At 36.7% G+C, this 144,179-nt stretch overlaps 6 protein-coding genes across 6 annotated transcripts; 4 read left to right on the forward strand and 2 right to left on the reverse strand.

The window, feature by feature from the left end:
• Positions 1-1,129: 1,129 nt before the first annotated feature.
• Positions 1,130-5,603, reverse strand: cryba1b (crystallin, beta A1b). The gene is made up of 6 exons (XM_015608708.3): positions 5,180-5,603; positions 4,619-4,688; positions 4,302-4,420; positions 3,270-3,411; positions 2,964-3,106; positions 1,130-1,683 (listed from the first exon to the last, which is right to left on the reverse strand). Exons 2-6 carry the CDS (start codon positions 4,661-4,663, stop codon positions 1,536-1,538), a joined length of 597 nt encoding a protein of 198 aa, XP_015464194.2. The 5' UTR covers positions 4,664-4,688; positions 5,180-5,603; the 3' UTR covers positions 1,130-1,535.
• Positions 5,604-9,324: 3,721 nt separating this feature from the next.
• Positions 9,325-46,253, forward strand: unc119b (unc-119 homolog b (C. elegans)). The gene is made up of 5 exons (XM_022676130.2): positions 9,325-9,939; positions 39,036-39,149; positions 40,080-40,179; positions 42,338-42,510; positions 44,564-46,253. The coding sequence occupies exons 1-5, from the start codon at positions 9,642-9,644 to the stop codon at positions 44,674-44,676; spliced, it is 798 nt and encodes a 265-aa protein (XP_022531851.1). The 5' UTR covers positions 9,325-9,641; the 3' UTR covers positions 44,677-46,253.
• A 349-nt stretch (positions 46,254-46,602) lies between these two features.
• Positions 46,603-58,118, reverse strand: slc13a2 (solute carrier family 13 member 2). The gene is made up of 12 exons (XM_015608454.3): positions 57,916-58,118; positions 55,289-55,417; positions 53,739-53,875; positions 53,385-53,620; positions 51,727-51,913; positions 51,525-51,647; positions 50,315-50,521; positions 49,696-49,796; positions 49,423-49,556; positions 49,125-49,286; positions 47,978-48,115; positions 46,603-47,231 (listed from the first exon to the last, which is right to left on the reverse strand). The coding sequence occupies exons 1-12, from the start codon at positions 58,051-58,053 to the stop codon at positions 47,100-47,102; spliced, it is 1,824 nt and encodes a 607-aa protein (XP_015463940.3). The 5' UTR covers positions 58,054-58,118; the 3' UTR covers positions 46,603-47,099.
• A 14,437-nt stretch (positions 58,119-72,555) lies between these two features.
• Positions 72,556-81,604, forward strand: vtnb (vitronectin b). The gene is made up of 9 exons (XM_007259609.4): positions 72,556-72,724; positions 74,361-74,480; positions 74,557-74,781; positions 75,998-76,137; positions 77,316-77,472; positions 77,827-77,982; positions 78,621-78,870; positions 80,107-80,267; positions 81,227-81,604. Exons 1-9 carry the CDS (start codon positions 72,667-72,669, stop codon positions 81,343-81,345), a joined length of 1,386 nt encoding a protein of 461 aa, XP_007259671.2. The 5' UTR covers positions 72,556-72,666; the 3' UTR covers positions 81,346-81,604.
• A 10,336-nt stretch (positions 81,605-91,940) lies between these two features.
• aldh3a2b (aldehyde dehydrogenase 3 family, member A2b) lies at positions 91,941-108,748 on the forward strand. The gene is made up of 11 exons (XM_022676132.2): positions 91,941-92,052; positions 94,435-94,597; positions 94,926-95,157; positions 99,556-99,641; positions 100,468-100,676; positions 101,069-101,186; positions 101,337-101,478; positions 102,307-102,473; positions 103,084-103,183; positions 103,822-104,060; positions 105,577-108,748. Exons 2-11 carry the CDS (start codon positions 94,436-94,438, stop codon positions 105,589-105,591), a joined length of 1,470 nt encoding a protein of 489 aa, XP_022531853.2. The 5' UTR covers positions 91,941-92,052; position 94,435; the 3' UTR covers positions 105,592-108,748.
• Positions 108,749-111,998: 3,250 nt separating this feature from the next.
• On the forward strand, positions 111,999-125,769 carry traf4b (tnf receptor-associated factor 4b). Its single transcript, XM_022676133.2, has 7 exons — positions 111,999-112,291; positions 119,733-119,784; positions 120,642-120,746; positions 120,930-121,091; positions 122,405-122,566; positions 122,732-122,887; positions 124,002-125,769. The coding sequence occupies exons 1-7, from the start codon at positions 112,149-112,151 to the stop codon at positions 124,656-124,658; spliced, it is 1,437 nt and encodes a 478-aa protein (XP_022531854.2). The 5' UTR covers positions 111,999-112,148; the 3' UTR covers positions 124,659-125,769.
• Positions 125,770-144,179: the final 18,410 nt, after the last annotated feature.

Below are 144,179 nucleotides of genomic sequence, written 5' to 3' on the forward strand. Positions count from 1 at the left end.
TTTGTGCTGAGCTCTTCTACACTCACAGTAATGCTTATAGGTGAAATATGCTTCCCACAAATAATAATAAAAATAATATTAATCATTATTATTTAAAGGTCCCATTCCACAGCGCAAGACCACAGTACAGGCTATAAGAGTAGAACACAACAAGATATACTATACATATTTGATGTAAGTAATGTTTTATACAAACCATACATATAAAACCATAATGATGAATCAATGTTGAATCAATCAATGTGCAGAAATAAATCAATTCTTGATCAACAGTGTTTCGCAATTGAAAAATGAATGTTGATTCATTGTCTTTTTCCTATCTGGGTGTCTTCCATATTTGGGTATATTACTTCACTATGTAAACTATATTAGATTCATATATTTATTTAAATAAACAAAAGAAACAACATCAGTCATTGCACGGCTGTCAAAAAGCTGTTTATGTTTAAAGATGGTATCAAAATTGGTATCAAAATTGGTTACTTGGTATTAAAAGAAATTTAATTATATGAAGATACATTCTTATACACAAAATTTTATAATTTTATAATTCGAAATTTCTACTGACTTGACTAAACTTTAAAAGTGTAACATTGTAACTCTGCTCAGGCCTGCTAATAAATATACTTAAAAATATTTTTGTGTGAATGTAAATATTTTCAGATATATGTAACAAAAAGCAAAATTCTGACACTTGTCATGAATATACTTGCCGTTTTTTATGTGTGAAAACTTTATGCACATCTGTTTATCCGTAGTATAAGCACTGTTTATTGAACTTCCATTCAAATTTTAACCCAGTGGCCATGCAGTCTCCTTATTAAAAATGTCTCTGGTTATACTAACGCTGGTTTGCATATGCTATTTTTATTAGATTATAAATCAGTCACTAGGGTAATAATCAGGATTGGTTGAGGCCCAGTGGATTCATGACATATTTGCATAATGCATGCAGCATATTGTAGTGAGACTGAAACTGAAACATGAGAGCGATACAAAACTGATAAGGCCAAAGGAGGATATTATGCTATGCTAATAAATAAAACAAAACACATTGTTATAACATACTGAATTCTAGTTTTAGGGTAAAATGCTAATGCTTTAAGAGACAAAAAAACCACAACACATGTCGACTGAAATCAATATTTCTTTTTTTAGCTGTTTTGCTTGTTTTTTTATTTGTCAAGTCTTGTACAGAAGTTGACCATGACAATGATGGTCGCAATGAAAGAAGAGCAACGGCCCAGGTGTCTCGTGGGTCGACAGCCAGTAGACTACAACACCAAACCTTCCGGGATTTTCACTTGCCAAATTTCACTCTCGGCCTGTCGTTCTCTCTGTTTGTAGTTCTGTCTTTCTTCTTTCCTCAGGTGGTGGGTTAAAAAGTGCTGTGGACATGTTACATTGATGTAGCACCAGTTGGTCAGCCAACAGTTCTGGGGCCTGAGCCCGTCCTGCAGGGCTGGCTACGGAGGGGTGGAGGGATTGGAGGCGGAGAAGGGCAGTGGAGGGTGGAAGGACACAGACGGTTCTGCTCAGTGCTGGATCCTACGGATGGACTGGATCTGGGGGGTGTGGGAGTGGGTTCCGTACTCCCTGTAGTGTCTGTACTCGCCTCCGTGGCAGTCACACTCCATGATGTACTGGTAGCCACGATAACCGGGGTACTGGTAGCACACCCAGCTAGAACAGGGGATTGAAATAAGCAGAGCCAGTCAGAGCCAAAAGACATTTAATTTTATAACTTAGGTAAGCTACTGTAGATGCAGTATCAAAATCAACTTCACTCTGTTTGTAAGAACTGTAATAAGATTATTTGCAGTCTAAATATAAAAGTGTTTAGCTTTTCTGAGCATTATCAGTTTGAGGAGCTATTTGTCTCCTAAAAAGGCAGATTTAAACCAATTATAGATTGTATTTTAGTATAGGTAAACTACATTGTAACAGCTGATTAAACACCAGACCTTAATTTTATTTTATTTCCATCATCTCAATTAAAAAAACTTAATTGGAAAAAATACTCAATCATTATTTTTTTCCAAAATCAAGGGTGTGTTTTTGCTTATGTCCAGGGAATGCTTGCTACAAATAAAAATTACAGCATTTCTGTCAGGATTTGATTGCATTCACCAACAAGAGTGTTGCTGAGAGTAAGTTCAGGATGTTGGATAAACTGGATGGAGCACTATCATTTAAGAAAACACATATCTACTGCTACACAGCTTAATGCTGGGGTCTTATACCCCTCTTGCCCACAGCTGTCATTGGGTTTGTGTCAGCAGTGGGTGCAACTTAATGCTTTAAGACACAATGGTGTTTTTTCATTTTGTAATTATGTTTAAAGGGGAAATCTCTTTATTTTCTGAAATTGTTGAATGTTTTCCCAGGTCAGTTAACATGTAGCACACAGGAAGTGATGTAAAAACTGTAGCTTTGCTGCAAAGCTGGATCAGGCCCTGTTAACATTGATGTTGTGACCAGCCCAGTGGACAATTTATGAGCATATTATGAGCCTGCTTTTTTTTAAATAAAAAAGGAAATGATAGTGAAATTCACTTGAACAGTGGTTACTCCACAGAGGAACCCTGCACCTAAAAATCACAACCCAATTCAGTGGCAGTTAAATAGTTTGTCATTTGTCTAGATCTGTCATTTTCTGACATTTTGCAATATATTGTCTATGTGTGCCTGAAAGGGTTAAAGTAGCTGAATGCATTTATTAGATGGGGCGTCCATGTGGACATATAATGTGTCATAACACATACTGTTTTAGGGTAATCATCATTACATTCAAATATCATGACCTTTATAGCCCCTTAAGCATATCAAACTATGCTGATAATGTTAATAACATGTTGTAAGGGGTGATACTTTCTACTAAAAAAAATAGACATGTGAGATTATTATCTGTTATGAAATGTGTTACTGTGTCTTACAGTGAAGCTAACACGGAAGGTACTTACGCGCCACACTGGACCTGCATGGAGCCAATCTCGTTGTTGTGCCAGCCCATACCCTGCAGGGAGGGGTAGTCATCACACAGGTCCCACTGTCTGCCCATCATGTTCTCGCACTCCCACACACACATGCGGCTCTCCTTGTGGTTCTGGTTGAACAGGAAGAGAAATAGTAGGCCATTTGCTCACTATATGTGCTTACTACTGATTAAAGGTCCATTTGCTGCTTTAGTCCAAAATTATCAATATAATTTTCAGGCAGACTCTGTCTATATTCCCTATATGCTGGATTAGTTCTGTTACATCACTTACAGCGGAATAGATGGGGCGGAAAGACATCATCCTCTCAACACGATAGCCATGGCTTCCCATGTAGGCCTCAAAGCAAGGGTAGTCTCCCTTCTCCAGGACAAACTGTTGGCCATTGTAGCTGGAATGCTCATAACCCACCCAGCTGGGTGCAGAAAGAACAAAGAATAACATGAAGAATGATGTAGAAGGAAAAGGATGAGTGTGAAAATGAAGACTCAATTTTGGTACAGTGCTTACAATATTTGTCTACGTAGATACCATGAACCATTGCCCAATTGATAAGTGCCCTATGAGCTTAACTCTGGTACTGTAATTAGATCGAAATTTAAACCATTTTGTAATAAAATAAATGCATTCAGGCTGCACTGTAAACTCGCTTTGGGTGGTCTGAGACGCTTGACCTGGGAGAAGTGGGTTAGCCTGGCTGTTCCTCTGGTCTCTATTGCACAGACTCTGGTTACATAATCAACAATAGAGGTGAAATTTTTGGCTTCACTTTTATACTACGGATGAAAATGGAACCACAGCGTCATTTTTTCTGCAGTCATGCATCTGTACCTTTGCAGTAAAGGAAATGGTAACTTGCTCTTATGGCCTACAACAACAATCTGGCAAGGCATTCAATAGAAAATATAACTGAATACCCAGGGGAAAGTAACTCTGGCAGGTTATACACCGATGGTGAGTAAGGGTTGTGGGGAATTTAGCAAATAATTACTTAAAATATGGGGTAATCTTGCAACAAAGAAGTAAAGGAAAATCAACAGCAGGAGAGTTGAATCACGTTCCCCAACACATAATACGCCACCAAAGAGTACCCCTGATCTCAAGTTGCAGTCTAACCTAGAGAATTAGCCCTATACACACTAGAGAATATACACTTTCACACATTTTTCTGTAACTCTAGACTTTCAAAGTCCAGAATTTTTCTGTGTACTATCTATCAACTGAAAGATTGTTTTAGTAAATTGGCCAGTTTGTTAGCTTGCTTTCTTGTTTTTTAACAAACCTAATATGAATGAAGCTACTTACGCTCCACATTCCACCTTCAGGGAGCGGATGTTCTCCAGGCCGTACTCCATGACATTCTTGCAGCAAGAAGTGAACTCCCACCATCTTCCCTGGTACCACTCCTGGTCATAAACGGTGATCTGATGGAAAACACAGATGCATGTAACCATACGTTCTTGTCATGAGAAAAGGAACAACTCCACCTCCAAGAATGAATTCTGTTGGCTGGCAGTAGCCTTTTGGACTGACGGCACTGAATGAAATAAAATATGGATTTGGTGTTGTTGTCAAATTGTCCTTAAGCCAGGAAGGCCCAGGAGCAGGAGGAGTCTTTTTACCTTCCATGGTCCCATGGGCATGTTCATCTGGGTTGTCGAAGCCATGTCTTATATCTCAGCACTAATTGACCTGTAAGCAAGAAGTGGAAGACTTTGAGAAGCATCTTGGTATCACGTTTGGGCACATCTTTTCACAAATCTTACACACAGGTATCTTCATAAATTTTCCAATGAAATTTGTACCTGAATCACTTTCACACATGTAATTTGCAAATGCCACGATTCAAATAATTAATTGCAATTACAATTACAATATCCACTGCCATTTGGAAACAATCAGTTAAAATTGCTAACATTTGTTTATCTATTAATTTAGATTATTTAAAGTGATGCCATAAATGAAACACTTTTAGTTCCCCAAAGAACTTTTGAGTGGATGATTCTGAAACCACTCAACTGAAAGGTCTTTTAGGAATCCAGTGTAGTTCTTCTGTGGCATCACTCCAAATAACCCCTCTCTGCACCTTTATTTTTTTATGAGTACAGATGAAGCTTTTATGTCATGTGGCCAATTCACTGGAAGGCGAGTCTGGCACGAGACTCAGTGCTTGAAAGACTTACCCCAAGGAAAGAGCTGTGTGCGCTGGGGGGAATTCCCACCAAGTGGTCTCCTGGCCAGGCGTGTGTGGGTCTATTTATACAGGACTGAGGTGAATGGGGTTCCGTGGCTTGTGGACCTGGGCTGTCGTCAGCACTTTGCTTTGGCACCCTTTTGTCTCTAGGCTGAGCTGTGGGCCTTTCATTCTCCCACCTCACTCCTCACAATGAAACTAGCTCCGCCCATTGAAAACATCACTGCCCATGGAGCCATACCATAACTGGCCTTCACACTTCACTATTCATGTGGGTCTCTTTTCACCTGATGTAACCTGGAAATTCAAACCTTCAGGTTCTGATCCCTGTTCTTTAACATATTAAGAACATATCATAGTGTTTACTCGAGTTATTTACTGTCTAATTACACTTATTGTTTAACGTTTAACAAAATTATTCAAATGTCATTTTTTTAAATCCAAACAATGTACTTTTTTTCACAAAGTATTTGCACTCTTTACAATATGTTAATTGTACAAAGGCGGTTTCAGGACCATTGTCATATGTGGGCAGATATTTCTGTTCTTTTTTATTCTTCAATAGGACAAACTGTCTGTACCTTTTTCATAGTGTTATAAAAATTATTTAGGACGTAGTGTAGCTAAGAGAAACAAACAAGAAACAACAAGTTTTTTCATTGTACTCAACTTTAAAACATTGTCTGGATCACCAGCTAAAGATTGTAATATTATATTAATGCAGGAAAAGCAATTACATAAAATAACAAAAATATATTTATGTGGGAGGCAGAATATGTCCTCACTATTATATTATAAACCATGTAATAAAATCTGTGTATCTTTTAATGACGTGAACACTTAATTCGGACTTTAATTTTGAACTGAATTCATCAAAAATTATCCATTATATTAACATTTATTTATTAGATAAAACATGTTTTACTTATTCTACACTGTTTCCATTTTGGGGTTATTGAATTTTGAATGATATATGAATATGAATTAAATTACACTTATTTTTTTTTACCTACAAATGTATTTGAATGTGACTAAAAATTAAAGTTGAACACGTGAAGCAGTTTAAATGTGTGAAACATCTACACCAATGTAATACGTATTTTTGCTTCAATAATATGAATAAAAATAGTATTAAGTAAAAGAAATAACACAATTATGTAGGTTAGCTTTAATGATGTGATATCATACAATACATAGGACATGTCTCCTATAATTATATATCTAGTGTGTGTCCTAATGTATAAAGAGATTTGATTGACCCTCAAAACCTCAATCTTAACCCAGCTAGCTGTCGTGTGTGAACAATAGCTGTACATGTACTGTTCACTGCAGTCAGCACATCGCTCAGCCCACAGAATGTTCAGAAAGGGAAAGGTGTATGTGTGTGTGTGAGTTTTTGTGTGTAAGGTACTGGATGTATGTGTGTGTGTTCAAATGTAGCTTTGAGTGTGTTTAAAATGTCTGCATGTGTGTGTGTGTGAACATTTCTGCTGATGAGAGCAGCCACACGCCGATGACAAAGAGGGTAGCCAAGTCAGCAGGCCTGTGAGATGAAATAACTGTGTGTGTGTGTCTGTGTGTGTGTGTCCCACAGACAGACCCATGGTCCCTCTTTTCATTCTCAAACACTCACTCAGTTCATCTCCATCTCTACAAACACTCTTCCCCGTGCCATGGCTCTGATATAGCGACACCCTTCATTTCTTTTATGGCACCAGTATAACGAAGGCCATTGAGCTACTCAATGTAATGAGCTCTATAGTCACGCACTGGACTATTGTGTGAGCTCAATGAGTGGCACAAAAGTGGTCTTTCACTTTTTGTGTGTTTTTTTTTCTGTATCTATTTTAAATGTAGTTGAAATAAGAATATGATTTACAATTAAAGTCCAAATTTTAACCAGACAAATGTTATATGTTTCAATATGGAGAAATTGGGTAACTGCACTGTGACTATATTTGACATATCCATTCTCAGACTTTGCATTTAATCTAGGTTAAGACTGTGTCTGAATCTGGAAATAGACTAGACATGAATTAATCCTAGTTTTGAACTAAACTGCAAAGGTATTTAGTTTGGCACAAAACTGGTCTTTTGAACAACTCTTTTTAAGTAGACATCAGATTCTGGAGTCATGATGAATACTTAAATACTTACATAACTTTTGGTATGAAAATATCCCAGCAGGAATTTGTTGGATAAAATGGGGAAGCAAAAACAGATTAACAAGATATTCTGAAGTAAAACAGGAGAGTGATTACATTCATATGTACATCACTGATGTAAATATAAAAGTGCCACATTTACTTAAACACTCATTTTACTCATTATTTATGTTGGTGACAAAATGCATTGTTATTATTTTATGTAAACCACTTAATAATATGTATTTATCGCTACATTTTTGGAACATTTCCTTGACAATTTCCAGAGAGAGCTACATAAGAGTTTCAATTGTTCAGCTATGTTGTATAGGCTAGAATCCAAAAGATACCTCAAAGATAGTAGTGAACAATGTTTTTCGTTGCCTCTGTTGCTTACTGGGGGTTCTGTGTTATATGTTCAATGTTTTGTCTGATTCCCTTTCCTGGTAGGCTACCGCATATCTGTGAAGCTGTGAATCTTTTGAAAATGTGCTATATGAATAAAGTTTATACTGTTTCATAATTGTGGACTGGGTTAACTCTATATCTAAACATATAACTCTATATGTTTATGAACCCTGGTCCTGGAGGCACCCTGCCCTGCACATGTACTGCTTTCTCTTCCCCCAACACCCCTGATTCAACTGATCAACACATTTACAAACCCTACAAGCAGGGTATGTCTGTGTCCTGGCTAAGGCATCTGTCATCTGGATCTGGAAAACGAACTTTATTGGCGATTTTCTGTTTTCTGAATTAAGTAGATAATGGGGACTGGATTACACTTGGTCCAACGATTCTTAAATCTTTAATAGGAACAGTATGTTTTGTTGTCATCAACAATTAACAAGCCATTGTTGTTAACATCAGGCAATTCCATTTGTTGGCACTTGTTAAAAAGGTGATATCCTTTTTTGAACAGTGGCGCCCCCTCCTGGTTAATTCTCTCACAACCAAAACCCAAAGCCCTATATAGTAGTGAACTCACCTGTTGTTTGCTGCAACCTAAGTGTCTTTATTGTTCAGAAAATTGATAAAAAAGGTTTTGTTCATTGTTTATTTTGGGAACACACTTTATTTGGTGTATGGCAGAAATTAATATACACATACTTTTATGGCCAAGTTGTACATTCATAAATGTAAATGCTCAGGGAAAAGACCCCCCTTCAAAAAAGAGATGAAATATTATTAACTATTAAAACTGTTATACATCTTCTTATACACTATAAACACATTCTATTTTTTCCCTTTTATTTTTGCCATTTAAGCTCTTCAGATCCAGCCAGTAACCAAAAATAGTAGAAAATTCAGTGTACAAAAATTTTAATAAAAAAGAGGGGTTGATTTTTAGGAAATGATTGATTGATTAACAACTTTTATCTGGTAAGCAGCAATGGTAACAAACTGAGCTTTGGAAATGGAAAAAAAGCTAATTTGCAAAGCCTTTGTAAAGTAGTATTGGAACAGTGTAGTTTACTACGCTCACTACTGCAGTATTTACACACTTACACACAGCACATTCAGACTTTCATTATAATAACAAGAATACCAGAAACACAGATAACTCTAACTATTAAAATTATAAGTCTTTTCTTTAGAGAAATTACAGAGAACCCAGAGAGTGGTAAGATCATCCTTTAAAAAAAAGACTCTTGGAAACTGGAGGAAACTGGTACAGGAAGAGTGAGGTCTGGTTGACCCACATGGCAACACCTTTGGCTCAGCTTAGAATTTACACTAAATCTCAGCAGTTTCAGCAGCGATGAGAACACTTAGTGGTCCTACAGATGAAGTAATGAGCAGCAATAAAGTTACTGCTTAGATGAGAAAATAAAAAGCAGCTTGTTTGGGACATGCTCTGTGGCTGGGTTTGCTGTTTGCATATGACTGGGTGGTTTTAATTAGTAGTTCATGTCCAGTGGGAACGTTAGTCACTTAACTAGTTACTACAGCGAGATATGAGCATCTAGAAGATCTACAGTACAGCCAACAGGATGCGATCAGACTTTTTTCTTCCAGAGACGGAGAACGCAGCCCCAGCGACCCCCTCCCTTCCTCCCATCATCCCCAGCCTCCACTCCCCTCCTCATCTCCACTGTGGTCCCCCCTCCCAAGCCTCAGCGTGGCCTGTCGGGCAGGCGAGGAGACGGAGTGTGAATGTGCTGAGGCGGAGAGCAGCGAGCCTGGCTGGAGAAAGGAAAGGAAAGGAAGAAAGGATTTAAATAAGCCCTTCGGGTGAGGGAGGGTGACTGTTTTGTGTCTTGCTTTGCTCGACGGAGGGGCCAGGGGGGAGGAGGGGGACGGATAATGAGCTATTCTTGTACCAGCACAGGCAACAGCCAGGACCCATCCAGCTCTAACAAGTCCGGCGGCGTTAATCCCGGCACTAGCAGCAGCGGCAGCAGCGTTAGCAACAACAGCACCACCAGCAGCCACAGTGTCCGCGGAGGAGGCAAGCCCAAGCCCACTTCAGCCGAGGCGATGAAAGTCAAGAAGGGCTGCAACACGACGGACGTGGGGGTCCCCGTTACCACAGAGGAGGAGCTGCTCGCCAACACGATAATAACCCCCGAGGATGTGCTGGGGCTACAGAAGATCACTGAAAGTAAGTGCTGAATATCTCGTTGATGGATGCCCCGCTTAAAAATCCAGCTTTTGCTCGTTTCAGATGGTCAAAGTGGTTGAAGAGCTGTTCAACCAACTTCAAGGTCTTGCTGCTCATGATCGTCAAGCCAGCTTGGAGATGTTTCATGGTCACTGATGCTTCATCAAACTGATGTCTAGCTTGGTCAGGCTGATCTAGCTAACCTATAGCTAAACTATGCAAACCAAACAAAAACATACCACATAAAGTTAGTACCAGCTTGGTTTATCTGCTCATGATCTTGCTGATGAGCCTGGAGATGCTGCAAGCTGATCAAACACTATGGTCCAACTGATGTCTAGCGTGGTCAAGCTGATCTAGCTCTGGATAAACCATCAAAACCAAACAAAAACAAATCACACCATATAAAGTTAGTTAGTTAAAGGACTAGGCTAAACTGGTGAACCAGCTTCGTTTGCCTGCTCATGATCTTGGTGATCAGCTTGGAGATGCTGCATGGTCAAGCTGATTTCTTGCTTGGTCAGAATGATCTAGCTATAGCTAAACAATCAAAACAAAAACATATCATATAAAGTTAGCTAGTTAAATGACTAGGTTAAACTGGATAACAAGGTTGTTTTTTCTCCTCATGAGCTTTGTGATCAGCTTGAAGATGCTGGTCAAGCTGATCAACCACTTGGGTCCAACTGATGTCTAGCTTGGTCAAGCTGATCTAGCTATAGCTAAAACCAAACACAAAACATACCATATAAAGTTAATAAAATAACTAACGTAAGTTAAATTGGTCATCCAGCTTGGTCTTGCTGATCATAATTTTGGTGATCAGCTTAGAGATGCTGGTCAAGCTGATGTATAGCTTGGTTAGACTGATCTAGCTAATTATATAGCTAAACCACCAAAACCAAAGCATACCATATGAAGGTAGTTAAAAGAACTAGGCTAAACTGATCATAATCTTGGTGATTAACTTAAAGATGCTGGTCAAGCTGATGTTCAGCTTTGTCAGGCTGATCTAGCTAAGCTATAGCTAAACCATCAAAACCAAACAAAGCATAACATATAAAAGGTAAAAAACTAGGTTAACAGCTTGACAAGCTTAATCTGAGCATGTTCTATATTTCATACCGTTTATACATCCGTTTAACTGTGTAATACAACATTACGAACAGAAGTTGGCTTTTCATTTCGGTGCTTCAGTTCCACCTTAAACCGAGTGGCAGTAGTTAGCTCTCTAACGACGTTGTTATTGTTGTTGTTACGCTGCGTGAACAGGCGCCAGAACTGCATTTAAGGTGGAACGGAACATTCAAACTAGAGTTCAGCAGTGATGTGCTACATTTTAAACTGAAAACGCCTTTGGCTTATAGAGCTGTGTTTACAAGCTTTAGTCTAAATATTAGAGTCCAAAAACATTTGAATAAACGGTGGAAGGCAAAGACTGACATTTCCGCCTTAAAACGTGTGTCAGTTAACGATGCTGGTCGATATTGTGAGAGCAGGCGCGAGATATACATTTAAGGTGGAACGGACTGTTCGAGTAATACTAACTACAACTCGAGCCTCACCGTCGTTTAGCCCAGAAGCTTTGTACACAAAAACACACACACATTCACACACGAGGCATTTGCACACCTTCTAGTTCATCCTAATGTTGGAAAGACGTTTATCCCCTAATTAAACGTCTCTCAGATGCTATTAGTGTACCAGTAGTTGTATGTTTGCTGTTATAGCCGTTCAAATTCGTACCGTAGAAGCAGTTAAATGTGTGTAAACCAGTGTCGAGAAGAGCTTAAACGAATAAAATCTGCTCAAATCGACCCCTTAATGCCATCCCGCCATCATTTCGATGATGTTCATGTGTGTACACAGTCTGCTGCTTTCCTGCGTACACACACGCTGCTAGTTAACTAACATACATACATTATTACTGACCGCACGGATGCACATTTATGTTAGCTGTGTTCAGTGGCTGACATTGCAGCCCAGTTCACATGTTTATTTTCTGTCTGCAGCTTCAGCCTATTAACCAGAACACATGTTGGAAGCAAGCATAGCACTGGAAACTAGTAATGTAAAAATGATGGCTGAAAAATATTGGAAAAACTGTCACTGTGGTACAGATTTCTGTAGGTTTATTCAGAAAGTTAATCCACAATATGCTTAACTCTTAACACCCAGGCATTTTAGTCAATTTTCTGCCTGATAATACATGCCTACATCCTATATATCTTAAGGGATTTCTATTTAACCCTAGAATACTACCGTTAACATTAGTAATACCATCACTAACGTTGGGTATACACTGTATGACAAGTTTTGGAACCCTTCTTTAATTTTACAACATATAACAGTACATAAAATAAAAAAGGTACCTCGGATGACCTATAAAAAAACAGAAAAAATATTGGAAAATCAGGTCATCCTTAACAGGCAATGTCCTAACAAAAAAAAAATGCTGCTGGGAACTTGGTCTTTGGTCCACACATTCCTGGGATATGTGAGTGCCTGATTTAAACACACAAACACTAACATCAGGTAAATGACACCCATAAAATATGTTACTCTGTATCACTAACATAGGAAGAAAATCACCTGAAGGCATGCCTCTTGAAAAAAAAAAAAACATAGATGGAGGAGGGCATCAACCATAACATTAATGACATCAACGAGTGTAACTCGTTGCAACTCAGACAGCAATAATGAAAATATATGAAAATCCCATGAAACAATTGTGTGGGTGAAAATCTTCTGGCGTTAGCATTCTAGGGTTAAGCACCACATATAAAGGTTTCATAAGGTTTAAAAATAAACACTGCTGAAAATCTTAATTGTGATTGCAATAGAAAATATTGTGCAAATTTGAAGTCAATCTGCAACTGTCAAAATATATTAAATAAAAATCATACAATCGGTGATCAAATTAAACAGGTCCTTTAAACTTTTTGTTTTGTTACAGTTGGCTAGATTTAATGTCTTTATGTTTTCTCAAACATGCAGTATTTAGGGTTGATTCCTCTTAAAACGTATCTGAAATTATTTAATGTATTATTTATTAAGAAAAGACAGTATACATGCCGTGTACCAATAACCTCAAAGTTTCAGAATGTAAATAACTTAGCTTTAGCTTTTTACTTCAGAGAAAAAGGATTTGGAATCACCTACACCTCTAGCCCCTATACAGGCCTAGGTCTGTTAAGGGGTTTTAATTACCATTGTGTATCAAAGTTGGTGCAAAATAAATTATATTTCTAATACAATTGGCCTCTGGAAGAAAATGAGAATTATTTGAAATGTCCTTTTTTGTATACATACAATGTATATATACATTATTTCCAAACTCTCCAAACAACACTAACACAGCCAAAGACAGCTATCACATCTTGTTCACTTGCAGCTTCCACCACAGAGGAGTTTATAACACAGTGTGAATAATGGCACCTGTAGTGGTCTTAAGGATCAGCTATATTTAGTAGCACCAGGTTGTCTATCCTTGCAGTGCTAAGTATTGTTAGGTAACAGGTGGCAGGCAGGCTCTCCATCACTGTATTTAAAGACATGCATAAATCCTTATATAACACCTACACACCGCATACCTTTAAGCTTTTATTATGTGACGCCTGAAAATACTGCCTTTCACAATAGTGTCTAAGGATCAGTAAATGTGTCAGATTTCCTTAATCCGGCCTGTTTCTCATGCACCCCCATGCTTCCACCGATTTATTTATTTAATTTCTTTGCTATAAATGGCATCACACACTGTCGCTGTTCGCTGTTTGTACTAAACCACTCGTACACATGCCGACATAATTTTCCACACACCACAAATTTAATGCGGTTTACAGCAACAGTACATAAAATAACAGATAATGGTGATAAAGATGATGACTGATCATTATCTGTGCATCAGCTGAAGGACTTAAAATACTGTAAATAATGATTTGCCAGATCTGCAGTAATGACAACAAAATACTGAAGTACTATTTTAGGCCGTGAAGAGAAATTACCCACAGTGAATGTGGCTCTGGGAATCTAGTTTATTCCAACTGACCTCAGTTTTCATGGATATAGCTTGGGTTTTGACCAGGCTGGGATTGATGAATTAAACAATGAAAAAAGAATTACACAGATGACTCCACATGGCCACACAGTGTGATGAAAGTTCTTTAATTCTAAGCTATACTTTGAATAAAAAGAGTGGTTAAACAACTTAAAACTTTGTCAAATTAAGTGTTCAAAGATGGCACAATTATTCCTATTATCAAGAAACATTATCACATTTAAAAATATATATTTCTAATTTCATCCCATTTTCTCCCAAATTTGGAAGGCCAAATACTCATCCCCCTCACTAGGACTCCCCTATTTCTAGCAATGCCCTAAACACTAGAAGGGTGAAGACAAGGACATGCTTCCTCCGATACATGTGAAGTCAACCAACATCTTTTTTTGAACTGCTGCTGATGCAGCATCACTACGTAGCCAGTATGCTTAGAGGAATGTGCAGCTAATCAGGTTCAATATATCAGGTAACAGACACCTTAGTCTGCTAGACAACTTGACAACTTGGTAGCATGTTTAAATGATATTGGGATTTACAGAAGTAACAGTACATCAATTTAATTCTAAATAGATACACTGAAAGCTTACTGTGAATGTTTTGCTACACTGTGTTCATATTATCAGGCTTAAGTGAATCGAATAAGATTTTTGCCTTAATGTAACACATTTGTTTTATTTTTTTGTAAGGACTGGGTAGACATGTAACATTTGATTCTTTTTGCCTGTTAGTCAATAGCCCAGATGATGTGCTAAATTCTGACTCTGTGCCAGAATCTGAATTCTGAATATAAGCTACATATTATGCTTGCAACTTGTTCAGAGTAACCATTGCTAAATGTTAGAACACTGAAAGCACAGCAAAACAACAGAAGCACATGCACAAATGTATCAGTGTGCACATGCATATTTGTAGGTACAGATTTAAATGCATGTTACGTGAATCAAAACCCATTGGTTAATAAGGTTTGTAATGTGAACACCTAATAAATTCATAACTTTCCATCTAAGAAGCAGTGCTTTGTTTTAGTTTTTTTAAGTTTCTTTCCCATATTAACGCCATATTTCCAACAGAACAGCAGCAGATGGAAGGACATACAGCTGCACTTCTATATGTTATTAAAAACACTGGTTTATATGCCCCTAGCTAGGCTTGTTTTTATTCCCCAAGGCATGTGTCAGTGCATAAGCCATGGAAACAGCATCTCTTGGTTGAGGGTGTGGTTAGAGCTTGCTTTCATTAAGGAGTGTGTTTAGGAAAACCTAAGGCATTGGATAGAGATCCTCAGTTTTACTGATTATCAAAATAACAACAATATGAATGAGTGTGTTTTTGGCTTCTTTAAAGTCACTTGAAACTTTCTTCCCTGTGAAATGGATACAGTGGAGTTTAATAGTTTTTTTACAGTGGAGTTTCAAGTTGACCTTAATTACAGATAAGGAAGTGTTATATTTTTTATTTATAATAAATTGTTACAAACTGTACATTTCAAGTAAAATAAATAAAAGCTAAAAAATTATATGGGCAAGATTCTTCTGGGCTGGGCCATTAAGGGCTGGGCCATTAAGCCCTGGGCTACAGAACGTTTTATGTGGCATTGGAGAGTTGAGGGCTGGTACATTCAATCTCATGCAATTTTAGGCCCGAAGAAGTCACAAGTAATACAGCGTGTGCTTCTCTGCTAAGGCCTCTACAAAGACCTTGCAGTTCTAGTACTGTAAAAACTATTTAAAATAAAAAATAAAAGCAGCTACATTTCTTACTGTGGTCTTTAGGAGCGTATTGCCTTTTCTTAAAACATAATTAGAACATAATGTGATTTTATGTCTTAATGTGATGCTGACATATATCGTTTGTAACTCCATCTGTCAAGCCTTCTGTGGTCCCTCTTTGCACACTAGCACAGATTGGCTAAATTATTTTGCTAATGCATCTGTTTTGTCTAAATGCCAGCCAACTGCACCTCCAGAACTGCAGTCTGGAACCTCTCTGTTATATCATGAAGAAAGTCGCCAAATAGAGCAGTGTGTCTGAGTGGATTAATTACTGTTGCACTTCCTTTGCTGTTTGCTGTGCCATCTGTGCAGCCTAAAAGGACTGATGCATTTTTTTATAATTTGGAAAACCGGTCATGGAGGCTGTCAGACTTCATAAATTGTAAAGTTAAGGTAACCGACAAGGTGACGTAAATTGACACCCTTACGACAACATATTGCTTCTCATATCTATTCATAAAATGGATATGCCATAGGTTTTGTACAATGTAGTCTATTCAGACAATACCTTAAGATGTAATACAAGTATAAAATGTCAAAATGTAATAAATGGGACAATTTCTTAATTCCCATAATAAGATAAGACATAGTAAATGCGGTGTACTTTATGTGCTTTTTCTTATCCCTCTACTTAGATTAATATAAACAGTTTATCATTAATGTAGAGGAAGTAGAAGGAGTCCACAATATACTTATTATATAGTTCCTTGGCAGATGTGAATGATAGGGTGTGTGTATATATAGTACATATATAATTTCATTAATACAATATTAAGAAGAAGTAAACACTGGCCTTTATGAATGCAGACATTTACAATTCTCTCTTCGTTAAAACTGGATGCATATTGTTTCAGGTTGTTGTTTTTTTTGGTCAATGTCATTGGTTTGGTTTGATTCAATGCTCTGGATCCATTCTCTTTTGCTCATTAGAAATGGAGCTAAAGTTACCTGCCGTATTGTTAAATTTGCAACCAGAACAGAGTAAAGGACCAGAATCAGGACGCTCAGCTTGTCCAGGAAGTGTAATCTTTCAATAGCAGTAGTAACTGACTAGACTAGAGCTAAATGACAAAGTGGGGCTAGGGTGGAGAAAAAAGAGGGAAGAAGATAAAAAGCAAAACCGACCAAAACAGAGCACTGACAGAAAAAGAGACAGGCCAAAATGTGACAAAACAAAATAGTAATATTACAGCTGAACTAGCTGTTTTTAGAGCTGGACAATTTTTTTCAAAATTATGTTCAGTCTTTAAATAAACTTCTGTACCTTTTCCAGTGTATAGTCACATGACTCCACCCATCCAGTTTGTGACATGGAAGCAACATGGAGGAGAACTGTCTGTCATTAAATACATTGATCAATCATTAATTATAATCAAAGTAAAATGTTCAGTTATTCTTCACATGTGAGTGAAGTTTACGTAGAGAAAGAGAGGCAGAGAGGTAGAGGCAGAGAGTCTGATATCCTAACCCTGTGCAGCTCTTACATTTCATCTTATAAACACCCAATTTGTGAAAAGGTAGTGTAAAAATAACCAGCTCTCTAAGCTGGGGTGGTTTGATGAGAGTGTGGGTCTGCTGCCACTGCTAAAAAATCCTATAAGAAGCAGTGTTATTCATTACAAATACAATGTAGACGCGATATACCTATTTCTGTCCTCATTGGCTTGTTAGGCCCTGTGGCCAGTGTTGATTTATACATTTTCTTTGCATCATTGTGAAATCAGTATGTTGTTTAACACAAAATTGGGGGTTTATGGCGTTATTGCCACATAACGCAGCCCATACGACGCTAGACAACAGAGACCCTGTTATTATTTCCAGTTCAAGGCTCGATAGATCAGAAGCAGAGCTTTGATTTAAAATCTTCTCTTCGTTGCCAGAATTATATTCAGTCCACTGTTATAGAGACTTCTCCGTTCCACTGCTCAGCTGCACTGTAAGCTCTGTAGACAGCTGCTGTTTGTCATATCAGAGTTGAGGTATGATTTATATTGGCCTCTTATCTCCTGAACGCACAAAGCCAGGGATATGGACACCTGCCTCCTTTGCTCCCCACAGACCTGCGAGTAGAATCACGCTTCACTACACAACCTTTCCCATTTTCCTATTTTTCATTGCCGCCTTTCATGGTGTTTATTTATCTCTCTCTGGAATGTAACCGCATGGATCCTCCAATTCTCTCACTCTCATTTTCGCACCGACTGTATCCTCTGATTAGATGGATTTGCTCCCATGCAAATCACTAAACCGGATTAGAGGAGTTGAGCTCCAATGGGCTGGAATACCTTCCTGCTTTCCTCTCTCTGTTCTAAACAGACACCATTAATTACTGTCTCCTTTCCTTTGCACTGCCTCTTGTTTAGGAAAGGTCTCAAATGCAAATGGTTTTGAGCACAATCAAAGCTCATTTTTAGATTAGGTGAGAAACATGCGGCACACCCACTGTTTGCAATATGATCAGGAGTGTAGGATTGTGGCATGTTTAGAATTCCTTACTGCTTATTCTAATCTTTCATATAGTTAACTTAAGCTCCATTTTTAGTATACTTACTTTAGATGACATATAATTTTTGGGCGTTTTTTCACACCTGTAGGTGGTTTCTCTGGTCTGAATTAGTTGATGAGTTTGTTTACTTGGAGCATTTCCCCTTTCGAATTGGTTTGATTTCACATAGGCACAAACCAAAACGCAATAAAAAAGGGCACTAACAAAACATTCAATACCGTTGTCTACTCTGATTGGTCAGTGTTGTCTGGTGCCCTGTGCAAGCAAGAAGGTCCTGTGTTGCAGACCAGTGGCATATATTTGTGACATATACAAGGGTACAAACAAACCAGAGTCCTTTTTAACCAGCCCAAATAGTGCGAAAAAACATTGTTCACTTCACTGCAGTTAATAAAGCATTCTCATTTTTAATTATTCTCTATTTGCCTGACTACTTATTTTGTCATTCACTTACCAAATCAAACATTATGGGAATCCTCAAAGGAGAGATTTTGACATTTATTTAATTCATATCCCTTAGCAATGCTGGAAATTGAATTACACTGTAGCTATGGCAAAATAACCATATAGCCATCTGTTTAAAAAGAAGCAGATATGCTATTTTTGAGTTCTCTAGTGGTGTAATGTGTGCTAACTTGCTAACTTGTTAGCTGGGTGACTAAGCTAATGAAATACCCATACATCAAGCTGTTTTAATAAAATGTAGATATGCTATTTGTAAGTTTTATGTGTAATTTTTCTATTGTTGAAAAAGGTAGTAGTAGCTAGCTAGGTAGTCAATTTGTATTGCCTTGACAGTAAGCTCAGATTGTATAATAACCAGATAAAAACAGAAATATCACAAGAAACATGTGAAAACATTAAAATCTGTGGGTGTGTGAATACACAGAACCACTCAGTAGCACCTATTGAGAAGTATAATGTGATAGGACAGCCTGGCTCAGCTAAGCTAAACTAAGCTAAGCTAAGCAGGCTGAGATGGGTGTGGTTAGTGCTACATAAATTCCAAGCTTTTTCGCAGAATAATTAGTCATTGACAATTGGCAAAACCCAGAAATGTATCTCAAATATGACCAACAAAAAAAAAACCATGTGACCGATACTCTAGAAAAGATAAACAGTGCTTTGAATGGTTCTTAATGCAATGCCATAAAAACACTGATTTTCAAAAAGAAGCATTGTTATAATAAGTATGTGTGAATGTGAAGACCCTTAACACCAGGTTAGGTTTTTTAAGCATTTGAAAGGAACTTCTACTTTACATATTGCTTTCACAAAAAATTCATTAGGAAAACAAAATTGGTTCTTCTGACCCAGATCCCAGCTTTCAGGCACACCTCTCCTCCCACCTGCTCTATTTTCCCCTGCCTGTATCATTATATAAACACACCAATTCAATTTTATTTGTTTGATGCTTTTTACAATTGATGTCACAAAGCAGCTTTATAGAAATCCTTCACAGACCAAGCTGACTGTGTGAGGAGAAACTGAGAGAACACTGAGAGAATCCATAACTCAAACCTGTCCTGTCTATGGTAACAGTGGCTGGAATTTGGATATGAAAATTAAATGAAAAGTATGATTAAACAAGGTCAGACCAGACGAGGAAAGATCTGTGAATTTCAAAAGTGATTAGTGTTTATTGACTGTGTTAAATGTAAAAAATTTTAAAAAGAATACAGCATTAATTACAGTACACATGTCCCAATCATTTTTTTTAAATATTGTGGGCAGAGTGGGGTGGGTGTGGATAGGATTTAAAAGGGATAGTAAAACATTGTCTGTTTTCTGTACTATACTTCTGCAACTGTTATTTATAAAACATTTAATAAAAACTTGATTATATATATTTTTTTTAATTGGCTGAAATGTTCCAATATTTTCCTTTCAATTAAGAACCTCCGTTCTTAAGACTAGGATTATCCCTATCTGAGGAACTGCCCCTTAATTTGCACTTCAGGGCATTATTGTACAGTAAAAAATACCTGTTTGGGACACAGCTGCTGCTTTCAGTTTGCACCATCTAGGCAAACTGTCAACCCATTTTCTATGAATTGCGGCATTTTGATTTCACCGACAGGTTGCAACAGCCCTAGTTATAGCTGTTAATTTTTAATGACATTCATTAATAATACACTGTTAACAGATATGTTTTGTATTTTGTGAATGTGCTGTGGATTCATTGTTCTCTAGCACACATGCATATGTCTACTCCTCTCTTTTGCTTTGAAACACTATTTAGTGCTGGAGCTCTTCAGTTTGTTTTAACCAGCCATGTTTCAAGAGTAAAAGACACAAGTTATTCTATCCACATAATTTGAGTAGCTTGGCCAAAAATGGCAGAAAATGCACAAACAGTCATGTGAAAGCTGCACACTCACATTTAACACAGCATGCATTTTTGCTTAAGTGAAGATAAAAAAAATATTATTGTAATATAATATTACCTTTAGTTTTAATGTTACACTGTAAAATAGCTCCACACTCCAGATTCTGAACTGTGTGGTAACCTCTTTTCTGCTGCAGGTGTATAATATCTGTTTATTGTGCCCACAGATAGTGTTTTTATCCAGCAGCTTAATGGTAAAAAAGGGTTTGAATTTAATCAGGATTAAAATAGCTGAAACTTGATCCATAAAAACATGACTGTATTCGCTCTGTAGGTCCTAATCCATTTCCTTTTCCCATACAGCAGACATACATGACCTGATGTGTTTAATACACAGTGTTTAAAAAGTACCAGAGGCCAGGAGGGAGCAGAGCAGGACTGTCACATCAGGTTTTCTACTGACAGCAGGAGCACACAGAGACGAAACACAGGAACAGAATATTTTGGAGCAAACACTGCTACACAAAGAGTAGTTTTTGTGATCGTAGTTCGGGAAAGATTCTGACAGGATGAAATGCAACAGCCTAGTCAACATGGAAGAACCAGGAGGTGTCACATGCATGAGAGGCACCCTGAGACATGAGCACCTGTCCAGTCTGTCCACACCCCTAAGTGGATGCGTTAGGATGGCAGGATAACAGCACCAACATCTCAAGTCACTATCACTCTGACTCTATAAAAAGTCCCTCAGAGGCACCTTTATCTGGAGTGAAACTGCCTAAAGAAAGAGACTGTCAGTACAGATTGTTTCTGGGTCCTGAACACTTAGAAAAAAATAGTCTTTTTGTAAGATAAATCGCTGCCCCTTCTCTGATTTTAATATATTGATCAATTCAGTCCAATGTATTTTAAGTTTAGTCCAATTTAAATAATTTAGAACTTTTTATTGATGAATGCAGTGTCGATTTAAATATGATAATATTTAAAGAATACACAAATGTCTAGTGCTATTTTGGATTAACCAGATGATTGTTAAGGAAGCTATTGGCACAAACTTTTAAACATGCTCTGACTGTAACTCCAGCATCAGTTCACCAATCAGTCAGCTCACAGTATCAGAAATGCTAATAAAACCACCTTTACTGCGTAAAACTAATTTACTGTAGAGAAACTGAAATATATAGGTACCTTTTTTGCTTCCTTTTTTAAGCTTAATACATAATTTTACTTCTTTAAATTCAAAGGAATATCATAGCTAGGTGGTTGGTTACTGTTTTTAATTTGTGTTTTTATCCGTTTAGCCCTATTTACCCCTATTAATTGAGAACACACTCACGGACTCCCTCTAGCGATGTGCAGTCATTATCTGATATAACGGGACCATATGAAGTGAATAGGCTGTTCATAAACCGGCTCTGGCTTGGCTTATGTTCACATTTGTGATTTGTTGTGTAGTCGTTCAATTCAGTGGTCAGAAAAAATATGAACGTGATTCTGATTCTGATTATTGCGGGCTAAGCGCTTCCACTATGATCAGGAGATAGCTGGTTCGAATCCTGTTTATGTAGCTTGCCATTGGCTACCGGAGCCCTAAAAGAGCACATTTGGCCCTGCTCTCTCTGTGTGGGTAGATGGCGCTCTTTCCTCTTATCACTCCAAAGGGTGATGTCACTCAGCACAAGGCGTCTGTGAGCTGATGTGTCAGAACAGAGTCGCTGTGCTTTCCTCCGAGTGCTCTGTGATGCTACTCGGAAATGCTGCTGATTCAGCAGCAGTTTGAAAAGAGGAGGTGGCTGACTTCACATGTATCAGAGGAGGCATGTGTTAGTCTTCACCTTCCTGGTGTTGGGGCATCATTAGTGATGGGGGAGTCCTTATGAGTGGGTTGAGTAATTGACCTTGTAAATTGGGGAGAAAATGGGATAAAAATAAAAAAGTGTGATGTGCAATGAAGCTGTTGGATAAAATAATTCAAGCTTCTTCAAGGCAGCACTCATTTTTTATTGGCTAAGAAGTAGTTTGGTATGGATGTTCACTATGTACTGTACCTCACTTTACCTCGCTCTACCTCCAGCCTTGTTATGTCACATGATCACAGTCTCAGCTTGAAACGCTCCCTCTGTTGCTGCTTGCGGGTTATGGAATTTGAATTTACTGTTATTCACAATGTAATTGCAGCTCTTTTGTTGTCTTTATTGTAAATACTAATATTGCATTAACAGTAAACCATTTTTTAAATATGTAAACTCCGAAGCTCTGATGTATTTCAACTCTTTTCTTTTCTCTGCTCACTGACTGGTTTTTGCTTTCCCTTGCATGTTCTCTTAATCCTCTTCCATACGCCTGCTCATTAGCGAGGGATCTACAGTTTGTAGTTCTTTGTGTAAATAAACATTTAGATTAGACATGTAGACATACCTAGATTTAAAAACGGCTACATAAAGTCTCTGTAAAGAACTGAACATCAGCCCTCAGCCTTTCAGGTCTCCTCCGCCATACATTTTCTTTTACCTTTAGCTTGTTTTTTATCATGTAAGCTTTCATGTTCTGCTCTGAATGAGATGAGCTGTTCTTTGGTCCATCATCTTGGTGCAAATATGTTTGGTCTGCAAGCCAGACAATGAGGCTCAGATTTGTCAGCCAAATTTTAAAACATTTGACAGTGCAGAAAGTCAAGCAAGGTCTTATAAACTCTGTTCTAGTATTAAAATCTGTGAACATCGTGTTTGATTTTAAATTCAGTGATGCCAGTGTTCCTCACAGCAACACTTTGTACGAAATGAAAAAACATCAATCTAAGGCTGTGTCTGTCATCTGATTTGCCATCTGAGTAGCAACAGATGCTAGTGCTCTGTTTACAGATAACTGCACACAGTGACAGCATATAAAAAAGAAAAATATGATCCTGGAACAGAGCCTTGTGGTACATTATTTTGTATTAGTTTTATATAGAGGTCTTGCAGCATTGACATTTATATATCTGTGGTAGTCTGTCAGGTATAGTCCTCTACACAGGGAAAGTCTCATGGTGCTTAGCCTGTGTTAAAGATTATTGCTCTATTGTGTAATTTAGTGCTGTCTTAAATTGTTGAAAAGTCTGTTGTCCCACTGCTCTATCTTTGTGCAAACTACATGGTTTTCACCCTGGTTTCCCTATTGTAGAGCAGTGAGGAGCAGCAGTCAAAGAAAGAGCAAGAAAACCACAGAACAGAAGTGCCAGGAAATATACAAACAATATAAAAATAAATAAATATATACATACAAAAATACAAAAGAATATAAAAGCACTAACAATATAAATTTAGAAAACTAAGATTAGATAGGTCCTCCCTCTATATTTAAGTGACTAATGATGTTACACATAGGTTGACGGTAAATTAACTGTAAATAATAGTAATATATGATACTAAACAGGTTATGCTACACAGTGTGAATTGAGATATTGCACATACCAGAGCACTAGAGCAGTAATAAGTAATATATTTTCATGAATATATATTGAATAGACCTGTCACAATATTTTTTTGTTTGCGAACGACACAGTTTATTGTCCATTTAGGACAATTTAATTCCATTTAGGACCATTAATTCCACTGATATAATAATAACATATTATAATAACAAATAAATTGCACCATTTTATAGCCAAAAAAACTTTAATTAATTCGGCACATTTTCACCAGTAAAAATTTTGTTGGTTCTGGAACTTAATTCCGAAAATGACTGTTCATAGTTATATATATAGATTTTTGTGCATTTGTATGCTAACAAACACACAAACACAATGGGTGATATCATGATTTTTAATATTATTATTAAGGTCATGTCCATTTTAATGTATGATAAGTTGATAATGTAATTATCATGACAGGCCTAATAGAGTGTATATTTATTTTTGGCAGAAAACATGATTGAATAGAGACCCAGGGGATTTGGAGGCTTGCCTAAATATCAATTGCCTCTTCCTGCTCTGTGCTGGATGCTTCTCACATTTGTTTATATGAAACTATATTAAGCTCCCTGAGACAGTTGGAGTTTGTGATCAGGTGCCCTTTGTCATAGATCTTCCCAGGAGAAAGATGAGCCTTGTCAGTAGTGTACACACTGCTATATCCATACAACAACAGGTCACAGGCCTTTATTGGAGTGTAGTGTGACTAGATTTTGAGATTGAGAGAAAGTTGTGTAGTATCCACCCAGCATTAAATAATGTGGCGTCGTATATCCTAGCCAAAATACCTGCTTGTAATTCTGGTGTAATTATGAGCTTAACTGCTGGGCTCCGGCTCCAAAGATTTTAATGTTAAAGAGTAGATGTAGCCAGTTGTGCTCAGGACAGCTTCCAGGAAACAAGTTGTTGTTTTGTAATTTTTATTTAAAAGTTTTTTTATTATTATTAGTAGTATATATTATTAAGACTGGGATCAGTGTTTGAGGTGGGAACACAGCAAACAGATGATTGATCATTTCTGGTGAAGTTCTGGTCATGTGTAGTTATTATTTATATGTTATTAACAATTGGGACTTCAGTATTTACTGGTTGGTCTTATAATGTCAGTCAGTATCTTTCACTGTAATTAGGGGTTGCCATAAGCAGTTCAGTGCAAAGCATAAAATAATGAAACAGATGTAAGATTAGGTGCAATACTTTTTTTTAGTTGGTCTTAAAATTATATTTATATTAGTGTTGTCAGTGCCAGTGATTAATCAGGAACTCTTAACACATTTATTTTTTTGATGTATTAAACATTTTATCTATTTTGGCCCAAGATGTATTTTGGTGATGTATTAATTTGTGTCCCCCCTCACACACACACATGCTTGTTTTAAAATTTTTCATATTTTTTGCTTTAATTTTTTTGGAAATTCACTAATTGCAACGTAGGGCGTGTAACTAATCACTGTAGAGAAAGATCATTGAGAATCTTTTTGTTGAATCTTAGTTAAAGAGGGTCACAAACAATATATTATGAGGAAGAAGTAATGTTTGCAGCCATTATAAATGAGTAAGCCTTGTTTAAATGCTACTGCTTTGTGTCTGTGGTCTTTCCTGTCCTCTTACCCTGGCTTCCTGTGTCTTCTTCAAGTTTCTATATCTGCACCTCTTAGCTCCAGATGGCTAATCTGCCAGCTTACTGCTCTAAAAATGGCTGCTACTCTTTTGCAAACCAGTGTCCTAAGCGCAGCCTCACACACCCTTCCAAATACAATAATCAATAATAAGTACCATAACGTACACCAGCGCAGACTGATCGTATGAGTAGATTAATAGGAGTTTAGAGGGATTAATGAAGAATATTTGAAGAACCATTTTAAAATTGGCTTGTGCCTGAATGTACTGATGTTGCACTGATGTGAATAAAAAAGTTTGTTTAGATTATCCTTTTTGTTCTGATTGATAAAGTGTAACATCCATCCATTAGATTTTAGTAGCTAGTAGCTAGGTTTTAGAAGTATTATTTTCTAAAAGGATGTAACATTGCAGATACACTTCTGTTGTGTTAGTTGTTCTGTAAGACACCATAGGAAGACTATGTGTGTGGGTGGGAACACGTGGCACAGGATCTTGGCACACCCCTAATAAGCACACTGATCACAAGATACTTCACAAGATAACTCATTACAACCTATATAACTTCACTCACAGCCTATATAATTCTCAGTTGCATGCTGTCCCATGATTTTGGCATGTCAGTGTAGATACTCTTAAGCAATTAAAGGTCTGTAGTAAATTAATAGAACAGCACCAGCTTTTTAAAAAATGTAATCAATCATAATTATGCTAATGCAAAGAGCAATTTTTTAATCTAATTTAGAAGGTTTGTGCTTTAATTAAAATGAAGTTATTCAGCAATATATCCCCACGCAGACACACCAATAAAATGTGATCATGGTTTAAACAGAACATCAAATGACTTTGATTGTACCTTTTAAAACTATGCATTTTATTATGGTAATTTATATGAAATAAACGTATATTTGTCATTACCTCTACAAAAAGGCATTACAGGAGCCACTCTAGTTCTTTAATGATGCTGTGTGAAATAAAAATCAGATTTGTTCCAGCCAGAACACACACTGCTTTCGCACACAAGCCAGAAGATTGATTTTTATTCTGTTTGCTTTGCTGCGCCTCGCTTTCACTGGAGAAGTGTCCTGTTTGATCTAGAGAATGATGCGTGGGAGGAGAGACAGGTGAAGCTGAGCTGGTAACAGATACAAGTAGATGGATGTTGAAGAGCAAATGATAAGAAATAAATGTGTCTGTAGCTGGTATGTTTCTGTATGTCAGCAGGCCAAGTAAGCAGAGCCCATGAGAATTTCCTTCAGAGATGAGATATTGAAAGAAAAATACCACACATTCATATGTGCAAATGCACACATACAGCTTGTCATTCCTGCCATTAGACTCTAGAGCAGATAAACATGAACTTAATGCCTTTGTGGCTAATGCCAGGGGCTAAACGTGTATAAAATAGAGCTGTGCAACATGACAATATTATTGTTGCATTATAAATTTATTGTGATGAATGTTACACATCTCTTAGTATATTGTGGACTTCAATTGTGCTAAAAACACACTGACTTGTTTATTCTTATTGCTGTGCCACTGCACTAAAAGTGATTGTAGGGTGGACATATTGTATAGTAGAACTTGCAATGTACAAATTCTAATGTTTTTTACTACTTTTTTGCTGATGCTATCAAAACCATGTGGGAAATACACAACTGTCACATTCTCCCCATGCAATTATGTCTAATTTAAAATTAAGCTGTAAATTCATAAGACCCTACAGTTCCTGTAAAATGCTAAAAACAGATTGAATCACAGAATAGAGGCATGAAAATGGATTTTACATATGCAAAGAATTTGTGGGTTTATGAAAGATTTCTTTCAAAATCTCTAAACCTGATTTGGGATGTTCAGAGATTTTCGAGTAATCTCTCAGTACCAAACAGTATAGCTGAGTTCTCTAGAGAATGGTACAGTCAGCTAAACACATCATATGGGCAGAGTTTTTTGACCTGCACTTACAGCAAGTATTGGTGGGAGAAATTAAAGACCTCAGAGATTCCGGACAACGTTTCTCCCAAATTCCCAAATAAAATTATTGTCATTTAGAGCATTTATTTGCAGAAAATGAGAAACGGCTTAAATAGTAAAAGATGCAGAGCTTTCAGACCTCAAATAATGCAAAGAAATGGTGGAATAACCCTGGTTATCAATTACAGTGTTTAATGCATCCTGGCATGTTCTCCTCCACCAGTCTTACACACTGCTTTTGAATAATTTTATGTCACTCCTGGTGCAACAATTCAAGCAGTTCAGTTCGGTTTGATGGCTTGTGATCATCCATCTTCCTCTTGATTATATTTTAGAGGTTTTCAATTTGGTAAAATCAAAGAAACTCATCATTTTTAAGAGGTCTCTCATTTTTTTCCAGAGCTGTTTGTATTTGAATTTATGCCCTATACATTGTGAGGTGTTATCCTGTTTACTAAACAGTGGGAAGAGCATTATTCAGAGCATTTTGTTAGGGCTATCATGATGAAACAGTGACTCTGTATTCCTGGAGAGCCCTAATCTGCATGTTACAGTTGCCTCCCTGTTCCAACTAACTTAATTTAAATGATCGGCGTTTTATCAAAGGTCTAAATCAAAATGATTGATATATCAACAGGGACCACCAAACTCCACCAAACATTGTATGAAATACAATACTTTTCTCCCCATAATTTAATTCAGGCCATAGGGTGTTTAAGTGATTTTCATTAAAATGTTTAATTTGAAGGTAAACCTGCTGTTCTAGACTTCTGTAGGGTGGTGATTATGAAAATGAGGGCTCGCAATTGATTTGCTATTCAAACCCACCACTGGTTCTACACACATATTAAAGGCTCTGTATTCTTGGTGTTAATCTTTTTATCATTCATTTGTCAAGTGATGATAAAACTCAACTAAAACTATAACAATAATAATTACAATAAAAAACAATAATAAATTAATTGTAGGGGTTAACTATGTGTACATGCTCAAATGTTTAAACTGTAAACAGTAATAGTTGTCTAAGCTCAGCTCTAATAGAATAAATGTGACAGTTCAGTTCAGAGCTCTATATATAAAGCCTAGTCTGGCACAGCCCTGCCTGTGTAATGTTTGGGCTTAATGCTGAATTGTTAAGGCCATCGAATGGATCAGCTGTATCAGTGTTAAAGGAAAAAAACTCAATTTTCTGAGCTGTTTAGCAGCAAGTAGTTGGGAGATAAGCTATAAAGAGAAACAAACAGGGGTTAGGTTAGACGCAAGCACTGTATCACACCATGAGTCATCACCTCGTACAATGTGCATGAGTCATAAACAAGCATGGATCCACAGCGACAGGCTGTGCTCTCTGATACAAGCGTAGGAGTCGCTTTCTTCTTCATATGTGACGTTCAAAACAGGAAGGGAGGCATTGCACATGTGTGCATAAACGAATGCTCATGCAGAATCACTGGGTTGACGTGTTTAGTGGTTATTAATGCGTGCTGACAGGCCGCACACTTAGTCCTGCTTTATTGTGGAGAGCAGTTTTCTGTTCTGTGTTCTTTGTGTTCCTCTTTCAGGGTAATTGCAGTGTTTCTAGGGGTGTGTTGTCAGAAACGTGTAAATGACTACACTGTGGTGTTAAAAAGAGCATGAAAGTATGTTTTGTGGTCTTTATCTGAATTTTCTTGCACTTGTTTGTAATAGAGATATGAATTATGTATGAAAAGTATGCTGAGAACAGCTTGAGATAATTGTTCAAATAAAAAAAAATAATAACTTTTAGTTCTGCCACTATTATTTGGGAATTGCCATTTTGAATCCATGATCATGCTGCTTGCCATCAGCAGCCAGAGTCTGAGAGAGCTCAATTTGCCTTGCTCTCTCTGGGTGGTTAGATGGCATTCTCGCCCTACATCACTCCCAATGCAATGTTAATCAGCACAGGTGTCTAATAGGTGATGTATCAGAGCTGGGGATCTGGCACTTTCCTCTGAATGTGCTGGCAACCCATTGATGGTACATCAGCAGTAGCAGTTGTAATAGAGGCAGTGGCTGAAATAACTTGTTTCAGCAAAGGCATGTTCTTGTCTTTACCCTCCTAGAGTTGGGGGCATTACTAGTAATAGGGGGAGTCCTAATAAGCAGGTGTCGTAATTGGCCTTCCAAGTTACAATATACAATATAAATAAATAAATAAAATCATTTTTATTTTGATATTCTGCAAATAAGTAAATATAAAGATGCGTTCCAGCTATATGAGTGTATTTGCTTGTAAAACTATAAATCACATTAGAAAAGATTCAAGTAATTCTATAATACAGTACATTTTGAAAAACAAATGTATAACTCGTAAGCTTATTCTTATTCTTTATTCTCGTGAGAGAATAAAGCCTGGATCCAAGACTCGCCTGGATGCATCAAGCCCAAATATTGATCTGCTCCACTTCCATCACTAGCTCACCCTTTCCTTCTTATTTAAGGATTCAAGGAGATTTTATTGTCATTCGCATCACATGTGGTACATGAGATGGAACGAAATTGTGATCTCACGATCCAGTTTTACACCCAAAGAGCTGTTATTAATAGATATATAGATAAAAAATAATACAATAAAAGAAATAGAATATACCAAATAGATAGATAAATATCCCAAAGAATAAAAAAAATAATAAATAGAGAGTAGAAAGGTTCAGCAACATGAAGTCCAGAGTGCAAGTGTGTTATAGCAGCATGATAATGTGAATTAGAGCAGTGGAGATTCAGTGCAAGTAAAGTGACCATGTTGGTAAACAGTAAACAGCAATTTGTCCTTGGTGTCAGTGCAGTGTGTTTGTTTATTACTGTTTCTTAAAACTTTAGCTCAGCAATGTATATTGTCGCTGTGATGCAGCAACATCCATCAACCACCAAAAAAGCTAATTTGTATGACAGAAAAAAACATCTTAACTTTCAATGAAAGTTAAAAATGATGTTCAAACCATTCAGGTTCAAAATTAAGTAATTTACTCAATCAATAAATTTCTTGATGGAGCTTCTGCTTATAAAACTATACAAACATCTGTTTTATTCAGAGATTTCCCCTCTGTTTTTTAGGTGTAAACTGTACAGCAGTTCATAATGTTAATCTGATGTTCAGCAGTCAAAATGTAAGGGTTAAGGTGTGGTTTCCTGTTGCACGTGTGCGTGTGCAGACAAACCAAGTCTCCCTGAAGCTGCGGGAGTCTCCCGCATTTCGGTAGTGGCTCCCTGATGCCCGAGAGTCACATATAATCTCCCGGAATTCAGAACGAGCGCCCCAAACGCGCACACAGGCGACAGACTTTTTTTCTCTAATCGCGTGTGGGAAGGAGAGAGAGAAAAAACAGAGAGGATTCTGATTGGCCTGTTCTCTGCAAAGAGTCTGTGAGACAGCCAATCAGTTTTTAGTGTGGGCAGGCAGTGTTTTTCCCCCCTCCCGGACTGGAATTGTTCAGTGAGTGATAGAAAGCAGATCATGGCGGAGGCAGGGAAAGCAGAAGAAGGGCCTTCCAAAAAGAAAAAAAAAAAAAAAAAAAATGTATAGGTAAATAAAATTAATTAAAATAAAAGTAAAGTTTCGATATCCTTTGATGTGTGTGCAAGCTTTTTTTTGTTGGGGGGGGGTATCCTCCCTGAAATCAACTTTTGCAACTTGGGATGTCTGTGTGTGTGTTCACAATAATAAGAAAAAAATCAAAGCTTCAGTTATTAAACCTCTTCAGCTTTTAAATAATATCTTACAAATAAAGTATAACCACTGACATATTATGGTTGTTATATAAATGGGAGTTCTCATGACTCAACATGGCGTCTGTTTATAGATGAACAACAAAAAGCCAGTCAACTTTCGGGATATGCTACCCCTCATTGTGGAAATCTGTGCAAGTGCAGTAGCCAGAAAAAAGTACTGAACCAAACACTACAAACTGTATATGAGGTTTATGTAAGATTTCATTAGTGATTAAAAATATGGATATAAAACAATAATTTGACCTTTAGATTAGAGTATCATGATTGTTATTATTGTGTTTATTTTTGTGCTGTTCTTTAAGCAAAAAAAAAACCTTTTGAATATTTTATATTTAATTTAACATTTATTTCATTACTTATTGAATTAAATAAATGGCTAGCACATAGCAGCTTTCTAGCACATAGTTTGCTAGAACAGTTCAGTAAAAATACACAGCGCAGTAAAGGTTCTTGTAGTACCTTCCTTTATTTTCACACACCCTTTTTTGGTCTCTATTATTAAACAAAGGGATTGTAAACACAGAGTTTCCTGCTACTTCTAGCCTTTTCTCTACAGATGTTTTTTTTTCCTGGTTTGAAATGGCCTGTTTTACCTGATCCAAGCCTGAGATGTTCCTGAGACCTGAAACTGTTTACCTGAAACTTGAGGACCCCTAATATAATGCGCTTCTGTGAGAATTTCAATGTTATCTTAGCACCAAGCTGAGGCTGGTGTACATTCTCTTCCCACACAGGGCTTAATGCTACTTAACCCAGCTCTGCTTAAACACAGAAGCATTAGAAGATTGTATCAGTGGCAGATTCTTTGCTTTGTACAGTGCAGTGACTTATCTTAATTTAAGGAGCAAAGTTAAATGTTAAATTAAATCACATGTACTTAAAATGTTATTGCCTCTTAAATCACTCACTTTCATTGGCCATTGACATTGTTGTGGAGGAATTTGCGCTCACACTTTACACTTTATCAAAGTGCTTTAATTTAATTATATTGTTAGATTTTAAAGGCCCTGCCAAAGCATTACTGCTGAGTTCAAATCGGGGCTTTTAATAAGCTACACCAGAACATTCAGTTTGTTTTCATTCAATTAGACTTTTTTTAACTTGTTAACTTTTTTATATATATATATAAGAGCTACCTGTTCAACACCTGCTGTGTTGATGGCGACTTGCAGCAAACTACAAAGAGAGAATTTATACTTTATATTTTGTAGATTTGATTATGACCATAAACATAATGAGCTAGATAACTTTAAGCTGATGTGGCAAATAATAACTGTCACTGTTTTTTTATTTTTATTTCATTGTAAATTTTATTTCATTTTTTTTTAAACATTACATCATTGTTGTTGAAATATTTTCTACTGTAATATACTGTATAGTTACATTGAATTGTTGTCTAGTCTTATGTTGCGCAGCCAGGTTTATGCATTAAATTATTTTCATTTTAGGACCACTGAACTATAAAGGGTGTGAAATAAGTACCATACAAGTGCATTCTCTGAACTTCTTTTCACATTAAAAAAGTCAAGAAAACTTAATTTAACCAGAGTGTGTGGGACTTTTACATTCAGTTGTACCCACTGTATAGGTTGAGTGAGTTTGAAGTTCAGGCTTTCCTTCCACCTTGTTGTTTTGCCACCTATGTTTCAGGCAGTTGTACGCACAGTTTCAACATTATCCCACTGCCCTGGGCTGTCTGCCCTGCAGTAGATTACACTCTGTCTCTTATCTAACACACGTCTACATTCACTCAGTCTCTCTCTCTCTCTCTCTCTCTCTCTCTCTCTCTCTCTCTTTATAAATCTCTCTCCTCTTCAGCAGCAGTGGGTACTCAGGCTTTGCAAATATTAAATTTTCTCATTTCCTCAGGTTCAAAAATATCTTTTGTGGCAATATCAGAGCAGTAGCACTGTGTCTTTCCTGCTTTCCATAAAGTTCAGTATTATCTCACAGATATTGTGGTGAGTCACTTCAGAATGAATTTGTGGATCCACAGTTATTCCAGTTATTTTTTATTATCCACTGCTCTAAAACATTGTTAAATCTAGTCACCGAATAGACTTTTAGAACTTAATTAAGTGTATGGATATACTAATGAGCACTGTTGCACCAAATGTAAAGAAATTAAAGTTTCCTTGTATTTGCCAGTGCTGCAGTTACACCAGTCAAAGATATAGAACTCTGTGTCCAATTGGCCTGAATAGAATAGTGGCTAGAACAAACCCATTAATAAAGAAAAAACACATCAAACATCTCTGTATTTAAATGTTTTAGCTATACTTAATTTTACTTTCACCCAATGTCAACATTTTAAATGGACAATACATCAGAAACAAGTAGGTATGACATTTTACCACTGTAAAAAAATGTATGTGTGTGTCAATGAGAAGTTTCAGAATTCTTTTTGTCCCGTGCAAAAACATTTAATATTTTTTGCTTAAAAAATACAGCGCTGGAAAAGATTAAGAGACTGCTTCAGTTTCTGAATCAGTTTCTCTGATTTTGCTATTTATAAGTAAATGTTTGAGCAAAATGAACATACATGCATACATACATACTTTACATAAATACTTTACACTCCTGGTGCAAAAATTCAAGCAGTTCAGCTTGGTGGTTTGATGGCTTGTGATCATCCATCTATCTCTTGATTATATTCCAGAGGTTTTCAATTTGGTAAAATCAAAGAAACTCATCATTTTAGGTGGTCTCTTATTTTTTCCAGAGCTGTATATCTTTATGATAGCTGTGATGTAGGAATGCTTAACATAATATTAATTGTTTTATATTATTAGTAATACCCCCCTTTTCAAAATAAAATGAGCATACTAACAAGTGATAATGGTTTTAATTATATTGTTTCAGTAGGTCTGTACCCAGTGATGTTTTTAAGCAGTAGATGGCAGTGCAGTGAGTTATAATGGACTTCATTGATTGGCAGTTGTGATGTTAAAGCAGGAGCAGTAGAGCCACTACACTGTTATTTACCACACCCCTCATTAATCCTGAGGTCAAAAATAGATCCACAAGCAGCGGCGGCAGATTATTTTACCTGAGCCTTCACTCACTAGCAAAATTAACTCTTCTGTACATGTGCATTAGATCCCTTAATAGTACTTACAGTTGCTTATTTTATCTGCTGATAAAACTAAATATAAGGTAGTTGCTGACCTTCATGCAGGCCTGTTTTCCCTGGTGAGCAGTACAAGTTGATAATTTGTACTTTTAGTAATGAATTAGAAAATTCAATCCTACTGACAATTTACAATTTGCTTTATCAGTCAGAAATTGACTTATAGGCCCAGACAAGTAAGTTTAATAATATTTGATAGTTAATTGGTAGATCCATGGCTAATAACTAAATAGTAAAACTAAAAATAAACAACTAAATAATTATCCTAAAGTAACAAGGTGTTAAGCACCTTTCTTGGTACCTGATTGGTTAAAAATGTCCAAAGGCAACCCATCAATAGAAATGTTGATGAGAACCTGACCTGGTTTCAGATCAGTAGTCTGTAAGGCATGTAATCATCACAAAACATTTATAAATAAAAGAAGTGTGTGGGACTGTAGACAGTGCAGCAGTTACGCCACACAGTGGCTCTGGCCGAGAGTTCGCAGAAGTTTCCTTCCAAATCCCCTGACTGTGTCCCAGTCCGCCCCTGTGACGCTGAGATGCCTTAAGCTGCTTAGAGCTATAATCTGGGCCCCGGGCTGCAGTGGACAGGCAGAATAGCGCACGCGCCTCATGGGTCACGTGACTACGGGAAAGCCCTTTCATTAATCAGCCTTGGGGCCATTTATGGACTATGGTCATTTACTATAGTCCTATATCTTTTTTATATTATTTACACTCATTTCTAAAAGCTTTACAGGCCATACATGTCATATTAATTCTTGCTGCTATTTAATTCACTTAGCGATGAACCAGAATTACCATTTTTAGCCAAAACTGAACTAAATTAACCAAAGAATTTGACAGAAGGCTAAATACCAAACACAGTTTTTTATTTTTACAGTTTTCTCAAGTTTGCATTAATTTTGCCACTTTTTTCAACATGTTTTTCAGGTTGTCAACTGCACTGTACCAAGTAATAACATTAGGTTCATTAGCACCCTTAACATTGGAGAGTTCCAGAGTTCCAAGTTATATCCATAACAAAAGACTCCAGGCCCTAATTAATAGGAAATGAAGTGGTTTCCATTGAACTGTGACCAATAAAATTCAATATTAGTAATACTATTAACACATGTTACATTCATTTATAGACAGCAGAAGAAGCTTGGGTGCTTTTCACCTTTAGGAAATAAGTTACACTATGATGAATTTATGAAATATTTTTGCTAAATGTAGGTATTTATTTTGTCCAGCATTATTAAATCATGTAAAATTACAGTGCAATGCAATGTTAAGAGCTGTTTCCTATGACACCCTTATTTCACAATATTATAAATACACCAATAATCCCCAAACCACCACATGAGGTACAGCAGCAACTACTTGACAAACACCTGAAACACCATAACAACAATTTGGGATACTGTAGCTACTGCTTAGCATCCACCTAGCAGCACCCTGGCATCCACTAAACAATACCATAGAAACACCCCAAATACCTTTGGATTCACCTTACAACATTGTAGTACCAATCTAGCAAACAATAACTATCATTATCATCAGTTACCTTTGATACCATAGCAACACTCTAGCAACACCCAAGCAACTTGACAACACCTACAACCTATACAACAACCTATAATTAAAGCCAATAACAAACAGCCAACAGCATCCCTACTACAGCAACCCTGTTATGGTGTTGACTTTTTAATTGGACAATTTAATGTCTCAGAAATAATAGTGCTTAATAATATTGTTGTTTGATGATATTGAGTTTACAATGTTTAATTATGGGTGTTTTGTGTTGCTTTATTGTGTTTTAATCCTCAATGATTTAATGTGTGTATTGTCTGTTGTCTGTGTATGTACTTTTTTAATCGTTAAATAAATTCAGTTAATCAAGATCATTTCATGCCACTGATATTATGATTATGTAATGGCATAATAGTGCTGTTACTCCAAGAAAAGAAAAATAAAATATCAATTCTTTAGAATATTCAGAGATTACCAAAATCATTAAAACATCATTTTAGACCAAGGTGGCAAATTGGCTCTTTACAATAAGTAAAAAAAATATTGCAGAAGTCAGTAGAAATTATTGAGGCCTATATATAGTACATTAAGTCGATAACGGAATTATTGTGACAGGTATTTTTGGTACTGTGTTGGTGAAAAGCCCTTTTTAAAGGTGAATGAAAGCTGTACTATGAGAAGTTCCTCAGTGATTAGTGCAGAGGTGTGGTTTACCTCTGGGAGGCACTGTGTTTGTGGGTCCCTGGAAATTCAAAGTGGCTTTGTTCTCCTCAGGAGTGAGAGAGGAAGGGATGTGTCTCTGGAGTAAAGTTTAAGCAGACAAAGCAGATTTTGGTGCTACGGCAACAAAGCCTTTGAAACAACCATGGATAACAAGTGATAGCTCATCTGGTTCAAAGATCATTTTAAGATGTAGTGAATCTACTGATTATCAGCAGAATTTTAAGTCAGATTTATAAGCTCTGCAATGTCATTAGTGTTAGCTGTTTCAATGCTCAGATACATTGACGTTATCTTAGAACATCCAGTTTTGTTTCAAATAATGCATGTTTTCCAATGTCTATGCATGCATTTTCATTTCTCTAGTCCAAATCAGTTAACAAGTTCGTTAACTTGGAAAAAAAATTCGCAAATGCAACAAAATGCATCACAACAAACCACATGAGCATGTTGTCTCCACTTATTAGAAAGAGCTGTCTGAGACAGAAGAAGAAAGTAAATACAGGAAGAAGCTTCTCTATTATGGACTGCAGCGTATATTTGTGCAGTTTAGCATGAAGCAGCGGCAGAGACAGCATTTGTTTATGTAGTAATTATCTGGGTAATAAATCAGATTAAACTGCACCTGAACAGCCGTGTAGCTCAAACATGAGAAGTATATTTGACAGTCAGGTCGCATCGAGGTCAGATTACATCCTCACCACAAACATACCGCTCTGGAGTTTGTTTGGGACAGATGGAGACCACTTCCTCCCATGAGTCTCGGTATGGTTGTTTTGGTCCACACCTGTATGCAATTACTGTTTTCACACCTGCCGAAACAAACTGCACCAAGGATGCAAATTAACCAGGTTCAGTTTTAACCAGACTCAATAGTGCTTGTGTGAAAACACCCCAAGGGTTGCTATGTTTGTTTCTCACACTACACAGATGAGGCACACACACTACAAACAAACCTAAGAAGTGCTAAATATGCTAAACGAGAACTGAGTTCTAAGTTCTCTGTAGAAAAAAAAAGTAATTTCTAATCAAGCAATAATTGTGTAATTCAAGCTCTTTAATGGGATGCACAATTGCTGCGTCGCATGTTTTTTTTCGCCACCCCAATAATACACATACACCTGTACACAGAAAACACTTGGCACACCTGAGCAACAACCTGACACACCATAGCATCCACCTGTAATATCATAGCAACTCCTTAGCAACTATTAGGAGTGCTGGGAACTGGCTGCAATGATATAGCAATTCCTAAGCCACATTATGGCATACATCTAGTGTTCACTTAAAGTGGCAGTCTGTATTATTTTGTTTCTAAACTGAAAGCAGAAGCATTTCTGAGTGGAGAAAGGACAAAATGTTGTGTATATTGGTGTGCTGGAGCGATCATCCCTGCTAAGCCTAATATATTCATTCTAAAAACTGGGGTGTCGGGTTACATACTTACGTCACACGTACAGCCTCTAAAAGAGGATACAGCTCAGTTTTACTGAACGCGAGCGGCTGGTGGAGCAATGGAGACTTCAGAAGGGGAAACTCAGAGCTCAGTATTTCAGTCACTCATAGTAAAAACAAAGAAACAAAGGAGTGAAGTTTCTGACTGAGCGCTCCCTCTCTCTTTCTCTCTGACTGAACATAACCTGGAATCGGATTCATAAGCTCTAAAAGGAGACTGCATCACACCCGCCCAGTTTAAAATAATGTGCAATTGCCCTTTCTCACCAGAGAGGGCCCTAAATCCCAAAATTAAGATATTAGCTTTACTAACACCATAGCAACCACCTGGGAGATCATGGTAACAGGCCACCATCGTAGCTACCACTTAGAAACCACCTAGCACTATAAAATGACTTACAAATATAAACACTATTACATTGCTGTGGTTGTGAAAACTATGAAAAATAATATATATAACTCTTGATCAGCACAGTTATGCAAGTAATTGGAATCAGTAATTGACTCAGAGCCATCAGTCAGTAGTACTGATTGATCTAATCTTTGTTCTGTGGAATTAAAGAAATACTTAATTCCACGATTACAGTAAGTATTTTAAAAACTTGTGGGTATTTTTGTTGCTTGTTGTTCAGGATAAAATGGTGGACTTATTGGGTATAAAGGCTCAAACTGTATACTGTATTTTAAGTAAAAAATGACTGCAAATGTGACTCGTTCTTTATAGTGTAATCGGTTACCCTTTTTTCAGTTTGTAGTTTCATGAAAAAAATACTAATGGACAATATATTATTGTGTTTTTTTACTCTAGACTACTTGTGCAGTCCAGAGGATAATGTATACAACATCGACTTCACACGCTTTAAAATCAGAGACATGGAGACAGGGACGGTGCTGTTTGAGATCACAAAGCCTCCAGCACTTGGTGAGTGTGACTGGATACAAATGACCAATGACCCACTTACACACACACACACACACACATGCTCTAGCGGTTGCTAATGCAGACAACCGTGAGAACTTAAAGTTAATATATATTAACAGTACCATGCAAAAGTCTGGAATCCCTGGTCATGTTGATTCTTTTTTTTTATGTAAAAGGCCTTTTAAATACAGCTCTGTAAAAAAATAGAAGACTACTTAAAAATTCTGAGTTTCTTTAATTTTTCGAAAAAGAAAATATCTGAAATATAATCAAGAGGAAGACTGGTGGAGGAGAACATGCCAAGATGCATGAAAACCAGGGTTATTTCACCAAATATTCCACTTAAAACTTTATCAACATAAACTTGTTTTCTTTGCATTATTTGAGGTCTGAAAGCTCTGCATCTTTTTATTTCAGCTATTTTTCATTTTCTGCAATAAATGCAATAAAAGTGACAATATTTTTATTTGGAATTTGGGAGAAATGTCTGTAGTTTATAGAATAAAACAACAATGTTCATTTTAATCAAACATATAACTATAAATAGCAAAATCAGAGAAACTGATTCAGAAACTGAGTTTTTTCCAGAGCTGTATGTTTAAATGTTTTCTATAACAATATATAGTTCTATAAAGTACTAATCTAGTTACCTAATCATTTTCCTGATATCTCTGTAGATTGAGATTCAATGAATACTTTTGAAATATTAATTTATCTACACATATACATTTATCTCCGACCAATTCGTTTTTAATGAAAACATTTTGAAATGTGATTCCAATCTTTTAAAAGGTAGTGTTTATGTAAAGTATGATGTATGTAAGATATGTTCAAATTAATAAAGCAACTTTAATTTATATGGAAGTTCAGTGTAGCGAAACATATGTTTGATAATGGCTGAATCTAACATGTTTTATTATCTTGTTTTAGACAAAGGTGGGGATAAAAGAGATATTGATCCTAATGCTGGTCGATTTGTGCGATATCAGTTCACACCAGCATTTCTACGGCTACGTCAAGTGGGAGCCACGTAAGTGAGATTGGGCATAATGCTCTTTTTACAATAATGCTCTGAGATACAATATTAGAATATTGTATAATAATATTATTTAATATTATTTTCAACAATAGTCCTTTTCCTTTTTTTAACGTACTGTATGTTTTGCACTATAAGGCGCACCGAATTTTAAGGCGCACTATCAATGAAGGTCTATTTCTGGTCTATTTTCATGCATAAGGTGCATTGGATAATAAGGCGCATTTTTAGAGACAGTATAAGGACTTCTTATTCAGCAGGTCTCGCTGCTGGCTGATGGTGGTAAGAGTAGCAAACTAGGTTAAGTAAAGCTAAGCTAAGTAAACAAAACTGTAATAAAAAAATGACTTTCTTTTAAAGTCCAACGAGTGCTGGATGTTAATCTACACAGATTTATTTCCTGAAAACTGTTTATTTGGATGAGTCAAGCGCTTCTGTTTAATTACAGTAAGCTTAGATTCTTGAATTTCTCCAGCATTAAGGCTTGAGCATTAGAATTAGCAAATAATGCCTTCCTGACAGCGCTACACTGAGGAACCCTGAGTGTTCCGGTAAGTCAGGGAGATATTATATGCCATGTAGCTTGTTTTAATATGGAAAACATGCGGGCTACAGTCTGATATACTCGCCTCTGAACGATGAAAGACCTAGCGTGGTTAGCAGCTTGTGCTAATACTGCTCCAGCAGTGCTATCCAGGGTTAGCAGCAGGCTTTAGACCGATATACTCGCCTCTAGATGCCAAAAGAGCTAGCACGATAAGTGGCTAATGCTAATGCTGCTCCAGCAGTGCTATCCGGGGTTAGCAGCCGGCTTTAGAGCGATATACTCAGCTCTGGATGCCGAAAGAGCTAGCATTATTAGTGGCTAAAGCTAATGCTGCTCCAGCAGTGCTATCTGGGGTTAGCAGCCTACAGTCTGATAATACTCACCTCTGAATGGGAAATTAGCGGTTAGCAGCTAATGCTACTTCAGCCCTGGTGCTGGAGAACTAAACTAAAACTCTTGCATAATGCTGTACTTCATCTTAGTGGGTTTACTGCTTCTTACAACCTGAGTGGTAGAATTCATACAAAAGGTGCAATTTTGGGGAAAACTAAGGGATTTTAATTGCGCCTTATTGTGTTAAAAATACGGTATACAACAGGTTTTATGTTTATCTGTATTTTACAAAGAACCTCAAGACAAATGTATAATAAAATTGGATTTTGTGTGAAAATGTTTGTGAGATTTTGCAACATTGCTTCAGCTTTGGTAAAACATACCAATATAATGGTATGTTTGTGGTTCAGCGCATGCAGTCATGCAGAAAATGCATGGTACACATTATTATGGTAAATAAGGTAATTTCACAGATGCATGCCACTCAGAAATCTTAGACTAGAGATACACTTGCTAAGTGTTTACATATTTGTCTATGTGCCATATGCATTACTGGAAGCTTCCACTATAGGCTTGAACTCCCTCCTCAAGTCAAGTATGTATTAACTGACAGCAAAATGTTTCACCATGACAGATGCTGATGCTGTATAGCATCTACGATAAAATAATAATACTGCACCTCATGTACATGTCACGTTAATTTTTGAGGATGTGCACAACCAACACACCAAATGGACAATGTGAGGCATCCATTATCCTTACACAAAAATGTAAGCTGTTGGATTTGCATGGTATTGTGGGAATTGTCGGTCTCAGGAATCAACTCGAACCTGACTATAGCTGAATAGCTCTGGAAGGGACTGTTACTGAGACCAGGGTAAATAAGCTCAGATGACTCTTTCACTGAATCCACATTGTTGCTCTTAATTAAACCTGTTTAATGAATGCAACTGTGGGGCAGATAAGGGGAAACATGCCAGATGCAACAATGGCTTGTTATAAATAATGAGCTTGAATTCCAGTGGCATGCTAGATGGATGTTGAGCATCTGAAGCAAACAAAGCAGCTTCAGTATTAATGGCTTCTCAGCAAATTTGACCTCTAATTAATTTCATATACACAACATCTAATGAATTCTATAAATATACAAAGAAGTAGTACTAACTGTACATTAATACTAATTTAATGTAGTATACTAAATGTTCCTGAATGCTACAGATACATTGTTCATGTATTTCTTCCATCCTTTGTTCCTCACTGTGATTACCTTAGTGTCGAGTTCACCGTTGGCGACATCCCCATTAATAACTTCCGCATGATCGAGAGACACTACTTCCGTGATCAGCTGCTGAAGAGTTTTGACTTTGAGTTCGGATTCTGCATTCCCAGTAGCAAGAACACCTGCGAGCACATCTACGAGTTTCCCCCACTCTCAGAGGACATCAGTGAGTACTGCACAAGAGAAACGACATATCAGTGGTTAATTATGTATGTAGATCTGTGTGAAAATATAATAATAATTATTATAATGAGTCTGTTAAGATAATTATATTTAATTACTTTAACATTTTAACATTTTAAATTACATCTAATAACTTGGTGGCCTATACAATTTCATGCACATACTGGTGTACAAGCAGAGCTTTACTGAGGCATCAGTATTATTGAGACATTCACCAATTACTAGTGATATGTCAAAATCAAAAGTCAGATTTGAACCGATTCATTTGAATCGATACACTAATACACTAAAAGCCACATGACTATCCCAAAACAGGTTTTTTTTTTACGTCACAGTTTAAAAAACGTTTCTAACCTTTCCATGCCTTTAAGTGCATGCATCTGGCCTGAGATCAGAATATTTTGTCGTCCAATGTTTCTAAATAAGCGTTCAAAACTTTGCTCTCATATTAGAACCGTGCTTGTTGTCATAATCATGACACATGACAATATTACCACATTGTAAAAGTGATACAAAGCATTTCAACTGATACAAAGCATTTTGTGTGGAGAAAAATCACACACACACTACAATGCTTTATTATTTATTGCTCATAATTTTTAAAACCATTAGCATTTGTGAAGTGCAAGGACCTCAAAAAAGAGTCTGCTGTTTGGGATAATTTTGAATTTAAATACAAACAGGTAAATCACCTGATTGCTCACCAGATGTCACTGTGGTGAATAATGATTTAAACATCTCACAAGATCAAATCTTTTTCAGAATCAATTGGTTCATTTGATTCTATCTTCCTAAAGCCCCACTTTTGCCATTACTACCAATTACTTCCTAACTCTTGTTCTTTGATGTAAGATGGTGCATGCCAGAAAAACCTACCTACAAAATAGCAAAAAATAGAGTTTTAGTAAAAAATAAACAAAAACAAACAAAAAGAAGGTAATCCAAGAACCTAATTAAACAGGTGTTGTTCAAACAAAGCCACAGACAGTATGGAGGGCTCAATAGGTTCAATACACATGAAAGTCAGTACACAACAAAGACTATGACAAAACAAGAGGTATATATAGAGGGGCACACAGGTTGAAACAATCAGGAAATTAGTGCAGACATGTGTCATGTGATGTGTGGAGTAAGAGTCCAAAGCATGCTGGGAAATTGAGTTCTTTAACAATATTTCAGTGTCTGGGATGTTACAGATGTGACAGAGATGGTGATGGTACCAGTGTCGTTTTCTATGTGATCTTGATGATGGTAAATTGGTGACCAGTCTCAAAATCGATGTGATTTAGGGAACTACAGTACTTTGAGTCAGGACATTGTTAAATGAGAAAGCTAAATTAAGAAAAGCAGCAGAATATATGGTGTAATAAACAGAACATACTAAGTGCCTTGTATTTATAGTTTATATATAGTTTATATATAGTGTGAGATAGATCATATAATAAAAAAGAAATAAAAAAGAAATAGATTATACTTATAATTGACACCAATTTCTTGTTGTTGAAACATTTAAAATACATTGGTGTCCAGTTTAAATCAACAGTGTAATTGTATGTAAAATAAATTATTATTATATGTCATAAATCATTAGAAAACTAGTCTATATTCGCATGTCTGTGCATACCCAGAGAAGTGTTGCCAATAAAGTAGAATTAGTAAACATTATTTACCTATTGGTAAACATTACTCTAACCTTATTGCCTAATGCCAAGTGTAGGCTAGAGGGGTAAAAAGCTTCCCAGCTTTGAGCTGTGGAGCGGTGGAACTGTGTTCTCTGCAAAGATACTGCTCTATCCTGTACCTTTGGGAAACATTGGGGATATAATCATTCAGTATCCTGACTTTAATAATGCTTTTTTTCACTGAATGCTATTAAAATCCTTGATGCAATGCTCCCAAAAAAACAATTAGGCAGCCTTTCCTGGACAATAGAGGCAGTTAATCTGGGGTTTAACTAGTGTGAAGCATGTTAAGATGTAGATTTTGAATCCACCCTGACATTGATTCTGTCTTTTCTTACCTCTTTCTCATTCCAGTGCGCGAGATGATCCTGCACCCTTACGAGACGCAGTCCGACAGCTTCTACTTCGTGGACAACAAGCTTGTCATGCACAACAAAGCAGACTACTCTTACAGCGGAGGCCCTTAGCTCAGCCGGGGCAGCTGACCCAGGCTAATAGTTTGACTGGCAGACTTAAGGCCCACCCACATGCGTTTTTGTGCTCCGATCATGCTCTCCCTTCAATCTGTGTCATTGACAACTGCCTGCTGCGCATTAATGCCTGTCTGAGTGAGACCTAGCCAGTGATTCGACCGTTACGACTTCTCACACACATACATATCATAAATACGTTCAACACTGCCATCGTTCACAGCACACCAGCAAGAATGGGTACTTAAAATGCTTTATTTTTTAGTAACGTTAGTGAATTCAGAGGTGGGATCCAAATCTATCATACTGTTTTGTATGGGCGACAATGCCAGGGCTTTACTGGTGGCGTTTAGGGCTATAAAAATGACTGATCCAGTGTGTGTATGGGTTAAAGAGAGATTGTGTGTGTGTGTGTGTGCGTGCATGTGTGTGTGGTTGGGTGTGTTAGAATACAGGGCACTGATCTGACTGACCTGAATAAAAAAAAAAGATTGCATTCACTTCTATTCTACAAACAATAAATATTTCCTTTTCTCCCTATTAAATTAAGGTGTGTCAGTTTTCACAGTTTTCAGCTTCAGAATATAGAAATTAGAATGCAGGTCTTAACATACAAATATTTCTATTGTGTGATGCTGACAAAACAGTTGATAGAGTACATCTAAAGTTCATTAGACATATTTTGAAGTGTGTTAAATCTGTCACTTTTTCAATGTTAATATGAATGGAATTATTAATCTGCACGAAAAAAAAAAAACATAGCACATTACGTGAGACCAAAATATACAGAACTGTAATATACCTTTCAGTGAAATCAGACAAATATTATCGTTGTAATCCTGTGCTCTCAAACAAAGAATCTTCCCCTACGTTCCGCAAACTTCAGTGAAATGTTCTTGCTCATGTCCAATTTGTACATCGATTGTTTACTAAGGTAAGAAGGAAACGGGTTCTGTACATAAAATAGATGTACAAAAAGTAGGACAGAGAAAGGAATGAATATGCGTCATAAGCCTTGACATGATTTCCTGTCTGGTTTATGTGGTCTCTTTTGTACTTTCAGAAACTGAAGGAAAGAACTGCTTTTTTTGTTTTTCTTAAGTAAATGCTAGGACTACAGTGATAGACATGAGAGTTAGGATTATGTCTAGTCTCTTTCTCCATCAAGCATTCCTTCTCTCACATAATCTGGTGAGTTATGTCACGTATGGGTGTTAGAGTAAATAGCAGAGAGTAGGTTTACCATTTTATCAAGGATGTGTCGTATCCATGATCATGATCCATTTATTTGTAGTGCAACAAAGGTGCATTTAGGAGATTCAGTTAAGAAACCTTGTCTGTTTTTTGCTTTCTCAGTTAAACGGATGCCCTCGATGACTCTGCTCAGACCACAAGAGTCGAGGTGGATGAACTTGAATAATGTTTCTAGTTTAAAATTGTAACAGCTTTATTTATGATTGTGATTTACTGTACATGATTTTGAGAAAAAACAAACTGAAAATGTGTACATTTTTGGACAGTTCAGATGCCAGTCTGGAATATAAGAGAAATAAATGTATATGTGAATTTTTTAATTTTTTGAATATGTCTTTCCTCATTGTTGTCCGTTTTGGTTTGTATGAGAAAAAATATTAGTATTTACAAACTACAAAACAAGTAGACATCTCTCATACCAAACTTATTCAAGCATATTGACACTAAATGTAATTATATATTATTAACTGCATTAAATGAAGCATCGAAAGCATTAATGGTATTGTATATATCCCCTCTGCAATTCCTTAACCCTCCTCAGTTTGAATATGTACATCAAAATTTACATCAAAATTACTGTGTAATTGAATTATGTTTAACACTTTTAAAGAAACAACTGACAAGCTGTAATGAAGCTCTTAAAAGTGAACAAGAAACACAATGAAACCATAGGTTTATATCTTAGTTTTATTAATATTTCCCCGTTATTGAGGCACTTTCTAGTACATTTCCCCTCTCAGCACTACAGCACCATCAGTTTGGGGAAGGGGAGGGCCTCGCATGCCTCCTCTGATAACTGTGAAGCCTGCAGCAGCACTGCTTTGAACTACCTGCCATGCAGTGTTGTCAGGCATTCCCTGGAGAACCGACTGCTACACCAGTTCTGTTCTCATCTGAATATTCAATTCCATAATCTTTTAAAAGGCCTTTCTGTTTGTGTGTTTTCAGAAAGGCAGAAAAAGGGAATGAATAAATAGTAATAAATATAGATGTTGAGAATTTGAGAGTGTTTCTTCATTATTGCAGCGAGCAGAGGAGCAGGTGCTGGAGCCCTGATAGATGTTAAATTTATCCTTTTGGACAACATGCATTTTACTTGCTTTTCACCTTCCTCTCTCTGCCTCCTCATCACTGCCGTATTCAGTCACAAAGTTCTGCTGGTAAGCTCATGGTGCTCCATGTGTGACGTTGGCCCATGAGGGGAAGGTGTCCAGTCGGAACATGGCTGCTCCCCATGTGTTAATTCCCAGGTTGATGCACAGGATTCCTATAATGTTTAATATGAAGCCAGCCTTTGCCTTTGGAAAGAGGAAAAAACACAGTTAACCTTCCATCAGCCATGTAAGCATTATAGCATAAGAACAAAATTTCTAGGTTTTAAATATTTTCAAATGTGTCCCTGGCCAAGCTGGTCAAGCTGGAGAATCAGTTTGGCTCTTTACCAGTATCGGCCATGTTTTTCCTGCAGTTTGGGAGTTTAGCTGGTTCACAGCCATGATGAATCTGACCAAGCTGAACAACCAGTTTGACTAAGCTTGATCTTGCTGACTGATTAGCATGACAAGCAAGACCAAGTTCTATATTTTCGTTATTTGGATATTTTCCTGTTGAAAAAACAGCGTAGATAGTTTAAACTGGTTAATCTGGTTGACTAGCTTAGATCTTGGCCAGCCAAAAAATAACCAGTTTGACCAGTGCCAGCAAGCTGGTTGCCCCATCACCCTATTGCTGTGACTCCCAGCATGACCAGTAAGACCAAGTTTATTTCCAAGTTTAAAGGGGAAAAAAGGAACTAAATTCAGGATTTGCAGGTATAGACCTTTGGACCCCACTGTAAATGGTGGTGGTTCAGTCACTATTTATTTAAGTTTATTACTGGTATTAAATTGCATGTAGCTGTTTTGAAACTGGTCCTATCTATACCTATTCCTATGCTGATCAACTAAAAATTAAAATACATGACAATAGGTTTACTTTTTTTTACAGTTGAAACTACAGAAAAGACACTTCAGATATAAAAAAAAAACAGATGAAGTCTCTTTACCATGTCCAGGACTTTGAGGGTGCCGTAGGAGAAGGCAATAGCATTGGGTGGAGTGGCAACCGGTAGCATGAAGGCCAGTGAGGCGCAGATGGTGCAGGGCAGCATGACGTACAGCGGGTGGAGCTCAATAGCTGTGGCCTGAAGGAGAGACACAGCAAACACCCAGTATCAGTCAGATGAAGCTTTTAATATTGTCTATTGTGGAGCTACAGGAAGTGACCTCTTGTTCTTTCCACAATATTCACTCACTAACTAATCAGGTGTCCCTGGGTATTGTTAATGTTTTATCCTGGATTTCAGCATGTTGACAATAATAAAGTGGGTTAGGCCAATAATAGTGGGTTTAGCCTGAATCACTCTAAATTTTATAATACACAATGTTGTATAATGGTATAAGATAATCCTCAGAAAGGAATGCTGTATCAATTGTATAGGTAAGTTAAGCACTCATGCAATATGTTTTAATTTAACTCACAACCTTATTAGCAATATAATGTGGTCACAAACTGCATCTACCAGTGGCAAACATAGCACTTGCTAAGTTGTGGTTTTGTGAGTCAGATTCAGAGCTATTTATATTGTTTATTACTTAGATTTACATCTGCTGACAATACTATTCTTTATATACAGCTCTGGAAAGAATAAGAGACTACATAAAAATGATGAGTTTCTTTGATTTTACCAAATTGAAAGCCACTCTAAAATATAATCAAGAGGAAGCCATCACATTTCTGCACCAGGAGTGTCATAAAGTTATCCAAAAGTAGTGTAAAAGACTGGTGGAGGAGAACATGCCAAGATGCATGAAAACTGTGATTAAAAACCAGGGTTATTCCACCAAATATTGATTTCTGAACTCTTAAAACTTTATGAATATGAATTTGCATTATTCTTTGCGTTATTTGCGGTCTGAAAGCTCTGCATCATTTTTGTTATTTTACCCATTTCTCAATTTGTGCAAATAATGCTGTAAATGGCAATATTTGTATTTAGAATTTGGGAGAAATGCTGCACAAAGTTTATAGAATAAAATAACAATGTTAATTTTACTCAAACATATATACCTATACACAGCAAAATTAGAGAAACTGATACATTTTTAAAAGCTGAGGTGTTGTAATGTGTCCATATCCTAGAATGATCTTACCATGGAGGCGAGGATGGGCAGGAAGAGGGTGGTTGTTGCCGTGTTGCTGGAGCACTCGGTGAAGGTTCCCACCAGCAGGCAGAGTATCAGGGAGATGGCGAAGGGTGGGATACTTTTCAGAGGAGCCAGGCTCTCACCCAGCCACACCGACAGCCCAGATACCTATATAACACAAACAAAAAGGACACTTTTTTTTATTAAGGTGCTTCACATGGTTCTTTGATTGATGCCATAGAACAAGTAGAAGTTTTGTGCTCCCTCTCTCTCTGTATTTGGTAAAATTTTCCATCTTCCATACCTCACTACCGCTGGCCAATGCGAATCCACCTCCCAACAGAAGGACGATGTTCCAGGGCATGCGCTCATGAACCACCTTCCATTGCAGCAGAGCTGGGGGAGCCGTTGGCTTTGGCCTCTCAGAAGTTTCTTCTTCTGCAGACAAGACACAAGCTCAGTTTCAATTCATCTGTTTAAGCAGTTTACACAACTGTATTAAACTGAGTATCCAGGATTAATCTAGTCTTATGTTATTGTAACATTCTGTTTTGTTTGTTCTTTCCATTGTCCGTACCTTCATTATCCACGGCATTGCACATGCTCAGTGGCAGTTGAGAGGGAATGATGAAGAACAGCATTGACATAAGAATGGCTACAGTGCCATCAGTCACGAACCTGTAACAGAAACATAGAAAATGAATGACTGAACAATAGTGTAGGTTTAAAAAACAAAGGAGCATTAATTTATATTAATCTGATATACTGATATAGAGTGCCTTAATTCTAAAGGAAAAATATCACTCCCCACCACTTGAGGGCATGATAATCTTGGCCTGTTTGTGGAGAACTAGCTTCCAGCGAATTTTATAAACTCTGATTTAATCCTAATTGATTAAACTGATCATGTACATCAGTCCTAAATATTTAATTACCCATTTTTTTCTCAAAAAAGTTTTGATGATGCCATTTGGCATTTTATTGATTTAATGAGACTCTAATAAACAAAATTGCTGATAAACTGTATAATATGACTGATTTTAGTACTGTTGATGTGCAGTGCAGCTATCTTGGATTCTGAACTCAGGGTTGGCAAGGCTTCTCAAACATTCCAAATAAGTAAATTTGACAAATTTCAATTGAAATGGCCTACTTGGAACTTAAAAACGTAAAAATTATGTCATATTCGCACTTACTGTCCTTTCCTGTTGAGTTCAGCAGCCCATCCTGGCATGAAGCCTGGCTCTCTGGTGAACCACAGCACCACCAAACCCAGGAAGACGGTGAGCACTGCGGCTTCAGCGAACTTCATCTTGCCCAGCTTTTTGTATTCCTCTTTCATCACTTTATAGGCCTCCCGGTCCCCTTCATTCTTTGTGCCGCAGCCAAATGACTTCTTAAAGCTGAGGATACAACAATAAAGTCGTTGGGCATAATTGACATTTTCTTCTTTAAAAAAATTGTAAAATGTGTACTTAAAATAAACAAAATAAAAATTAAAAAAACATACATATATTTTCATAGTAAACTAGTTTTTAATATTGAAAAATGATTATTTAACTTCATAGCAATACTAAAACCAATACTGAAACATTTTGGCTATATTTGGCAATTAAATTATACATCCTTTATGAAGTTATGTTTATATGCAGAATAATTACCTTTCCTATAGTGTACACAATCTTACCTACCATAGAATATCAGTAAGCCTGTCACAATAACAATATTTTGTGGACGATATTTCATCACAGGAATTATTGCGATAAACAATACTATTGCCATTTTAAGATCATAAATTGAATGCCATGAACACCATGATTATCAAAAATTATTGAGAGCATGTCCATTTATTGTACGATAAATCGATAATGTAATTATCGTGACAGGCCTAAATATCAGTTTACCACTACTGTGGTCCATAAATGTTTGAGAATGCTATGATGCTGCATTAGCAGTAGCTGGATTAGCCAGATACACTTATATGTCAAATGTCATGGGATAGTTTAAACAATATATCATTAGGTGATACTTTAGGGGACACCTACATTTGTTGTTTGTCATTAGTTTTGAGGCGTTGTCTTGTGAGTGAGGTTAAACACTGCCCAGCACACTCATTGCAAGGCTCGGAGAAATAACTTTCTGATTGCTATGGGAATACCAAAGCCAAACCTGTTACCCTCTGTTATGCCCTGCTGTCCTTAAAATGCCCATTTCTAAAATGAAACTGAATGTCTATTTTCTGACTGTTTGCCATGTGGAATCCAATGCACCATATCTTATTTAGAAATCATGTATTCTCCATTAATATACAGCACATGGTGTTGAAGGTGTGATATTATCAGATGTTTCTAAAATAAACTATTTGCTGAAAGAATTTCTGTCACAAACACAGAAAAAGCAACTCACTTTAAGCCCAGATACATGCACTGCAGCCAGAGCCAGGAGAGGAGAAGCATCAGCACCATGTTGGGGAAGGCGAAGCCAAACCAGCTGGCAAAATTGATTACATCAGGGTTCTCTGGGAAGATGCTGCAGAGATGAAAATCTAGTTGGTTAGGAGGAAATTCTCAAAAGCTGACCAAAAGCAAGGTTATCTTAAGAGACTTACTCGTCCATCTGGCCTTTGAGGATGAGGTTTGGTGTTGTCCCTGTGAGGGTGGCAGTTCCACCAATGCTGGCAGAGTAGCACACGCTCAGGCTCATGCCTTTATTAAGCAGGAGATACTTCTCCTCTCGAGCCTTCCTCCGGCTCTCTAAAGCTGAATCCCATCCATTTTCTACACTGGAGACTTCATCTGTAAGGATGTAAATGAGTCACAGTTTAAGCTGTTTTTTACCATCCTGGTCTTTTAAAAGCCTGGAATTGATCAACATTGTTAAAGAGAAATTATGGATTTTATCAGCTATATAGGGCAGCATTCTTTGATTCTTTTTGAGAATTATTTTTTGAGAATTTGTATTAAACCTATGATACATATCTAACACTCCCCCAAGTCCAGTGTTTCAGGCCATACAAACATTGTTACTTGGCTCTTCTAAAGCAGGAGTAGACTAAAACATCACTGTGATGATCTGATTTAGTAACGTTCACGAGTGACAAGATCAGCAAAAGTGATGTACTTAAATCCCACACATTACATTTACAAAAAAACAAACAACGCAGCATGTAGTCATGTCTCAGAAGGCTCTTGCCACAAGCGGTCTTACCCTATAAAAAAGTTCTCATTTTTGGGTAGTGTACCTCTTGGTGAGAGATCACCAACTACTAGGCACTACCTATCCGAACGGTATTAGTGTCTCAGGGGGACGTCTGTGAAAAATATGCAATTGAAAAAGGACCAGTGAGTTTTTTGGCTTTCTCGGTCACATAACATCGCGTTCAGTAGCTCCTCCGTTTTCACTCGCTGTTGTGTTTATGAGGGTCTCCTAGGAAACACGCACTCAAAGTGTAATTACGGTGCATAGCGGTGGACATATAGCTATTTTATTAAACACAAGGTAACAAAACTCAGAGATGTGGATCTGGACGGGACTAAAATTACCGGAGGACCAGAGATTTCAGGTTATTCAGCCTGTAAACACATACATGGTCGTTCCGGATGGAAATAAAATCACAGAGGACCACCCATAAAACAGAAAATTACCCCAGGACCCCCTGAGAAACTAATCCCTTCCATTTAGGGCTAAAAATATTTTTCCCAGTTGTCAGTTAAACTTTGCGAGGGTGCCTGACTTCACATCACTGGACTGTAAGATGCTGGATGGTTGGACCAACAATTTGCCTTCCTTCTAACCACTGTTGCCTTCATTTGCAGTGGTGTTGTCAACAGGAAACCTGGATTACTAGGGACTAAAGTCTTATTGTCCAGGTTCTGTTCGGAATTAGTCACCCCTAGTAGTGATACGAGGGACAAGAAGAGCTTAGTGTGTATCTTGTGTATCTCAATCAAGCTTTTATTGATTATATTTACAAGCCATCTGTGGGCAAATGTGCCAGAGGGTGCCATATTGAACCTATGCCCAATCATATCTCATCTTGTATCCAGACTATAGATGGCCCAATATGATATAGGAGCCTCCTTTCAATTGTTCAAAACTTCTGTAATATTTAATCAATAGTCTATATCCTAGATATGTTCACACATAAAATTTCATTCTATTCCATCAACTCATTTTTGGTGTGTATGTTGTGCTTCATGGAATAATGTCACGTACATTAACTGGGAACCTGTTCTATAGTCAAGTATGGTGCTTATAGTCACTCACATGGCCACTGTTTTTCATTAAGGTTGTCCAAGGGAAGTTTGCTTGTAGTGACTTCAGACATCTCAAAGGCCTGGTTCTCTCTTCCTTCCTTCACTTCTCTCTCATCGCTCTCAGCCTCTGTGTTGCTGAGCTGCTCCAGCACGGCCTGAGCTATTGGCAGCATCATCGCTGTTGTAGCTGTGTTACTGATCCACATAGACAGGAAAGCTGTGACGCTCATGAAGCCCAGCATCAGCCTAGAGAACACAGGAGAACACCAGGAAAAATGGGTGAGATAGATTGATGATGTTTAAAAGACAACCTTGATGTATACACTGTAGGATGCTTGGAGCCCTTGGATGGATGTTCACTTACAGAGCAGGTCGGACTCCAACTATCAGCAGGACCTTCAAAGCGATGCGCTTGTGCAAGTTCCAGTGCTCCACAGCTATTGCCACCAGCAACCCACCGATGAACAGCATGTTGGAGTCCTTCAGGTACAGCACGCACACCTACAACAATCAACAAACATTGTAAAAGTTTTTAATTATCGAATATTGCTCTCTGTTTAACTATTATTTTATTTTCCCTCTTCTTTCCTATAGCCATCTGTGAATGCAAAATATAAGACTTGATAAAAACGATTTTTTTTCTGTAAAGTAAAAAAGACTGTAAAGTAGTAGGTGATGACTACACTCATAAAAGAAATACTTTTATTAGCAATAAAATGATCTCCCTTGATTCAGTGTATATGATAAGACTGTGGAAAACTACACGGTCTATATTGTAAAGTACTAAGTTGGCAGTATTTTCCTGAACAAGTGCCAGAGAGTCAAATCTGTGGAAGTGGCTAGCTTTACTTCACCTTTATCAAGAAATACAGTGTTCTGTCTCTTATATAATAGTTAAATGGTGTAAAAAAAGTTAAATGGTGTTTCATTTTAAATTTACATTGGCGGTAGAAAATTCTTAAGAAATAAAAATGCCGAAAAGGTTTCTTGGACCAATGATATACAGAAGAATCACATTGGGTTTCCCCAAGACTAACCCTTCAGCTGAATTGGCTTCAACTGTGTTCATCACAGAGTCAATCGTATGCCTAATGAAAATTGGGGGACCAAACTTGCTTATACTGTGGCATCAAAGTGGCCTTTATTAGGTGGAGCAAATGTGCATCAATAGGGTGGTTCCACACAATTTATGATCCAACATAAATGATGGTCACATTGGCAGCATGGTGGCTTAGTGGTTAGCACATTTGCCTCCCATCACTGGGGTCTTGGGTTCAAGTCCCTATATGGGTAAAGTTTTCATGGTCTCCCTGTGTCTGTTCTCCTCTGGGGACTCCGGTTTCATCCCACAGTCCAAAAACATAGAGATCAGGTAAATTAGATACTCTAAATTGCCCAGAAAAATGTAATACTCTAAAGTGATCTGGTGTATATGTGTGATCTGTGTGTATGTGTAAGTGTGTGGTATGTATGTATTTTTGTGTTTGTGTGTACATGTGTGTATGACTGTGCCCAGGTATTAATTGGCACTCTGTCCTTGGTAAATGTTGTAGTGCCCGATGCAGTCCTCCAGGTGGACGGTTGTTTCCGGTTAAGAGTACGCTGTGCGCTATTGGCTGTCGCTTCTCACCGGTGTGTGGATGAGTGCTGATTATGAATGGTTGTGTGTAAAACGGGTACATTGTGAAGCGTCCTTGGGTTTCTAGAACGGCGCTATATAAGTTGAACTTTTCATTAATTAATTCATTCATTCATTCATGAACATCTGACATTAACTCTGAGCTCTGAGCTTATTTGGAACAGGTCTGCACACTCACAGATCAAACAAAGCTTTCTATTTTAAAAAGTTAATCTCCAGTAGCTGGGTTGGTTAAAACTGGAGTAGAAGGTGAACATCATTCTATCAATCATTACCTTTCCAGACTCCATGATGCCCAACATGGGGAAAAGGATTACTGGCAGCAGCGCAGTCATGGCCAGTGGCATACACTCTGTACACCAGTAGAGAGCCATCACAATGATGACGTAGCCACATTTTGCTTCCTGCAGGACAGAATAAAGCATGTCATCAATGCACTCCAAACACAACAGACTATTGATACAAGACTCAAACTATGTGATGTATCCTCTGCAGATTACACTGAATGGCCGAAAAAGCAACACTACCCACACCAGGTACCAGGTACATTCTCATTCTCAAAAATAAAGGACCTTAAAAGGCTTTCTCAAGGTCTGTTGTAGAAGAAGCACATTCACACTTTCATCTCTATCACAATAAAAGTCTTTTATGGAATCAAATGAGGTTTCCCTATGGGATTGCTTAAGCGATAGCTAGGTGAGCGTGCAAAACAGATTGAGAGATATACAGATACTTTATTTATTTATTATATAAAGTTATTTATTATACTTTATTAATCCTTTATTGAAGGACAGTTAAAAAAATATACCTTCTGTAGCAGCTTAATGTTTTAAGAGTGTAGTATCGGTTGATTACTGACTTTACAGGTACTATAGAAGTGTAGCTGCTCAAAAAACAAAAAACATCACAAAGAAAAAGGCTGACACATCTTCTAAGGAGAATTTATATTATATATGAAATATTTGTAATACAGATATTAACCGTATCCATTACACTTCAAGTTAACATATTTTATACATGTTCATTTATTTTTTTTAGATTTTTCTTCTATTCTCAAAAACAAAAATCATTTTAAAGGACTCTAAACATTTCAGTATGTTCTATAATTTTGGTCTCTGTCTGTTGTGATCTTTTACAAAAAATGGTTCTTAACACATAGTTCTGTAAGTCAAAGAATCTTAAATGTAGCAAATTTATCTAATAAACCAAACAATAATTTACATTCTCAGATAGTTTTTCTGTTCCTAGTTTTAGACATTTTAGCCTATTTATTTTTTAGCCTCTTTTATTATATACATAAGTTTGTTTAAAAAAAGTCTAGCTTGCAGAAAGTAGACTTTTTCTTTTGTAAAGCACAGTTTCACCAATCTTACTCAGCAGTGCTGGCAGTGATGTTCATGTTACATAACCATATCTGTGTCTAGATCCCTTTAAGACCTCTCACGTTGGATACATTGTCCTATGAGTACTGATAATAGTAACCCTTGGTCACAGAGCGCCATAAAGATTTGTTTTCACACATTTGACTGTTATCTTAAGACCACTGATGATTATGGCTCCTGACCTCATGAAGGTCACAGTAAATATTTCCTCTGATCTTATATCTGTTTTATAGTTTTACCTGTGTTTAAAAGACTGGTGCTATATGGTGGTAAATAATAAAAGGATTGAATTTGTCTCCTATATACAAAATTGTGGATACACGAATATGGTGTTGTCTGGGGGAATTTTTTTGTTGTGTCATTGGGTGAACAAAAACCAGCATCTTCTTAACATCATGTCAAAGTCATATTGACACTGAAGCTTGAAGTCAAGCCAATGTTATTTTGTTAAACCACAGATTAACATCTGTACCTGTTTGGATTTAGACATCAACACAATGTTTCTTTTCAACTAAAATGCATCTTTCTGACAATAAATTGTCATCCAATTATTGCGGAGGGAGTTCTGGGCCATTGCCAATATTAAGTCTTTTTTCATGGTCATTTGCAAATATATAAATATTTCTTAAAGGTAGGAATTTGGACAAAATCTATTTGGCTTAACATGGGTTAAAAAAAATCTCTATTTACCACTAATTTGTAGGTGTCTAAAAGTGAAGTCTAAAATCAAATTTTCTGTGCAGTTACCTAGAGCATGGGTCTGCAATAGGCGGCCCACAGGCCAGATGTGACACGCAAGCATGACACATCTGGACAGTGAGATTGGACTATAATGAATGATAATAAAAAAAAATGAAAAATAAAGTGCTTCTCTTGTGAGTTTTTGTTTACATTCCTCCCCAGCCTCTCTGTCACGCTCGTTTGTTTCCCGGCCGTGTCCCAATTAACTAGGCAGGGCAGCGGTAGTGTATTGAACCACGACCCTGGCGACACGGGTTCTGCAAACTGTTCTGCAATTGGGTTCAACAACCCTCTGGGCTGAAGAGTTACTAGTCTGTAGCATTCCAACCCTTTACACCAAACTTAATGGACGACCCCTGACCTAGAGTATCCTTTGAGAATGCAATGAATCCATAAATCAATACAGTCTGAAATAAAAGTTAAGCCAATATATTCTGCACTGACCATTTTTAAAGGCAAATCTCTGGAGGTATGATTGAAACAACATTGTACATCCCAAAATACTGGCAGTGACCATCACAGTTTTACTTACATCACAGAGTTAATAGTTATTTTTCAGTAAATGGACCAACAGAAAATATATTAAATTACTGTAAAATGCTGTTACATTAAAGACATTTTATTCTCTATTTAGATCTTTTTTTGGTTTGTTTGTTTTGAGGATGACTCGATAACTTTTCTTCAGGACAGAGACAATACATAGACAACATGTATACAAACGAGTTCTACTTAATTCCACAATCACCTGCATACTCAAACCACTAGAGAGGAGATCTTACCGAGGTTGGGATGACGATTGGCAGGGGGAGGAAGACCAAAGGAGTGATGAAGATGATCAGGTAGTTACGGTAGCTCCATAGAAGTCCACCGATTTCCTTCAGCAATCTGCAGACCTGGCTGTTTCTGTTAGATGGCATGTTGTGTGTTAGGTGGAAAGCACACACGCTGTGTGTTGAGAGGGGAATGTAAAAGACAAGCTTTTATCAATTGAGTGTTTATAAGCTTTATCACACCAGGAAGATTAAACATTAACTTTAAGAGAAAAAAAGGGGGAGGGCTGGTGAGCCAAGAAGACAGTGAACTCTCAGAGATCAGGCAATCCGATGCAAAAACAGGAATGAAGGATAGATAAAGGTAAAGGAAAATAAAAAGGCTAGATCTGGAAGCGTACTTTTAAACGTCTGTTATCTTCATCTAAATGTTACTCATATTGCTCATATAAAACCTCCTACTCCTTCAGACGGCTATTGCTTCACACTGAAACAGCCTGACTGGTGCCGTTACACCGCCAGTAAAAAGAAATCTTCACCTTTTGCCCCATGAGCAACTTCGCAGGTGTCATCCTGATAAGCATCTGCTTCTGCTGAAGATGCTGGCTAATCTTTACAACTTCAAAAACACTCAGCGGCTTTAAGAACATCACATTTATTTTTTCTTAAAAAATAAAGGTCCCAGAGGCTACAAAGTCATGAAAAAAACTACTTTGTGAGGAACCAACACTCACGAGGTGAGGGGACCCATCCTCCTTTGGTCAAAACTACTTATAAATCAGCTGTAGTTGGTGAGTTAGTTACTGAACAATAAACAAGGTTTCGGTCTGCCTTCGCCGCTGAAAAAATCCTAATATTAAAGGAAACTGCAGGATGACTTAAAATAAAATTTGTCATTGTTTGGTAGAAATTATTCACTGTATGCTTTTTATTTTTGCCATTTTAGACTGAAACATTTTGGTTGCCAAATATTCAGTACAGACAGCCAAACAGATGCATATCCCTTGTGTGGTGTTCATATTTTTGTTACTCGTTTACTTTGTTACATGTATTTAATTCAGCAAAAATAAGCAATTTTACATTAAAGTGCTTTACACATGCTTGCTTCACCTAAATTGCAAGCAATATAAACAGCTTACATGGTTAATATTTGCCCTTTACCTTTCTTATGTTACTTTTCTTTCAAAAAAGTGCTACTCTTTTTTTATTAGTTTTTTTAATAAAATGTAAAAGAAAATGAATTTAACTCAAGATATGAGTAGAAAATGTGTTTAGTTTCAAATTTGTTTATTAGCCCTTGGCCAAACATACTGTATGTAATATAAATGGTTGGGGGGGGGGCTTTTGTGTTTATCAAAAATGTGTTTTGATATATGTTTTTCACAAAAAATGAGCCAATGCCAATGAGTTTGAGTTAGAAAAAATATTTTTTTAGTATCATTTGATGAAAAATGAAAATGGGTCCCACAGACCCGAACACCACACAAGGGTTAAATATATATATTTATATAAATTAAATTGATTAATTTTGTAATTGAAAAATTTTTAATTTTCCAAGTGTAAAAAGGGCTTTATGCTTAGTGCTACTGCCAACCAATCCTCATTCACCAACGTTTGTGTCAAAAACAGTAAATATCCAATCCCAGCTTGTATCCTTTACTCAATTCAGAAGCTTAGGGCCTAATGTTAGGCTGTAATGATGCAGTTTTCCAAGATTTGATCACTGACGTAAGGTTAAATTACTTGAAATGGAGGAACAGTATTCCAGAGCAGCCTTGTTTGGGATAGACAATGCTAGATGCTGTCAGACCACATGATGTTTAAGCTGTAGACTGAGCAATAATACTGAATGATCAATACAATGGATCACACTTGTGTGAGTTGTGGGTCAGTCATGTGGGGATTATTAGAGTCTGAATCAGAGTAATGAACAGGTTTAGTACTCAGTTACAAATGCATAATGATACATAAGAGATTCATGCTTTGGAGAGATTCAGGCTATGACTAGTATTGCAAAAGAAACAACAGGGAAAGTAGTAAAATATGAATAACAAGTTGTTTTACAAATGCAATTGAAGTCACATGAGCATTATGATATGCTGGGAATGCTTCTGCTTTGACCTGCTACTGAAGCCAGAAGGGGGTCAGGTCAATGTTAAAAACATCCGTTTTGGTAGTTAAAGATAACATTGTGATTTCTGCATGTACAAAACACCATATATACACATAGTGGACTTCAGAACTATTTCATTTAAATAGTGATGCATTTATTACGAATAAATTGTGTTCTGGCGATTCTATTCAATTAAATTTTCCCACGTTAAAATGCCTCTGCTCACCCCTCACCTCATTTTTATTCTTTATGTTTGGTAATATTTAAAGAGGCTTGGCAATAAGGTAACTAGCAGCTGTGATCAAGTTAAAACATCACAATGGGAGTAAACAAGTCCACACTGTAAAATGCTTGACACACAGTAAATTCACAGTGTTAAAATCACAGTATAAAAATGTTTGACAACCTGAGAGTTATTCTAACAACCCCCAGTGTTAAACAATCCACAGAGTTAAAATTCAAGTCCTCACAGAGTTAAAATTCAACTCCCCACAGTGTATTCTTTCTCAGAGGCTCTGACTTCTGATTTTGTTTTGATCCCACCATGTTTTATGGGACAGTTTAAAATTAAACCAAGAAAAACAGAACTTAAAATACATAAAAATGAACAACAAAATACTGGAACTTTTTATTGAAATTTAAATAAAACTTTATATGACCATTTTATGTCTTAATTTTATGTTTTCATGTAAAATTCAACTTTCCACAGTGTATCCTTTCCCAGGGGCTCCGCCTCTTAATTTGTTTTGATCCCACCATGTTTTATGGGAAAGTTTAAAATTGAACCATTATGGACACAGGATTACTATTTATAGGCAGGATTTGATCATACATAAAACATTTATTTTACTCTGGGTCTGAAATGTTTTGTTGATTAAAACTCTTGCTGAGAAAAACAGAACTTAAAATACATAAAAAATTAAAACTAGAACAACAAAATACTTGAACTTTTTATTGAAATTTAAATGAAACTTTATATGACCATTTTATGTTTTCATGTAAAATTCAACTTCCCACAGTGTATTTTTTCTCAAAGGCTCTGTCTCCTGATTTTGTTTTGATCCCACCATGTTTTATGGCACAGTTTAAAATTAAACCATTTACACACAGGATTACTATTTATGGGCAGGATTTGATCATATTGTGGCGTGGAAGAGGAAGGAAGACCCGTGAGACTCATGCTGAATGCTCAACAGCTCCTTTATTGAACAGGCTTGCCACTCACTTACAGTCTTTAACAAGACTAGGAGAGCTAAAACCATAACCACAGAGCTCAAACAGCCCAAAGGCCACCAACCCAGCTGTGTGTCTCCCAGATGGCAGATCCAGAGTGGTGCCCACCCTCTCTGCATAACCCCTCCCAAGGGAGATGCCCCACCCCTGTCATCCTCGCACACAGGAGAACAGAACCATGCCTACAGGCAGCCACACACACAACCCAGAGCCGCCACATAGCCCCCCTCCCAAGGGTCAGCCGTCCCGGCGACCCCACCAACCCAACACAAACCCCGTGTACAACAAAACATTTTTTTTATTTTATTTTTTTTACAATCAGTCGCAAACAAAGTCATTAAGGCGGGCGGGCGGCCTGCCAGCGGCTCCAAAGAGCCAGAGTTCAGATCAGGCACGAGTGCAAGGCCGGCAGGTTTCGCACCACCGTCCACAGTGTCCGACAGTCTCGCCCTATAGGGGGCCAGCCTATCACGGTGCACAATCATAGTGCGTTTGCCCCACCGGATCTTATACACCACCTCCCCCAGCCTGGACAGCACCAAGCACGGACCCACCCAGGCCGACTGGAGCTTCGGACACAGTCCCTTCTTCCGCTGAGGGTTATATAGCCAAACCCTCGCCCCTACCACCAACGGGTCCCCAAAGCAGCGCGTGCCGTACGCACGCTTCTGCTTCTGCCCGGCAGAAGACTGGTTGGATTCCAGCGAAGACATAAGGTCCGAGACGAAAGGCGCCCCGTCAGGAGGCTCCCCAAAAGCCAGGGAGACCGGCGTCCTCAGTTCGCGCCCGAACATAAGCAGAGCCGGCGAGAATCCCGTCGTCTCCTGCACAGCGGAGCGACAGGCCAGCAGCACTACCGGCAGGTGCCTGTCCCAGTCACGCTGGTTCTTGTCCGACACCATGGCCAAGTGCGCCGCCAGCGTGCGGTTAAAACGTTCCACCAGTCCGTCACTCTGCCGATGAAGGGGCGTCGTCCTGGTCTTATGGATTCCCAGGATGCGGCAGACCTCCGCCATGACCTCCGACTCAAAATTTCTCCCCTGGTCGCTGTGCAGTTCTTCCGGAACCCCAAATCTGCAAAAGAACTCTTGCACCACGATATCCGCAGCAGTGACCGCCCCTTGGTCCGGCACCGCGTAGGCCTCTGGCCACTTCGTGAAATAGTCCATCGCCACCAGAACAAAGCGATTTCCAGAGTCCGTCACCGGAAAGGGGCCCAGCACGTCCACGGCCACCCGCTCCATAGGGCTGCCGCACTGGTAAGGGTGAAGTGGGGCGCGGGGCGCCCTCGAGGGGCCCTTCTTGGCAGCGCACACGTCACAGCAGTGCACGAAGAGTTCCACGTCGGTTCTACACCAAGGCCAATAGAAGCGTTGCCTCAGGCGCTTCAGAGTCTTGGTGACACCAAAGTGCCCAGCCCCAGGTGACCCATGAACTCCCCGTAGGACCGATCCCCTAAGCGCCCGTGGTACCAGCACCTGAAACACGCAGCGCCCGTTCGCCGGATTCTCCCAGGTATGGCACAGCACGCCGTCGGACAAACTAAAACTAGCCCAGTTGGAGCGCAACGCCTTAGCAATCGGGCCCAACGGCACCACCTCCCCCCACGACGGTGTGACGTTCGCACTGAGCGCGTGTACTGCCCACGATAATTCGCGATCCGCCCGTTGCGCATCGTGGAGCTGCTCTACGGACACCTGAGCCACCCCGACAGCGCCAGTAACATCCCCAGAGATTGCAGCGCAGCGTGCAGTCTCAGCAGATTTCTCGTCAGCACGAGCACAATGTTTGCAGTCGGCGGCCACACACGGCCGGCGCGACAAAGCATCCGCGTTACTGTGGCCACGGCCCGGGCGGTGCACAACCTCAAAACAAAACTCCTGGAGTCTAGATAACCAGCGCGCGAGTTGGCCCTCGGGCTTGCGGAAACGCATGAGCCACTGTAGCGAGGCGTGGTCAGTGCGCAGCAGAAAGGGCACCCCATACACATACGCTCGGAAATGTTTAAGGCTTTCGACCACTGCGAGTAGTTCCCGGCGCGTTACGCAATAGTTGCGCTCCGCCTTGTCCAGGCGGCGGCTATAGTACGCTATTACGTGCTCAGAGCCGTCCTGAACCTGCGACAGGACTGCTCCGAGGCCGTGGTCGCTCGCATCAGTATCCACAATGAAACTCTCAGACACCTTCGGATACGCTAGAAATGGAGCATTGCACAGGCGGCTTTTTAGCTCCTCGAATGCCCGCTCCGCCTCGTCAGACCAGCGGAATTTCACACTAGGCTTAGTCAGAGCATGAAGCGGCGCTGCCACGTCCGCGAACCCCCTAATAAACCGCCTGTAATACGAGGCGAGCCCCACGAAGCTGCGAACCATTTTAGCGTCTCGCGGCGTGGGCCAGTCACGGACCGCCTCCGTCTTTTTGGGATCGGTTTCCACGCCAGCACCGCTCACTACGTGGCCCAGGAAGCTCACGCGCTGCCTTAGCAGATTACACTTTGCCGGATTGAGCTTCAGGTTAGCCGCCTGAATTGCGCCGAGCACCATTTCAAGGTGAGACAGTGCGGAGTCGAAGTCGGTTCCGTGCGCCAAGACATCATCCAAATAAACGACGCAGCACGACCGCGGAACACCGCATAAAACACGCTCCATAAGACGCTCAAAAGTAGCCGGCGAGTTACACAATCCGAACGGAAGCACCGTGAAATGCCATAGGGCTGAGCCGAGCGAGAAAGAGGTTTTCTCCCTATCCCCCGCTGCGAGGGGCACCTGCCAATATCCGCTCCTCAGGTCTAACGAGCTGAACCAGGCTGAGCCAGACAGCTGGTCCAGCGTATCGTCGATCCTGGGGAGCGGGTAGGAGTCAAGCTTCGTGACAGCGTTAAGTCGCCGATAATCCACGCAAAAGCGCCAATTTCCATCCTTCTTTTTCGCAAGGACCACCGGGGCCGACCACGGGCTGCTCGAAGGCTCAATAATGCCCGTACTCGCCATCTCGCGGACTAACTGCTCTGCCGCTACGCGCTTTGCTAACGCCAGACGGTGCGGCCTCAGCCTGATGGGCTGGGCGTCACCCGTGTTTATTGAATGAACCGCAAGGCTAGTTTTAGTACACTCGCACTCAGACACAGCGAAACTCGTGCGAAAACGGCCGATCAGTTCGCGCAAACGGAGTTGTTGGGGACCAGATAAACCCACACAACTGCGCTCCAGCATCTCCTCTATCGGATCTACACTCAACCCCGCATCCAGCGGACCCTCTACCGTATCACGCACCGAATCACACCGCACCGTTTCCGCACCGGAAACATTGGGTAAGCTTGGTGGGTTAGCAGGGCCATCTCCGATGCCAGCACCCCCAGTGTCTCTCCCTGCTGTCGGCGTCTGTCCGCCACTAGCATTTTGGCGGCCGCCTCCGACGGTTGGCGGCTGAAACGTGTTCTCAGCGCCCGCATCAGTTCAGGCAGCTCGCAGCGGCACTCGGCGGGGAGCTCGATCAGTACCCTCAGCGCGTCGCCCCGCAGCGCCAGGCAGAGGTTGGCTGCCGTCTCGGCGTCCGTCCAGCCCGCACCGCCCGCCACGATCTCAAGCTGAGCTTTGAAGGCTGTCCAGTCAGCGCTGCCGTCGTAGGGGGTAAGGCGGGGTTGAGCCGTCAAGCCCGCCATCCCGTTTTTCTATGAAAATTTATTTTTATTAATTTATAACTTTCTGTGACCATTACTGTAAACTTATATCATACAGCTATAATTACACACTGCAATATTATATTCATAAGACATATTTATAAGTCTTACTTAACCTCAAAAAATTCCAAAGGCCTCTTTATCACCCACACCTCAATTCTCCTACGTCATCTTCAGACGCACACTTTTACATTGGTATTTACTGCTCGCACGAAGGGAAGGATTTAAGTGTGAACACAAGCTGAGGAGTTCAAATTCCTGTAAGTTCATATGGAAATTTACCAGCACGAGATTCAGTACAATTCCCAGGTAATTACTGCATGGAATCATAAGTGAACTGGAGCTGATATTTTACAGTATCTAGATGTCTATAGATTACAGCTGGCAGAGTGCAATGTTAAAATGTAACTAAATAATATTTTTTCTAATGAGAAGTGGAAAAAAATGTGATGAGGCAATACAAATGGAATGTGATGTTTTCACAGTGCATTTTCCTTTTTTCAAAGCATAGTGGTTGTGTGAGTGTACTTTCCTACAGGATTCAGAAATCAATGAGTTCTTTGGGAAAATAGAAATATTTGAAAAAGCATTTTTTTATTCAATAAAGAACATTTACATTTCAGTTTAGCATTTTTTAAATTAAACTTTAATGAAACTTTTTAACAAACAATGCCTAGTTTAATAATGGCCACAAAATTCTCTGTTCTGTGAAACATCCTATAAAACAACCTTTTATTTTGGTTTGAGAAATATACTTTTGTAAAAGATACATTTGAGTGACGTTATAATGTTTTAAAAAGTGGATGTAAAGAGTTCCTGTGATATTTAAAGATTCTCACCATCACATTTCTTATTTCTTTAACAAAATAGCAAAATTTAGCACCTTTATTTTTAAGAGGACAGTGCCAAGCCATAATAAAAGCACCCAAATTGGCTACAACCTGTTTTCCATGTTTAAATTCATCAAATTTGATTTTTTTTTTTTTTAAGTATCGTCACTGTAAGTGAGTGAGACTGACATATAGTATATCAGCTGAAGGTCGAGATAAGGCCATAAACATGCATCCATAAAAACATAAAAAGCACTTTCAAGTTCCAAAGACTTTTTTTTTATTATTGTATGCTGTTGCGATATGCCGCTAATAAAATTCAGAAGAGGAGCGAAAAAATGATCTAAAAGAGCATAAAAATGTTTAAAGCCAAAAAGAAAAATCAAAAGTTTCACAGCTATCTTCCTGTTTCAGTGAAGATCTGTTGTTCTTCTAATTTCCATTTGTAAATTTAATCCATTTAAACTAATTTAAGTCAGCATCTCAGATTGTCCAGACAGAGATTATAGACTGATTATGCCTTTATTAATATATCAGTGTTAATTATTATCTAGTACAGACTTCCTGACTTCCTAATGAACTGAGTTCATCCCATGTTCCAGCTTTTATCTACTAAAAGGTTCATGCTGTTCTTTTTAGGCCACAGGGTGAAGTCAAAGCGAGCACACGACAGGAATAGTAAGCAGCAGATGCTGTCACAGAAAACAGCACATAAACTCATTCGAGACACTTACAGTCTTTTTGGGGAGATCTGCAGCTTTTGAAAGTAATATTCTACTATAATATTTTAAACTCAGTCTCTTTTGTCACTTTTTCATTATGTGAAGACTTCCGGATTAATGGTTAAACCGTACAAACTGCTCAAACAAGCAAAAACCATTTGTTTTATGTTAATGAAGAATCAACCAAATTCATAATATATTTCCTTCTTCTGTAAAGTTTTTTTTCCCTTTTTTTTTTGGAGATATGAGGTTTTATGTTATGTCAGCAATGCTGCACTAATCATTAAGCTATTTAAAGACGTGAAACGCTTAGTACGTTTTTTTTTTTTTTTTTTTTTTTACAGTTCAGCGTCTTTGTCCTCTGATCTGTGTTGTGTTTTCCTTCAGCTGAAACCTTCAGGTTATATAATCAAGCCTGAATCCTGGATTTCTTCATGAGTAAACTGTAGCTTCAGTAAAAAAGCTAAAAAAGAAAATTTACACAATATAAAGAACAACTTCCAAATTCAGATTATTTTTTTATTAACTTTTATTTTTTTCTGTCAGTAAAATGATCTATGTTGACTATGTTGTTCTTGACTCCTGTACTACTATTTTACTGCATATACAGTATTGTGCAAATGTTTTAGGCACCTGTGGGAGTTTCAGTGAAGAAAAAGCTTCTTAGCTATGAAGTAAGTGTTTATTATCTCAGTAAAACACATTACAGCACTACAATAAATACAAACAGCAATTTAAAAAAAAGCAGAGCTTTTACAGAACCTTTTCCTTAAAACATCTCCTAATCTCTCCTCCTAATCTGAGTTTAATTGAGTTATTTCTAGTTCTCATCATATTAATCAACACCTGGTTTGGTAAATTGGTAAATGTGGTAAATCAGGTGAGCTGCTGACGGAACTGAACTGAATATACACATGCTGGCTGAGAAGCATCCAGGAGAAATCTGGAGAAACTACACTTTGTTCTTCAGCTTGGCTCACAGGATATAAAGTCCTTAGTTAAAACTGAGAAATTCTTGTTAAGTTTTACTGTCTATGTTTATTTGCATCTGTTCAAACCACAGGTGGGGCTTTTCCAGGTAAAAACACTCATATTACTGAGATATGATTAGAAATGGATTAGTATAATTTGCTTTGGTGCCTAAAACTTTTGCACAGTACTGTATATTACTATGTTACTGTATACACAGTAAAATTGGCAGTGTTATATCAACACTGTTAGTGTTAAATTAACACTGAGAGTGTAAAGTTTAACACTAATAAGTGTTAATTTAACATTAACAGTGTTGATTTAACACTGCCAAATGTCCTGTGTATAAGCCACTTGTGCGTCAGAGTGATTTCACCACAATTAAGTGACTTTTAAACACAGTTACTTCTGGCTTATTGATTTCTTAAACCTATAAATATTTTAGGCTTGAATATTTTGTCTTTTTTCACAGTTCAGTGTTTTTGCTTCTGATCTGCGTTGCTTTTTTCTTTAGGTTATAATCAAGCATGAATTTTGGATTTTTGTATAAAAATGTGTATGAAATCCAAAACCTTTGGAGTAAACTACAACATTTTACCAAACAATCCTAGACTACAAACAAACTATTTAAAATATGATGCTTTTTAATCTGTAAACGATTATTACTATTGTTTGCATTATTGCTATAATAAGCATACACATAAAATGTGTTCTTGTCACAGAATGTTTTATTGTAAAATTATTGATAGACACAAATGGCAAAGATATGTCATTAATTATGATAAAGTCCTTCTGAATGTCTCCCTTTATTCTCAGAATTTCCATATTCCACACTCTTACCACACTCCAATCCCACACAGTCCAAAAATCACGATTCTGTAAAAGAGATGTATGCATAAATAACCTTTATTATGTATTTAAAAGTTGATACTTAAGTTCTTTAGAAAAGAACTTCAAACATAATCTAGACTAAGACAGCAATAAACTGATAATCCAGCAGTGTTGGTCTTGATAACAACCCTGCCAGAAGACTATATGCTCCTCCTTTAATGTTGTTCATAAAGGCAGAATCTGATATCTGATTTCCTGAACTGATATCTACAGTCGAGTGCAAAATGTGGTAATTCCAGGTAGTTATATGATAGTTATATATCTTTCACAATAACAAATAGGGGTCATTAGGTAATAAACATGGAATATGGCTTTGAAACACAACAGTGTATATGATTCTATTTGGCTACCAAACCATTAGACACAAATATCACTGTGTTTGCTTAATAATTCCCAATTCAGATTTAGTTTTGTTTTTGTTGTTTTGTTGTTGTAATGTTTGAAAGCTTGTTTATAGGTCAGAATGTCACAGTTATCTTTATAGAAATCTTATCTGACTTAACAATGTGGTAGAGAATTATTTCAAGATCGGGAAAATTAAATAAAACTGGAATTACAGGCAATGAAGATACTAAATTGCATCAACTTCCTGTTCTGTATTGCTAAGCACTGAACTGAATCTTATCCATTCTGACCTACATATTGCAGTTTAAATCGATGAACCTTTAACAGAGCAAGACTGTTAAGGACTATAAACAAAGTGGATTTGAAATCTAAATAATAAATAGATAATAAATATGCAATTTGTAAAAGAAACCATTAACCCTCTATGGCCTGATGTTGCCCTCAGGGAACAAACCATCTTTTGTTTATTACACCATTCCATACTATACCTTATTTTTATATACTTATTTGTTTTTTTTGTTTTTCACATAATGTTACAAGGCATATTCACGTCCAATACAATGAGGCGTACAAGTAGAAGGATCATAAATAAAAACATGTATATGTGCAAGTAGATGTATATTTATTATTTAAGTATATTTGGCTGTTTATACTCTCATTATATTCTTACATTCTTGTTGTAAGCTTAAAAAAACCAAACCATTGGGCAACATTACGTAGATCATTTTTTTAGGGCATCATGATAAAGCAATGGTGATTCAAAAAATCAGCTTATTATATATAAAAAATGGTCTTCACAGCAAAATTGACAATGAACTCTTTGAAAGTTGAATTTAACACTGTCCTAGATAACATATGGTCCCACTCACTATAGTGTTAAAATAACTTGAGTTAAAACTCAAGAGTTAAAATTTTATAGTTAATATGGTGTTAAAACATTTTATCCCACAGGGTAAAACATCTCTCAAATTTGTTAATTCAATTTGTTTTTAAGTTCATTTGAATTAATTTTTGTATATTTTCTGAACATCACCTGAAACTATATACCAGAGCATACATAAAACAAAAAAATGTGTGCTATACCACAGAATAAATTACTTTTTTATCCTATCAAAGCTTTATTTAGACTTAGACCATAAAAAATAGCAAAAAACAAAAACTCTCTGGTAAAAAGAAGACCCTTGTCCACCATCCAACCCAACACCAAATGTTGTGAAATGTGAATAATGCTCCATTATGGAAACCACCACAACTAAATCCCATTTACCTACAAACTCATATAACACACACATACACACACACACACACACACACACACAAACACACACACACACATACAGACATACATAATAACTCCACAGAAAGAACAATGGTAACTGCAGACCATGTTGAGAGTGAAGCAGAATCAAGAGGTAGAGCCTGTTAGACAGGGTTGAATTTTTAACTCCTAGAGAGTTAAAACATCTTCACACTGTGATTTTAACACTGTGGGTTTTACTGTGTAAAAAGGTTCTCATAGAAGAAATCTCTCAAATATCTCTGTGATTTTTTTTCTCCTCAAAAATATAATTCATGCCATAGGGGGTCAAATTATGTATGCCTAAGGGGATCGACTTTTATAGATCGTATAGGTTTTTATTGATCTTTATTGATGAAAAATACATGTAGGTCAACATCCTCTGATTTCTAAAGTCTTGAAAGTGTTGTGCTGAGAGATGCAGTAAACAAACACAAAGACATTTGTTTCACAAATCACAGGGAGAGAGAGACAGAGAGAGACAGAAGGAAAAGAACAGAGATTGATTGGAATAGGAGTTGAGCATGTTTTGTTTCCTTCTGTTAATGGATGCCACTGATACACTGACCACAGGTCAAGGTCTGAGCTGCAGAGTTACTAGCAGTCAGGTTATTCCTGCAACATCCAAAAAACATATCCCAAGTGCAGCCACTGTTAATTACATCTTTATTTAGGTCATATGGGTCATTTATTTACCACAGAACATAACGTTGTCTGTATATATACACACACACCACACTGCTGTCCACTATACTGGGAAAAAAAGAACATTGAAATGTACAGTGACATGCTGGTTACAATTAGCTAGTCAGTTGCTGTGGTAAATTTTACAGTACACATACTGTACATTAAATCACAGTACATCTACAATACTGAAATTTCTATTACAGCAATAACAATCAATAATAATCTGTCAAATAAAATTTGAAGAATAAAAGCTAAAACTGATTGAACAGCTGTTTGTGTAAACTGAACTGAATGTATTTGTCTTAAGCCCTATCTAGATAGGACTAATTTCTCAGGGGGTCCTGAGGTTTCCTTTTATAGGGGGGTCCTCTGTGATTTTATTCCTGTCCAGAACGACCATGTATGTGTTTTTCTCAGACGTCCTCTGAGAAAATTACAGGCTGAATTACCTACTGCTGAATTAACTCTGTGGTCCTCCGGTAATTTTAGTCCCGTCTGGACGCACATCTCTGATTTTCGTCTCCTCACGTTTAATAAAATAGTTTATTGTCCACTGCCACGCACCCTAATTACACTTTGGGCACGCTTTTTTTTCTACGGAGATCCACGTAAACACAACAGCAAGTGGAAATGGAGGAGCTACTGAACGCAATGTCAAGTGACCTATAAAGCCTAAAAAAATTGTTGCAAGAGTTTTATCACTGAGTAGATGTGTGAAATATTTTTCAAAGATGTCCCCCTGAGAAACTAATCCCATGCGCATAGGGCTTTAATGTGATTTTTTAAAGACAGCTGAACAAAAAATATTGAATTGCATTGTAAATTACATCAATCAAATGCCTCAACTAACTTAATAAAGTTTTTTTTGTTGAAAGTTGCCTTCACCTGACTGTGTTGGAAATATTTACAAATGTAAACCATAGTTAAAGCCTAGTTAAGGCCAAGCCAACTCAATGCACATCCTCATTTATATGAATGAAGTTCAAGCTGCAGCCAGATAGCGCACAGCGTACTCTCAAACGGAAACCACCATCCACCTGGAGGACTGCATCAGGCACTACAGCATTTACCCAGTGGCATATTCGGGCATAGTTATACACACATTTACACACACACACACACACACACACACAAACATACCACACTCTTACACATACACACACATCGATTTTGAGTATTACATTTTTCTGGGCAATTTAGAGTATCCAATTTACCTAATCTGCATGTTTTTGGACTGTGGGAGGAACTGAAGGAAATCCACACAGACATGAGGAGAACATGGAAACTCCACCCAGATAGGGACTTATATAGGATAAGTTAATAAGTTCTGCTTGGAATTCTTAGAAAATTGAAAAGCCTATTTTTTATATTAACAAGAAATGTAATCAGGAATATTAGTTGGCACAGTTGTTGGTGGTTTTCTTCAAACCTTTGAGTTTTGAGTTTGCTTTCTAAATGCAATGAAACCTCAAAGATCAACATTTACACAAAAAAATGTTCCTCTAAGGTTAGCTGTTTACAGTGTTCTGCACTGTATAGTGTGCTTTTAAACTGACTGTTTTATAACAGTCGATACACAAGCACACACACACACAAAAAACCTGGAGAGGCATTGAGGCCATCTGTGGCCAGCGGTTGTTTACTGTGGCTCACCATTCAATACTTACCCCAATAATGGCAACTGTCCAGATTCAACTAAAAATAACTTTTAATAAAATAATTTAGCCAGTTTTTTGTATTAAAGATCAGATTCTCTTTATTCTGTGTAAATAAGTGTCAGTGCAATAACTGATATTTTATTTTAACTCAGAATTGCTGGTCAATGACTGCTCCAGTAAAACACACTAAACAAACAATGCGGTGAATGACTTTTAAAGCAAACGATCTGCTGAACACACACATCACTGCCTGATCACTGATCACAGAGAACTCAACAGCTCAGCATTTAGCATTCAGCATACGAACCGAGAGAGCCAGCACATGAGCTGCTCAACATGAAATCACTGTTTTTGATATTACTTGGACTGGCGACAGTGACGTTTGCTGCAGAAGGTAAGTGCAGATGCAAGCAGGGATATGGAGCAATTCATTCTGCATGCATGTACTTTTCAAGTAAATTTGTTTTTCAGTGTTTTCTCTTATAAAATCTGCACTATTGAATATGTATTATACAGCATACAGTTATTAATGACAGGAAATACATTTTTATTAGAAAAGAAGTAGAAAACTCACTGGTTTAAAACTGAACAATCTGGGCAGATCACAAGGCTGAGTTAAAAAAGGGCTTACTGTAAAAATATGGAACCACACAAGATTCATGATGATACATCAGAATTTTAATTTACAGCTATATAAATAATAAGAGACATCTTATGATGATGTTTTTCTTTGATTTTACAAAATTAAAAAAAACTCTGGAATATAATCAAGAGGAAGATGGATGATCACAAGCCATCAAACCAAGCTGAACTGCTTGAGTTTTTGCACCAGGAGTGCAGGCATAAAGTTATCCAAAAGCAGTGTGTAAGACTGGTGGAAAAACATGCCAAGATGCATTAAAACTGTGATTAAAAACCAGGGTTATTCCAACAAATATTAATTTCTGAACTCTTAAAACTTTATGAAAATGAATTTGCTTTCTTTGCACTATTTGAGGTTTGGAAGCTCTGCATCTTTTTTTATTTCAGTAATTTCTCTCTTTTTTAGAGCTATATATTTTAAGTACCCTTAATACATATACAGACTGTAGCAATGATTACGCAATGGATTAAAGCTTTATACTGATAACCTTTAGAGAACTTTAAATAGAAAACACTCAAGTTGACCTTCGATTGCTGGACAGCTGAAGGCATTAACCCTTAGCTTGATCACTAAATCATTGAGTTCTACAGAAATAGCCTTCGTTTAAGATTATAGTTTCTTCTCACTTTTTGTGTTGCAATCTTTACAACACAAAACGTGATTAACAAGCAGTAAAACATCATTATTCATTTTTTTTATATGAACGTCATCTTTGTGTTCATTACATGAAGTAAGCCAAGAAGTTGTCATAAGGGTCACACTGATTTTAAATGAGTCAACTTTCCACTGTTTGATTGGTGTTATGAAAAGGGTTTGGAAGGAAGAGCATGCATGAACCCATTCCTCTCAATCTAACATCCCATAAATACTATCTACCTTGCTTACGTGTTCATGACAAGTCTTTGCAGCCCTCCAACCCGCCCCGTCTCCTCCCTTTAATTAGGTCATCCCTCCTTCCTGACTTCATGAATCAGAGAGGGAGGATAAGCTTCCTACGAGAAACAGAAGCTACTCAAACTCCAACTCAAAATCCCCTCTCATCATTCCCTCTCGACTAATCACAAGCTGGTGACATGTTGTAAACTAGCAAACTAGCATTATTTAGAGGATTCTCCCTAATTTAAAATGCACATGTCTACACTACAATAAATATCTAAATGATTATTGCTTGAATGAAAAATGCTTTATTTTTATGTTGTGTTACGTCTTAAGTTCTTTACACTATTTCTTTTTAATTCATCTTTTGAGAAATGATTTACAGAGCCAAAGCTTTACTCTAAATAGCCCTCCCTAGAGTTAGCTGGAAATGGTATTACCTTTTGATTGTTCTATTGCTGCTACATTGTTCTTATTTATTTAAAAATGATCTTGTTCCTCTTCTGCTCAGAAACGTGTGTTGGACGGTGTAAAGAAGGCTTCGACTCTTCAAAGAAATGCCAGTGTGACATGATGTGCAAGTACTACGGAAGCTGCTGTCAGGATTTTGAGACCACATGCCGGAGCAAAAGTAAGCTGCTTTTTTGTGTAAAAGCTATTACTCACAAGCTGAGCTGGCAAAAGATTAATCAAGCTTTAATCTGTAGTTGCCCGTGGAGATGTGTTTGACCTTCCTGAGGAAGATGTGAACACTACAGTGACCCCCACCACAAAGCCAATCGTGACCACTGCCATTCCCACCACCCCCGTACCCACCACCACCAACATACCCTTCTCCACTGTACCTCCTGACCCGGAGGCAGTCGCCTGCAGCGGCCGCACGTTTGATGCCTTCCTGCAGCTAAAGAATGGATCTATTTACGCCTTCAGAGGTGATCTTACTACATGCAAATATATACACATCCTTAACGAACACACTTTTTACACACATTTTACTTCAAAAGGACTGTTTAATTGCTAAATGTAGCTTTTTAGGTAAAAGTAGACACAGTCACCCACTTTACCCACTGGATTTAGCCTATATTGCTAAATCAGCTCCATTTTAGCTTAAGTACAGTACCAGTCAACCTTAAATTCAGTGTTGTTTCATTATTTTAAAACTGTCTGCATTGTAGATTAAAAGAATATGTTTTATATTTTAGATTCTTCAAAATAGCTCCTCTTGCTTAGATGATAGCTTTGCACATCTTGGCTCGATTTTCTCAGTCAGCTTTATGAGGTAGAGTCACCTGGAATGATTAGCTTTCAGTTAACAGCTGTGCTGAACTTGTCAAGAGTTAATGACTTGAATTTCTTGCCCTCTTAATCTGACTTTGAGCATCAGTTGTAAAGTTGTGAAGAATTAGTGGTATACAGTGCATAACCCTATTTGAGTAATGTTCTAAACCATATTATGGCAGGAACTTCTCACTTAAGTAAAGAAAAAATACTTTAAGAAATAGAGATCAGTTATTTCGAAAAATTCAACTTTGAAAGTATCCTTAAGTGCAGTCGCAAAGACAATCAAATTTTATGATGAAACCAGCTCATCAGCACCGCCTTAGGAAAGACAGGCCAAGAGTTACCTCTGTTGCACAGATTTTTGTTTAACACTTTTAAATTTACTATATGATTGTGTTCCTTCATAGTCTGGATGACAGTGTAGAAAAAACATTTAATGAGAGAGTGTGTTCAAACTTTTGACTGGTACTGTTCCTTAAATAAAATATGTAAAGACAAATTGCATAAATATGAATAGAAATTAACACAACATTAAATAGGCAAAGTAAAACATTATTTAGACATTTTTTGCTAACTGACTGTGGTAAAAGGAGTTTGATTAATAGTTGTTACAGCTACAGGTACTCGTGACGAAAAGGAAGGACTTATTGAATTGGTGTTTAAGGCTGTGAAAATTAAAGAAAGTTTTATGTAAAAGAGAGAATGTGTGAAATTCTTGTGAAATTTTACACAAATAATTTTTTTTTTTTTAAATCAACAGAACCTGTCATTTTACCCTGGGAATGTAAAATTACATGTGTTCATAGACAGACAGACAGACAGACAGATACAGAATCAGTACTCTAAACCTCTAAATGTGTGTTGTAGGTGATTACTTCTTTGAGATGGATGAGCGCTCAGTGATGCCAGGCTATCCCAAACGCATCAAAGATGTCTGGGGCATTTCTGGTCCAATCGATGCTGCCTTCACTCGAATCAACTGCCAAGGAAAGACTTATATATTTAAGGTATTGAATATACTCTTCCACAATAATGTATTTGTGTTCCTACAAGAAAGCTTTTTCTTCACAGATAAAACAGGCATCTGACATCTTTTCTTGTGAGTGAGGTTAAACTCATGTCAAAAATGGATGATGGGATATTCCATTTACACATTTGTGCAGATATTTACCATTCCTTGATCATAAAAGGCATTACCCTCCACAGTGGACAGCATAGTGGATAGTACAATGCAAAAAAAAAAAAAAACAACTCTAACAAGCAGACAAAATTCATCCATATTCAGGGCAGGGTTCTTTAGATTCCATAGGACATGGCAAAAGTCACGGGACATGGGTTAATACTTGCCAGTCTACATACATTCATTTGTTACTGAACTGTCTAGAACAGTGGTTCTAGACAGTTCCTAAACCTTTACTGTTTCGTCTTTTCCCTGACCCAACACACCCAATACATCTAGACAAGAGTTTAGGGGTCCGAAGTACCTGAACAGGGAACCGATGGTCTAGCAGAACTTAAATCAGTTATCTCATGGTTCTTCATTGATGTTCATCATCAAAGAACAAGAACATTGACAAGGTACGATCAAGCATTAAACCTAAGCACAAAGAGGAAAGTCTGCTTTACACAGGCATAGGCCAACCTGTTAAATATTTCTTAAAGAAGTCCCAAAGAGCAGTAGTATTCCATGTATTCATGGTATCAGTGTCCTGGCACATCTTTGCAGTATCTAAAAGCAGACTGTTTTTTTTTAGCATGCCATTCAAGAACAAAATGAACCAAACAATATACTCATCCTGCATGCTCTAGGCAATTGCACATTCCCACCAGAGAGGTCTCTAAATCCCCAAATCCCCCAGACTTATGGACTGTTTCTTTAAAAATATGAGAATAAATAAAAAGTTATCTTCTATGCTGCAAAAAAATTACAAGAACCTTGATGACCTTTTACAGACTCTTCAGTTTGAAGCTGTTGAAAAAAATTATTTTCTTAAGGTGCTTTAAAGAACCTTCAGGAAACACTTTTCCTCTAAAATCCCTTTCTTAAAGGTTCTCCCGAAGGCACATTTAGGGGTTCCACTCTAAAGAATTTCCAAAAGTTCCTCAGTAAACTTCAATCAAGAGTGATACCATTCAAACAATTATGTTTGGGAACTTAGTGGACACTTCTGTGTTTGCCACCCAGGGTAACAAGTACTGGCGCTTTGATGGTGATGTTTTGGATGAGGATTATCCCAGAGATATCTCTGTGGGCTTTGAGAAGATTCCAGATGACGTTGATGCTGCGTTTGCCATTCCTGCTCCAAGCCACCATGGGAAGGAGAAAGTGTATTTCTTTAAAGGTGTGTAGACTGTGTTAAAGCTGAATATCACTTCTGCATTTATTAGCCTCTATATGTGTCATAGAAAAGTAGTCAGTGCAAACCAGTGACTTGTGTTAAATCAATGAAACATCTGAAAGAAGTGGATAAACGTTTTGGGGGTTTTGATCAATGCAAAATACATGGCAGCCAATCAGAGCAAAAATGATTTCAAGCATCTAAAACATAGTATAGATTAGTATGTAAACTTAATTATTCTTGTTTTTGAAGCATCAATTCAGCCCCCAAAGAGATGAATATGTAAAACCAAGAATATGCAAACAAAATTATAAGATTTAAAACTGATTAAGTATAACAGCTCCGTTCTGCTTCCAGGTGACCGCTATTACCAGTATGAGTTCAAGCACCAGCCGTCACATGAAGAGTGTGTCCAAATGACCAGGTCCTCCCCCTCTGTTCTCTTCACAAGCTACACTAAATTATACTGTGACGACGAAATGGGAAACCTGTTTGACTTTCTCTTTGGAAGCTGTAAGTGTGCATAGCATAATATAAAGCTATAAACAACAGCTGCACAGGATATTGTTTGTTATTTATTACTGCTGGGCTGGAATATGACCAATCATAATGTTTTTCACAGTTGCTGTGAAGATCTTAGAGGTGTCAAGTAACGAAGTTTAAATACTTCATAACCTTACCTAAGTAGAAATGTTGTTTATCAATTATTTTTTAGACAACTTTTTACTTCTACTTCTTTTTTCATTTTCACACAATTATCTGAACTTTCTACTCCTTACATTTTAAAAATAGCCTTGTTACTCCTATTTTATTTCAGCTTGTTTTCATTCCAGCTTTTCATTGTTCAAAAAACATTATCCAGATAAAGCTCTACACCAGGATAGAGTGAATCTGATTGTGGTTGGATGAGAAGTATAAACATACACCATTCCGACACCCTATTGGTTTATACAATCCCTCACACCTGCACACGTCACACCCCCCACACTCCAGCAAGGACATAGCAGACGTATATGTAGCCTAGTGTGAAGATGATCCATGCAGAGCCTCAAGAGAACTTGAGTCAAATGTCCTAATTAAGCATCATTTATATATTTGCATTGTACTAAATGCATTCTGTCTGTCTTCTGTCCTCTATTTTCTCACTCCAGTACAGGGACATCACAAAGGTCCCCGCTTCATTGCCAGAGACTGGATTGGCATCAAACCTCCAGTAGATGCTGCGATGGTGGGCAGGCTATACATGACCGCCGTACCTTCCACCTCACCAGCTCCATCCACAGGCGGAGATGCAGTTCTCGGCAGGAGACGGCCCCACCGCAGGAGAAAGCACAAGAACCGTGGTTCCAGGCTCAGCCGCTCACTGTTCTGGGAGGATTTTGGATTGGATTATGAAGAGAGGTGTGGTCATGATCAGAGATTGTAGTATTGTAGTTGGTGGGCTACACTGATGGGCATGGTGGTCTGGAATTGAGGTGTGATCAGAGAAGTTTCTAGCATATTGCCATCTAGGCAGCAGAAAACTCTGGGGCACCACTGACTGAAATGAACCCTGACAACAGTTAACCGTCAGAAGTTCATTACTATCTTGGCAATGTAGGTGCGTTTTATGCCCGGATCAGACTATACGATTTTAGCCCGATTCTGACCCGATTTTGTTGGTGCTGACAAATTGCGTGACAAAGGTCTGTGTAGTGTGATACAGTCAAAGAGCAGTTATTTTCACGTGAGCGATGCTGTTGGAGCGTCCGACGGAAAGACTAACATGTTAGAATGTTTAGTATTTTATTGCCTTTTCTAACATGCTCAACGACGTGCTCCCTGACGCTGACCAATAGGAAGGCAGAGCAATCTGTGGCGCACAGATGTAAACATGGGAAAAGAAAGCGAGACGGTGCTCCTGCAGTTCACTGGAGCAGTAAAAAAAAGAAGAATAATCTAATAATCATCTAATAATCTATTTCATCCATGAAATACTCTTTTTACAGGCACAGAAACCTAAACAGCTACATCTTTACCATACCTCAAGTTGTCTCTGGAGTACAAAAAGCATGTAACACAGAAATGAGCCCACGGTCACTTTTCCCTCTTTTTCTTGTTTTTCTGAGTACAAAAGCACTCCCATCATGCAAAGGGCTTCTGTAGCCAGGATGGTCAGATTCTAGGCTTCTCCCCTGCGATGACCTACGAACACACGCGAGGATACGGACGATGATTGGTCGGTGACTAACGTGTAGTGTTGTCACTTGTAGTGTCCCCCGAGTACGACACAAAATGAAGATAACTGCTTAATCTGACATAATAAACATCGTGAGGGACAAAAATGTTGTGTAGTCTGAGCTTGGCATTAAGATGTACACCCCAGCATTTTTACACACAGATCGTTAAACTAGAACTCTATGTGCTGGATGCAATGTAAAGAACATGACAAATATAAATACAAATATATTGAATATTAATTAATAGTTGTAAGTTGTGGCTAGTTGTGTCAAAAGTTGTGTAAAAGCTTTTACATATACACCCGTTTAACACATGAAACTACTAACTGCTAAGCAAGTGGTAATACGATATTGTAAGTATGTTTTTTATTTGTAAGTGAGTGTAAATAAATGTCAGTGTTTATTCTGATTTGGCAAGGTATTTTGGAGCAGAAAGAAGAGGTAAAGATCAGAAGAAAGGACGGGGAAAGCGTCCATCTCTTTTTGACTACAGCTATGACTCTGAGGACTACGCTGATGTGGAGATCACTGTGCAGGAGAAAGCAATGCCAGTGCAAAATGTCTATTTCTTCAAAAAAGGTATTCACTACACATAAACATCACACTAGTTATCATAAAGCTGCTATTGCCAAATTTGCTTTTGCCATATTTGGTTATAGAAATGGTTTAATTTAAAAACAGTGAGTGCACTTACATACATGCACATTATAGACTAACTATAAACAGATTTCTGCTGTTATCTGTATATTTATTCATGTAGTCATGCAAACAAACAGCATATTACAATTTCTTAGATTAGACCTTTCTGCAGTAAGGTCTTTGGGATTATTGGTCTGTTGCTTACTCATGTAAACTCTGAGTTTTCCCTTTATCTGTTTACCACACTTCATATAAACACATTTGATCGGATTACTAACAAATTGGATTATGAGTGCACTCACTGGGGCACCAAACGCTCCAGCGAGCTAAGCGCTGCCACTATGATCGTGAGATTGCTGGTTTGAATCCTGGTTATGCGGCTGGCCATCAGCTGCCAGAGCTCTGAGAGAGCACAATTGGCCTTGCTTTCTCTGAGTGGGTAGATAGCACTGTTTCCCCCTATCACTCCAAAGGGTAATGTTGATCAGCACAAAGCGTCTGTGAGTGGATGTATCGGAACAGAGTCGCTGCGTTTTCCTCCGAGTGTGGTGTGATGCTACTCGGCAATGCTGCATCAGCAGCAGTTTGAAAAGAGGCTGTGGCTGACTTCACACGTGTCAGAGAAGCATGTGCTAGTCTTCACCCTTCTTGTGTTGTGAAATTACTAGTGATGGGGCATATACAGCTGACTAGCTGCTGATTGGGTGGAACAAGTCGGTCTAGCTAATTAAAGGGAAAAAATCTGAGAAAATTTGATGAAAAAAAAAATTCAAAACACACTCACTGCTTGTGCTTTGTCTTTTATATAATGAGTAATATTCTCTTTGCAACCATTTCAAAATGTTGTATTATCATTGATTCAATTGTTTTCATAAATACACTTGGTTCTATTTACTTAGATAAATACTACAGAGTGGATCTGCAGACCAAACGGATCGACTACGCCAACCCTCCCTACCCGAGATCCATCGCCAAGTACTGGCTGGGATGTAAAGTAAAGGAATTGGCAGAGAAATAAAAACTATGAAAGAATGTTTGTCAGGAATATCAAGCCCAGCAGCCACTGTTTTATTAACCTTGCTTTCGTTAGGATGGTGAAAAATTAGGCATCTGGCCTCTAATTTTCGTAACCTTCTCGTAACCTGAATCAAAGTTGCTGACCTGTTGCCTTCTAAATGAAAAAATACTGATATTTCCTTTTATATGACCCAGTGGAATATTCCTGTCATGCCGTTGATTATCACAGTCAATAAAAATGTGTTTATCATGATGTTAAATGCTCTATATTAAATGCTGTATATTAAATAAATATGCAGTTATAGTTGCAGGAGAACTCTGTTATGAAAGTTCATTATTAACCAATATTAAGTTATTGATTGTGCTATTAGTCCATATATAAAAATCTACAGTTTTAATTAAGAGATCATGGAAAATTACTTTCCACATGTACAGTCGTCTAGGATCCAAAGGTTACATAAAGATACCCACAGACACACACACACACACACACACACACACACACACACACACACACACACACACACACACACAGACCCGCTTTAACTGTATCAGTCCGTTTCCTTATTAGGATTAAGGGTAAAGTCCTCAAATAATAAAATCACATGTATAACTAATTTAAGCACAAACATTCAGGTCATCTCAAGATAAAAAAACAATACACTGAAATGCCAGTAAGTTTTTCAGTTTGCATGGAAAATTTCAGCCAGATACCACCAGCCACAATCATTACCGCCCACTGTGCTGTCCCACTACACATACACTTCTGACAATGTGTATCAAGAAACAATAAATTATCTCACCTCAGTCTCAGCTGAATATACCTCATAAAAGACAAGTATAAGATCTTATCATTTATTATATACCTGTCATTAATTTAAACTGAAAATAAACCCGGGCGACTTAGGATTCAAACCCAGGTCTTTGAAAACAGATAGAAAGTGTTTAGACAAGTGTTTAAAACTTTTAAACACTGGGGACTGGCTTAAAAGGGTCTGGGGGCCTGAAAGCAGATGGAAAACAAAGACCACATCTAATGTGGGATTTTGCTCGGAAAAAGAACAAAAGGAAAAAGGCTTTTCCAGGAGAGAGAGAAAATAAGAGGAAAAACAAAACAACAACTTTTCCAGCAAAACACAAGAAAACTGAAAAGGGGGAAAAGAAGACAAAGAAAAATTAAGTATGCATTTTCCTGCAAAGCTGAGTGTGGCCCTGCTAACACTGATATGCTCAAAAATATCCCAAATAAAGCTGGCTAAAACATTAATCAATCTGCATGACATCCAAGCATGAAAAATGTTTCAGGCTGTTGCTGTTATTAAATAAAAAATGCAAGTAATAGTCAATGCCAGATATTACTGGCACTTCAGAAGTATTTCAGGTAATTCAGAAATTACCTATGACTCTTTAGTTCAATTGTTTCTAATATTTGTCCATATCATTCTGTGAGTTCCTGACATTGTCAATTACAGATCACTCTTTGTATGTTTTGTCTTGCTTAAATGTAAAAAATAAATGAACAACTAGATGAGCAACTAGAAAGATGATGAAAACTCTACTTCAAAATATGGCGTAAAAAAGGCAGGAATGGCAAACAAAGGAGACACACAAAATGGCGTCCTCAAACAAAGGGAAGCAATATACCACAAAGCTGAAACAAAAAACTACACTCAGTCTTGGAACTGAAAATACTGCTGTAACATAAATGCTTGTTTACAAAGCATAATAAACTTAGTGAGCTGAACCCTTGGTTCACACTTTAAACCCAGTTTCCTTCTAACTTGTCCTTTCACTTTTTTTTGTTCTTATTGTTCTGTTTTTTCTTTTCTTTTTGTCTTCTCTTCACATTTTTACCATCTGTCCCTCTAGAAAGGGGCAGCACACAGCTACTGTTTGTGTGAGCCTTTTTATAAAGGGCCCAACAGATATGGCTGATCAATGATCACCAGTAATCAACGCTGGGGCTTCTGGGAAACTGAGTTCTAAGAGCGGTTCCCAGCAGTTCTCTTACTACAATGCCCCGGGCCCCTACTGGAGTTAGTTAAGTGAACCTTTAGGGCAGCATCTATAAAGCAGCAACAGACTGAAATGTAAAAGCAACATATTGTTTCTTAATTTATATCAAGAACAGGCAGAGCATGTGTGGTTTTAGGTTTGAGCTGAGCCTGACTTAACTAATGTTATATGACTTTCATTAGTGAGTGTTTGTGATTTAGGTCTTAGTAAAAGCTAAGCTAAAGCTAATCTAAGCACCCTGCATGGCCTATAATGTGTATGTACCCTTTTTGACAGATTTCACAGCTTTCAGATACTTTCTGAATCCAGCTGAGGGTATTTTAAGACTAATTTAAGGAACGTTCACCCATTCTTTCTTGTAAAAAGCTTTTAGTTGTGTGAGATTCTCGAACCGTCAAGCATACAATGCTCTTTTGAGGTCTGTCCACAGATTTACGATTATGTTTGTGTTTGTCTTATCCCAAGACTTCAACTCTACTATCTGAGTCTAATGGTTATAATTTATAATTTGAGTTAGTCTTGTCTATAACAGGTAATCAGGAACTATGTTTTAGTGTTTCTATTAGAATTGACTGTTGAATCAACAAGCTTGGTGGTGGGCTAGCAGACTGTACTCACCAGAGGCAGCTGGAAAATGCTTGGAAATCTCTTATAACACTCAGAAGAGATTGGTAGCAGCATGCTGCAAAGATCTCCCGGCCAGCCTGGACATGCAGTGTTGATTTCGAAACCTTAAAATGTCTATTGCAGACCTATGTGTACTACAAAATCTATCAACAGGAAGCCCAGAGACAGCCTGTTGGACCAAATAACTGTTATTATCTCACCAGGTCCTTCAGTTCATGTCTCTAACTGATGTTCTCCTGACACTGTTGCTCCCTCTGTTGGCTGAAAAACAGTTTACTGTCCAAATGTTGCATTTTCTGGAATCACCTGCATAGTTTCAACCTCATAACTCAATATTTAAAAGGCCTGACCCATGTTTTTCCAACATTATTATGTATAACAATATACAGCTACTTCATTAAAATACTTACTTGTTTCTACAGTCATGGTGGATTTTTCCATTTATAATTATATTATTTGATACTTTATTCGTTCTGTAGTCCTTGTACATACTTTTTTATCCTCTATCCAGCTGATATATTATTTGGGTGGAGGGTCATTCCCAGCACTGCAGTGACTCTGACATGGTGGTGGTGTGTTAGTGTGTGTTGTGTTGGTAAGACCAGCAGTGCTGCTGGAGTTTTTAAACACTCACCTGTTTCTCCAGTTTGCTAGTTCTGGTCGGTAGACTACTCTAACTTCAGCAGTGACATTAAGGTGTTCAAAATCTCCAGCAGCACTGCTGTGTTTTATCCACTCAGATCAGCACAAAAGGATGCTGATGTGTCTACAGTGGTGTAATAAAGCAGTGGTTTTAATAAGGTGGCTGGTTGGTGCACACTCTTAAAAACAAAGTTGCCACTGACTCCAAGTGGCAATGCCCTCTCTGGGTGGATAGATGGCGCTCTCTCCCTTCAGCATTCCCATTGGCTTGCTGCTTGGCACAGGCTGTTGGCTAATGTATTGGAGATGGATATCTGCCACTTTCAGAAAGAGTGATGCTGAATTGAGTGATGCTTGAAAAGAGATGTTGGTTGACCTCACAAGTATTGAAGGGGGCATGTGCTTTTCTTTACCCTACTAGTGTTGGGAGCATTACAAGTGGGTTATGTGGCTAAACTGAAAAGAAAATTGGGTAAAAAAAAAGAAAAATAGTATTGCTACAAAGGTTTCTTTGTGAAAACTCTCTTCAGTATAAGAATTTTACTAGTTTGACCAATTTAAAGGTTATCATTCACGTTCTCTAGTTCTCTAGGAGAACTCTGGTGTAAAATAGAACTGGGTTGTATTGAAACATAATTACGAGTACTAACCTTTGTTGAACAGCTGACCTCTGTTTGGAGACAACATACAAAATACAGAGTTTCTCCAAACAGGTTTTAGAATGAGTGCTATAGGGGCATATATTTGCCCCTGCAGGGAAATTGCTTTTCCCACTGCTAACAAGCTCAAACTAGGCAGAATTTGGAGAAACTTGAAATTTAAAACGAGACATTAAGAACTTTGAAAGTGCACCAGAAATGTATTAAAGAAGTAGCACTAAGCTAGTTCTCCAGATTAACTTTAAGATGGTGGCATATGGAGAACTAGTGTTGTGCTACGTGATGTAAACAGACTATTTTAATAATCTTACGGTGCATGTTCAAAGTTCTCAGTGTCTTGTTTTAAATGTCAAGGCTCTCCAAATTCTAGCAATAAAGTGTTGAGCTTTTGAGCTGGTTAGCGAGGGAAAAAGTGATTTCTCTGCAGGGGCAAAAATATGCCCATATAGCGCTTATTCTAAAACCTGCATAAAATTCTGTATTTCGGAAACTGAGGTTTAGTACTCGTAGTTATGTTTCGGTACACAACAAGTCCATTTTACACCAGAGTTCTCCTTTAAATTGAGGTATTAACTGTACTTTAAAACAGGTCCTGTTGTAAGCATTAATATTGCAGAAAGTGAATGCCACAGCAGTTGCAGTCAGGATTCAATGAACTCAGTGAGTGAGTCATTGTCCCTGAAGGCGACAGAGAGGTAAAGAGGGTGATGAGGTGTTACCACAGTAACAGGTTCTCCTGTCTCTGCAGACGACTTTCTCCCTGTGGACTCACCAACAGCTTCTCACAAAGATCCTTCTGAGATATCTAAGCTGTTAGTAAACAGTAAACCTGAGACAGATATAGAGATACTGAATGCACCGACTGTGAGCAGTGATGCCTCTAGTAATACAGCACACAAATACACTTATAAACCATGCTTCAGGAACCTGCAGATGAAGATAATTCACTTTTTTACTGCAACCAACAGTGGATTTAATGCTATAACTGATCTGTGTCCTATGTCCTATGTGTAGCTGTGACTATATGTATCTGTGGCTACACATAATCTATACATTTACATATGTCCCATGTGTAATACGTATTACATTGGTCTCTGAAGACTTTTCAGGAAAGAAAATATATTCAACAATAACTGGAAAAAGGACAAAGGGTCCTATTAAACTGCATGAATGTGCTTCTGCTACCATTCCTGCAAAATCAAATAAGAGAATGCCACACCAAATATATTTTAAAAGTACTTTTCCTCATGCTTGGTGCAACTACACATTCTCAAAAAAATCATACAGACTGTTGCTTTAACTAACCGCATACCTGTAGAACCACACTGGCCTTCCTGGTGACTAAAGGCTGGCTTATACATCTGCATTAAAAAAACAGGGGCATCAGAATTATTGTGGGAGGGTACACTGTTGTGATTAGCTACAGCAGAGATGATCATTTGTTTTTATTATATTAAAAATGTACATGTTTTATTCATTTATTAATTTCTAAAAATATTTTTTATCTAATTAATTAGATTAATTAATTTGATGCCATTTCCTGCATGTACTGTATATTCACTGATAATTTTACCTACAAAAGTGACTCAATTTAAAGCTGATGTCCGTAAGCTTTGGGATTTAGGGCCTTCTCTGGTGAGAATAAGTAATTGCACAGAGCATGCAGAAGAATCATTTTGAACTGGGCGGGTGTGATGTGGTCTCCTTTCAGAGCGGATGAATCCGATTTCAGGTTATGTTCAGTCAGAGAGAGAAAGAGAGAGAGAGCGCTCAGTCAGAAACTTCACTCCATAGTTTCTTTGGTTTTACTATGGGTGAATGAGCTACTGAGCTTCTGAAGTCTCCATTGCTCCACCAGCCGCTCATGTTCAGTAAAACTAAGCCGGATCCTCTTTTAGAGGCTGTACATGTGACATAAGTACGTAAAAAAGCATGACGTGGCCAGAAGAACTCTCGCAAAAAGCGACCCGACACACCAGTTTTAGAATGAATATATTAGGCTTAGCAGGGATGTTCGTTCCAGGACACTGGTGCCATTAAACACAATATTTTATCCCTTCTCCATTTAGAAATGCTTCTGCATAGAAACAAAATAATACAGACTGCCACTTTAATGACTATTTTAGAGACTTAACAATTCATTCAACTCATTCAACTATTCTATATATCATTTCATAAAGATTCTCAAATTTTGAGCAGTAGTATATCCTTCAAGTTGATGAGATTTTTCTAATTGAAGATTTCACTTCATATCCTCTTGCAGTCCTGACGTGTAATTTCACTGTGTGAAGTTATGTGTATATTTATACCAGGAAGTGTTGACCTCTTTGCAACGGATCCTCTATCTCTTCCTCCTCCTGAAGGCCCAGCACTGACACACAGATGTTAATGACGTGACACGGCCGTTGAGCTCCCCTCCCCTCCAAATTATGCAAACACCTGAATCCTGCACTCTGTTTGATGTGAAAACACACACAATACACCCTGTGAGCCGACGGAGAAATCTCAAGAAGAGACGCCAGTTCTCAGGTCTTAGAAGGGAAGTGCTAGCAGAGAGAATTTTTGATACTGGTCCAAAATTATGCCAAAGGGATCCTACTGAAAGAGGCCTAGGAGCTATGATAGATTGTGCACAAATTTGTGTCAAATATGTGTTTGAATAGCTGTGTTTGGGTTTGGGACAGGCTGCTTCTTAGTGCTGGTGCACCGACTTTCTTTGAAAGTTTTCAGAAACAGTTTTTGAAATAATCAGTATAGTTTTTTAGTTTTTAAGTACGTGGTTTTACAGTGTAATAAAACGAAAACTTGATATTTTTGCAAAAAACTAATTTGCTTTTGTGAACCAAATGTAATCAATCAACCAAGATATCTTATTTGTCCAGTGTTTGCCTTGTTTGCACTGGAATTATGAGGCTAATATTGCTAACAATTAAAGGGAGTTTATACCAACCAGTCAGCATTTTGTAAATTTGCACAGTGTCAAGGTTTTAAGGCTAAGCAATCCAAACGACTTAATTTACTTCACATACATTCGTTGTGTCTAAAATGCCAAGTTAAGTCAATAGACTTTTGTTGTTATTCCACCTGCACAGGTAAACAGTGCAACGAAATTATGTATAAACAGTGCAGTACTGAAAAAGTCTGTCTGAAAGTCTGTCACAATCTGTGACAAGTTTGTGTTGAGGAGATTTGTTACATGCTGTAACACATAGGCTATACATGATCTCAGCAGTTACAGAAGTAGTGAATATATAATTCTAAAAATGTAAGAAATATTTGATGAGGGTCTGTAGATAAAAGTGTTTAGCTTTGTTATCATTTGCTATTAGCATTTCTATTCAATAAAACAGAAGGCTAGATTGCTATACTTGTTTTTAGACATGACTGCCTGCCTTCCTGTTTCAGAATTCAGCCTGAAGAACCAGCATTTCTTACATGTCAGACACAACCAGCATCTATCATCACAAACGTGTATACAGCTCTGGAAAAAATAAGAGACCACTTCAGTTTCTGAATCAGTTTTTTCTGATTTTGCTTTTAAAATGTATATGTTTGAGTAAAATTAACATTGTTGTTTTATTCTATAAACTACAAGCAACATTTCTCCCAAACTCCAAATAAAAATATTGTCATTTAGAGCATTTATTTGCAGAAAATAAGAAATGGCTGAAATAACAAAAACTGCAGATCTTTCAGACCTCAAATAATGCAAAGAAAACAAGTTCTTATTCATAAAGTATTACGAGTTAAAAATCAATATTTGGTGGAATAACCCTGATTTTTAATCACAGTTTTCATGCATCTTGGCATCATGTTCTCCTCCACCAGTCTTACACTCTGCTTTTGGATAACTTTTAGCCACTCCTGGTGCAAAAATTCAAGCAGTTCAGCTTGACTTGATGACCATCCATCTTCCTCTTGATTATAATCCAGAGGTTTTCAATTTAGTAAAATCAAAGAAACCCTATTGTTTCAGAGCTGTAGAAGAAGGCTGCTGATCTTGTCTTCCACCATAGACTACATGATCCCTACATGCTAATTTTCAATACACTATTTCTTTACTCTGTAAAACAACAAATAATTTAGATCTTGCATGATTATTGGTTTCCATTTCAGCACCCACCCACCCAGCATAAAACAATTGTATCTAGATTTACTCTAACTATTGCGGATTTCACCTTTGCAATAATGTGTGAATGATTAATCGTGTTAGAGCGCAAATCAAAACAACAGCATGTTATCTGTGTTTTATTACAGCGCTAAAGTTATGGATTGTACTGAATAGAGGTGCTTTCAGCATGACTGTGCAAGACTTACTGTGCTTAAGGAGAAAATGTATGTAAAATGTATTTAGGAGATTGATGCATCTCATGACACTCTAATGTTATGTGAGGCCACATACAGATAAAAGGCCCAAAGCATCTAATTCTGCATCAATATTGGTTAAGCCCTTCTGTGTCTTAAGAGCAAACAGTAACAGATTAATGTTTAACAAGACCAAAGCTAAAACCCAGCAACATGCCTACACCATAAACTAACAGTCCAGAATAAAACAGTGTGGTTTCCCAAGCTCTCTGTTTTTCAATGCATAAATTAGTTGAACAGAGTGCAGCCATTTCTAAAAGCATGGAGGCACAAAAGCAGGAGATTACTGCTAGGACTTTAACAGCTGTGCAAAGCCTCGAGTGCAACCAGTGGGTTCCTGAAAAATAAACCAGTTTCACTATATATACACAGTACCTGTCAAATCTTTGGACACCTATCGTCTCATTCGTTGTGTTTCCCTTCTTTTTTTTTTTTTTCATTGTAAATTTTATATTTTAACATGTGCAGAATGATTTTGTAAACAAAAAGTGTTTAAAAAAGTAACAAAAAAAGTTTAAAAAGTTGCTGTTTGTCCTTCAGCCTATTGGTTTATACGTTCATAAGAACATAGTAGACGTAGTCTAGTATGAAGATGATCCGTGGCAGAGATTTAAGAGAACTTGAGCTTCTGAAATGTCCCAACTAAGCTTCTTTAATACATTTACATTGTATTAAAATGCATTTATTTTAAATGGACATACATGCAGCTGAAACAGGGAGCCTAGTGCATCCCAAATTGATCAACATTACCATTTTAATATAACATTATAGTCATTGCGGCTTTTAGAAAAATGTGTTTTGGGGAGGGGGGGTGGTGCACTACAGGACCCTGTGGTGCGGTTTTAATGCCATTTTTTCCCCCATTACATTACCTTTACTTTTATACTTTAAGTAGATTTGAAACCAGTATTTTTACATTTTTACTTGAGTAAAAAGCTTGAATTGAATTTCAACTTTTATTGTAGTATTTAAAACCCAATTTTCTGTACTTCTACCGGAGTAATGAATAGAAACACTTCTGACACCTTTGAATAAGAAGTGTCTGGTACATTTTATGTGGATATTTTATGTCGTTATGAGCTTACTGTCATAACTACATGCATATCAGGTTAATATCATATTAAACAGTTTATTACCATATTATAACAGTATAATAGGCCTGTAGTTTAAATAACGTCATTTCATAACTTCATTTCATTTTTTCTATTTTATGACTGTAATATTACACAAGGAACGCAGACTAATTCCACAGCAATGTCTGTAAATGTATTCCTGCAAGTCATGACTGCAGTGCTGACCTGTTATCAGTGTGAACCTGCACCTTTCTTCAGTCCAGCTGATCTGAATGACTGACCTGCGCCTAGACCAATCAGAGCCCAGCTCCCCAACAAAATGGCTTTCCGAGGCTGCGTCAGAAGAGCGTAGATCACCAAGGTCCAACGCCTGACTGAGAAATGGGCTTCTCTGCACTGCCAACTGCCTGACTGTGCAACAGCATTTAAGCATACATATACGTTTTCAAAAAAGTAAAAACTATGCTGGGGTGTTATTTTGCTTCTGTGTTTCCTTAAAATGTATATTTTACTTATTTCCTATTGCTTGACGTGATTTAGCTGCAAAATATGTTTTTTACATATAAGTACAGTAAAACAGGTGACAGTAAAAAGCTCATTTTTACATGTCTACAAAATACCAAAGTACTGTGTTTTCTTTTTTTGGTGCAGACATATCAGACACACAACAGATGATACTATAACATCTAGTAAATTAAAAAGTGTTTTAAAACAAACTGAAATACTAAAATGTGAAGCATTAAGGTGCTTTTATCTGGGGTGCTGTGAACTTGTGGTTTTTGATGCCGGTACTCAAAATAATGACTTATCTCAAAATAATAACTTACTATATCAAAATAATGAGATAGTATCTGAAAATTGCAACTTGCTATTTCAAAATAATAACATACTAAATAAAATAGAGATAATGTCTCAAAATAATGACTTGCTATCTCAAAATAATGATTTAGTATTTTAAATGAATGACTTTATATCTCAAAATAATAACTACATCAAAATAAGACAGCATCTCAAAATAATGAATTAGTATTTTAAAATAATGAAATAGAAGTTGACGTAAGAATAAGAAAAATGTGCTGGATTTGATTTTTTTTTTGTATTAATATTTTAGGTGGTGGGAATGGGTATCTTTAAGTGAGTACCGTGGCTGTACCTAAATGCTCTAAGCTCGTATTGTATCACATCCCAGGCCACGCCCCTCCTGATATCGCCCCTCCCTCTCCGTACTGTTAACGGGACGCTGATGTTTCCTATGTTTGGTTGCTAACAGCAGTGTGAGGTTCAGGATCAGGATCTCCTGGGAGCTACAGAGGAAAAGACACTCAGGTAAATGTATACTCTGTGCTGGAGCTGTTTATCAGAGGTGTATCGGAGTGTATTGCTGGTTTAGGAGTGTGTAAAGTGTCTGTGTGCTGCAGTCAGTCTGCGCAGCCACAGTCTGAGGAGCTAAATATGAGGAGAAAAGCGAGAATCTGCTTTATTCTCTCTGTTTTTTGTTGAGATAGAGGATTTGAGACAGAGCTGGCTGGTCTGTGCCCCACTGTTTCTCTGTCTGGATCTATATTTCCGCTATGTCTACATGTCTGTCCGGACAGCCAGTAACTGCTTTGCTAAACTAATGTCACATGACCTACTTCTGAATATCGCCCGGGGCTACGTTTAGTCATTAAAGGTGCAATACACTGATTTCCTATAGAACACCTGTCTTACAAAAGTTTTTTACTAATCTAATATTACCTAACAGTAGCACAAGCTGAATCATACAGAGTGATGTTTTGAGGGTATAATGCAGTTTTTGAGCTGAAAAATTTAAATATAGGGTCTGCAGCACACTTAAAAAAAAGTTAACATAATGAAAATAAATCCCATTGGACAATATCATAAACAGTTCCGGGAAAAAATAAGAGACCACTTAAAAATTATGAGTTTCTTTTATTTTACTAAATTGAAAACCTCTTGAATATAATCAAGAGGAGGTTGGATGATCAAAGTCATCAAACCAAGCTGAACTGCTTGAATTTTTGCACCAGGAGTGCAGGCATAAAGTTATCCAAAAGCAATGTGTAAGACTGGTGAAGGAGAACATGCCAAGATGCATGAAAACTGATTAAAAACCAGTGTTATTCCACCAAATATAGATTTATAGAACTCTATAGAAGTTTATGAATATAATTTTGTTTTCTTTGCATTATTTAAGGTTTGAAAGCTCTGCGTATATTTTTGTTATTTTAGCCATTTCTCATTTTCTGCAAAAAATGGCAGAAAATACAATATTTAAATTTGGAATTTGGGAGAAATGTTGTCTGTACTTTATAGAATAAAACCACAATCTTCATTTTACTTAAACATATACCTATAAATAGCAAAATCAGAGAAACTGATTCAGAAACTGAAGTGGTCTCTTAACTGTTTCCAGAGCTGTATTGTGCCTTTAAATATGGAGTATTTAAACACTCTGGCACTAAACGGTCAGTGTAACATTTATCAGTTTAATTTTTTGATCGTTTGAGGCTAAATACAAACTGTAAATTTGGTTGTAAATTCTTTATTTAATTTTTCACAGTGCTGGGTAGAGGAACCAAGTTTTCACTCATTTTTTATGATAGTTATTTTTTTCTTCTCTGCCCCTCACAATCAGGATTTTAGTTGGATTATACCATCAAATATAATCTGAAAATGGAAAAATCTGAAAATCGGGATAAGATTCACTTTTTCAATTTTTCTAAAATTCTGTTGTCAAAAGGCTGAAATGAAACTGGATGAAAACCATTTTTTCTTAACTATACTGAATGTACAAAATTAAATATTTAATTTTTACACCCAGTTCTCTAATTTTAAATTTAGCTTAAAACGTTTGGAAAATGGAACTTCACATTCCAGTTCTTGACCTTTTTTTTTGTTGATTGCTGCAACATTCTTGACTATTGCAAACCCTCAGAAACCATGGAGTTTATGCACGACTGGATCATTCATAAATTCATACATTCACACCAGGGGTGTTCGATATTGCCCTAAAATAATATCATAATATATTATATATATATTATATAATATATAATATATATAATATATATATTATATAATATATATAATATATATATTATATATATATATATATATATATATATATGTTTTTGCTATGATTTGATATTCTTGCCACTTCTTCATCACCACTTCTTTTTCACAGTTCTAGGCAAGTTAGTTTCTCTAGAATGAAGCTGAACTACTCTAAAGACTTTGTTTCCATCTTAACATTCAGTTATGCCAAAGATTGTATATATTTAAATATACACTAAATTCTTATTTTTTTACTGGATTTAATTCAGTGGATAATATTTAGGGGCTTTGAAAATGTGTGAAGTAGTCTATTAAGGTGTGTTTGAAATCCTCAATCCTGGTTCTACATTTCTAAAACCCTGGAGAATTCAGGTCCAACACACCTGCCTCTACTATTCAGATGTTGATAAAGGCCTTTGTTATCTGCATTGTGTGTATTAGATTAGAGAGTGGTTGTGCAGAATGGTAGATCACCATGTACTGCTCAATATACTGCTGAATATACTACTCAAACAAACACACTTACTGTCAGCAGCAAGTTAGGTGATACCCCTGTTTGCATATAAATGTGTTTTATTACTATGAGCAGGATGTACACAAATGCATTAATATATTCAATGCAATGCTACAACAAATCTTCTGTGTTTGCAGAATGTCTCGAGAGCAGAAGGCTGTGGAGCGCGCCAGGAAGGCATTTTCCACCGGCCGCAGTAAACCACTGGAATACCGCATTGCTCAGCTGAAGAATCTGCAGCGCTTTGTTACGGAGAGGCAAAAGGAAATTGCAGATGCTCTTCAAAAGGACCTCCACAAGGTGGGACAGAGCATGAGTTATTCATAAATTAAGAGAACATGCATTTTATAGAAAAAATCTGTTAATTACCTTGTATGTCCTTTGCATATTATTATGTTATTACACATATATAATATACAGTAAAATAAAAACACATTTTCTGCCCAATTAAGAGTAAAATCAATCATCTAGAAGCTTTAGTAAAACACTTTCTAACACCAGAATTCATAAACTGATGCAACTGAAATGGATGACAGTGGCTTTTAATGCATTTACAGTCTATGCACTTCAAATGTATATAATTATGAATCATTTTGCTAAAATCCTGTGTGTGTTTCTCTGTTGACAGAGTGAGTTTTGCACCCCTCTTCATGAAACGTTGGGTCTGGAAGGAGAGATCAACTTGGCTGTGAGTAAACTGGCTGAGTGGGCTGCTCCTCGACCAGCGACCAAAAACCTGCTGACCCTTTCAGATCAGGTGTACATTCAGCCGGAGCCGCTGGGAGTGGTGCTCATTATAGGAGCCTGGAACTACCCATGGGCCGTCACCATCCAGCCCCTGGTTGGAGCCATTGCAGCAGGTGCTTTTTATGTTTTTGTCATTCAACATGATGCTATTTTGCATAATGTTGGGTAGCATAATATATAGTTCATTAATCATTATTGCAATATTGAATTCTTAAAAGGTTTAGTGAAGTGCATTTTCTCAGGGATTGTGCACTAATTGCATTATGTTGGTGAACATATAACAAAAATAACAATTAACAGATATACAGCTCTGGAAAAAATAGGAGATCAATTCAGTTTCTGAATCAGTTTCTCTGATTTTGCTATTTATATGTTTATGTTTGAGTAAAATTAACATTGTTGTTTTAATCTATAAACTACAGAAAACATTTCTCCCAAATGTCAAATAGAAATATAGTCATTTCGAGCATTTATTTGCAGAAAATGAGAAATGACTGAAATAACAAAAAAAGATGCAGAGCTTTCAGACCTCAAATAATGCAAATAAATCAAGTTCATATTCATAAAGATTTAAGAGTTCAGAAATCAATATTTGGTGGAATAACACCGTTTTTAATTATAGTTTTCATGCATCTTGGCATGTTCTTCTCCAACAGTCTTACACACTGCTTTAGGATGAATTTATGCCACTCCTGGTGCAAAAATTTAGGCAGTTCAGCTTGGTTTGATGGCTTGTGATCCTCCATCTTCCTTATAATTATATTCCAGAGGTTTTCAATTTAGTAAAATCAAAGAAACTCATTATTTTTAAGTGGTCTCTTTTTGTTCCAGAGCTGTATATATATATATATATATATAAGGTTATGATATAGTCCAGCAAATGTAAATTATTCCTGACAAAAGCAAGAATGACAGGTCAAGAAGTAAACAAAGTGATTTCAAAGTCCTGCAGTCTGTTATACATACTTTATGATGAACTGGTGTTAGAAAAAAACTAGACCAGTTGTGGCCCAAAAACACATTGTTCTCTCTCTAAACTACGAGTAGCACTGGTTACATAGATTGTTTTTAAAACCGCTAATATATTATATAATATTTGTGAGGTGACACCATTTGTAAGCTGTGTCTACCAGGTAGCAGTGCTAATGCTTTTATTTCTGGTCTGTGTGCCTGTCTGTTAGTCTTTTGTAGGTCAGTGGCCGCCCTTTGCAAACACAACAAAATGATTTAACATTGCCAGCATGTGTGATGTACAGTGTGAGCATATTGTATTTAAGGAAAACAATTAGAACAAGGCTGTAAATGTGTAATAGAAATTACATTTAGTTATTCCTTGTGCTTGTCAAACATTTAAAAAATGTGTTTTACAAACAACAGCATAGCATAAATCAGCAAAATGGGCTTTAAAAATGTTCATGGCTGAGTATTATTTTGATCTTTCACACAAAATATTCTAAATACTCTTAATCTAACCATTATTTGACACAGATCATTTCTGTGTAGCTTTTTTGTTGTCTTTGTTTAGTAATCTATAACTGATGGACCCTAAATTTGTCAGTGTGTTTATACCTTATTTATTTCTCAGTTTAGATGTTTCAATAGTAAATTTATAATTCAACTTCAAGTAAAGATAAAGAAGGATTAAAAGGATAGGCAATAATGCCTTTTATTTACAGCACAGTGTGCTCATGTTTACCACACATGCTATATAATGCATCTCCAAATGTACACAGTGTTACACAGCTGTTCTCAGTTTGGAGGCACAGGATTGTCCAAGTTATTTCTACAGCACGTTTTAGCACAGCTGCTCTCACAAAGCAGCTTCACAGAGATCTGTGTCCAAGTCCCTAGTGAGCAAGACCAGGCACACTGTTGACAAGAAAAGCACTATCTTAGTGCAGTTAGAAGAACTAATTAAAGAAATCAAAAGGTCTCAATGTTTATTTTTAACCTTTTTTGTATAGTCCTATTGTAAGATCCACAGGCCTATGAAATTGCATTTCAGGTTATTGATAAAAGCAATATTATAATTAAAAGATTTTATAATTATATCTTAGATAATTGTCAAACATCCCAATATTTTAGGCTATATTTGCAATAACAACCTCCTTGGCGATATGAAAAACAGAAATATGTTGGCGTGTATTTAGTGTAAGTATACTAGTTTCATATATTTAGCAGAAACACAAAAATCTGTACATTTTGACTATTTTGGAAACAACAGTAAATCAAGTCTTATTATGTATTAAATAATAATAATGTAACAAAATAAATATTGTAATGTAGTAAATAATGAACTGCTTTTAATATAGAATACTGCTATGATCATTATCAAGATATTACTGCATCAGTATATACTGTTGTAGCAGACCACTAAGGTCAATAACGGAGTGTTTTCCTGTTCCTTTGATAGATACTTTTTGCTGACTATACTAGAAGCATCTGTAGACGTTTTTCCACATTTGACTAGAATTTGAATTGCATTTTGACAGCCATAATCCAGAACATGCTTAGAGAATAGGGACACGAAAGGTTTAGCAAATGCATGTTTCTAATATGCAAATAGATTTTGCTGGAAACATGCTGAAATGTGAGGTATTATGTGTTTTGCCCATAATCCCACAGACAAAACACAGATAACATTCAAAACATGTTTTTAGTTTTACGCAGTCTGCAGTCTGCCTTTACAAATGTTAGTAAAGGAATAGGTGGTTCCAAAGAGCTCAGTGAACTCCAGCATGGGGCTGTAATAGGATGACAACAAATAACATATATATATATATATATACATATATATATATGAGTATGTGGATTATTGATAAGTAAAAGCATTTATGAACAATAGCAGCTCAGTCACAAAGCAGGCCAAAAGTTACAGAGTGGGATGGCAGAATACTAAGAGACATAATCATTAATCCAAAATATATATTGGTAAATATTAATATATATATGAGAAAAAAGAATTTTATCAGATTATATATTCTCAATTATATCGACGTTGCAGCCTTATTGTGAATGCTTCCTTTTTACACTCATGGTGTTACATTTGTCACCAACAGTGTTGGTTTAACACTAGCAAATCTGCTGTATGTATGATTTAAAATATAATAGAGCCCAATTATAACTTGAGGTAAAAAGAAAAAACTACAAGATATGAATAGCCCTTAGCTAATGAATTAATGCCTAAACTTCTTTTACCTCTGATCCCGGATGCTCACCCCTTCATGTGAGCAATGACAAAACAAGATTTCAGCGTAAATTTAATAACCCTGGTGCAGTTGGTCTTTGTCTGGTTCTGCACGTTCTTACACTTTGTCCCAGTAAAATCTATTTGCTAGTAGATCATAGTACACTTCAGGTTCCCTCCCTGTTGCTAGGCTGAGTCCATACTCTCCTTGCTAATCTCTGAATGTGTGATAAGGTGCACAGTGATACGATCTTTTCAGCTTTATTGTAGCTGTCTATCTGAGACGAGCTTCTATTGACCAGTCATCTCCTACATTATTCATTGCTGTTGGTATAATGACCTCCAAAAGGAATCAGTGCTTCATGAGTTAAATCACACCTCAGGGGGTTTAGTGCCGTACATTAGCATGTGTGAGCTGGATGCACTTTGCTTTTCAAGATTTGAAATGCTAATGCTTAGATCAGCATTTTCTCCTGACTCATGAACTCATGCTCTGTGTCACAATCAGTGTCTTAAAGAGCCTTCATATTCTCAGTGAAAGATCAGTCAAGTCATTCACAGTTATTTATGCTACTGGTCAAAGGTTTTAGTAGTATAGTAGAAGGGATATTGTAAAAATCCTCAAGAAATCATATTTCGTTTAAAAAAGAGTGTTTTTTAGAAATCAGTTAATTGGATAATAGCTGGTAAGTAGCAATGGAAACAAACTGAGCTTTGAATATGGATTGGAAATTCAGAAGACTCTTGGAAACTGGAGAACACTAGTACACAAAGAGGTCTGGCTGACCCACATAGCAACAGCACCTTTAGCTCAGCTTAACATTCGGCTAACTCCCAGTTTCAGCAGTGAACAGAAGAATTAGAGGTCTGATAGGTAAAGTGCAGTAATAACATCATTGCTAAGATGAGGAAATAAAAAAGCAGCTTGTCTGGGCCATATAGCACAGCTAATGGACTACCAAACTATATGGGTGTTTCTCAGTCTCTCAATCTTTTCCACAATGTTATAATCCAAAGCACCTTTATTTGGGACCATATAGAACATTAAAGATAGTTAAAGGAGACAGTTTCTGATGAATGGCTCACAAAAAAAATGTAGTCTGACAAGACGTAAGTTTGGATTTATGTCTAAAATGCACTTCCTAAGTTAAGAACTGAAGATGTGAAAGTACGGTAGTTAACATGCTATGAAAGATAATACCACAGATTTTACACCAGACTAAATCCACATCAAATGGTTCAGTAATCTTAAATATGCAGGTTTTTTTATCTGAATTTTGGCGGACAGTTAAAGTAATTAACATACTGCCTGTTTCATTTATAGGTAATGCTGCTGTTATTAAACCATCTGAAGTGTGTGTTCACACTTCCAAGGTGATGGAGGATCTCCTGCCATTGTACATCGACAAGGTTAGAGATTACATCAATAATCACTGTAATATCATTTACACATTGCAGAGTACTTATACTCAACTGTTACACACCACTTCAGATATATGGAGGGCAGGCCTCTGAGAACAAATTCACTCTTGTTTTGACTCACACTCATTTTCTGGTTGTTTTCCTTACATAATTACTCCCATTCACTCTCACCGTGTATTCTCACTCCTACAAAACATTAATCTCCCCTATGTCCAATAGGGTTCAAACTGCATGTAAGCACAATCAGATCATGTGCTTTAGGTTACAATCCACAGCCCTACTCACCCGCACTAATATAATTGTAATTTTTATCCCTCATTCCTCCCATTCACTCCTGTTTATTTATGTTCATTATTTATTTAGGTATATGTACAAAGTTTAATAATAATTGACAATCTTGGCACCAATCAGGATTGTTACACATTTGAGTTGTAGGCAGTGTACTTATGAAACAATACATGTTAATATAGCAAAGTTTTAAAGGGGTTAGAACAATGTAAGGGGCAGAGGGGGCAACCATGTCCTCCTGTTCCGATTTAATTGAAAAAGCATCACTAAAGTGCCCTCTTGAGCAGCAAAAACAGACAAAGTTCCCTAGCTGGCCTCTAGGGTGCCCGTCTTTGCCAAAAAAAGTCTAGATGTCGATAATGTGTCTTTTTTCTGTGGCCATCTATGTGTGCTCTTCTGTCCTTTCTGTAAAATAGGGTGCCGCTTTGACAGTTTTTACTTTTTTGTCCCTGCCCGCCACCGTTTGTGTTAAAGTAATGGGCACCTAGCGGAGACACATTGTTGATTCTGATGGTGGTTATTTCAGGAGATGTACCCTGTGGTTGTTGGTGGAGTTCCAGAGACTCAGGAGCTGCTTAAGCAGCGCTTTGATCACATCTTCTACACTGGCAACTGCGCAGTGGGCAAGGTGATCATGGAGGCAGCCGCTAAACATTTAACACCTGTTACTCTGGAGCTGGGAGGAAAGAGCCCCTGTTACATCGATAAGAACTGTGACCTAGCCGTTGCCTGTCGGTAAGTCCATTCAGACTACAAGAATCAATCTCTGGATCAGGGGTCAGCAATAGGTGGCCTGCAATTCACTAGCCAGGGCAGCCGTAGTGTATTGGACGTGACCCTGCCGACACAGGTTCGATCCAGCAAGAAGAGCGTATTTTTTCCTTTCTTTTTGGGTTTACCTGTTTTGAATTCAACTGTTCTGCAATTGGGTTCAACAACCCTCTGGGCTGGAGAACTACTAATCTGCATTTTCCAAAACAGAATTATTTTTTTGTGGCCCGCCACACATTGGCTTTGAAAACTTAATTGCCGACCCCTGCTATAAGACTAAGAATTTTTGAGATTTCAGTTAAAGAAGGATTATTAAACAATCAAATAATCCTAACATTAATGTTTCATCACTGCAGGCGTATTGCGTGGGGGAAATACACAAACTGTGGTCAGACTTGCATCGCCCCAGACTACATCCTGTGTGACCCCAGCATTCAAGACAGAGTGGTTGAAGAGATCAGAAAGAGTGTGAAGGTATGATTATTACTGAATACTGGATACAAAGCTATTTTTCACAAATTCACAAAAGTGTATTGTCATGTGGTTTGTCAGCTGATTGTATGTAGGGTTATAACTGATCATATGTGATACTTCCTCATTTTTTGGGGCTTTGCTTTCTCACAGGATTTCTACACTGAAAATCCCAAGAACTGTCCAGATTACGGACGCATCATCAACCAGCGCCACTTCAAGCGAGTGATGGCATTGATTGAAGGCAGCACTGTGGCTGTAGGAGGAGAAAATGATGAGTCACAATGCTACATTGGTATGAGCTTGAATCCAATTTTACTACTATCGTTTTGCTACAATATTCATATATTATCATTAAAGTACACACAACCATATTTAACAATATTGGGACATGGAGGTAAATAATTGAAATGTACAAAATAGTAAATACATTTTACTACAAGGAAAAATGTAGGACATCTCCTCATTTATTACTACTTAACATCTTTAAAATGACCACATAATCTGCTGATGATTAGAAATGATAAAAGATATCAGACATTTTAACCCACAGTAAAAACACACACAGCAGCATATGTCTTGGGTGGGTCCTGAGTAATATTAAGATATCAAAAATGTGTTAGATTAGATTAGATTCTTTATTGTCCTCAAAGAGGGAATTTGTTTTCACAGCCTGTGCCATTGTGAACATTGCACTTAGACATATAAGATTGGACACAGAGAATCACATACAGTATACACATACATACTTACATATACTTACATTCATTTTAATAGAAAACAACTAATATACAGACATTAAGTACAGACAACAAGAACCATGAATAAAGCACATTTAAACACATAAGACAACATTTGTTATTTCTTTTGAGAGCAGGCATTAGGACATGGCTTGTGAAGCAGGCTTTTTTACAATTATAGTTTGACATTTGTAATGAAACAGGTTCAACTGTACAGCCTAATAGACTCAATCATGCTCAAATCATATCATATCACAATAAATATTGATATCAAATTACTGTCCAGCTCTAATTAAAAGTAAATAATAGTTATACTTGTGTCAATCCCTTACTGCAGGTGGTAGATTAACTCTGCTGATTGTAAAATATTCTTGTCTGTGAAGCCCCTACAGTCCTCAGAGATGTGAAGCCTCAGGCGAAGGTGATGCAGGAGGAGATCTTTGGGCCCCTGTTGCCCATCCTGAGTGTCAGCAGTGTGGAGGAGGCCATCAAATTTATCAACGAGAGAGAGAAACCTCTGGCCCTCTACATCTTCACTCAAGACAATAAGGTAAACTAAAGAATCTGTTAGGGATTTTGTTATTAGTTAAAGTTAAAGTTGTTATTAGAAAATACAGCTATACTTTTTATTTAAAAAAATCCATAATCATATTTTTGAAACTGATTATTCAGCCCTGGTACAAATAAAAATATATATATTTTATTTGTTGACTGTCTTTAGCTTTTGCTTTATTGTTGGGTTTCTTTTGAAGTATGTAATTGTAAATACATAATCACTTATTTACTAAGATTTTATGTAATTAATTACATTTACATTGACTGTTTTCCTGTTTGTTTAAGCCAAAATATAATAAAGAATGTTTTTGCACAACATACAAGTACAAAAAAAATGCTTTTTCTACCTACAAAACTAGCATTCTCATTTCAACTTACACTGTGTTGAAATTTAAGAATGTTTAATTTAAAACTGGCACATTTACTGTATAGGAGCACATAAGGAGTTTTTTGAGGACTTTAATGAGCACTATAAATACAAAATATTGAGTAGAATTAAATATGACTTTATTTAAATTGATTCTTTTTTTTATTAAATAGTACTGTGCAAGTTTTAAAAATCTATCTTCTAAAAGTGTTTTTTCCCTCTTTTTTTCTGGGTTTAGCTGATCCAGCGTATGATCGCGGAGACGTCTAGTGGTGGAGTGCTGGCCAATGACTGCTTGGTCCACTTCTCAGTCAGCTCTCTGCCGTTTGGTGGTGTTGGTGAGCAGACGCCTCATATTCTACATTACATACAACTATATATACTCTTAATGGTGTTTATCCACTTTAAATAACTACTTTTACTAGGACTTATCTTTAACCAATTTAAATTGTATTAAGCAAATTGTATTATCTGAGAAAACCACTATCAAATAAAGTGGATGTTGTGTAGCTGAGTAGCTGCAGATCAGCTAAATTTCACCATGTCCAGAACATGCCAGGCATCATTTAGAGAGGCCACAGATAGCAAGTGAATCATGGCCCAGTTCTGTCCCACTGTTACTGCTCACATTTGGCCAACATACTGCTGTGAAATGATGTGGATGACTGGGAAATAAGCACAGCTTGCTACAGCTGAGACAGTTTTGGCACAAAATAGGACTGATTTTCACATATTTTGAACATAATAGGTTACATGAGTTCAAATAGCTGCTATCTCTGAGCTTGGTTTAGATCACAGTGCACATGTCATTGATATAATTACTCATCATTTCTTTTAATGCTCTGTATTTGTAACAGATTTTACTTTTATACTGTAATTTAAAGCCCCCCAGCACTGTTCTTTGGATCATTTTACTAAAAACTATTCACCCAGCTTCAGTGCTTGACCTAATCTAGGTCTGTGGCTCCCCCTGCAGGCAACAGTGGGATGGGCAGCTATCATGGAAAGTTCAGCTTTGACCAGCTGAGTCACCTGAGGGGCTGCCTCATCAAGCAGCTGAAAATGGAGGGCATGAACCAAGTGCGCTACCCACCACACACAGCCAAGAAGATAGGCTGGGCTCGCTTCTTCATCCTCAGACAGGTGGAGCTGAGCAAACTGGGTATCGTGGCTCTACTGGGCGTGCTGGCTGTTGTTGCTGCAGTTATGCTACAGGTAAAAAAATACGACTAAATTCTCTTATTTCATGAAAAAAAAAGATTTACTCATTATAAGGAAAAAATCTTGGAGAAATATAAAATGTCATCATTATTTGATTATTTGGATTGTTTTGGAACAATTTATAATATAACCCAAGTTTCAAATAGCTGAGACACTGTGTACAATGTAAATAATTAAATAAAAGCAGAATGCAGTGATTAGCACATCTCATGAATAAAATATGGGTATGTATTATTTAATATCAAACATAGAACACATTTTATCTTACCATCTTACCACCTTACTTATTTAGAAAGTGATGATAGCAACACTTCTCAAAAAAGTTAAAATGGGACAACAAAAGACTTTTAAACTTTTAAACTTTTAGACAAAGTTATACTGCACTCTGCCTATCAAAAATACTCTTTTTATACCCAGTCATATGAGTTTGCTCCTTTTTAAATAGTACCACTTACTTTTCCAGTCCTTTGTTGCCGTAATCCTAATTTTCAGAGTCCAGAATCCTAAATGAGCTGTTTTCCATGAAATAGTAAAATATGGGTTTTTAAGATTTGCAAATCATTGTATTTGTAACATGGAAGCAATCCATATAAAGAACAAGAATTTTCTCTGTTTTGTTGCTATGTTTATTTTAAATTCCTAATGGAAACCTCCACCAGGGTGGACTCAAGTTCAGAGTGCAGAGAAGAGTTACAACAGGGACAAAATGGAGTTAGCTTTCACAGTGTTAAAGGGTTGTGTGCAATCAGCTACTCTTTGGGGGGTTGTGGTGCACTTTTAACTGTGTGGGGAGTTTTTGAGAAGAAACAAAATGGCAGAGGCACTGCCACAGTTTAGACAAAGAAAAAAAAGGCGGGAAAACGAGAGCAAAGGTGCCTTAAAACAAACTAAAGGAAAAAGAGGTCAAACCGTAAGCACACAGTTTGTTCCAAAGAACTAAAAGACAAATATTCAGGAAGAGGGAAATGAATATCTTTTGGAGATAAACTTTGTTTCTTTTACTTAAAGTATAAGGAGAGAGAAAAAACAGATTACAGCCTCAAGGGAGAACACCCAAGGAGGCTTGAGATAGAAACTAAGGCTAGTTATCTCTTTTCTTTTTTTTCAAACTAACTAGAAAAGCTTTCAGCTACCAGTGTGACCTGAACAGTATCAAGATTCTGCATTGTCTGAACAGTGGGCAGTCTTTATAAAGGCACTAGCCAGGTGTAATTAATCAGCCTGATCATTGCAAGTGGTAGAGTGTGGCCTCCCTCTAGTGGCTGGAGGACCACCGTGCGAGCACCCCTTACAGTATTCTGCTTTTTATTTACATTTGTTTACATTTTACACAGCATCCCAGCCTTTTTGGAGTTGGTGATGTAATAGAAAAACATTTACATAAAAGTGCAGAAAATAAAAATAATAGTCAGTATTTTTGTTTTTTTGGACTTTATGTATGATTGTTGTCATTGTTATTTTGTTCACTGATACATTTATGACAACTGACACACTGATCTTTTCTTTACAGAGATACTTTGATTAGTAAAAGAGCGAAGTTGTATGCTGAAAGTTTACCTCAGAGGGTGAAGAAAACTACAACAACCAGATAGGATTTTGGTCACATAGTGGTCTGTATCCCTGCTTAAGTGCTGCTCCACTCCCCAGCCTTAATCTGAAACTGCAAACGGTGTTGATCCCAGCCATTGTAAATCACCTCTCATATATAACAATGCTGCAACTAATGAAGGATGTGAGATTGGTTAATATTCATAGCACTTTACTCTGTGATGATTTTCTTTTACATCCTTTAGCTCTGACTGACTGAAGTACAATTTCTTTTTATTTTGTTTTTAAATATAAATAGTTTTTAATGAAGGAAAAGAAAGAAACATTTCACTTTTGCTTCAGAGCTCTTCCGTTGTAGCATCACGCATCACAGTGTTTCTACATACACACAATAATCATGCGTAATATCACTGTCCAAGTGTGCATTTCAAGAGGGCTTAGTATAAGTAACAGGTTTTTGTTTTGTTTATTGAAGTGGTCATAAAACTGTGAGATTCTTTTCTGCTTGCAGTGCAGGGACCAAGTTGTTGATTGAGTACAGTATAGGCAATACACTATATCAATATAGCAATGATTGTTTTTATTGTTTTCTAAAATGTCATGTAAAGTAAAATGTTTAAAGCTAGAAAATCATGTATGCTCACGCAGCAGGTACAACAGTGGTAAAGATGTTTTTAGTCTGATCCAGCTGTCTTTTTAATGTGAACTATATGCATCATTTGTCTGAACAGTTGTTCATAAAATGTTCCTAAATTGACATGCTTGTGCAAAATAGCAGTGCTTTACATCAGGTTTTAGTTTAATCTCTTCCAGCATCACAGAGCTGTTAACATCACAGTATTCCACAGTCTGACAGCTAAGCCTATCGCCCAATCAGGGAGTGTTGAACACTAGACCTCCTAATTTAGTTTAAACAGAGACATCACCCCAAAAATATATGATTATAATGTTACCTCTCTGTACTGCCACTCAAAACCACCCTCACTGCTATCAGTGATGTTGTTTACGATAAAATCTAATTTTATCTTTAGTTTTATTGTCACATCTGATTAACACAAGGGCAGAAACACAATAAATAGAAATATAGAAAATCTAGAATTTCTTTAATATCTATTCTGCATTGTTGAAGATATATAAAATATCTAAAACTATAGATATACAGTTGTATACATCGCTATTTACATATAAACAACTGGATAATATGTGACAGAGTGAGTGGGAGAAAAGTGTTGGTGGGTGCAGGGTGCATAGTGAGTTTGTGCAGGGGTTGAGATGTGGTAACTTATTGGTGAGATAAGCCCTATCCGGATGGGATTATTTTCTCAGGGGGATGTCTGTAAAAAATATTTCACACTTCTACTCAGTGATAAAACTCTTGCATATGGACTGCTATTGAAATAACAGGGGGACCAGTGAGTTTTTTTTGGCTTTCTCGGTCACAGTTTTTTGGCTTATCACGTTCAGTAGCTCCTCCATTTCCACTCTCCGTGGAAACACGCACCCAAAATGTAATTATGGTGCGTGGCAGTGGACAAATAGCTATTTTATTAAACACGATGTGACGAAACTCAGAGATCTGCGTCCGGACGGGACCAAAATTACGGGAATTTTCAGAAAAACACATACATGGTTGTTCCGGACAAGATTAAAATTACAGAGGACCCCCCATAAAAAAGAAATTTACCCCATGACTCCCTGAGAAACTAATCCCATCCAGATAGGGCTATAGATGAAAAGAGTTTATGGTGGACTGTGGACTGAACACTGCTACTGGCTGTTTAACAGTTATTAGATATGTATCAAACACTGCATATGAAAATTTTAATTGAAAATATCAGATTCGGTGTGTTTGAGCCATTTACACACATATCTGTGTCACGCATGACAAGAAAAAAAACGGATTTGGGTCTTTTTTTACCCGTTCTGTGAATGTAGAGCTGAGTATTTCCAAACCCAGATGATTAAAGCACTGCTTCTTCTAACTTGAAAATGATTATCATCTAATTACTCGACCCTTGACAGGGTTAATAGTGTTGGTGTTAAAGCAGTAGGAACACTAAACTGTGCAGTAGTGTGGTCTTTGTCTGCAGTTGCTCATAGCAATGTCCTGATCTGATATGCAAGTAATAGGCTTCGTGAACATTAAGGAGAAGTTTCCCAGACAGAGATTAAGCCTAGTCTTGGACTACACAGCATTTTTGGAATGAATATAATATTTAATATAGGACTAGGATTAATCTTTGCCTGAGAGACTGACCCTAAAAGACATATCATAGATATCATAGGAAAGTAAATAGCTTCCTTTATTGGAAAAAAAACAAACCTTCACAGGATTCAAAGCATACAATTTGGTCCTTAGTCCATATATGGAAAATAAGTCAGATTTACTGACATGGACAGATTACCATCCATTAAAATAAAGACGATTTGGTTTGTGATTTTTTTTAGGTGCAGGGTCAGATGTCATTTCAGAAGTGGTTTCTCAATGTAATTTTTTTTATTTTTATTATTTAGTAACAGTATCAGGTAAGTAAGTGCCATACAGGTTGGTTCACATGCTCAAATGTATCATCAAACAAGAACATAAACACAAAATGTCCACTGGGCTGCTCAAAAAATCTGTGTTAGCAGGACCAGCTTTACAGGAAAAACTACAGTTCTTACATTACTACCTGTTTGCTACATTTTAACTATTCCCAGAAAACAATATTTTCTTTAGAAAATTTAGAGATGTGCTTTAAAAAAGGACTAAAGGAAGAAGAGAGGCTGGAAAATGGTAATACAAATAATTGCTTATAAACTGTTCTTGTTTTAAGAGACAAAAATATAACTGGACCTCAGGGGAAAAAGTGAAAGAAATGGATAAAACACATAGGACTCTCTACTGCGTATGAAGTATCACTTGATTGGGACAGCCCTAGTCAACAACCAGTGCAGATGTAATGCTCTTTATTTCTGTTAATTAAATGTACCTGTTATGAATGTCAGAAACTGTATTGTAAAAGAAAATGAAATGAAACTGCATTCCTATTGTCTTTTTTTTTTCACATTTTAAACCTCATTTAAACGACTGATTTTGATTAAGTGAATTTTATGAAGCTGCAAAGGCATTTTTACCTGTAAAATAAATGTAAAATAAATGTAAATGAGAGGTTTATTTGTGATTTTGTGATGTTTCCTTCTTACCAATTTAATCTATATTCAGTCTTCCTCCTATTTAAGACATGCTTCCTTACATGAAGTCACATAAAGCCACATAAATCCAGTCACCCTAATCTTTTTGAGCAGATGTTCAAATGCACACATAGCTTGTCCGTTTGTCATAGAGAAGTATTGCCAATAAAAAATAAATAATAATAAAAAAAAAATTATTGTCATTTAGAGCATTTATTTGCAGTTCAAAAAAGAGTTCAAAAATCAATATTTGGTGGAATAACCCTAGTTTTTGATCACAGTTTTTATGCATCTTGGCATGCACTTCTCCACCAGTCTTACACAATGCTTTTGGTGGATAACTTTATGCCACTCCTGGTGCAAAAAAATACCAACGGTTAAGCTTGGTTTGATGGCTTGTGATCATCCCTCTACTCTTGATTATAATCCAAAGGTTTTCAGTTTGGTAAAATCAAGGAAAAACATCATCATAAAGTGGTCTTTTAGTTTTTCCAGAGCTGTGGATTTTAGTTTTTCTGCTCCAGATATTCATATTCTATTGGCAGTAATTCTCTATGTGTGTGTGCACCTGTGTTAGCACTGCATGCATTCTTTAGGGTGGTGTCCACAAATATTTGGACATATAGAGTTCCTTATTGTATTACTGTGTTATATATATTTTGTAAGTGACAGTTTGGATAAAAGGGTTTTATTGGTATGTGGTATTTATAGCACCAAGCTTTTCCTTCTTGGATCAGAAGATAAATATGCTGCACTGAGACAGAGGTCAAACCACATATTCATGTGAGGAATTAGGAAGTAGAACTGGTCCTGCAAGCTGACACTTGTTTCGATGAAACCAGCAATCAAAGCTGCCACAGCTATGCCCTGTAGCATTTCACTATGCCTGCATTTATACACGCTACATAAACTATGAGGAAGTTGTGTATTTTGAGTCAATACAATCAACCAGCATTAGTCATATGTAGACTGATCAGACTCCCAGAACAAGCTATTTCTAAGAAGTGATGTGGTCACTTCTTTGAATTATTAAACTTGTTTATATGGAATGGGTCGTTAATTGTAAATATGACTAGAATATTCCTGTTCAGAGATAAGCCAGCATGTTAACTTGCTACATAAACATAACGTCCATTTATCCATCCATGTATCTATCTATACTGTATCATATGCAAACCAAAAGTGCACCCTATAGATTGTATCTATGCCTATATGTCTTCTCATTTAATATTACTACATATAATATATGTCATATTACATATAATATTAGTCATTGCAGTAAGTCACAAAAACGTTAGTGAAGTCAGGTTCTGATTGTGCATATATAGTTGGAGATTACAAATGCCACTCAAACTCATCCCAAATGTATTCGATGAAGCACCATCATTCCAAAGAAAACAGTTCTCAAAGAGGTGTCATGACACATAATAGTATATATTTCTAATTTAGTTGAACAAGTAACAGAACCTTTTCATATTTTTATACTTTTTATTCACAGACAAATCTGAAATGTGTCTTGTTTTGTGTTTGTCAGGCCAGCCACTTCCTGTCTGCCTGCTATAGACTCAATTCAACTTAATTCAGTGCCTCAGAACTACACTCCCCAGAATTCCCCTGTGCTCTCTTCCCCAGACTCTCCCAGTCATGTGCCACTGCATCTCATCAACTCTCCATCATACTAAATAGTCTGATTGTTCTAACCTGTGCTGCTCTGGATAAATACCATATCAAATATTATTTTCTGTTCTCTGTGCCCGGTATTAAATCTAGTTCCCTAGCTCTTCTGCCTCGCATTCTCTTTATCTTCTCTGCCTTTCGTTTTTAACCTCTGCTTGTTTCTATATTGACTACTGCTTTAGCTTAGCACTTCTGTTTGTTATTGTGTTCTGGTTTAGACCAGTGCCTGTTTTTGGACCTTGCTCTCTGCCTTGCCCATGGTATGTTGTTGGTTCATGCCTTACTGTTGCTAGCTACACCTGTGCCTGTTTTTTCCTGTAGTACTGTTACCATCTTTAATAAATTATCTGTTTCTTATCTGCATGTGTCTAATCCCTTGTCTGGCATTCGTGACAGTGTTATAAGAAGCTACTATCTAATTATGAGTAGGCCCACCTTGTGCCACCACAACAAATTTATTTGGAAGCTATGTAATTACAAAGACTTTAGATATGCTATATAGATTGCCTATGGGAGATGGGGTGGCAACTGCTTCCCTTGGTGCCCACATGGTTGAAAAAAGTCCAAGTGGCCACAAAAAAATAGAAAGTCCCATATTGGCTGCACTTTTTGTGTGAAAATTTGACTGTGTACTAGGCTGCCACTTTTTGCAATAATTATGCTGATGAGTCTTAATGAGTTTCCACCTGTGGGTGGCCTTTTGTCTTTCCAGTATGAAGTGCCATCCATTCCACCCCTACCTGTGCCTTGTCAAGAGTTAATTACTTGAATTTCTTGTCTCTTAATGTGTTTGAGGGCATCAGTTGTGAAGTTGTGAAGAGGTAGAGATGGTATACAGTGAATAGTTCTATTTGAGTAATGTTCTAATCTATATTATGGCAATAACTTCTTAACTACGTAAAGAAAAAATATTACTTAAAAAAAAAAGTCAATTCGTAAAATATCAAGAATTTTGAAAGTATCCTCAAGTGCAGTTGCACTAAACACGTTATGAGGAAACTGGCTCTCATCAGGACCGCCCCAGAAAAGGAAAAGCAAGAGTTTCCTCTATTGCACAGGATAAGTTAATCACACTTACCAGCCTTAGAAAATGCAATTTAACAGCACCTGAAGAGTAAGCACCTAAAGATCTAAGAGTGTTTTGGTTTGTTTAACACTTTTAAGTTACTACAAGATTACTTTGGTGTTTCTTCATAGTCACGATGACTTAAGTATAAATGTAAGATGTCAGAAAAAAAAACAATAAAGAAAATCATTAAATGAGAAAGTGTGTGCAAAATGTTGTCTGGTACTAAATGTAATATTTAATAATTTATGTAAATGTGTTGTTTTAAACTAAATTGCCTAAATTTGCCTAAATTTCTGTCTCTCTCTCTCTCTCTCTCTCTCTCTCTCTCTCTCTCTCTCTCTCTCTCTCTCTCTCTCAATGTATCAGAAGTGAAATGCACTTCAGTTGACTGCATTCATGGATTTAAACATGGCTCCGCCCCCTACAGTAGGCGGGTCTATTATTTTCGAAAAACAAACACCTCTCCTCAGACAGGTCTTACCTTGATTCCGGAAATGTGCAGAGGGTGCTGGGAGATGTAGGTTAGTGGGTAAAGCAGCAGCAGCAGGAGCAGGAGGTGTTTATAATAAAGACACTGAGCTGTGTGTAAATCAGCTCGGGGAGAGGCAGCCATCATGCCGGGCTTGGATTACAAGTTTCTGGAGCGGCCGAGGAGACGCTTTCTGTGCCCTTTGTGCAGTAAACCCATGAGGGAGCCCGTCCAGGTGTCCACCTGCGGCCACAGGTTCTGCGATACCTGCCTGCAGGAGTTTCTCAGGTACAGCTCTTCACTCTTTAAGTATTTACTCTTTACTCTTCACAACCTGAGAGCTAATCCTGCCCCGAAACCAGCAGCCCTTTTTAAACCTTCTCCTTCTGTTTCCTTCTCTCACTGACCTTTAACAACCTTACCTGATTTCACCATAATAATAATAATAATAATAATAATAATAATAATAATACCTTTATTTCAAGCTCTAGAGTTTATAAAAAATAGTAAATATGTATAGCTACAGATGACATATTTAATTAGAATACTATGCTAGAAAATAGGCTACTATGAATGAATATGAATTTAATGAATACAAATTACAATCAAATAAAAATTAAATATAGACAAGACAGACAACACAGGCCATTGGGAAATAAGAAGCGAGGCATAATAAAAAACAAACAAATAGGATAACAAAACTAACATAACTAATAATGGATATAATAATAATAATAATAATAATAATAATAATAAATAGAAAATAGTAATAATCCCTTTTTTTAAGCTCTACAGTTTATAATATTAAATATAGCTACAGGTGACATATTCAATTGAAATACTATGCTAGAAAACAGACTATTATGTAAGATAAAGGAACTTTGTGTTAAACATAAGCAAGACAGACAACACAGGCCATGGGAAATAAGAAGGAAGCCATAATAAAAATCACACAATAATAATATCATAACAAATCTAGCAATTAATCAAATGAAAATCAAAAACAATATTGTCTTTCATTTTTATCTTCTTTTATGAATGTGATAGACTTGTTTCCTGTGAGGCTGCGAAAGAAGAAGAAATTGCAGTCTACTATATGATTTTTTGAATGTATAAAAAGATTTATTATTTGAGGAAAGACCAGTACACACATTTTTTCTCCATATTAACCAAACCTTAGCCACGTCTCCAAACTATATAATTTGTTAAAAATTGACACCCACAGTGTTAATTTAACATTAACTGCTGTAAATTTGCTGTAAATGGAACATGTAATTAGCACCCACTTTTCATATACCTCATTCTTTAAAACAAAAACAACCACAAAACAACACATTTCTAAAAGGTTAGAAATATTATGAGTAGCTACATGCTTTTTATTAGGGGCAGGAAAGAATACCGTTATTGTAATATATACCTTATCGAAACGTTGATGCAATTTTTGTATGCTTTATACATTACACATATACATATTATTGTACAGTTTGACTAATTAAAATTGATATATTTAGAAAAAGACATTGATTGGTTATTTGTTAAAGCAATCCACAGTCATGCACTCATTTAACTTTGTTTGATTCATGGATGTAAACACAGCATTTAACATACATTCAAATACATAAACAATACAGTTCAGTATCTCATATTAATGGCAAAATTAAGACCCAAGCAACGTGAGTCACTTTGTCATATGTCATTATGACTACATAGTCTTCAGTGTTTATCTTAAACAAAGACTAATGGATTTTACATTAGAGTGTAGAAGGTGGATATGAATGAAATATGTCCCATTAACACAACTATTAATAATAATACATTTTATTTATATAGCCCATTTCATACATCAAGGATGTATCTCAATAAAAAGAAGAAAACAGAATAATACACAACCCAATAAATAAAGGTAAATCTTTTTTTAAATGTATACAAATGAAAATACATAAGATCAATTCAAAATAAAATAATGGAATCATTGTAACTAAACTAGGAATGAATTAAATGAAAACCTAATGTAATAGATAAAATAATAAAAGAACAAACAATTATTATCAGTGTTATGTGTGTTAAGTATGTCAAGTATGTAAGTGGAGATGATGGATGCAGTTTGAACAAAAATTGCAAAAACCCTTAATAAATCTAAGAAACACTAAGCTTAAAGTTGAGTCAGCACGAATACTTTTGGGGAAATGTCGGTGTTCAGTTGTGTTAGAGGAAGAAAATGTACAGTGTGGCCAGATTGGGCTCAAATAACCTGAACCTCTGTTTTCAGTGTATAAGTGTTTGAAGTAGATTTTCTTTACTGCCAAAATCCACCCACCAGTATCAGTTACGAGCAGCGCTTTGTGACAAAGCAGCACTATGGTAAATTATTGCTGAACAGGTCGAGCAAGATGACAAACTTTAAAGAACAAAACAAAAAAGAGCAGTTCTTCTTACTCACATTCACCTCCTTCATCTACCAAGCTCACTAGACCCAGACAAGAATCATTTATTACGACTAGGCCTGTCACAATAACACATAACTTTAGACAATACAGCTCTGGAAAAAGTAAAAGACCACTTAAAAATGGTTATTTTCTTTGATTTTACCAAATTGAAAACCTCTGGAATATAATCAAATGGAAGATAGATGATCAAAAGCCATCAAACCAAGCTGAACTGCTTGAATTTTTGCACCAGGAGTTGCATAAAGTTATACAAAAGCAGTGTGTAAGACTGATGGAGGAGAACATGTCAAGATGCATGAAAACTGTGATTAAAAACCAGGGTTATTCCACCAAATATTGATTTCTGAACTCTCAAAACTTTATGAATATGAACTTCTTTTCTTTGCATTATTTGAGGTCTGAAAGCTCTGCATCTTTTTGGTTGTTTCACCCATTTTTCATTTTTTGCAAATAAATGCTCTAAATGACAATATTTTTATTTGGAATTTGGAAGAAATGTTGTCTGTAGTTTATAGAATAAAATAACAATGTTCATTTTACTCAAACATATACCTATACATAGCAAAATCAGAGAAACTAATTTAGAAACTGAAGTGGTCTCACGCTGCTTTTGGAAAACTTTATGCCACTTCTGGAGCAAAAAGTCAAGCAGTTTAGCTTGGTTTGATGGCTTGAGATCATCCATCTTCCTCTTGATTATATTTCAGAGGTTTTAAATTTGGTAAAATCAAAGAAAAACATAATTTTTAGGTGGTCTCTTATTTTTTTCAAGAGCTGTATATATACTTACTTTGGCATAATTTGAGAATGGATTGGACCAGGTTGACACACTCATTTTTGTTTAGGGTAGAGTATGGTAGGGTACATACACAGTTATCTAATTACTGTTTAAATATACCATATGTTTTTTATGGTTTTACAGATAAATACTGATACTTTTAACAATATGCTTTGTTAAGGTTTCACCATATTATACCATATTGTCTTATATCGCCATTTCTTTGAAGATATGAGTTCAGTACATCAGTACTTTAAAATACCAGCATCTCATCTCATCCCTCCCAATAATTTCAGTCAACATCATCAATCCGAATGTGCAGGCTGATGATGCGGTCATAGTGCTCTGTTTTCAGTGATTGATCTTTGCTACAGTGTCACAATAAGAGAGTGTCTTCTCTCTTTTTTTAAACAATGACGCTCATTGTTGAAGATGTTATCTCAGAGATGTTTGACAGCCAGTTTCACTCATCTTATCAGTGGAGCATGTGCTCCTCTCAGTAACAGGTTTGTGTTGTAGTGAGAGATCAGTGGTGTTTGTACAGGGGCTGCGGAGTTGTGCGGTAGTTAATACGTTTCACTTTCAGTGCAGACGCTCCCTGTAAAGAGAAGGACTGTAGGTTTATTGGTGAACAAAAGGCAGTGTCTCTTAAACTCAGACTCTTTCATTCACAGAAAAATAAACACTGTGTACCCACGTCTGTCTCATAAAGGATTCATTGAAAATGCTTTGTATGGGACAAGCTGTGACATGATATTTTGGTTTAGTGTCCTCCTGCTCTTTACTGAATAACTGCATGACTGTATGTAATGTAATAAATGTTTAGACTTAGATAAGAATGTTCCAAAAAAAAAAACTGTCATGGAAAGACCCCGATTGGCTTATAAGGTTTCTTTCTATGAGGCTATGAGGGAGTTTTTTTTTTTGCCCCCTGTTACCTTTGATTTGCTCACTGGGAATTTTCTTTGTTTTATGATTTGTTAATCTTTACTGGATTTCTGTGAAGTTAACTGTAAGAAGTATATATGAAGTAGTTTGATTTGATCTGAATTAAAGTGATTTGAGAATGCTTTTCATGCTCTTTGTAATTTATAACAATAATAATAATAATAATAATAATAATAATAATAATAATAATAAATGTGTAATACAGACAATAACTGCATAGATTGCTTCTAATGAAAATAACATCTCAAAATGCTTTACAGTCAGTGCCTAAACAATGAAATAAATTTTTCTGCCACAATTAATATACAATTTCTACATTTTAATAATTTTATTGTAACTAGATGGTTATTCCATTTTTCAGTCTACAGTATTTTAGAAACTGTGATGAGAAAATCATCTGTTAAGAGATGTTCAGGTGTATATAAATGAATTCGAAGTTTATATTTAACATACTGTAATTTTTTATGGCAAAAAGTGAAAAATACACTGAAAGTAAGTGGCTAACCATTAATCATTTAAAGTAAAATGTAATAAATTATCAGTGACCTAGAATAAGGTCTTGTCTGCATTTTAATACATTAAATTAACTGTACAATATATTTTAGATTTTTGATCAATATGCATGGTATTCTAAACAATAATCACAAGTAAATTAAGTCATTATTATGGTATTATCAGTTAGTTTAGAATTATCTTTTTCCTTCACAGTATCCTGTGAATTCCTTGAAATTTGATCACCACTTTTGATACATAAGGCATTCTGGACACTTTTATTGTAACTCAATTCTTGATGTTAAAAAAATGTAAAAAAAATTTCAGACACTCAGCTTTTTTTATTACACTGAATACTTCAGTTTCCTGTAAATGATTTAAAACCTGTGAAATTACACAGGACTGACGTATAATAATCGTTTAATACACCTGATCAGACACACAAGGAGCTTAATAACTATTTTAATCAGGATGTGCTGGAAGGTGCGTCGTCACGGCTGACCTCCTGGGATTCACCCATCCGTACACTGGAAAATGACTAACCTGAGTGTAAGCAAAATTCAGAAGAGCTTCATGATCGGTATCAGACAAGTCATACCATGAACGCACGCTAAGCTAAAACTGCTCTTAGGAACAGATCACAACATGTTATTTCATGTAATAATTATTGCACAGGGCAGGAATGTATTCTACAACTTCCCAGAGTCAAAATGTAACATCATGAGTCATATATGAGTGTTACGAAATCCACCATTCAGAGCTCAGAGTTAGCAGTAGGCTAAAGCACGTCCAGACAAAGAGAAAGAGAAAGGCACTGTCAGCAAGCTTGAGTGTAGATATTCCATTAGTATTAGCCTGTTTATTCTCACCACTGATTTGAACTGTTGTATTATAACAAAATGTAATACATGTGTTAACAAAATTTCTGCCAAAGAAGTTAAATTAGTTTTTAGTGTATAGCTTTTTATAGATTTGGAAATAGTGTACATATTTGTTGTAGTCTGAGGTAGCGTTTAAACTGCAGCTAGCTATTAGCCTAAGACTAGCTTAGCTAAAACACATGGCAAGCCAACAATCATTCAGCTTTATAAATGCACTAAATAAATACAATACTTACAGAGACTACATTGTAATGTAATAAAAGGCAGTTTCGTTTTCTGTTTGTTAGCCAGACCAGGAGTGAGAAAGAGTTTAATTTCTCTGACTAAAACGGGAATATTAATATGATTTGACTGACATAAAAAAGAGCAGACTATTTATGTGACACGGGCCAACTGCACTAAAACTCTAAACATGTTTTAATGTTACTTTTTTTGGAAATCTTTCATAAATAAGGCATGTATTTTCTCTGTACCAGTAATTATAATCCATTTAGTTCCAATTTCTGCATATTAGGGTACATGAAATATTTTTATCTAAATAGGCTGATATGTTCACAAAAAATGTCAGAGGTATCAGCAAGGTATCAGCATATCCAGACAAATACCATTCTTTAATGAATTAATATTATATTCTAATATCATATTAAGTGGTGTTAAGGCCTATATAAATTAATTCAATGCTTATATTTAACATTGTTTATTTTTTAAGTGGAAAAATGACTAAATAAATAAATGTTGTGTAAACTTTGACATGCCTAGACATAATTCTATTACTACTTTATCACTACAATGATTAATTTAACATCAAACCATTAATTTAAGGTAAAATGTTATCATTTATTAGTGACATACTGTTTTCCACCTCACCACACCAACTTATTTAGCCATAAAAACAATAGTAAAGTAACAAAAAATGTTTTTTTGTCTTCCTCACATAAAACTATTTATTGCTGGTGTTGAATTATTAGTTAATAATAATTATTAGTTAATTTTAGTTAAAAGTTTTAGATTTTGATACAACATTAATCTGCCTTTCTTAAATGAAGCAAATGAAGAGTGTGTGTGTGTGTGGGTGGGGGGGTGAAGTGGGGGTAGGTACGTGTGCACACCAGTAGCCACCTGAAAGATTTAATTAGGTTGACAGATTAGCACACAGTAATCAGCTTTGTTTCATGTACTTGGGGGGCTTGTATGATTTGGGGCCCCAAGACATCAGCTGTGCACTTGACCCAAAAAGTGATCAAGCACAAACATGAACACAGTAATTAAGAACACCAAACAAGCCACCAATGTGTACTGATTTAATATATCCACAGTAAACAAAACAGATCAATACGTCTTAACCACACTAAACCCTTATTATTATGCGGCCATTAATGTTAATTTCTGTTGAGTATCTGCTGTAAAAATAATAATTGGGATATTAATGACAGGATTGCTACTAGGCTTTAGAGCAAGGACCTTAACCCTCGCTGCTTACAGACTCATCCATATGTGCTTCCTATATTACTGTGTGTGTGTGTAAGTGTTTACTGCACATATGAGTTCAATGTGAAGGTCAATTTCCATCTGTGTCCAACACAAATGGTGAATATGGTTGTCTTAATAATGTAAGTAAGAGTACCACAAAAAGTTATTTTTCCCACGTATAAGAGGTCAAATAAAGACTGCAAAAACTTGCTAATAGCGGACTAGATACTTATATAGCAGTTACTCTTACAATTATGCATAACATTCCATAAGTTTACTCAAACTTAGACCTGTACTCATGATTCTTCTTTAGTTTTAGTTTATATTATTGTGCTGAACAATATTAGGGTAATTTTAAGACCATATAATAGCAATAAAGTAATTACTGTCATGACCATTTTATAGCACATAGAAGATCTTAAATAATAAAAAATAATATGTTAATGGCACTGAGATATAAAAGGTTTATATATATACTAAATAAATTTCACATGCAATCATAAATCAAACATAAAATCAATATTTTTACACAAAGTTGCCATTTTGGCTCATTTTTGTTAATGATATTTTCTTTCAAGCAAAAAGAATGGCCAATATTGAGCTCAGTAACAATAATTAAGGTCATGTTCATGTATTGTACAATAAATTGATAATGTAATTATCATGACATGCCTATTCAAACCTATTCACAATCTCTAAATGTTTTTCCACAGTGAAGGTGTGTTCAAGTGTCCAGAAGATCAGCTGCCTCTGGACTATGCTAAAGTAAGTACTGCACTGTACAAATCAGAGCACTGGAACTTAAATATCAAAACATTAGCTTAGAGTACTACCTCTTTAAACACCTTAATGATTCATCTTTTTTTAAAGAAAAAAAATATATAGTTTATCATTCACTTATGACCCAGTGTCCACAACACTATCATCCCTTAGTAAAGTAACCTAAGTGTTACAGTTAATTTAATTTATGTTAATTTGGTAACAGTCTCATTTGTTTTATTCATTTCATATATTCATATATTGATAAAAGTATTCACTCACCTGTCCAAATCATTGAATTCAGGTGTTCTGATCAGTTCCATAGATACAGGTGTATAAAACCCAGCACATAGGCAACATGCTGACTGCTTCTACAAACATTAGTGAAAGAATGGGTTGCTCTCAGGAGCTTAGTGAACTCCAGTGTGGTACTGTGTTGGGATGCTGCACCTGTTCAACAAGTCCAGTCATGAAATTTCCTCACTACTAAACATTCCACAGTCAACTGTCAGTGATCTTATAACAAAGTGGAAGTAACTGGAAATGAAAGCTACTCGCTCTGTTGACTGTAAGATCTTCAGTGCTGGACAAAATTTGAATTAAAAAGCTTCTCATTCATTTGCTCAGAAATATGAAGACAAAATATTAAAACAAATACATTATTTATCTCATTAGTACAGTTGTTTAATCATTTTGAAAAATTAATACTGAAAATTACCAGTTGAGTTGAATTTACTAGATTGCAAAACTGTATTTATAATATTGCCAGAGTGTGTGTTCTTGAATTTTATTTATTTTGTGTGTGTGTACGCTGATGTGTGTAGACTTTCATTTCTAAACTGAGTGATGTATGAATTGTTTAGATTTTTCCAGATGTGGAGCTTGAGCAGCAGATTCTTGCTCTGCCCATCCGCTGCATCCACAGTGAGGAGGGCTGCCGCTGGTCAGCGCAGAATAAGCAACTTCAGGTAAAGCACAAACACACACACACAAAACCTCATGTTTGTATTTACATGCTCTTTTAGAATATTGCCAAGCAGTAAATTACTGTTATCAGAAGCTCACTGTTGTATATTGAGTAAGTTGTGCGGTAAGTTTGTAAATTGGTCCATATAAATACTATATGATAACGTGAACGTATTCTGCTCTAGGCCCATTTGTCCGCATGTGCCTACAATGTGGTGTCGTGTCCAAACCGCTGCTCCGTAAAGCTGCTGCGGCGTGACCTCCTCGACCACCTGCAGCACGACTGCTCCAAGAGGAAGCTCCGCTGTGACCACTGCTCCCTGGAGTTCACAGGCGAGGCTCATGAGGTCAGTGATAGTACACTCTACACGAATACCCCATCTGCTATTCTCAGTCCTCAATATTATCTGCTAACAAGTCTCAAAACTATCAAAGACACATGCTACTCTTAGGAAATGATGAGTTTCTTTGATTTTACCGAATTGAAAACCTCTGGAATATAATCAAGAGGAAGATGGATGATCACAAGCCATCAAACCAAACTGAACTGCTTAAACTTTGCACCAGGAATGGCATAAAGTTATCCAAAAGCAGTGTGCAAGACTGGTGGAGGAGAACGTGGTAATTCCAGAGTAATTCCACCAAATATAAATTTTTGAACTATGAAAACTTTATGAATATCACCTTGTTTTCTTTGCATTATTTGAGCTCTGAAAACTCTTTTTTTGTTATTTCAGCCATTTCTAATTTTCTGCAAATAAATGTAGATGCTCCATTAGATAATCTTGCTTGTTCAACATTTGGGACCAGTTGAATATATGGAAATTCTAAATGATCAGTGACATCAAACAGATGAATGTTAATCTTTTTACATTTTTGTCTATGGTTTTTGGCAGATGCTATTGTTTTGAATGATCTCCTGTAGCGTAGTGTGTTTGCCTGGGTGGAAGGCAATAATGTTACGCACTACACTGTAACGTTTAATCACTAACAATAGGTAAAATGGCAAAAATCACGGGATAGCAGTATGTGAACTGATGACAAAGTCTGATAACTTTGGAATGGCTCAGGAATGCTCACACCTGTGCAGGTTGTAAGGTGTTTTCTAATGAGTAAAGTATATATAAAAGAAAACTGCCCAGAGGGGTCATGGCAAGGCGACAGGAATTCTTGGAGTTTAAGCACGACTTGAAACATTACATTTCTGACATTCAAGCTGTCTGAGCATTTAACATTCCTCACACGACAGTCTTCTATCTATCTATCTATCTATCTATCTATCTATCTATCTATCTATCTATCTATCTATCTATCTATCTATCAATCAATCAATCAATCAATCAATCAATCAATCTATCTATCTATCTATCTATCTATCTATCTATCTATCTATCTATCTATCTATCTATCTATCTATTGTATATATGTAGTGGGTGGTAATGTTTGTGACTGGCAGCATCCCTCTAGCAACAGATTTTGGCTAAAATGACATCCAAATTTAATGCAGGAGGCTCCAAACACATTACCTGCATGGTGTGTAGCATTCTTTAGCTTTTCTGGCACATGGCAAAAGTCATTTGTCTGGTGACATTTGGCATGTGAGTGTAATATGGATGACTGGCTCATACTGGTTTTACTAACTGTCTGTCTCCTTCCACAGAGGCACCAGGACGCGTGTCCGGAGGAGAGTGTTTACTGTGAGAATAAATGCGGGGCTCGTATGGTGCGCCGACTGCTGGCCCAGCACACTCTGTCGGAATGCTCCAAGCGCAAGCTGCCCTGCAAGTACTGTAACAAGGAGTTCCTCTACGACACTATTCAGGTCTGTGGACTGTTTAATGTTGCAAATGTTTATCTTACTAAATGAACAGTGATTAATGCTACAGTAAATGTTCTCATAGTCATGTTTTTGCACACTTTTCATTAAATCTTCATTAAACTGAGAGTGATGTTTTCAAGTCTTCTTCTGTTTTGTTTTTTTTAACAGCATCACCAGAACCAGTGCCCACGCTTCCCAGTGCAGTGCCCCAACAAGTGTGGAACACCTGGCATCGCCCGAGAGGATTTAATGACTCACGTTAAAGAGAGCTGTGGCACTGCCATGGTTTTCTGTCCGTTTAAAGAGGCTGGCTGCAAATACAGAGTAAGACTGGATGTTTTTTTGCCCTCAGGGCCTCATGTTGTATCAAGACTGATATGCTGAGAGTTATTAAATACAGTTTACAGCAATACAGGGTGAACTAGTAACTTTGAACATGTTATTCAAAATATTATTATTTAGCTGTGGGAATGACAGAGCATCTTACAAAACAATACTATCAAAAGTGCTTTCCTCACAAGCAACTATATAGAGGGTCTGGGTCCAAGCCTTTTTTGAGTAAGCACCAATGCAACAATGGCAAGGAAAACCTCCCTCAGATTAAGATAAAGAAACCTTGAGAGAAATCCATCCTCCTCTGATTCACACTGGATATAGCTGCCCACTGCTTTGGGCATATGTGCTCACTGTTTTACTATAGCTGTGTTTGGAATCGTTTCCTATTACAGAAATAGTGCACTATATGGTGTGTCAGCTATTTGTAGTACTGTTTAAAGTCTCAACAGTACATGTTAATCCCTATATAGTTTACTATCAAACACACATAATTAATGAGAAAATGTATTGTACAGATGATTACACTAGTATTTCCAATGTACCATAACAAAGTGTGGTGGTGTCAGAGGTCCTCAGAGCCATATAAATTAAAGATTGTTGTTTGGTCATTCCACAAATGCTACATAGTGAATAGTGAATGACCTAATGAGTGAACCGTTTATGTCTACTTAGATGTACATGTGTGTGTTCAATGCACGGATGGGTTCATCTGTGCCCAGCACAAGTATGGTATATATATATATGGTTCCCTTGTCTTGTCTTGTCTTGTCTTGTAATGTCAAATTACATTTACCTCAGCAATGCTATTTTTTGTTGCTGCCACTAAAGGAAGCACTGAAATATGACTTAAAATAACTGAAGCATACATTATTTGGTCTTTTACATTTTTTGACCAAACAGAGAACGTTTTTTTTTTTTTTTTTGGTATTTTCTGCCATATATTATTAGTCGCCAAGTATTTTGTGCATTCCTATCGACTATGAACTATTAAAATATGTTCATATTGGTGCGACTGTACTACCACAGACTTTGCCGCACTACCGATTGCTACAGATTATAACTCCTAATCTTACAATCTTATTTTATCTCTCTTCCCTGCCAGTGTATCAAGCCTGCAGTACCTCATCACCTGGAGGATGCCACCCACTCCCACCTCTCTTTACTGTGTGGTTTGGTGAATCGGCAAAGACTGGAGCTGAGGGATCTGCGGCGCAGAGTGGAGGAACTTTCTGGAAGCCAAGACGGGGTTCTGCTGTGGAAAATCCCTGACTACTGTCGACGCCTGCAGGAGGCCAGGACCAGAACCACCGACAGCGCAGAGCTCTTCAGTCCCGCCTTCTATTCCCATCGCCACGGCTACCGCCTCCAAGTCTCCGCCTTCCTGAATGGTAATGGCAGTGGTGAGGGATCGTACTTGTCCATCTATATCAGAGTTCTACCTGGTGAGTACGACGGGCTGCTGGAGTGGCCTTTTCCCTACCGGGTCACCTTCTCACTGCTGGACCAGAGTGACCCGGCCCTCTCCAAGCCTCAGCACATCGTGGAGAGCTTCAGCCCGGATCCCAACTGGAAGAACTTCCAGAGACCCCAGCCGGGGGCGATGGGCAGCATCCGCGCGGGGAGCCTGGACGAGAGCATGCTGGGCTTTGGCTACCCCAAGTTTATCTCCCACGAGCAAATGAGGAAAAGGAACTACATCAGGGATAATGCCATCTTCATCCAGGCCTCCATAGATGTAGTCCAGAGGATAATTAACTGAGCTCAGTCTAAGCTGTAGGATTCAAAAGGAAATGTCTTAGATTGCTGTGCCAACCTTTTTCTTTCATCTTTGATCTTAATTTGGCTGATATGACCAGTTTGAATGTTTTACTGCCCCATTTTTGTCGCATAAACAGGAGAATGGACTGATGCTGATAAAAGAAAATTAGTGAAGAAAATGTTTTTTCTTTAATCTCAGTCAGGTTATACATTGTTTCATCCAATCCAATTTTTTTTCAATTCAATTCAATCCTCAGTACAACTGTTTAAATCTAACAATGTTTTATTTTATCAATTTTAATTTGATATTTTCATTTACTTTAAAGTTAATGAACCCTGAGAAGTTTAAGTTTTAACTTTATGTTAAGGCAAAAAAATATTGAAATATTAAAATGATTCTAAAATCATTTAATAACAAATAATAAACAAACATTTTAATGTTACTCAAAATGTAAATATTTCAAATATGATCAAATTGGAAGTAATTTTGAAAAAAAAAAAAGTTTATCTAAATGTAAAAATTCATTTTTGACGGTTTTCTTTTTTGACTGGAATGTAAATGAATCTGCTATATCAATTAGCACTAAATTTTACATGAAATATGACCTAATCTAGAAAAAAAATAACATTCACTTATGTGACTGTTTTTTATGGTCATTAACAGGGGTCATCAGAGACAAAGCTCCTATCTGCTGCACCATATATTTCTATCATTTACATACAACATGTACTGTTCACCATCTGCCAGTCCTTGAATGTTTTTTCTGTTGCTTTAGACAAGCAATTTTTGCCATAATTCAGTTTTAAAAGATATTTTAGATTTATAGTATTTTTTTTACCTCTCTTTATGGAAGTACTTTAGAAAAGAAAGGACTCACTACAGACTTTTTGCTACCCCTGAAATTTAACTGTAAAATTATACAGTTTATTTTTGGAATCAACTAAAATGTAATTTTGCAACCAACACTGTAGCAGAGATGTTATTTGCAGGGATTTACAGAATATGGTTGTTCATATATGAACATGGAGTGTACTGCAGTGTGTTTGTCTATAGCTTGCTAATGTTTAGGATTTTGTGTGCATTCATAATGACTGCATTTTTTGTAAAACTAAATAAACAAAAAAGTTACAGAAATAATGACTGGTGTTTTTAATGTCATGTTTTTTTGTGTTAGATAACTGGGGATTACACAGATTCACTACTGGTAAAAAGTTTTAGAACAACTGCATGGCTCAGGCAAGCCTGCATTTCATTATTTTAGCAATGACTTCCTAACTGCCACTCCATCCTGTAGTTCAGGGTCTTCACAGGTAAAACTTGGTCCAGTGTTAAGCTGAGCTAGGTTTTGTCACAGTCGGCTATCACCAAAACTGTAAACCCATAAGAACCTAGACCCACTGCTAAATATTGTTATATTTTTGTTGATATATTTTTATTGTTAAATTAATTATTTATTGTTTATTTATTGTTTGTCATAAAGAGCACATAATATTTTAGGGTTAAAATTTCATATGTAAAGCAAATAGCACAAATGTTTCGTAACTTGCATTTTAACATTTAAAATTAAGTTATGATTATGTATATGGAAGGCAAAATATTTTATTAAAGCATTTGGTGGTGGGAAGAGACCTGCATTCTGTAAATAAAGTCACATGATCACACATTCATACATTGTCCTGTGATGCTCTCAGGATATTCAGCATATATCACTTATGTCTGTTATGAGTTAAATAAAAGGACATCGCGCTGTAAAGAACTTTACACACCTTTTAAAAGGGCTGTGACACATGGCATCAAGGTAACTTTCAGACTTGTTTTTTGTTTTAAAATTCTTTAAGAGTCACTTTTAATGGTGATAAAGACTATAAAAAATTAGGTGTTCTAAAACGTTTGACCATTGTTACATATTAAAAAGTATATTTGTATTATGGCACTTTTGCCATGTTGTTTTTAATGTGTGCAATATAAAAAAAGAAACAACTGAATCAAGTGAGGCTTTTCTGCAGTAAAGTCACATCGTTTCAATTATAAAGGACAATAAGAGATATAACCTTACTGTTATGAAGACAATTGTATGAATATGTATTCTGGCTGTAGTGTGAACTGACCTGTAGCATTTCTTTCACTGAGTGACATTGCAAATTAAAATGCAATAGTATTTATAGGTTACAGAATCAATATTATTGAAAGAAAGGACAAAGTTTTATGGATTGGGTTTATTACAAATGAAATGAAAATGGTACAGAACAGACTTACAGATTGTATCTGAAATCATTCGATGAAATGATGCTGAACAGAACTGAACAAAACTACAGGTGCAAAGAACCTTTATTAGGTGTTAGGGTTCTTTAATGTTATGGGAGAGGGAGTTGGTGGATCCGAGTGGAGAGCAGAATGTACGGTTTTATTTGAATTACATGTCTACTCAGGTATATGTCATGGTAGGGGTGTGGGAGGAGCCAAGTGCAGAGATATAACGAAAAGATTTTTACTATAATTGTGTGTGCATAAAAGAAAAAGGGGAAAATAAACAAGAGAACGCCTTTTCGGCGCAACAAAGCTAACTAAATAATGCCTCTGTTTGAAATAAAATAAAGACAGAAATAGAAACAGAAATCAAGAAAATAAAATTATTTTCTTTTCTCCTCAGCCTTGCAGGCGTTCCCTTATCTTTTCTTTCTTGCCTGGCAAGCTTTCTTTTATTTTCTGTTCTCTTATTTTGTTTTATTTTCTTCCTATTCTTTTTCCCTTTTCAGCCTTGCAAGCTTCCTCTTATTAATTTATTTATTGCTTCTTTTCAGCTTTGCAAGCTTTCTTTTATTTCTTTTCAGCCTTGCAGGCTTTCTTCTTTTATATATTTATTTATTCTTTCTTTTCAGCTTTGCAAGCTTTCTTTTATTTATTTTCTTTTCAGCCTTGCAGGCTTTCTTTTATTTTTTCTTTCTTTCTTTTTAGCCTTGCAAGCTTTCCTTTATTTTTTATTTATTTTTTATATTTTTTTTCTTTTCAGCTTTGCAAGCTTTCTTTTTTTTTGTTCTCAGCTTTGCAAGATCTCTTTTATTTCTTTTCTTTTCAACCTTGCAGGCTTTTTTTTTTTTCCTTTTTTCTTTTCAGCTTTGCTCCGTGGAGCTACCGTTTACCGGTCACAGGGCATGAAGTCTGTGACACATCAGTCTGCTGGAAGCTCGCCTTTTTAAAGACGGTACCACAGCTGAGGCTGATGACGCGTTATTGGCTTCAGGTGGCCTTAATGATCCCTGTTCTAATGAACTCTCAGCCGGTTCCCTTCTTACCACCTTGGTGGGTTTATGGCGGCATCTGGTGGCCGCTGCGGGAACTGGCTGAGCCCTAACAGTATATTTATAATTTTGTTTATTTTATTATTTATTTAGAAATATTATTTAATATAATTTATATTGTGACTTTGTGATTTTGATAGTTATTTGGAACAGATGTGTAATGATAAAAGCGTGTGGAAAGAAACCCCTTGGATTTATCCTTTTCTTAGGTTTCTTTGATGATGATTTTCTTTTCTTTTTCTTTTCCCTCTGTTAACAGTCAACCAAATACAAAAGTGCAACAAAGTGTAAGGTTTTGAACAGTATTTATATACCATGCTGCACAGGTGTGGCTGATTGGCACTGATCACCACCGGAGATTATAGGAATTGGAGTTTCGGGACCCAGCTCCCCTGCTTGTGGCCAGTAGTGCAGCACTGCCACTAACATTTAGCTGATAAAGACTGGACTGAAATAAGAAGACTCTGAAATCTCTTGTACCTGGTTCTGTTACTTTTCTGGGGTACGTTTCCCAAAAGCGTAGTTGCTAACTACGTTAGCAACTTACATAGTCTGGACGATGCAGCTGCGACGCAGGTGTTTCCCAAAAGCGTGGTTGGAACTATGGAGGTAACCACGTTAGTAACTTGCATAGTGCAAACCTTAGTTAAGCTACACAGGTGTTTCCCAGAACCGTAGTTCCAGCGAATATTCGCAACTACCGTGGTTCAGCTGCGTCGTTCCAACTACAGCTCTAGACCTGTCGTTAGGAGCTTAGTTCCTGGTTATTAGTGCAGACGATGGACGGTAGGACTCAGAAAGCTGATAAATCACATTAATATTGCTGCACGAGGATTTAAGATGTCAAGTGTACCTATTTTTTTTAATGTTTATGTTAATTACATTAATTGAGCCACTTCACTTTTACCCATGTGCGCCCAGGTAAAATAATAAAATTCAGTCCTTTTTTTAATGTATGTCTTTAACATTTAGCTTTATTTGGCAAACATGAATTCAGTGTAGTGAAAAGAGAAGTGCTCTTTAGCTAAAATGTATTTTACAGTCTTGGAAAGATGTATGTCAATTATTCAAGCAGGCATCTCTTGAGTAAAGATAACTTGTGCTGTGAAAATTTATGAAATAGTTAATAATTATTTTTTTAAACCCATTGTGCTATATGCACTCTGTGAATAAGATATGCAATAAGCAGGTGTTTTGAATTACCTAATTATCCTCTGGAGGTAACAGGGCCAGACAGAGCGTGAATAAAGAAAATTTATTATTTAGCCAATACAACGTGTTTCTAGGCCTATACAAATGTTATCAATTAGTATTTGTTAAATAATATATTACAGGAAATACGTAGAAATATGTAGGCTACATTAATATATATGTAAAAAATAATAACATTAATTGCCATTATGAAATAAAACATTAAGAGAATAAAACCACGACTGGGATTCGAACTAGGCTTCCATCCAGTGTCTGTCGAGTTTTGCTACCCTGTCAAACCGTATTATCCTAGTGCATATTTAATTTTTAAATATAAAATTGCTAGAAAAAGCCCCATATTTAAACATGCTTTCGGTAGAATATTTGGAAAGCCTGAATCAAAATATCAGGAGACAGTTTAGGGTTATTAGGGTGATTATAAACCTTATTTTTTTATTATTGCTAACTTATAATTACTTTCATTATCATCAGCTGTCATTTACGCATTTGTAATACTCTGAAATAATGGCAAGGGGTTTCTGGTTGTTTAATGCAACCAAAATAACAGAATTACCATAAAAAAACAATAAATAAATAAAAAATGTTTCCACGCATGGGCGCTGGTGTTGAGAAGCACATCTCGATGGGTTGCACAATTCGACAGAACACCGCGCGCTGCACGTCGTAGGCGCTCTGCTGAACCACTGAGTAACACATTTCTCATGTCTCATTTTAATAAGACTTCTTCAGAATGGTGATTATTTTATTAAAAAAAAATATTGCAATAGCAAATATGTGTATGTTTTTTTAAGTAACACTGTCTGTTACAAATAATAATGAATATATAGCAATTATTGTCTACATTTTACTTGCAGTTCATTGTTATTTTATTAATAGTATTGTTGTCCGTTATGTTCTGGTGATAATTACAATATCATAAATAGCCTAAATGATACATTAGTAACATATTTTTGGCATAATATTTTAAAGATTGTGAGTTTTGCACGTTTTCTGCTGGGAAAGTCTGGCCGAACACATCTGGAAACACCTTAGTTAAGACCACGGTGGTTCAAACCAACATAGTTCAGACTTCTGTGGTACCAACAAAGTACGATGGTTTCGGGAAACGGTCGTACTTCAGATGTTAGTTAGTTTAACGATGCATCGTACCACGTTAGTTCAATGCTAGGCTCCGTCGTTGTACGGGAAACGCACCCCTGTTCAGTTGATTAATAATACAACCCCAAATCAGTACAAAGTTGCAACAGTATGGAAAATGTAAATAAAAAGCGCAGTATTTCTGACTTTTAGCTTGTTTGTTATTTGATTGCAGACAGTATGTTATGTTTTATCTGCTGAACCTCATTTTATTTATTGTGATATATTCATTCCTAGTTTTCAGGCCTGCGGCACATTGGGATAGTAGTGGTTTGTTGATGTGGTGAAGTGTTGTTTTAGGTGTTATTTTGCCCCATTCTCCCTGAAAACACATCTTAAAGTGTGCATCAGTACGGGGTATTTTCCGTATTAAAAAATACTCCACACATTCTCTACTGACTGTAGGTAGGCCAGTCCAGTACCATGCAGGACTGGTTCCATTAGTTTTTACTAAATGACTGATTTTGGTGCAATGCATCTGAGGAATTGAAAGTGACGGGTGTTCAGCTTAGGCTTGTGCCCTTGGCCTTCAGACACTAAAATTCCTCCTGATTCCTTAAATCGTTAAATGGTATTACAGGCTGGAGAGGGAAAAATATGCAATTTCCTTTCAATCTTACTTTAAGAAACACTCAATAAAGAGAGAATTTCAATAATTTTCTCATGCATTTGTTACAAACTGAAAATTCTCTGCTTATCTTTGCTACTCAAAGACTCAGGCTTTAGTGGTTTCTGCTTTATTACCAAATCATGATTACTAAAAACTATTTACATAATATCCCAACCTTTTCTGATTTGGGGTTTTACAAAATGAAACAAGCTAAAATTGAGATATGACATGAACATGAAATGTCATGAGAAATACATAAACCCATCCCCTTTAGGTTGTATTAGAAGGACAGAGGAAATGATTTGTAACCATAGACCACTACTCCATGCAGACCCATTGGATCCTCCTCACACTGAACTGAAAGCTGAAACATGTCAAAAGGGGTCTGTTAGTGTTTTAATATCAGACTAAACTAAAAAAAAAATCCTAACAAGAGAAAATTATGCAAATTTTATGAATATCTTACTACCTTGATGTCATTTCCAGTCAGGTGTTCCATTGCAGTATCTGGAAGGCCCTCCATGAAACTATTAACATATAATGAATAAAATTAGGGGTGGGTGATATGCCCTGCCAGGGCTTCAGCTTAGTCCTGTACTAAATTCTGTTTTTAATGTATAGTGCATTTTTTACTTACAGGTCATTGTACTTTTGAGCTTCTGGCATTTCCAAAACCTGTTCTTGTTCAGCAACCTAAAGACATTAAAATATCAAATTGTTAATGTTGACACTGACGCAAAGAAAGAATATCTGGCTGTACAAATGAGAGCGCTGTGTGCTAGTATTCAATCAAGGCTAAATCATATGTACAGAAATTTAAAAGTAAAATAAGCAATGAGATTAACTCTATATATTCATTAGAGGTATCAGCACAGTCCAATCTGCTCTATATCGTACTGGACTGATGAGACTCTGAGTACACTTGAATATGTTGCCTGATACGGTTTGTTTATATAATAATATAAAGTCACGCATTATTCATACCTCTACACTCATATACAGTATATTCACATTTCAACTGTTTATAGTGAATATGAAACACATATTTCCAACTGACTGTAGCTGTAGCACAATGAATGTGTGTTGGAAACTACTTAATATATAACCACTCAATATAAAAATTAAGAATTGTGCTCTCTTTACTATTTATGGGCATGCAACTGGGTAAAATTAACATTCTTTGATTCTTTAAACAATGATAACATTTCTCCTGAATTTTACTCAATTTTCAGATTTTTTCATGTTTTCATCTTGTAACAAAAGTTGATGAGATTTTTTGTTACAACAACACTGGCCAGCATGCTCATGGAAAGGCAATACATTATGGGAGTTTGAGAGATAGTGGGTGCCACATGGATGGGACATTATTCCCCAAGTTGTGCCCACATTTAATATTCCTCACCCACTGTGTCTCGGGGTGATCAGGGATTGGACCCAGGAGAAAAACCTGTAAAGACGGCCTAATAATGTACATAAATATATGGAAGTAAAAGTTCACCTCATATATTATTATTGGCTGCTGGTATGATGGTTATAAATATATGATAAAGTAGAAAATGCTTTTAATTGTGAGATAGATTGCTTGAAGCAGGGCTTGAACCAACAACCTTGTCAGTATGTCACTATGTTCCTCACAGTGGAAACTGACAGGTTAAATCTCTGAGACAACTTTTTGTATCCTTCCCCTGAACAACTATGTTGAACAATCTTTGTTTTTAGATCATTTGAGAGTTGTTTTGATGAGCCCATGATGCCACTCTTCAGAGGAGATTCAAATAGGACTTGCAATTGGCCACCTTAAATACCTTTTCTCATGATTGGATACATCTGGCTATGAAGTTCAAAGCTCAATGAGGTTACCAAACCAATTTTGTGCTTCAGTAAGTCAGCAAAAAGTAGTTAGGAGTATTCAAATCAATAAAATGATAAGGGTGCCCATACTTTTGCACCGGTCAAATTTTGGTTTAATGCATATTGCACATTTTCTGTTAGTACAATAAACCTCATTTCAATCCTGAAATATTACTGTGTCCATCAGTTATTAGTTATATCAAACTGAAATGGCTGTTGCAAACACCCAAATATTTAGAACTAAAAATGATTAAGATTAATAGGGGTGCCCAAACTTTTTCATATTACTGTATATATATATATATATATATATATATATATATATGTATATATATATATATATATATATATATATATATATATATATATATATATGTATATATATATATATATATACATGTATATGTATATATATATATATATATATATATATATATATATATATATATATATATATAAAACAAAATAAACCATGTGATAATCGGGTAAAAATTGAATAGAGTTGTGATTGTTATATGTGTATTATTCACCCTCCTCAGTACATATAAATGCACTGGGGCCGCATGGTTAACTCTTCCAACATGGCGGCCGGCAGATGGTGTTATTCGAGATGGTGTCTATCTATATATGTCTATGGTAGCGCCCTTAAAATCTTAAAAACCCATAATCTTGAACTGTTTTTTTTTGCAGCAAAAAAATATCTAATCAGATTTATTCTGCTTCTTGGCCTTTGACCTATTTCCTGTCTTGTCAATAATGACCATTGATAATCATTACTAAAAATCCTCACTGTAGGTGATTTCTACAAACAGATATTTTTGTAAGAATTTTAAAAATATAGAAATGTCTTTTTACATATTTGAAAAGTTATTTAAATCAGGAACAGTGCCTTACTTCATTCTGGTAAAGAAGTAACTGCTCAGCATTGAGCTCTTTAGTCCAGTTCTTCTTGCAGCAGGTCAGTCCCTGCATGAAAAAAATTAGCACAATTTTTATTATTAGCACCACAGAAGAAAATACGAAAATATTTCTAGCAAATATCTTTTTTTTTCACTGTGTCAGTGTGGGAGGAATATGTAGGTGTTATACATATTGAAAAATATACAGACTTTGTGTTTAAAGATATTCTTAATATTAGCAGTTAAAATGAAAGAATTAGAAGTAAAATATGAATACAAAAAAATGACCTTTCTTCCTTTAATGCTCTACATATTATATCTTGTTTTTCCTACAAGCTACTATGAGTCACCTGATAGTCTTAAAATGTCGGCTACCCAAAATGGTGCCTAAGGTAACAGATGACTAGAATTTACAATCTTTTTCTTATACATCTGTACTGTATTCTAACACAGAGGCATAGTAGAAAGTAAAAATAAATACATAAACACTTCAGTAAAGTGGCAATATCTTTCATCTTTCCCTCTTTTTCTTATCAATCATGTCCAATGGCGATCGACCTAGATTTAAAGCTTAAACCAGTTTAACTTTTATTTCCTAACAAACCTGTTACGTCAGATTACATCAAATTACATACCATTATCAAGATGTTCGTCAAGGCCCACCTTTTAAAACTGTGAAAACTTAGAGCTTGTGTTGTAGAAAAATTGAAACAAATAATTAACAATCCTTCTTCCTCCCCATTGACCGAGGCGTGGCTTAAATATCGGTACGTGCCAAGTAGGCACGTACATTGACACGTATGTGCATAAGCACGTAGATACGCAAAAGGTACACCCCCAACTTACGTATCGTCATAATTTTTTTTTATTTTACATGTCACATATCACTCTAAATGAGTGAGTCCACCGAATAATAACCATCTATCATATACTATATTTATAGTTTACAAGTATCTACATTTCAGTCGATTTTTATTTTTACTATATCATTGGAATACACAAATTATGTAAAATTACCTGAAATAAATTTTTTATATTGATTTCTATAAAAATGTATAGGTTTTATCTCTCTCCGGTAAAGTTACTGTTTTGGAAATACATTTTTTTATAGGACAGCATCTATATATTTTGGGAGAAACTGTTGTACCTTTATTATTGTTAAGTTATTTTATTTTAAGTGTCTTTATGAATGAAGGAAGTAAAAAAAAGCTGTCCAAATAAAAAAAAGAAAGAAAGAAAGAAAGAAAGAAAGAGAAAGAAAAATTCTCAAATGGGAGAATGGTCAATACATAGTTTTTCATTAGAAGGGCTCAAATGATGATAAGAGTTAAAAAAAATATTGAAGTTTAAGATATTAGGTCTTTAAGTAAAATTCCATAATATTCACCTAAATGTTAATTTACTAGTAATCAGCTTCCTCCTTAATTCAATTCAAATACATTGTTGGAAGACAATGACCCTTGATCTCCATAAGAAACAATATTATGGTCATATTCATTACCTTTTTAATCCTATATCCAGAAGACTGTCGTGTGGCGTACATGGCACATCATGAGATTGCAGCTGTCCATCCTGAAGAAGAGTAATAAAAGTATCATTCCCAAAGAACAGAGCTAAAGAACCAACTAAAGCCAACTGTCCTTACTGAGATCACTAAGATTAAATGAAATATGTTGAACCTACCTTTCCAGAAATGTAAGTAAGTATGTAAGTATGCCAGGTATGATAGGTGTGAATTGTTGATGACATGAAAAAGGTATTTAGACACATTTGAAATTGGCCTTTACAACCTGATTACCGATGATCCTTTTTTGTTTAAATATGTTTAATGTTTAAAATGGTATAGTCATACTGCACATAGTTTCTAACAGGTCCAGAAGCCTGGAGTTGTGGGTTTGATTGTTGCTCCAGGATCTATGTGCGTTTTTCTCCCGAATACTCTGTTTCATTCCACTTCACAAAAATCTAATCAAATTTATTTACAGTACCTTTTACAACTGATGTTGGAGAGCAGCTTTACAGATTTTTTTTAGCCAGGCAAAGGCTCAAAAACAAACAAAATATGGCAGTGGTGAGGGATCAGTGTGGGACTCTGGGAACAGAGTGACCCGGCCCATCGTGGAGAGCTTCAGCCCGGATCCCAACTGGAAGAACTTCCAGAGGCCCCAGCCGGGGGAAGCCTGGACGAGAGCATGCTGGGCTTTGGCTACCCCAAGTTTATCTCCCACGAGCAAATGAGGAAAAGGAACTACATCAGGGATAATGCCATCTTCATCCAGGCCTCCATAGATGTAGTCCAGAGGATAATTAACTGAGCTCAGTCTAAGCTGTAGGATTCAAAAGGAAATGTCTTAGATTGCTGTGCCAACCTTTTTCTTTCATCTTTGATTTTATTTGGCTGATATGACCAGTTTGAATGTTTTTAATGCCCCATTTTTGTTGAATAAACCGGAGAATGGACTGATGCTGATAAAAAAAAGTGAAGAAGAAAAGGGTTTTTCAATCAGTTTATACATTTTTCAGCCAATCTATATTTTTTTATCCAATCCAATACAACTGTTCAAATGTAACAATATTTCATATTAATCACTTTTTTATTTGACATTTTTATTTACTTTAAAGTTAATGAACCCCGAGAAGTTTAAGTTATGTTACAGCATGTTAAAGCGATAAAAAATTCAAAAATACAAAAAATATATATATATACAAGTTTATGACTTGGTGGCCATTCGTAATGACTGCATGCATTTTTTGTAACACTATAAACAAAAAAGTTATAGAAATAAAGACTGGTGTTTTTAATGTCATTTTTTTGTGTTAAATAACTGGAGATTAGACAGATACGCTACTGGTAAAAAGTTTTAGAACAACTGCATGGCTCAGGCAAACCTGCATTTCACCATTTTAGCAATGACGTCCTAACTGCCACTCCACCTGTCCATCCTGTAGTTCAGAGTCTTCTCTTCACAGGTAAAACAAAGACTTGGTTCAATAATTATATATGTTAACTCAGACATATTTATTATTATTTGTTTATTTGATTAAATTGTTTATACTTGTAAATATGCTTTAATATTATTTATATCATTACTTATTTTAATAGTTATTTAGAACAAAAAACGTTTACAATGGTAAAAGCTTGTGGAAAGAAAAATGAGCAGGCTGGGATTTGAACTAGCTGAGTGGAAAAAAATGAGTGAAAAAATACCTCAAAAGAGGTGTAAAAAATGTTTTGTTGTTAGAAACAAAATGGCTCAAAAGAAACCAAACTAAAACAAAATATAACTAAAAACTCTTTCTTTTTCTTTATTTTGTTTAATTCTAATAAACTTTATTCTACTGGTGTCTTTCTGGTAAAGCCTATTGGATTTATTCTTGTCCTGGGTTTCTTTGTTGACAGGTTTCTTTTCTTTTCTTTTCTTTTGTTTTCTGATCCCTTTGTTACCAGTTATCCTCTGTTACAAACAGTGTTGGGAGTAACGGCGTTAAAACTAACGGCGTTACTAACGGCGTTATTTTTTTTCAGTAATGAGTAGTCTAACGAATTACTATGACTGTAACTATAACGCCGTTACCATTTCCAACACCCCGTTACTGCACGTTACTTTAGCCGCTCTATGAACTTTTTTTTTTTTTTACTTCGCTTTGCCCTGGTTAACCCCTCCTTCGGTGAACTTAAGCTTCTCGCCGCTGTGCCTGTGGTTTGGCGTGCTGAAGTGAGGCACAATTGTGATGATTTTCTGCTCTAATCAATTCAGTGATTGCCGTGGACAGCCCAAGTTCCGATTAAAAAGACGTTAAACTCTTTTTAGGTGCTCCGGTTTTTGTGGTGCTGCTGCTTTCTCTTTTAGAGCTTAGATTCTCTGCCCGAACCCGACCTGTCCCGAGGACCGACCCGAAATCGTGCTCCTATTTTTATTTTATATAAAGCTCTGGTTTGATAATCACAATGTTGCTAAGTAACCAATTATTATTGTTCACTAAAGCGAACGAAATAGTGAAAACTGAAAGTGAAAAAACATTTGTGTTAACTGAATCTAATAAAAACGGTAATTAAAAGGAAAAAAATATCTCGAACTGTATTTTGTGTTTATAAAACTAACTAAAACGAACTGAAATTACTGATAGAATACCCTAATTTTCGTGTTTAATTTATTTATAAGCGCTGTTGTACAGCGGGCGGTGTTGTGCAGAGCGCGCGGCACCTCTTGGTCCGTTAGTTCTTGTGTAAAGCGCTCGCGCCGCAAAATACAACAGAAAACACTGAGAAACTGCAGAACTATGTATGGGATTACAATATGAGCGCGAGGCAGATGAAAGAGAAACAGGAGATACAGTATGTGAGAACATTTACCTGTGAGTAGCTCACACCAAAACACGCAAATCTCTTTCTCTCTTTCTCTCTCTCTCTCTCACGTTTATTAGATTCTCTCTGATGAGATGTGTAAAAACTAATAGAAACTAGCAAGCCCACCCTAAAAACAAATTAAAACTTACTGAACAGAAAAAATTTAAACAAAATAAAATTAAACTATAATAAAAATGAAAAATGTTATAATCACGTAGCTCTGGGCGCACGTGAAACGCCTCCGCATTTGACTTGCAGCATTGTGTGTAGCTGTTCTTAAAAATCATTTTAATTAAATAATAGTTATGTGCTTTTATGTTAGTGTTAATTAACATAATTCTGATTATATTTTGCTTGGCTTGGTTTGTTTAATTTCATCCCCAGACGCGTTATTCCGTTTTTTTCAGTATTACAAGTTTTAGTAATTTTCTTTGGTTGTGAGGAAAATTTCGTTTTTTTTTTTTTTTTTGAAATTCGTTAGATTATATTTTTGTCAACATTTTGGGTTTATTTTCGTTTGTTATTTTTCTAATAATAATAGTGAATACATAATTGATTTTTTTTTATTTGAATAATAAAAAGTAACGCGATAGTTACTTTTGCTGGTAACGAGTTACTTTTATAGTGGAGTAACTCCGTTAGTAACTCATTTACTTTTTTGGAGAAGTAACAAGTAACTATAACTAATTACTTTTTCAAAGTAACGTGCCCAACACTGGTTACAAATGTGTGACAAATTATGAGTGAGGCTTTGGACTGTGTTTTTATACCATGCTGCACAGGTGTGGCTGATTGGCACTGATGACCGCTGGGGATTCTGGGAATTGGAGTTTCAGGACCCAACTCCACTGACTCTTCCCTCCATCATCCAGCTCCCCTACTGGTGGCCAGTGGTGCAGCACTGCCCCTTACATTTAGCTGATAAAGCCTGAAATGGGAAGACTCTGAAATTTCTTGTACCTGATTCTTTTGTGTTTATTTGATTAAATACATAATTAATAACTCCAAATCAGTATAAAGCTTGAACAGTTATTAAATCATGAATACTAATCATCTGTTTAAAATCACTTATTAAAACCATATATATATATATTTTTTTTTTACAATCCGAATTTAACAATCTAAAATAAAGACATTAAATTACCATGATTTAATGTTATATAAAATAAATAAACCCACCCCCTTTTAGGTTGCATTAAAAGGACAGGGGGATTGATTTGTGGTCATAGACCACTACTCCATGTAGACCCGCTGGATTCTCCTCACATGGAACCGAAAGCTGAAACATGTTAAAAAGTGTCTGTTAGTGTTTACATATCAGACTGAACACAAAAACATATTTTTTTCCTAACAGAAGAAATTATGAAAATTATATGATTATCTTATTACCTTGATGTCATTTCCAGTCAGGTGTTCCATCGCAGTATCTAGAACATCCTCCATGAACCTGTTATCATATAATGGATAAAATTGTGGGTTGGTGATATGATAAAATATAAAAACTACGAAATGTTATGTTTGTAAATCTGCATTTATTGCGATATTTTCAAATGCAGGTTTTAAAAAAGCTATTCACATAGTATACTCTTTACTTACAGGTCATTGCCCAGTTGACCTTCTGTCATTTCCAGAACCTGCTCTTGTTTAATGACCTAAAGACATGAAATTAATTGTTAATGCAAGGAATCTTATGCAAAGAAAGATTAAAAATAAGTCAAAAAGATATTCTGGCTGTACAGATCATGGCATTTGGCTAAATCAAATGTATAAAACTTCAAATGTAAAATTAGGATTTTTTTTAAATATGTAGGTTAATTTATGTTCATTAGAACTATCAGCACAGTCCAATATGCTCTATATCACACTGGACTTGAATTCACTGGTTTTTCCAGTGTGGTGTGGTGGATAACACCACTACCTGTTAGTGAGCTACCACCTCATGTGGGAGACTGGGGTTCAATTCCCGGTTTGGGTGACTATGCTGTGCTACACCAATAAGATTCCTTGGGCAAGACTCCCAACACTACATCGGTCCACCTCTGTAATAGGAGCAACCTTGTAAGTCACTTTGGATATAGTGTCAGCTAAATGCCATAAATGTAAATGTCATATCCAGCAGGTCAGGTTAGCTTCCAATGGACATGGCAAAAGTCATGGGACACAATACTAGTCTCATTTTTAATGACATGGCATATCAGTCACCACCTGTGGCATATAAATGATATCCTGTATTTGTGCCTTACTGTACCAAAAGTCTTACAATCCTCTGATCTATTGCCTGTTTTGTCAATAATGATCATTATTAATCATCACTAGAAATCATTGATGGAGATGATTTAATAAAATTGCTCAATCTTTAATCAGGGACAATGGCTTACTTCATTCCTGCTGAGCAGTAACTGCTCAGTGTCAAGCTCTTCGGTCCAGCTCTCCTTGCAGCAGTTCAGCCCCTGCATGAAGAATTGTGTATTATTAGCATCACAAATGAAAATACAAATTCGAAATTTATTAATTTGAAATATTATTAATATGCAATCTTTGTGTTTCAAGTTATTCTTAATATCAGCCGTTAAAAGTAAAGAATTAGAGGAAAAGGGTGAAGATGAAAAATTACATTTCTACCTTTAATGCTCTGCATATTATATATTGTTTTTTTCAACAAGCTACTATGAGTTACCAGATTCTCCTAAAATGGCAGCAGCATAAAATGGACCCTTAACTAACAGATGCCTAGAATTTACAATCTCTTGTAGTGCATTTTAACCCAGAGCTACTACAGAAAGAAAACTACTTAAGTAACGTTAACTAGAAAGTAGCAATATCTTTAATCTTCCCCTCTTTTTCTTATTAATTATTTAATAATTATGCCCCATTTGTGTTTTTAGCTTTGCAACCAGCCAATAAACTCACAGATGATGTGTTGCAAACATATTGAAACCCACAAAACACATTAAGCTGCAGTATGAACATACATTAGAGAGAAGAAGAAGATAATTTAAATATTTTATTTTTCAGTGTTGCTGAAAAGAAGGGTTTTGTCTCCATCTCGCGGCGACTGTCAAATATACTCTGACAAGGCGCAATTTAGTCTGATGTATTAGCAATATTGTCTCTGCTGCTCCATGCTGTTTACACACTGAGTGCTGTCTGTGCGGCGCTCACTGTTCGCAGCCGCGTGACGCTGTTTGATACATCTGCGCTGCAAATCCCATAAAAAAACACTTGTTCTTTGTTTTCTTTTTTTTCCCTTTTTTACCCATTGTTTCCAGTCACCACTCTACAAAGGTGCGACAGAGAAGTGCGATTTGATTTAGGTTTTTGTGCTGCATAGGTGCAGCTGGTTGGTGCTAGTCACCGCTGGGAAGTGTTGAGATCCAGGTCTACCATTTCTTTACCCATGTCTACCAGCCCCCATGCTGGCAGTCTGCGGATCAGCACTGCCCATCACACATGGTATGAGAAATTTCATTACTAAGCTACTTCCAAAGGGAGCAGCACAGTGGGTAAAAAAAAGTATTTAGTCAGCAAATGATTGTGTTCTCCAACTTAGAAAAATGAGAGAGGCCTGTAATTTTCATAATAGGTACTCTTCAAGTATGAGAGACTATAAAAAGCTATGAAAAAAATCTGGGCAATCACATTGTAGGATTTTTAAAGAATGTATTTGTAAATTATGGTGGAAAATGAGTATTTGGTCACCCAAGATTTTTGGCTCTCGCAAACTTCTTCTTTAAGAAAATTTTCTGTTTTCCATTCGTTATCTGAAGTAATGGCACCTGTTTGACCTCGTTATCTTTATAAAATACAGCACTATATGTGCACAGCCTTAAACAGTCAGGCAAGCAGGTCAGTGTGAATAAATCAACTCTGGGAATGATTGTAAGAAAATGAAACACATACAAAACCATTGATAATCTCCCTCACAATTGGGCCCTCATTGGGGATCTCATCCATTGGAGTCAAAACAATCATGAGAAAAAATCCCAGAACTACATGGAGGGTCCTCGCCCTGCCAGAACATGTCTAGACCCATCTGAAGTTTGCCAGAGAGCATATGGACGATCCAGAAGAGGATTGAGAGAATATTATGTGGTCAGATTAGAACTTTTTGGTAAAAATTCAACTCGTCTTGTTTGGTGGAAGAGAAATGCCGAGTTGAACACCATACTTACTGTGAAGCATGGGGTGGAAACATCATGCTTCAGGGCTGTTTGTCTGTCAGCGTGACTGTATATTTCAGCATGACTGTTTATTTTTATGACAAATTTCACATTGATGAATATAATGTTAAAAAAACAAAACAAAAGGAAAACGCTTACCGTTTTACAACAGAACATGCTCTTTTTTGGTGTTGGAAAGTTATCTCTGTCCTAGCTATGGAGATTTCATTTTAAGCATCTTTAATAAAACATAGAAGCAGTTCTACACCATATAAACCCCAAGCTTCCACCGTGCAAAAAACAACAGTAGAAACCAGACTGAAAATGGTTGTTTAAACCAGCCTAATCTAGTTGTAGCATCGTCACACCCTCACTGTGTTCTTTAGCAAAACAATGTCCATGACACCTAAGTTTGCCTATTTAAAAATTCTCCTGTATGAGGCTTTATGCAATTTGACATGTGTGTCCAATACAGACAAAAGTAGAGACACATACTTTTTCACAATATACAAATTTTCACTCCAATATATTTGCTTTATTTTCATTGCTCAATAGCTCACTGGAAATCATCATAATTGACCATATACACTGACTTAGGCCACGTATATAAATATTCATTAAAACAGTATGATCAAATGAAGTTTCTTACTATTCGCTTTACACGACAGCGAAAGCAAATGCTAAACGATAAGCTAAAGCTAAGATTAAGCTTCTGTAGCTTAAAGCTAAGCTAAAAGGAAGCTAAAGCTAACGTACATATTCCATTACAGCCATGATTAACTTGTTATATAAAGTTGCTTGAATCTAAAATGCTATTTTTAGACTAATTTAATCAGCTCTCTGTCAATTTTATATATACAGTTAGTACATTGTTACAATGTAGCAACGAATACCCAACATTACGGCACATACTTAATCTCACAGTTTTACGAAAGAGATGTACATCATCAAACAATTATTTGGTAAAATTGCTCAGTAGTTCGCTGGAAATCATCATAACTGACCATATACACTGACTTAGGCCACGTATATAAATATTCAGTGAAGAAGTATAATCAAATGAAGCTTCCAACAATTTGCTTAACACGTCAGCAAAAGCTAATGCTAAAAGCTAAGCTAAAGCTAAGATTAAGCTCCCGTAGCTTAAAGCTAAGCTAAAGGGAAGCTAAAGCTAACGTACGTATTACATCCACGATTAACTTGTTATATAAAGTTGCTTGAATCTAAAATGCTATTTTTAGACTAATTTAATCAACTCCTGGTCAGTTTTTATTAGTATGTTGTTACAATGTAGTAATTTACCAACAAGGTTACGGCATGTATTTAATCTCACAGTCTCACGAAAGAGAAGCACATCATCAAACAATTATTTGGTAAAATTGCTCACAAAATATGAAATCTAAATAATCACTTTACCATGACTGTGGTCTGTCTGTTCAAATCTTTGTCGCCGTAACGGAGTGGTGGCGCATACAGTGGACAGTGCACACAAAAGAGCAAAGAAATCTTGAGGAAAGAACCACCCCGTTTTTTTTTTGTGTGTAACGTAATCTGCTTCAAATGTTCGTCAAACTAGCAGAATTTTGGAAACAAGCTAAAAAGTAACTTTTTTGAAAAAAAGAATCCTTAAAAATAATAATAATACATTTTAAGCAAACGTGCAAATCCAATAACAATGAGGTAACTTTTTTTTTACCACATTAGTTACATTAGACATTAAACTAAAAAAGCAATCTGCATTTAAATTAGTTGCGGGCAATATGACAATATTTTATTATAACATGGAAACGATTATTGTGATACCCAGAAGGTTTTTCTGAGCTTCAGATTTATTTTGTTTTTGCATTTTCGTCATACTTACATCTTTCAGATTATCACAAAAACTAATGTCAGACGATTATAACCTGAGTAAAAATAAAAAGCACTTTTTAAATGAAAAAATATATATAAAAAAAATGCCCAAACCAACCTAGCCCTTTGTGAAAATGTTCAATTACACTAGCCA

This window comes from Astyanax mexicanus, chromosome 17 (assembly GCF_023375975.1).
Source record: "Astyanax mexicanus isolate ESR-SI-001 chromosome 17, AstMex3_surface, whole genome shotgun sequence".
In the NCBI taxonomy this organism is placed as follows: domain Eukaryota; kingdom Metazoa; phylum Chordata; class Actinopteri; order Characiformes; family Acestrorhamphidae; genus Astyanax; species Astyanax mexicanus.

Coding starts and splice junctions, on each gene's coding strand:
- cryba1b (XM_015608708.3), bottom strand. CDS start 4,663: ATGGCTTCGACAACCCAGATGAACATGCCCATGGGACCATGGAAG. Junction 4,421..4,618: donor TGCCCATGGGACCATGGAAG/GTAAAAAGACTC, acceptor GTTTTCCATCAG/ATCACCGTTTATGACCAGGA. Junction 1,684..2,963: donor ATGCAGGTCCAGTGTGGCGC/GTAAGTACCTTC, acceptor CCCCTGTTCTAG/CTGGGTGTGCTACCAGTACC.
- unc119b (XM_022676130.2), top strand. CDS start 9,642: ATGAGCTATTCTTGTACCAGCACAGGCAACAGCCAGGACCCATCCAGC. Junction 9,940..39,035: donor GCTACAGAAGATCACTGAAA/GTAAGTGCTGAA, acceptor TTTTTACTCTAG/ACTACTTGTGCAGTCCAGAG. Junction 39,150..40,079: donor CACAAAGCCTCCAGCACTTG/GTGAGTGTGACT, acceptor ATCTTGTTTTAG/ACAAAGGTGGGGATAAAAGA.
- slc13a2 (XM_015608454.3), bottom strand. CDS start 58,053: ATGCCATCTAACAGAAACAGCCAGGTCTGCAGATTGCTGAAGGAAATC. Junction 53,621..53,738: donor GTTGGAGTCCGACCTGCTCT/GTAAGTGAACAT, acceptor TGTGTTCTCTAG/GCTGATGCTGGGCTTCATGA. Junction 50,522..51,524: donor TGCATGTATCTGGGCTTAAA/GTGAGTTGCTTT, acceptor TTGTATCCTCAG/CTTTAAGAAGTCATTTGGCT.
- vtnb (XM_007259609.4), top strand. CDS start 72,667: ATGAAATCACTGTTTTTGATATTACTTGGACTGGCGACAGTGACGTTT. Junction 72,725..74,360: donor AGTGACGTTTGCTGCAGAAG/GTAAGTGCAGAT, acceptor TCTTCTGCTCAG/AAACGTGTGTTGGACGGTGT. Junction 77,473..77,826: donor GAAAGTGTATTTCTTTAAAG/GTGTGTAGACTG, acceptor TTCTGCTTCCAG/GTGACCGCTATTACCAGTAT.
- aldh3a2b (XM_022676132.2), top strand. CDS start 94,436: ATGTCTCGAGAGCAGAAGGCTGTGGAGCGCGCCAGGAAGGCATTTTCC. Junction 101,479..102,306: donor TGAGTCACAATGCTACATTG/GTATGAGCTTGA, acceptor TTGTCTGTGAAG/CCCCTACAGTCCTCAGAGAT. Junction 103,184..103,821: donor TCTGCCGTTTGGTGGTGTTG/GTGAGCAGACGC, acceptor CTCCCCCTGCAG/GCAACAGTGGGATGGGCAGC.
- traf4b (XM_022676133.2), top strand. CDS start 112,149: ATGCCGGGCTTGGATTACAAGTTTCTGGAGCGGCCGAGGAGACGCTTT. Junction 120,747..120,929: donor CGCAGAATAAGCAACTTCAG/GTAAAGCACAAA, acceptor ATTCTGCTCTAG/GCCCATTTGTCCGCATGTGC. Junction 121,092..122,404: donor TCACAGGCGAGGCTCATGAG/GTCAGTGATAGT, acceptor CTCCTTCCACAG/AGGCACCAGGACGCGTGTCC.